The 144,179-nt window shown below is 42.2% G+C and overlaps 1 protein-coding gene across 1 annotated transcript; it reads right to left on the bottom strand.

The window, feature by feature from the left end:
• Positions 1-32,517: 32,517 nt before the first annotated feature.
• LOC128733533 (frizzled-like) lies at positions 32,518-135,802 on the bottom strand. Its single transcript, XM_053827184.1, has 5 exons — positions 134,427-135,802; positions 90,632-90,751; positions 75,046-75,240; positions 49,961-50,186; positions 32,518-34,063 (listed from the first exon to the last, which is right to left on the bottom strand). The coding sequence occupies exons 1-5, from the start codon at positions 135,087-135,089 to the stop codon at positions 33,525-33,527; spliced, it is 1,743 nt and encodes a 580-aa protein (XP_053683159.1). The 5' UTR covers positions 135,090-135,802; the 3' UTR covers positions 32,518-33,524.
• Between the last annotated feature and the right edge of the window lie 8,377 nt (positions 135,803-144,179).

The following is a 144,179-nucleotide window of genomic DNA, read 5'->3' as shown; positions in this document are numbered from 1 at the left end:
ACGGACGGTGGAAGAATCACTTCGATGAACACCTGAATGACGCCCAGCCAGAGGACCATGGTGGCGAGGAAAGCAATTTTGTCGGTGACACTAACGTGGAAGAGGTCCCGATAGGCGATGCTAAACACGTCGTCAATTAGCTAAACAACAATAAATCGCTTAAAAAGAATGGCATCGGAGCGGAATTTATTAGCATAAGTCTAAAAAAACTGGACGTTAGTCTGGTTATAAGAAGTCAGGATACAGAACAGCTAGCCGGGGGTAATCTCCCGGATCTACTAGAAAACCGGCAAACTGGACCGTGAGAACTACCATGGGAGGCTGGCAAATGAGTGAACATGTGCAAATATATCACCTCTGTTTTCTAACTCCTATCTCTACCTCCACGAGGTGCCGGCTGGGATACGGTAGCCAAAGTTGCGCACCTGGTGGTACGCAACCTTGGTTGTCGTATGCAGACAGAGAAGGTGGAACACTCGCCGTGTAGTTTCCGGGTACCTAATCATGCAGTTCGGCGCAGGTTTTTCGGAGGGCGTGGCTGCGGGGTGTGGGCACACCGGGAGAGAGTTATTTTCTCAGCTGGCTTAGCACAGAGAGAGAGAGACTCTTAATCGGTCTGTTTTACACAATCTGCAGTTACGCCCTTTGGCGGTTGGTGCCGAATTGTACGTTTGGGCAAAAATTGAGCCACGGGACCTGATCCTGCCGGGAGTCGGCAAATCAGGAGCCCCTAAGTCAAGGTCTAACTCCGTGCCGATGACTGAATGGCTGGAGGGGTGAAAACATGCCAGTCGCGAACGGAGTGCTTTGGGCATCTTGCCCCTACTGTGCCATGCGGGGCTCTGGTACGGTCGATCTTTGTTGTCCCTTGCGTTTCGTGGGAACAGCATAGTAGTCCTGCCCAATTTCCCTTATGGGTTTTACGCCAAGTGCGTTCTGGCCTACATAATTGGCTTCGCTTACAATTTGCTGTCTGATCTGTGTTGGAGATTGTTTGTGCATATACTCCGCTAGTCAAATAGTTAGAGTCGCACAAATAAATCTTCAAAACAAACGGGCAGCAAATTTGTATTTATGCGAAAAACTTTTTAATGGCTCTATCACCATCGCATTGGTTCAGGAGCCATATTTTCGCAAGGGGTACTTTCATTCGACGGATATTGGAAACCAGAACTTTGCTGTTTTCACCAAAACTGGAATGACAAATCCTCGTTTGATGCTCAGGGCATGCATATTGTTGCATAGGTTAATACGTGCATGCCTTATCTCTGATATATACTCGAGATATTTGTGCAGTCACAGTAGAACTCGTCATGGATGATTTCCATAGGCGCTATGTCTACTGTTCTGCATACTTACCACACGATGAACCGTCTCCTAGCGACGATTTCAGAAATGTGGTGAGATACTGCCAATCTAATGGGCTTCCGCTCATTGTAGGCAGTGATGCCAATGCCCATCACATCATTTGGGGCATCTCGGATATCAATCTGAGAGGCTCTGATTTGATGGAATATTTGAGTAGTACCAACCTTGGAATACTCAACATTGACAATTGTCCAACTTTCATACGAGCTACTAGAGAGGAAGTGTGGAGAAAGTGTTAGATATAACACTCTGCTCTAACAGGATCAGTCATGAGTTGGCACAATGGCATGTTTCAAATGAGACACCAATATCTGATCATTGCTTTATATATTTTGATCATTTGGGTGTCTCCTTGAACGCTGCAACCTTTCGCAATCCGAGATTTTCTGACTGGGAACTCTTTGAGGAGGAACTGGCAACGAAATTTCAAGGATTCGAACGGACGATTGAGTCATCGATCGACTTGGATGTGGCTGTAGATGTCACAACATCTTTTATTGCGGAAGCTTTTGAAGTAGCTTGCCCGCTAAAAACTATTAAAACGACTAGAGGAACACCGTGGTGGAACTCTCATCTCGCGGAACTAATGAAACGATGCAGGAGAGCCTGGAATAGACGTCGGAGGGATGGCGTGAAGCCTTTCAAGTAGACCCGGAAAGCCTATGCAAAGGCTCTACGATCTTCAGCATGCACGAGCTGGCACAGGTTCTGTAGCAACGTTTCCAGTTTCGGCGAGGCAGGTCGACTTAATAAAATACTGTCAAAATCGAAAGATTATCAGGTTAATAACATTCGAAGTTCGAACGGTGAATACTGTTCGAATGACAATGAAATCCTGGAATGTCTCTTTTATAGTCACTTTCCGGGCTGTGTGGAACCTGAAGTTCGAAACGATCCAGAAATCGTTTTAGGTGGCTTAGACTCATGGGCTTTTGCTCGGAGACTTGTCATGACTGAAGCGATTGAGTGGGCCGTGAACAGCTTCTCTCCATACAAATGTCCTGGAACAGATGGAATATACGCTATTCTACTGCAGAAAGGATTCAAGTACTTCAAAGACATTCTGAGAAGGATGTTTATGTGTAGTATTGCTATTGGGTACATCCCAACTCAATGGCGTGAAATAACCATTAAGTTTATTCCTAAAGGTGGACGCGCGACATACGAGCAAGCCAAAAGTTTTAGACCAATAAGTCTAACGTCTTTCTGGCTTAAATCACTTGAGCGGATTGTTGATCACCACATCCGCGAAACAAGCTTAGTAGAAGTTCCTCTTCATTCAGCACAACATGCTTATCAAAGTGGCAAGTCTACAACCACTTTATTACATGATGTGGTGGATAAAATTGAGGTTGCTTTTTCACAAAAGCAATCTTGCTTAGGAACTTTTTTGGATATTGAAGGCGCGTTTGATAACGTATCTTTCGCTTCCATTTTGGAGGCTGCTCGTTATGATAATGTGCCTTCAATAATCATAAAGTGGATAGAACAAATGCTTAGTAACCGATTGCTTTTTTCGTCCTTACGGCAACCAAGCATTTGGAAGCAAAGTGTTTGTGGATGTCCACAAGGTGGCGTTCTCTTGCCTCTTTCATGGAACCTTGTGGCGGATGACCTACTGAGCAAACTCAATGGTCTAGGTCTAGGCTATCCGTCATATGGTTTTGCGGATGACTATCTCATCCTTGTAGTTGGAAAGTGCATAAGAACATTATTTGACTTAATGCAGCAGGCACTACGCGTCGTGGAAACGTGGTGCCGAGAAACTGCACTTTCGGTAAATCCGAGCAAAACGTTTATCGTCTTATTTTCAAGACGTAGAAATACCAATGGAGCTCGCGCTCTGCGCTTTTACGATTCGGATGTTGATGTTGTGAACGAAGTGAAGTACGTGGGGTTGATTCTCAAGTCCAAGCTTGACTGGTCCACAAATATTGATTTCCGAATTAAAAAAGCGTGCATGGCCTTTGGGCAATGTAGACGAGCAATTGGCAACTCTTGGGGACTTAAACCCAAATACATACACTGGTTGTACACGGTCGTTGTCAGACCAATACTGGCGTATGGTTGTCTTGTATGGTGGCAGAGAGGGGAAGTTGTGACTGTCCAGACAAAGCTAAACCATCTTCAAAGGATGTGTTTAATGGCAATGTCTCTCGCATTTACTACAACTCCTACTGCCGCCCTAGAAGCTATTTTCAATATTAAACCTCTACACTTCCACCTCAAGCAAGAGGCACTAATATGTGCTTATCGACTACACGCGATTGGCCTTTGGCAGTCTGTGGACGGTTCCACTGGTCATACTCGATTGTGGTCGCAAATTGTTGCTGAGGACAAGTTTGCCCTCGCTCCTAGCGATGTAACGCTCATGCGTACTTTCCCGTATAGGACTTTCTCAAGTGACTTTCCTCCTAGAGAGGATTGGATGTCAGGCTACATGGAAAGGAAAATTTCCGACTATGTGGTCTGTTATACCGATGGTTCCTTGTACGAAGGTCGCGCGGGTGCTGGTGTTTACTGCCGTGAGCTGGAATTGGACACGTGTGTCGAGACGCGCAACGAATTGGCGACAAGTAGCCCAGGACCGAGTACAATGGAGAGGAATTCTTGATACGGCAAGAGCCACCCCGGCTCTCGGCTGAATAAGTAAGTAAAGGAGGATGATGGGGATTAACTCAAAGCAGCGGCTCGAAACGTGTTGTTCGAAAGCTGCAACCTCACGGCTTTTGTCCGGCGGCAAATAAACAGCACACAACGAAAATTTCCTTCCATGAATTGTGGTCGTAACACATACCTGCTCAATTGTAGAGCAGTTATGCGTCTCGATGGCCGAGCTGACGTATTTAGCAGCAACTGCAATTAGAACTCCTCCAAAACTAGTATTATGGCTGTTTCGGGATGAACGGTTGCAGCGGAAAACATTGAAAGCGGAGCCAAACAGCTGCACAGAGTTGATGCAGTTATTCAAGCCAGATTCAGTTAAAATGATGACGTCATAACCGCAGTCAATTGAAGCTAGGAATAACTCGTCGACGGCAAGCCACCTAAATAAGTAAGTAAGCAATATAGTGTTATGATACTCACTACTTCGGATTAACGGGTGGCAACTAAAATTTTGGAATTTTTTTCTCAAGCTGTCAAAAAATGACAAAGATACATGAAGAAGATCTGATTTACCAAAATTAAAGATACATTATCCATTGTTGAAAAAAAAATTAGTGTACATTTGAAAACGGTCCGTAATCGGTAGTTCGGCGAAGCTTTCGTTTGACGTCGAAACAGGAGCGTTGTACGGCCGTCATGTCAACTTTGCGAATGCATCTCTTGATTCTATCAATCAACTGTTTGCAATTCGTAGCTCTCCAGTTATTTTTGTACACCAAGAAACTCAAAATCTCGAAGAAATCTTCGATTGAGCGCACTGAGACAGATTTTTCAGGTCGCGGTTTTTGAGTCAAAATGGGTTCGAATGGGTATTCAGGAACGATTGTGTTTTTTTTGGCGTAATGCGACGATGCTCTATCCGGCCAAAACACGTATTGTCCATCTGCATGATGTTTTTGTAGAAACGGGATCAAAGTTTTCTTCGTCTGGTGCATCTTAATTGATAGCCAAACCAGAGGGCTTGTTGTTGAAGAAACGAGAAAGAAAACGATGTCCTTCTGCGTCCATAATTTTGGCTGGTCTTCCACTACCTTGCTTGTGAATAGTTGTTGGGCATCTTAGGATATGGTAAACAGTCGAAAACGCAACATATTTGCTTTTTAAATGTTGTGCCGTACACTTTTTGCCGAGATTTCTGTTGCAGTTCGTAGAAGTGTACAACGCGCTCCCGAAATGCTTCTTGTTTCGACGCCATTTTTAGCAAAACTGGGTAAGCATAAACAAAACAAAAAATATTAACAAAAAGAGAAGAGAGAGAGAGAGCTAACACATACATACTCTCATTTCTCTCTGAGCTCGTCTATTGTTGAGCATAAGGGCCGTGAAAAAAATCCAAAATTTTGGTTGCCATCCGTTACATTGCACTATCATGCCAGTAAGTCGTAAAACTTATTGAATAAAATGATTGTTTCTTTTTGTTATAGCTGTTCACTCAAACATACGAAAACCCGTTAACAGAAATGTACTTGATGAAAACAAAAGGATAGAGCAACGATTGGAAATTGCGCGAAATTTATTCAACAAGGCTGAAGTACAAAGTGGCGGATAAATGTACTTCAACGCTCGGCTGGCATTACTACAATTGAAGCATTAGATCAAATCGGGTCATGAAACGCAAAGTGAGGTTAAATAAAATGCATACTTGTTTAGAGCTGGTCACAAGGTCAGACCAGCAATTTCTCTTTTGGCTGGTTGGCAATCCATCTAACTGTTAAATGTGCTATATTTTAAAATCTTAGTGTTCAGCGGCAGTGATTTATTCGAGAAACATTCAAATGAATATCTCAACTCAATGAAACTCAACGGATCTCGCAAAGGCTTCGTGCCGCGGGCCGAAATGTGCAGAGATAAAGATGGAGGTATCCTGACTGATGACCGTGCGGTGATCGAAAGGTGGAAGCAGCACTACGATGAACACCTGAATGGCGTGCAGGCGGAAGACCATGATAGCGGAGGAAGTGACCACATTGGTGCAGCAAGCGACGAAGATGTGCCACCCCCATCGATAAGGGAAGTTAAAGAAGCCATCCAGCGGCTGAAGAACAACAAAGCAGCGGGAAAGGATGGCATTGGAGCGGAACTTATTAAAATGGGCCCGGACAAGTTGGCCGGCTGTCTGCATCAATTGATTGTCAAGATTTGGGATACGGAACGACTACCGGAGGAGTGGAAAGACGGGGTTATCTGCCCTATCTACAAGAAAGGTGATAAGCTGGATTGTGAGAACTACCGAGCCATCACTATCCTGAATGCCGCCTACAAAGTGCTGTCCCAAGTCCTCTTTCATCGACTATCGCCAATAGCCAATATATTTGTGGGAAGTTACCAGGCCGGCTTCATGGAGGGTCGGTCTACAACAGACCAAATCTTCACCCTGCGGCAAATCCTCCAGAAGTGCCGCGAATTCCGAGTCCCCACGCACCACCTGTTCATCGATTTCAAAGCCGCATATGATAGCGTAAACCGACAAGAGCTATGGAAAATTTTGGACGAAAACGGCTTTCCGGGTAAGCTTACTAGACTTATCATGGCTACGATGGATGGGATCCAGTGCTGTGTGAGAATCTCGGGTGGATTGTCGGACCCATTCGAATCTCGCAGGGGACTTCGACAAGGAGATGGTCTTTCCTGCCTGCTATTCAACATTGCGCTTGAAGGTGTTATAAGGCGAGCGGCGATCGAAATGCGGGGCACGATTTTCAACAAATCCAGTCAATTTATCTGCTTTGCTGACGACGTGGATGCTGTCGGCAGAACATTTGAGGCGGTGGAAGATCAGTACACCAGACTGAAACGCGAAGCAGAGAAGATTGGATTGCAGATAAATACGTCTAAAACGAAGTATATGCTGGCGGGCGGGACCGAGCGCGACAGGGCTCGCTTGGGCAGCACCGTGGTAATCGACGGGGATGAGTTCGAGGTAGTCGACGAGTTCGTATACCTTGGCTCGCTGGCAACAGAGGACAACAATACCAGCCGTGAGATTAAAAGACGTATTATCAGCGGAAGTCGGGCCTACTACGGACTTCACAAACACTTGCGGTCGAACAATCTGAGCCCCCGTACAAAGTGCACACTGTACAAAACGCTAATTAGACCGGTTGTCCTCTACGGGCACGAAACGTGGACATTGCTAGAAGAGGACCTACGAGCACTCGGAGTTTTCGAACGGCGGGTGCTAAGAACCATCTTTGGCGGAGTGCAAGAGAACGGTGTATGGAGGCGAAGAATGAACCACGAGCTCGCGCGTCTCTACGGCGAACCAAGTATTCAGAAAGTGGTTAAAGCTGGACGGATACGTTGGGCAGGACATGTTGCTAGAATGCCGGACAACTATCCTGCAAAAATGGTTTTCGCATCAAATCCGGTAGGAACAAGACGAAGAGGGGCACAGCGAGCGAGGTGGCAAGACCAGGTGGAGCGAGATCTGGCGAGCACTGGGTGCCCGCGGAACTGGAGATCAGTTGCCATGGACCGAAACAGATGGAGAAATTATACTGCGCAGGCCTTGTCATAAGACGTTAGGCCAATTAAGTAAGTAAGTCAAATGAATATATTATTTATTAATTCAAAATATAACTGCATAATAAAAATAATAAAAGTGCCTAACGAGCTTACGATCTATTGCCCCCATTTGTGTCTGAAAATTCGTCGTGCACCCCAAAATAAATGGCACGCTCCAAGCACACAGCAATAAATCAGCAACCTACGGAAAAAGCCGCCTCACAGTGCAAAACGGTAGAACGAACTATTTAAAATTATTAAGTTGGGAAGTATAATGAAACGTAATTAGATATTAAAACAGCTGCCTATATCATTTTTGCAAATTTATGATACATAATCAAAATGTGATTATTCAATAATAGAAAAAAAAAAGAAGTTTTTTAACGTTTTGTATTGTTATTTTGTTTGCTTTCTATAAATTAATTTAATGTAAATTCAACCATGAAGTACAATTATTTTAGTCTATAGAACCTAGCGCGTTGAATTTTTCAATAGAAATACTAAATACTAGAAGTAGTACGAAAATTTCTTGTGTTCAATGCAATGATTTTTTAAGAACACAAAATAAACACAAAAGAATCCATGCTCAATATGCGCATTAATTAACATTCCGAGAATTTCCTTTATTAAAGACCTTATCTGGAAGCGGCACAGCAGCGAATGTCAAAAATTAACTGGTTAGCATATTGATTAGTGAAGTATGCCTCCTCTTTTCCTATGCGTATAACGTTCCATAAATCTGTCACAGCCGCTTTAACTTTCTACGAAGCAACATTGCCGAAGGCGACACCAAGCAAGTCGAAGATGTTCCCGGCCGCCGACGCTGGCAGTAAAGCGCAACCATGTTCTACCACCCACTGCCATGCCTTCCGCAACCCAGCCGGTCGGCCGCGGGAAGCCTCCGCAAAGATATACCAACTATGGGCTCACAATTTACAATGCTGCGCTCTGTCACAAAACCTCTCCAGACCTGAGAACGAGTTGACAATCCGTTGGTGAGGTGAATCGCTTCGTTAGTGCCCGGTTTCCGGAAACTGACTAACAATCAATGCTCGAAGTTCTGCCTTGCTGATTCTGTACGCATTTGCATACAATATTGACTTGAATGGTTCGGATGTCAGTTGTTAGTTTTCCGTATCTTGCGGGCGGCGAACGTGAACGATTGCTCATGTATGCACGTTTAGCAAAGCATGGCAGTTATGACATATGCCCTAGGGTGGATCGTTGTCGAATTAAGGAGCCAAGCAATGTTCATAAACTATATAATTTGCTGATTTCAAGTTAAATCTTCTCATCTTATATTCGCATCTTCTGGCTAATTCTCTGAATTATTTCAATTTAAATACAATATTCTGATTAACTCAACAACGACCAACTGTTAAGCTAGGATCCTTTCTCCTCAACTAATATCCATTAGTTTCAGCAAGTTTCCTTACCCGTAGGTTAATGCGGCAAACGACAAGACCGTCATAAGTGGGAAATGTACGTTCATCTTCTATTGTATAATATCACACCTCCCAAGGTGTGGATGTCGGGGAATATCGTCGCCATCCGCAGTCGTCGTACTTTGGCTTCGACCAAAAGTCACAGTTAGTTAAACTAACTATGTGACATCCCGCGGCGCTAGGCGAGCAAACGTAAACTTCCTCCGACAAAAGAGTTTCTACATAGTTGATGTCATTAATTTACATGAATCCAGACGGTCGGGAAGGGACTGTGCGACGTGAAAGGCAGAAAAAAACCAACGAAACTATACAACCGGTTACCGGTAAGCTAGAGGAAGTCACCGTATGGTAGGAAGTTGCTGCTTTTTTATCGACGTGGTCCTTCCGCTCAACACCTAATGCCGTAAAACATATATTTAATAAAGAAACTAAGATACATTTAACATGGCGTCACGAACGAGAATCGTTTAAACTAGAGAATAAAACGTTACAAAATAATCGTTCAAAGCTGATTGGTGTACAGATTGGAAACCACTGGACCCCAGTTGGAGCCGGCAATTACAATTGAGCACTCACATGCCACATGCCATCATGCCCAACAGGTTCATGCGAGCAAATAAAAACTGGCTAGGAGTAGCCTTTGCGTCGCTCAATTATTGTCATAAATTTCAAAGAATATGGACACGCTTGCAAAGTGCCACTAACAATAAAAGAGCACAGTAAATACGCGCATGTGCGAATCTAATTTACAGTTGAAATAAGCCAATTTTGTGGGACGTTTTGCGGCACGCAACTTTCAATTTAATTAATAATCATTGCCGTTCTAGCTTTTGTACCGCAGCCATAAAGCTACGAAGCTTTAATTGAGCTGCAAAAAAAATTAAAACTAAGAAAGATAATATTAGAGATTAAAAATTATAAAACTTTACAATTACAATTTCTTTATTCTTGTTATTTGCTGGTTCTCTGCATTTTCTGTATTCCTTGTATTCTGTATTTTTATAATTCCTTCATCTAATCTAATTGGCAACTCGTCTCCAGTTCCGCGGGCACCCAATGCTCGTCAGATATTGCTCCACCTGATCTTGTCACCTCGCTCGCTGTGCCCCTACTCGTCCTGTTTCTACCTGATTCGACTATTTTTGTGGTTCATTCTTCGTCTCCATACACCGCGTTCTCTTGTACGCCATCAAAGATGGTTCTTAGCAGTTTCCGTTCGAGGGCTCGTGGGTCCTGGGTTCTATCAATGTCTCGTGTCATGCCCATAGAGGACAACCGGTCTAATTAGCGTTTCGTACAGTGTGTCCTTTGTAAGGGGGATCAGATTGTTTGACCGCTAGTGTTTTTGGAGTCCTTAAGCCCGACTTTCGCTGTTAATACGCCTTTTAATCTCACGATTGGTATTGTTATCCTCTGTTGCCAGGGAGTCAAGATATAGGAACTCGTTGACTACCTCAAACTCATTCTCGTCGCTTATTACGACGGTACTGCCTAAGCGCTCTGTCGCGATCGGTCCCGACCGCCAGTGTATACTTCATATTAGACGTATTTAGCTTCAACCCAATCTTCTCTGCTTCGCGAGCTAGTCTGTTGTACTGATCTTTCACCGCCTCAAATGTTCTGCCGACAGCATCCTCGTCGTCAGCAAAGCAGATAAATTGACTGGAGTTATTGAAAATCGTGCCCCGTATGTCGATCGATCGATCATCTCATAAAACCTTCAAGCGCAATGTTGAATAGCAGGCAGGAAAGGCAATCTTCTTGGAGAAGCCAGCACTGGATCCCATTCATCGTAGCTATGATAAGTCTAGTAAGCTTACCCGGAAAACCGTTTTCGTCCAAAATTTTCCAAAACTCTTGTCGGTTTACGCTATCATATGCGGCTTTAAAATATATGAACAGGTGATGCGTGGGGACTCAGAATTCGCGGCACTTCTGAAGGATCTGCCGCAGGGTTAAGATCAAGTTATAAACCGACTCTCCATGAAACCAGCCTGATAACTTCCCGTAAATCTATCGCTCGGTTGTTCTTACCAGCTTATAGCCTTTCTTGTAGATAAACCAAATAATCCCACCTTTCCACCACTCCGGTAGTCATTCCGTATCCCAAATCTTGACAATCAATTGATGCAAACAACTTGCCAACTGGTCCGGGTTCATTTTAGTAAGTTCCGCTCCAATGCCATTGTTTCCTGCTGCTTTGTTGTTCTTTATTCGCAGGATGGCCGTGTGTCGGGAAAACGTTACAGTTGCTCGAGCTCTTCGCCAGGCTTGGCATGCACTTTTCGTTTCGATTTTGCTCTTTTGATTACTGCGCCTCAGTCAAGCAAAATTTGAAAAATGGTGTAGGTATATGGCATTTGTAGAACAAGTAATTGTCTACAATATCGCTTTTTCTCGGTTAGGGCAGAATACGCTCGCCCATCGGAGGCACTAGGTATTGACCCTCGGAGTACACAAAATGATTGGTTTGATGGGGAATGCCAACAAGTGGTGGAGGGGAAAAAACTGCTTGGAAAAATTATCTAAGTATTGCCACTAGCGAGAACCTGGCCAAATACCGACGAGCTAGGAGCCAGTTGACCACGATTCTGAGGAGGACAAAGCGCCAAGAGGAGGGCAGAGATCGTGAAGAATTAGAACAGCTATTCCGAGCTAATGACACGCACAAGTTTTATGAGAAGGTGAACCAAACTTGGAAGGGCTACACACCGAAACCTGACATGTGTAGCGACGAGGGAGGGAATCTAATCACAAACGAGCGCGAGGTGGTCAACAGATGGCTCAATGGCGAAGTCGCAGAAGGAGGTGGAACGGAAATTAACCTAGGAGCGCCCATGGAAGATAGTAATGTCCTAGCACCCGATCTCCAAGAAGTCAAACGAGAAATCGGGCTGCTGAAGACCAATAAAGCCGCTGGGAAGGACCGCCTACCGGCAGAGCTTTATAAACATGGCGGCGAAACGCAAGCAAAGGCTCTACACTGGGTTATTTCGAGGATTTGGAAGGAGGGAATGCTACCGGAGGTATGGATGGCAGCAAGGGTGTTCGGCTAGACTGCTGCAACTATCGTGGTATTACGCTGGTAAACGTCGCCTACAAGGTACTGTCCCAGATCTTGTTACGCCGGCTGTCACCGATAGCACAAGGTTTCGTAGGGAATTATCAGGCGGGTTTCATGGGGCTTCGCGCAACTGCGGACCAAATTTTTACTATCCGACAGATCTTCCAGAAATGTCGGGAGTACAACGTGCTCATGCATCACATCCATATTAATTTCAAAGCAGCATACGATACAGTCGATCGAGACAAGCTATGGCAGATAATGCACGAACACGTTTTTCCGGACAAACTGATGCGACTGATCAGAGCTACATTGGATCGAGTGATGTGTTTCGTGCGCATCTCTGGGACACTCTCGAGTCCCTTCGAGACGCGGCGAGGGTTGAGACAAGGTGATGGTTTATCCTGCATGCTTGCTGCATCGCTCTTGAGGGGGTGATTCGACGAAGCGGAGCGGAGTCTAGGAGAATCGGGCTAAAAATAAATGGGTCGAATACCAAATACAAGGAAGGAAGAGGCTCAAAGGAAATAAACGCGCGTCTTCCACGGACGGTAACCGTTGACGGCGACGAACTAGAAGTGGTAGAGGAGTTCGTGTATTTGGTATCGCTGGTGACCGCGGACAACAAGACTAGTAAGGAGATCCAGCGGCGCATCCAAGCGGGAAATCGGGCTTACTTTGCCCTTCGTAAATCGCTACGTTCAGGTAGCATACGCCGCCGCACGCAGCTAACAATGTACATCCAGCGGCGCATCAAAGCGGGAAATCGGACCTACTTTGCCCTTCGTAAAACGCTACGATCAGGAAGCATACGCCGCCGCACGAAGCTAACAATGTACAAAACCATTATTAGATCGGTAGTTCTTTATGGACTTGAAGCCGTGACGCTGCTCGCGGAGGACATACGCGTCCTTGCTGTGTTCGAGAGGAAAGTGCTGCGGACGATATTTGGCGGAGTACAAACTGAATGCGGAGAGTGGCGGAGGCGTATGAATCACGAGCTACAGGTACTGCTTGGGGAGACTCCCATCGTACATCTAGCGAAAGTTAGCAGGCTACGGTGGGCCGGACACGTCGTAAGGATGCCGGACGACAGTGTGACGAAAATAGTCCAATTCAACAAACCCACCGGCACCAGGAATAGGGGGACCCAACGTGAATGATGGCTCGACCAGGTCGAAGCCGATTTGCGTCTTCTGAGACGACTAGGAAATTGGCGACGAGTGGCCCAAGGCCGAGTTGAATGGAGATGAGTGCTTGAAACAGCACGAGCCACCCCGGCTCTATGCTGAAGAGGAAGAAGAAGAAGAAGAAGAAGAATCGCTTTTTCTCCAGGAAAAGTCGGCTTTTGTATCCGCACTGCGTTTTTCTCATCCAATTTCTGCTATACTATTTCCTCGATTTTGTGTACTGTTATATTGTTCTACTTTTCATTTTCATTAATTTCTCCACTATAAGCACTTTTGCCTTCATTACTGAATACGTTTAATAATTTTTCCTAACTTTCTTTAATGCTTCCGTTTTGTTTCTCTGTTTGCCTTTTCTCTTCACTTTTTTTGATATTTTCTACACCCCATTTTTTCTCATTCTTATCTATTTCCTCAGTTTTATTTTATTCTTTTTCTCTGCATTCCTTGTATCCACTCTTTACACTATTTGCTAGCTTTGTTGAAGTGAAGTGTTTTATTCTTGTTCTTTTTATCTTCGCCTTTACTTTATTATTTTGACAACTTTATAGTTCCTCTGTTACAATATGGTACAATATTTCTGTTTACTATGCTTTTTGATTCCTCTGTTCTCTGTACTATATTTCACCGGTTTTATACTTTTCCTTTCGTTAGAAACTTTTCAACTTCCCTGTCATCTGTGTTCTCTGTTTTCGCTTTCTTCTGTTCATTAATTTTCGGTTTTATCCGTCCGTTTTTGTACTATGTACCTTTTTTCTATTTTGCTTTATCGTAAAATATATTTGCAGTGTTGAGTTTCTTCTAAATTGTCTAAACTTTTGCTTTCTTTTCCAAGCTTTATAAAACCATTAACATTAACATATAATTAATTTATATTATTTGCTTTCTTGATTTCTTAAAGCAAAGCCCAAAATTTTCACAGTCTTCGCTGCCATCTATCTTTGTTGTTTTCATTCTGACGGTTTACTTTTCTATTTGTTAGATATCATGACGATAATGATGATGATGATAATGATGATGATGATGAAGATGATGATGATGATAATGATGATGATGATGACGGTGAAAATGACAATGATGATGATGAAGATGAATATGTCCCGGCAATATTGCCGTCTGGGTTCGGTACCGTCTCCTGATGTTGACCCAGCACTTTGGGATGAAATTGTGTCGATTGTGGCACGGCATCTGGGATAAATCGTCCAGGCTGCCCGCGTAACGACACTCGATACGACCCGTCTGTTTCCAGATGCACCGGGACAATGGGCTGCGGTTTTTGCATCTGATTGGACTGATTCGTTATAAGTTGTTGTTGCTCGCGCAGTCTTCGTTCTAGCATCCGACTGATGGTCTCTGCTTTCTTGTCCAGCTCTTCTTTTTGCTTTCGCAGAAGATTCTCTTGTCGATCTTGTTCCTGCCGCTGTTGCTGTTGGTACTTCCAAAATTGCCGCTCTTTCTTCAAATACTTCTCTTGTTGTCGCCGTAGCTGCTCGGTTTGCCCTTGTTACGTTTGTTGCTGCTGCGGGGCTACGTGTATTTGTAACTGTTCATGCTGGTTTGTTGTCGTCTTCTTTCCGAGCTAGTTCCACAGGAGCGGGCTCGACTGTCTCCGAGAGCTTCGGGTTAGTTGCCTCGACCCACTCTTCGATCCGACGATTAGAGACGTTGGAACACCGACTCGAGCCTTCCTCACTCACTAGATCTTCGAGGATTCTGTATTTGTTGTTAAGATACTCCTTGTGGTTCTGGGCTGCCTTCTCTTCTGCGAGTCTTCGGCGTTCCTCTTGCTGATGCTGGAATGCTTGCTCTTCCTGCAGCCTCAGTAGTTGCAGCTTGGCACGGACATTTGCAGATTTCTGCTACGAAGAAATAGACATTCCAGACAGCGTCTCCACTACATCGATCATCGGTGATTCTATTGTTGGCAACGACTGCTCATTCTGTTGAACAGGCGCTTTATCGGAAGGCAGATGCTGATGACAACTTGATGGCATTGTTAACATCGTTGGACCAGGACGAACATCAGATTGAACCAACTCAGGTTTAGGATCGTGACATGTTTTACAAGCATTTTCTTCCACTGTTGCCTCCAGCATTACCGCATTCGAATTACTATCAACATCACCAGTAGCATTATCACCACTAAGCAAACTTTTATATGACACACTGCCTCTCACCGCATTGAATTCATTGCCACTTCGCGGCATTTTACTATGACCGATCGCTGCTTCGATAAACGAAAATTATATGATGTTGAAAAGTGGGTTTCAACGGGGAAGGACTTCCAAAATTATTATTCTCCGACCGGGGGTAAATAAAACAAACGTTCCAGTTACAGGTGAATATAATTTTCCTACAGGGCATAAATATAACAAATGCAATTTTACCGTAAGTTTTTAATTGAGATTTAAATTAATAATATTTAGTTTTTAATTGAGATTTAAATTAATAATATTTAGTTTTTAATTGAGATTTAAATTAATAATATTTAGTTTTTGAAGGCTTACGTTTAGTTCCCTTTACTTATAATCTCAGTCGTTTAGGCTTTTCTGATCAGTATTCGGTGCCAGCGCTATCCGATGCTGGTGCTGTTACTGTAAGTGGCAGCTATGACCTAATTCGCAAGACTAGTCTAAGTTACAGATAAGTTGATTTAATTATTTTTAGCTTACCGTCTTCAGTAGTGATAAGGACAGTTTTTAGATTTAACAATAGGATACCTTTTTAGCTTAGTCGTAAGTTTCAGGTATTAAATAGTAATTAAATAGACCTAGTTTAACTATTCACAAAGTAATCGTAGTAAATTCCTTTTGCTGTTTTACACTTAGTTTTCTTTGTTATTGTTTACTCACCGATTTGGGACGCATACCTCTCAGTGTACTGTCAATTAAGCTACATGATCAACAAAAGGTGCGTTCATGATGGCCAGTGTGGCCAACAATGATGATGATGATGGCGTTATGATGATGATGATGATGATTATGACGTTGAAAATGACAATGATGATGATGAAGATGAATATGATGATGATGATTATGATGACGTCATGATGATAATGATGATTATGATGATGATGATGACGTCATGATGATAATGATGATTATGATGATGATGATGACGTAATGATATTAATGATGATGACGTCATTATAATGATGATGACGTCATGATGTTAATGATGATGACGTCATTATAATGATAATGACGTCATGATGTTGATGATGATGTTTTAAAGAAACTGAAGCCACTCGTAATGAATGAAAGATTCATATTTCGTACCATCAAGCGATATTTGGAGATCAGTTCTTGGAAAATACTACGCAAACCTAGTCCGAAACGCACTCTACGGACACCGGAAGGCATCAAACGAGTAAAAGAGCGATTTCGACGAAACACAGATCAGGCTGAACGCCAGGTTGCCAAGGAAGTGGGAATTTCACAGTCAACGATAAAGAATATTTTGAAACATGATTATCAATTGATTCCATACAAAAAAACAATAGAGGCACGGTTCTACTGAAAATCAAATAGTCGCAATAGTCGAACAATGTCGAAAAATTTCGGCAGTTTCTCAAGCGGCACGGTGATTGTGAAACTCTGTTTTCGGACAAAAAAATGTTTCTATTACAGAATCACTAGAACCAGCAAAATTGCAAGATTCCTTTCTGATACTCCTCGGGACAAACTGGCTATTCAAAGGTTCCAGAATCATTGAACCGCGTATTAAAATCAACCCTAAATATTATACCGATAATGTTTTGACGAACCATTGGCTCCCTATGGTCAAAATCCACTACCAGAATGCACCATACTGCTTCCAACAAGATTCTGCACCGTCTCACCAGGCGAAATCTACACAGGCTTGGTGCGAAGACAATTTTCTGGATTTTATTTCTTCAAAACAGTGGTCTGCCTCTTCGACTAATTTTAATTCTTTCGACTTCTAAGCATGGGGTTTTACATGCTTGGCAAACTAGATAGCACCAAAGAATTGACTGTAGATACTTTCCAGCAACGTTTGGTGGAAATTTGGAATGAAATGCCTCAGAATATCGTACGTGCCAGCTGTAACGATGTTCAATTCTTACTGGTAATTAAAGCAAAGGGAGAAAGATTTGATTACTTTACTGAAAGTTATTATTACTCACCTTGTATATTAAACAAAGCAAAACTAGGGGCTAACTTCCGGTTTCCAAACTTGACCTTCTGATTTTATTCGATAGCCTTCGCAGTTAAGAGCCTTCGATGTTAAGAGAAAGGACTATTGTAGGGGTAGTGCTACGGTCCTTCAAACATACGAAGACTGGCTTGTTAGACCAGTGTCGAGCAACTCGAGACCAACTACGAGGCTACATTATTAACTATTAATGATAATATATTGATTAACTTGTTTTGACCCTTGTAGGCTTTCATGCCAATTCAATTGTTGAACTAACGGACAACTTACTCAGTTGTCTGTTTAGCATATCATCGTTGTATACATCCTACGCTCGGACATGTCAACGCCTCCGGAAGAATTCGAATTATGAAATTAACCGGTACCGATGCCCAGGAGGATTTTTCAACCATCTTTACGTCCAGAAGAATATTGTCGGCTTATTTATATGGCATTCGATTCTCAGTTCTTGTACATTCCTACACACTGAATTCAATTTTTTTTTCAGTCATCGAACATCGAGAAGTAAGTTTCTTTTCAGGTTAGTCTGAAATTTACTTTATTGCTTGTTCATTTTTGGTGGGTGATACCTACAAGATTTGCTCACTACGCCATCGCCATTACTTCGGAGTCGCTCTTTTACGCTTGAAATCTACATAATACATGTTTGGCGAATTATCCCAGCCTAATCGATACGCAAAAAATTGCAAAAGCATCCATTTTCCTTGTTGCATCGTTTTGTATAAACAGCAAGAGTCTGGCCGGACGTCGCCAGCCAGCACAGAACAGCGATCGGTTTGCCAAAAGCAACGACGATAAGATTTCCAGAACAAGCAAAGCTCGCATTAAACTGGTCTTCGCTACCCACGGGGGCTCTAGTCGGACTTTGGCTATGGTTCTGACTGCCTCTGCGCCCATTCGATAAACCGACAGATGATTTCGTTTTAATCAGGTTGGTTCACGGTTTCCAGTTCAATAATTACATATTTTTCAATTCAGTTGGTTTTGGTTCGGCTTTGAATGCTTAATTTCTAACATCAAAAATAACAATTTACTTTCACAGTTACAAAGATTGCAATTATTCAACTAAAAATTGATAGGCATGAAGCAGTCTATTCTACATTTTTATTCTGTTTCACGGTACCGGACTCTTGTCGAAGTGGTGCAGTGAACTGCGCTGTTCCCGTACCCGTACCAACCCAAAACCGGCTACACGCAACAAGACTGCTGCTGTGGTCTAAGATGACCATTAGAAGAAATCTCTTGCCGTGCAAGTCATGACTGGCCGAAGGTGTCGTCGTGATTCTGATAACATGCAGCAATGAAGGACCACGGTGGCGATGCCTTGGCAGAACATCGACAGCATGCTGGCAAAACTTTCGCTACAAGATCACGCTCCCTGCTGGACGATCCGACTGCAAAAGGTAATAATTTTCCCGTTGTTGTAACATGTCATAACAAAGCATCTATCAGTGCCAACGGGCTTCGATAGCAAACACTAGCGATGAAATTATGCAGAACCGTCTGAGCAATCTGAGCCCTTGTTTTGATCCAAAGTAGGTATTACTTGGTTCATAAAACAACTAACGAAGTACGATGGATATTTCTGGTGCACTTGAAGGCATGTGACTATTTGCAGAATCCTTTGATCAAAATTAAACATTGACCGTTAAATGGTAGGTCTCTCCAAGATATGATCTATGAGGTAATAAAAATAAATTATAGAAAAGATCCCTAGAGTCAATCGTTTTTATAACACAGCTTTGAAATGCAGAACGTTAGTGTGAACGTATATATTTTTATTTTATTCAGTTCGCTGCGACGTTCGCTTCGTGCAGCAGTGAAAGTATAATTTATATCATTTCTCCATTTTCATTAATTACTCCTCCGGGGCGTATCGGTAGTCAATAGTAATTTAAATTCATTTTGCCATTTTCAAACGGACGGTCCGGTCGCCGGGTGTAACAAAGCCCTGAATAGCTATATCCGTGCATTCTCTCTAATTAATGTTTACGCTGCCTCCCCGGTGCTGATCGAGGCTTTTAATCATTTTGGGAAGTTTACTGGAAATGCATTCACAAGCTTATTAAACGGGCATAAATCATATGTCCACACGGCTTCGGGATAAACAAAACAGTTCGAGAGCTTTTAAAATTATTACCGAGCTATATTTCCCAGCGACAGGTAGTGGAAGGCCAATTTGTAATAATATTTGAGCTCAACCGTTTGGGTGTCGACTCGAACAGCCCATGGCGCATCCGGCCCGAAGATACCGGTCAGTTAAATATTGATACAAATACGACACACTTCCGACACGCTTTTGCACGGATGAATACAAATGATTATCTATCCATTTGATGAGCTGAAATTTGCATTCGATACGTTACGAATGCTTCATAATGAAATGCACGTTCGCGGATTACAAATTACGTCTTATTAAAGAACCTGTCATAATGAGTAGTGAAAAATAATCTTTTCTTATTTAATTCATACGTTTTTGCAAGTGTCAATAATGTGGAATATTTAACTTTACGATTTGATTGCTTCTTATATCTTAAATCAATTTAGTATTATTTTATTAAAGCATAACCGACAAACAAAAGTGTCAAAGGTCAGCAAACTCAATTTATGTTTAATATTGGTACTTATGCAGTTATTAATGGACTACTCTGAAATGCCATGCGCTGTAATAATTCGAAATCAGACAGAACGATATGTGGTGAATACGGTGGGTGTGACATAACTTCCTATTTTAGTATTCCGAAATTAGTTTTTATGGCATGACAGCACTGGCATTAGGTTTGTTATTGTTGTGGCCTAAAACAACCAAACAAACTTTGCCAAGGCGCCCGAGGATGATAGAATGATTTAAAAACATTTTCGAAGAGACAACTTTAGTCGAGTAAAGGGTCCCAAGTAACACTCTTACGAAACTTGTCGTTATATCAACTTATTAATGACTCAAATAAATACGATGAAACATAGGGCGGCAATCCTACTGAGAAAGGTTTTCAGCGGACCACGGATGGCGGCGACTTGCCCTTCCGCGGTAACTAGCAATACCCAAGCTTCTATAGAAAGGTTGTGTTAAATCATTCCTCGCAAGAAACTGGGGCGATGCTTCAAATTGTGAAATCCGAATTAATCCAAAGCTATTACGTATGTATTTTTTACGCATTCCCAAGGTGGACCATGAATCAGTTTCATCAGATACTAGACGCGCTGATCGAGAAGTTTATCGGTGAAGATTTATTGGAGGATTATTGGAGTGGATTTTAACTCTCGATCTGTAGAGTTTAGCAGCAGATGTATGAACATCCGTTGGAAGCCCTGACTAAGTTAGATGTTGCACTTTTCGTAAGAACGGTCGGGCTTCGAAGCCGCAAGGTTACCGAGACTGCTTTGACAAACGAGCGGTCGAGCATGATGTTCAGAGCGACCAGAGCTGAATTGAAATAATTGAAATATAAAGCAAAGCAAAAGCACTTTTACAAGAAGCTGTGCCTAAGAGCTGGCCGCAAGCCCGTTTCATTGGAGGAGACTTCAATGCTTGGGCTGTCGAATGGGGTAGCAGGTGCACTACCACTAGGGGACAAAGCTTGCTGGAAGCTCTGCCCAAGCTGGATGTAAGTCTGGCTAACGTGGGATCCGTCAGTCCCTTTTGTAAGGGGGTACAACAATCGATCATCGACATCACCTTCTGCAGCCCAACGTTGCTTGCCAACATGGGCTGGAGGGTGTCAGATGAGGACACGCATAGCGACCACCAAGCTATACGGTACACGATTGAACGACGGACGCTACGGCCACGCGGGTTGAAGTCGACAGGGAGGAGGTGGAAAGTGACGTCCTTCGAAAAAGACCTGTTCGTTAAAGCACACAGCGCAGAGAGCAACCGTTCGAACCTGAGTGTTCGTGAGCTGACCAACGTCCTAATACGGGCATGTGATACCACTATGCCCAGGACGGGGCAACCAATGAACGGTCGTCGCTCGGTATACTGGTGGAGTGATACCATTGCCCAGCTCCGCTCCAGGTGCCACAAAGCGAGAAGGCTAGCGCAGAGGGCCGATGCAGATGCTGAACCTCGGGGGATCGAATTTAGAGCGACCAAGTCGGCGCTCAAGAAGGAGGTTTGGCGTAGCAAAAAATTGAAAACAGGAGCTATGCCGCGATGCGGATTCAAACCCCTGGGGCGGTGCATACCAGGTAGTGATGAAAAAGATGAACATCCGCGCCGCAGGAAACCTGCCCCCAAAAGCTGAAAGTCATCATGGAAGGGCTCTTTCCGCAACACGATCCAGTTTGGTGGCCTCCGACCCCGTACGGTCAATCGAATGATGTCCTCATTCCGGTCATGAATGAGGAACTCATCGTAATTGCCAGGGGTTTAAAAATGAAGAAAGCGCCCGGTACTGACGGGATTCCGAGCGACCCAAGCAACCAAAAGTTCGAATTTTACTCAAGGAACAAACTTGAAAGTTCATATTTGGTTCAAATTTAGTTCCGTAGAACTTTCTTGCTGAACAACCAGACACTACATTTGTAAACCGAACTTCATTCTCATTAAAGTACCGTTGGTATCTGTAGCAACTTGAAAGTCCAGCATGCAGCTTGAAAGTTCAGCATACAGCTTGAAAGTAACTTAGAGTTCGGATAATGGTGTCTAAGGAAGGTTAACAAGCTTTATGTCTTTTGAGCTAAAGCTTGCTATGCAGCTTTACATGTAATTAACCGAACTTCAAAGTTGCCTTGAATTCGCTGCATAGAGCGCTAAGCAGCTTCTGAAGAAACTTTGGCAAAAGTTTATAAAACAGCACTTGTAGTTCTATTTTTATACTTTTCCATTTTCTACCTCCGCCTCCTTCTAACTTTTGTAAAGTCGGTTCATGCGATTAAGATAGACCATTTAAAAAAAGCCTAACTAACACCGACCGCAACTGGACTTGAACCCGAGCGTTCCTTGTTGCAAGCCTATCCTGATGCATTGCGCCATCTCCGACGCCGCTAGTGACATGGATTTTGCCGATGAGTTGTTCTTAAGTGTAAGTTCGTTTCGGGGCTGTGATAAATGAGAAATTAGCACATCGAGTAAAAACGGTGCAAATCGCATATTCCAGCAACGGAGCAGTGGTATGCGTCTAAGTCACCGAAAAGAAGTACTCGAGTTCAAATCCCCGAGGTTTATGTTGGTGGTGTGTGGTAAGTTACAATAAACTAATATTTATAAAAAAATAGTCGATTATTAACCGAAATTAAATATCTTAGTTAATGAGATATGTCATGAATCTGCAAAACAGGAAGAAGTGGGAAAATATTCCCCCAATCTTTTTGCCTTTCTACTATATAAATATATAGTATAAAGGTATAGAAATCACTTGGAAAACCGAAAATGGAAAGAAGGTCCTGCGGGCCGAATGTCATATACCATTCGACTCAGTTTCGAAAACTGAGCATTTTCTGTGTGTGTGTATGTATGTGTGTGTGTGTGTGTGTGTGTGTGTGTGTGTGTGTGTGTGTGTGTGTGTGTGTGTGTATGTGTGTGTGTGTGTATGTGACGCTTTTAATCTCACTCACTTTTCTCGGAGATGGCTGGACCGATTTTAATGTTCTTAGTGTCAAATGAAAGGTCTAGGTGTCTCATTGGTCGCTATTGAATTTCATACTGATCGGACTTTTAGTTCAAAAGTTATGTATAAAAATATGAAAAATATGGGACTTCATTATCTCATAGGTCCCTTAACCGATTTGAACAAAATTGATTGCATATGAAAGAGGAGCCTTGCAAACCCTTAACTTCCAAATTTCATGACGATTGGGCTTGTAGTTTGAAAGTTACATATAGAAATGTGAAAAAATAGTATTTAAAACATATTTTTGTAACATATAAGCATTAATTCAATGAAAAACATCACACATTTTATTATTATTTGAAAATAACTGCTGAGATCTATCAAATGAAACCGAGTTATTTAAAATCGGACGGTTCATTCAAAAGTTATTTAAACTTTAACACTTAAGCACCGTATATTAAACCGTTAAAACGTGTGAAATCAAAACAAATGTTGATTGTATTTAATGTGTGTGCTGTATGTGTGTATGTATGTATGTATGTATTATGTATGTATGTATGCATGTATGTATGTATGTATGTATGTATGTATATATGCATGTATGTATGTATGTATGTATGTATGTATGTATGTATGTATGTATGTATTTATGTATGTATGTATGTATGTATGTATGTATGTATATATGTATGTATGTATGTATATATGTATGTATGTATGTATGTGTGTATGTGATCCCAAGCTACAATGTGAGTTTGATTGTACTCTTATGGTGGTTTTCATGACCAATTGTGGTCTTGAATGCTATCATAAGAGTGTAATAAAACTCAAATTGTTACTTGGGATGACAATTTGCAATTTGTAAATTTGCATTGAAATTCAAGAAAAGATGTTTCTCACTTTTCTGAATCAATTGTCTAAAGTTTTTGAAGCCTCTTAGTGGAATACGAAATTTGAAATTAAAGAAAAGAAAAAACTTTTACCGACTAAATTTCACTATACGTATACGCGACAGATACGTATACGCTTTGAAATAAGACACTGATGAAGCCTGCACGACGTAGGCGAACTACGTATCTGTTGCAAATAAATATTAAATAGTGGGATTCAATCGAAAAGCTTTTTCTTTTCTTTGATTTCAGATTTCAATTGTCATTTTGTTCACTTGCTGTTACTCACAATTGTACAAGAAAAGCAAACAGCGAAGAAAAGCAGTTAATTTAAGCATGTAGGTCTTTTTAATCAATAGATACTAGAGCTTAGAAATGTTATATGAAAAATAGGAAGTAAACGTTGCACGGTAGTAATTTTGTAAGATTTGTTTTCGTTAATGACATTTTAAAGGACAGATGTCTTATGTCATGTATCATGTTTCAACAAATAAATCAAAAATGACAAGCACTGGAAATCATATCGATCATATTTCCTATTCTCAAGCATGTTTAAGGCGCAGCTTGCACTATTTTTCGACCTCATCTTGTTTTCCTAACCCTCTAACATTGTAAAAACGATGCGATCAAGGTAATGACTATCTTTTCATGAAAGTACATTCAAAAGAAGCTTAAGTTTTGATTTTCATGCAAAAATAATTATCTGAAGGAGCGCCAGCTAAGAAAAAGTTCAATTTCTCTTTTTCATATCTAATGCTCTATTCAGTTATTTTTTCTAATTCAGATATATCGCAAAATTGAAGCCAAGCAAACTAATAGTAAAATTTTGAGATTAATCATTTTGTTGTCGATATCCTTTGTCTTCAAAAGCGAAGTATAATAATAATTTTTCTGAACTCTTGTTTTTCAAAGATGCTAACTTTTGAACGCATGGTATTAATTAATTATCAAAAAATCTGTTATGAACACATACTTCATATTGTCAATTCAAAACAAGTTTCGTATATGGCTCTGAAGCCCAAAAGTTAAGGCCGACCGATTATAAAACTAAATAAGGTTTTACAAGTATTTACGCACCTAAGGAAAGAAAATTTAATTATTCTACGCAATACGTTGGTAATTTTACTGGCAAATAAGGATTTTGAGGAATACGGAACGGATATTTAAAAATATAGTCAAGTTAATTATACATAGACGTTCCTGAGAAATTAAATAATGATTATTATGGCAGTAGAAAGGCTAGGTCACGCCGCTAGGTGGATTAATTCGGGTTTTTATTTTGAAAATTATTGGAGTTTCTTTTTGGGCTGAACAGTGTTCTATATAGCGACTTAAGTGAACTTTTTGCGAGCTTTCTAGTTCTGTTAGAAGTTCCTTTGTATTCCCTTCGAAGTTTAAACATCAAATACGAACTTGAAAGTACGGTTAATTACTTAAAAATGAAGTTAAATAGAGTTCTATTCATGATCATTTCGTTGGCCGATTAAGCCAAAAAATCCCCTTTTATCGGAACTTTTGGTTACTTGGGGAGGCACACAAAGTGGCGATCCAAGCATATCCCGATATGTCTAGAGAGACGCTTCAGAATTGCCTACAGGTATGCGAATTTCCAGACAAATGGAAAGTCCAAAGATTGGTACTGCTGCCAAAGCCGGGGAAACCGCCTGGTGATCCCTCGTCGTACAGGCCAATTTGCCTATTGGACACATTAGGCAAATTGCTAGAGCGCCCGAATAAAAATGTATAGCAAAAAAACATTAAATTTCACTGTTACAGACATTGAAAAACTTCGAAAAACCACATTGAAACAGTGAAAATCTTTGTAAAAGTTACACTGAAGTTACCATGAATATCACTGTTTTCACAGTAGATTTTAATGGAAACCGCCAATTTTACAGCGAATAAGGGGGTGATTAAGTGATGTAACCCTAAATTTTTCGGCTTTTTCCCATACAAATAAAAACCAAAAACAGTAAAATTTATGGTACATTCACTGTAAGTTTTACACTGTTTTACAACGAAGTTACAATGAAATATAAGATAAGTTCTGCAAAAAAAATGTAGGCTTTCGGATTATTAGGACAAAATAAAACCGGCTGATTAATTACGGTATTTCATGTTTTTGAAAAGGTATGATGACAATGAATTTGATAGGCTTCGAACTATTATGATTTTCGAGCCGCATTCATCGCTCATATTAGGAAAGTATTACAGGTCAGTACACCTACTTAAACAAATTCCGCTTTTTCCCATTTACGCCTTATCTCTATCTGTTAGATCCTGTCGACTCTTTATTTCATTACTGTCTTCTATCGTTCCCTCTGTCAATTGTAAACACCCTTATTCTTTTTTCGTTCGAACATTCATTCGAAAGTTAAACCGATTCGTATTCTTGTTTTCGTTCGAATCAATTCGAACGTTCGAACGCCCACTTCCTTTTGCTCATACGAATATGAGAATAGTGCTTCCCGATTCGTTCGAAGCAAACTATTCGTACGAATGCAGGATCCGGCTGTAAACAAGAATAAAGGTGAACATCTACCGTTATAAAAACTTAATTATATGCCTGACACCTCATTCGATGTCAAGACGTACACAACGAGGTTGGTCTATTCCATAGGAACGGAGTCTTTCCCCGAACACCCGCGTTAAGAATCGCGGCTAATATGTTGACAGACGAACAAGTAAGTCGCAAGCGCGTGCATAGTGTCGTCGTCCCGTCAGTAAAACGAATTAGATTAAACTTCTGGTTCGTCGGTTTCTACAGTAGACGGAGGAAGAGACACAATTTGTGTGTACAAATAACTCAACCTGCCAAGGATTGGATCTTAGATAGATTATTTCCTGCTTCGAAACAATTTGCATTGTTGCCGAATTATATGAAAAAATGTCCAAGAACGGTACAGTGAAGTTACAGCATAAAGTGTTGTAAACAGTAAAATTCATTGTAATCGTAAAGTTTTTACATTAATATGAAAAATTTTCTAAGAACGGTACAGTGAAGTTACAGCATAATGTGTTGTAAACAGTAAAATTCATAGTAACCGTAATGTTTTTACATTAATATTCGTTATGCATTTCTACCCGGGCGGGTAATCCCAAACAGGCTGACGCCTGTGGTGGAAAATGATGTCGGACTGGCAAGCACGCAGTTTATCTTCCGTAAGGGGAAGTCCACTGCAGACGCCATAAAATCCGTGATGGAGAGGGTCAAGAAGCCTTTGAGACGGAAAAGACGAGGCGACAGGTATTGTGCCATAATCACAATCGATGTCAAAAACGCCTTTCACAGCGCTAACTGGGGTGCAATCGCGTTAGCGCTGCATAAGATGAGGGTAGCGGACCATCTAGGCAGGTTGCTTAAAAGTTACTTCGAGAATCGGACGCTAGTGTACGACACGACGGATGGGGCGAAGAAGTACAAAGTGACAGCGGGTGTTCCACAGGGTTCGACTCTCGGCCCCACGCTCTGGAATGCCATGTACGATGGGGTGCTGAGGCTCGAACTACTCACTAGGGTCGAGATCACTAGCTTCGCCGATGATATCGTCCTTACAGTGGTAGGCGAGTTTCTAGAGGAGGTGGAAATGGTGGCACCGGACGCCATAAGCATAATAGAGGGTTGGATGGCGGGCGTCAATCTACGATTGGCCCACCACAAGACGGAAGCGGTGATGATCAGTAACCGTTAGTCGACCATAGAGGCCAAAATAATCGTTGGAGGACAGGTGATTGTCTCCAAACGAAGTGTGAAGTACCTGGGTGTTATGGCAGACAACAAGCTGAACTTCACCAGCCATGTAGATTATGCTTGTGGTAAAGCGTCAACGGCGGTTACTGCGCTGTCCAAGATAATGCCGAACGGCTACGGTCCTAGAAGCAGTAAGAGACGCCTGATGGCCAGCGTTGCCATGTCAGTGCTACGGTACGGTGCACCGCCATGGGCCCCGACTTTGAAGAGTAAGCGCAATCAGGCATGTCTGAACAAGGTGTTCAGGCTGTTGGCATTGCGCGTTGTGTGCGGCTACCGTACCATATCGTTGGATGCGATTGGGGTTATTGCAGCCATGATTTCCATATGCATACTTCTAGGTGAGGACATCGAGTGCCATAGGCAGAGGAACGTCAGGGGCGCTAGGGACAGAGTTAGGTTGGACTCTATTAGGCGTTGTAGGCGGAATAGGATCACACCGATCATGGTAGGTGGACCCATAGGCTGATCCAGAACATATCGTCCTGGATCAGTAGAGGACATGGTGAGATAAACTTTTTCCTTACCCAGTTTCCGTCGAGCCATGGATGCTTTAAGTAGTATCTACATACGCGTGAGCGGGTAGGCTCACCCTTTTGCCCCATTTGCACAGTAGCCGAGGAAACGGCGGAGCATGTGATGTTTCACTGCCCGCGTTTCACGACCACTCGGCGGGTGATGCTTGCGGTCGTTGGGGAAGACACCAACGCCGACAACATCGTGCAGAGAATGTGCGCTGAGCATCGCGCGTAAAACCTAACGGTAAAACCTAGTTCCGGAAAGGGTTCAGGAACGGGCAGTAGGAGAGTTTTTAGTAGGTAGGCGCTTATTGGCATCTTGTGAATCCTATTCGGCACCGTGAAGGTGCTGTCTATGAAGATTTTCTCCCTGCATAAGAAATACAAAAAAAGAGCGCTATGCTCTGTGATGATATGTACCACATCGTCCTACGACAGTCGGGAAAATGATTAAAAAAATACTGAAGACCATCGTGGAGGAATTTTTTCCGACTCACGACCCTACGACGTGGTTATCAACACCGTTTGCCGCCGCGGAGAAAAGAGACAATGCTGATGGCCTGTAAGTGTCCAAAAACTAATGAGGGGCAGTGGTAATACGGTTGAAAGAAAAGAAGACACCCGCCTGGAAGAAATCCTTAACGTAACCCTGAAGGCGGGGATTTAAGCGGTCTCGCATATGTTCAAGACTGTGTTCCAGTGCTTGGAACATGGTAGCTTCCCAAACAGAGGAAAGTTTCTGAAGCAAGTGTTGCTGCCGAAGCCAGAAAAGCCTTCGGACGATCCAGTGCGTAAAAAAAACGGAGGTCGTATGTGTAATCATTGGAATTATCTCCATCGTTAACATTCCAGTCCAGTGGAAGACAATGAAGATGAAGAAGCATCAGCGCAACTCGGAAGCTAGCGAGAGAGAAGTCGTTGGCCAAATAGTGGCAAGACTAGGTCACGAAGCTATAGATGAACGTACTGACACATACCGGCTCTCTCGACGGGTGGCAAAAGAATGAACTGGTGTAAATCTGCCACCTATGTCCATTAATTTCTATTCCTACTCACGTGTGACACCTTGGTTATCTTTCGCAGACTGGGAACGATTTGTCCTCCTCGTTTGGTTCCGTTGTCTTTGAATCTCTACATCAGGATAAGGACAGCTCAGGTAGCGTCCGCCCGAATGTAAAAAGCGGTTCTTGCCCAAGTCCTGATGGACGATCGACACTTTTCGGATCCCATCGACATATGGTCTTTTCAGGGACCAAATATCGGATCAGATGATTAGCTACTAAATAAGTTCCGGGAGTACAACTTGCAGACTCATCAACTGCTTGTTTACTTTAATACAGCGCACGATTCAGCCAAACGAAATGAAATGTGGCATAAGTAATGCTTGAGCATGGTTTTCCGACGAAACTAGTTAAACTGTTTCATATAACGCTGGATGGGTCATGATCATGCGTTAGAATAGTGGGTTAGATGTTAGCTGCTTTCGTGACCTGCTATTCAATATTGACTTATGAGGTACAATACGCAGAACATATCTAGAAAAGAACGGGTATCATCACGAGATCTCACATGCTTCTTGGTTTGCGGATATATTTGAAAAGAGCAGTGGAAAAGGATTTTAGGCCTTTTAAATGGAAGCAGCGAGATTGGAACTTATCATTAACACTACCAACGATGTAAGCCGTGGAGCTAAATAACGTATTATAGCCGCGAACCGAGATTCCTACGAATTGCGTGGCCAGCAGAAGACTCGTAATTTGCAAATTCACACACAACTGGTGCTCTACAAAACACAAATCCTCCTCGTGGCTCTTTATAGACATGAATGATGGATGCTGAAGGAAGCCGATCGATTAGGATTTTTCAGCGTAAAACTCTGCGATCAATACTTGGCGGCAAAATGAAAAATGGAGTGTGCATCATTCGTATAAACCATGAGCTGCATTAAATATACAGATACGCTGATAAACTGAAAGTAGCACAATGCAGAATGCCCCACGTCAGTAGTAAGCAAAGCATAAAAGTAAAGTCATGCCACTACATTCCGATTCTGCTCTACTGTTTTATATCACAATAGATCAAAATAATAGTCGCAGTGGTCTAGACTTCTGACCAAAAAATGTTCGACAGACTTTGCAACCAACTGTTTAGTATACGTGGTAATTGCTGATCTAATGTCGCAATCTTATTGTCTCCAAAAATCTGTTCCGATTGGGATTCGAACATACAACGACTGGCTCATTGAAACAGCTTCATATATCCAGAGCCGTAGCGTGACATTGTAGCGCCCTTGGCGGAAATCCAATTTGACGCCCCCCAATACTTTGACCACAAAATTATTGGCTTAAAGGCTCCGTTTGAACTTCGCCTAATTTTTTTTATATTTGTAGCAGTTGGGAAATATTGGGAGAGTTGGTCATCGTCAGTACAACATTCATATTCAGAAGGCTCATCTCCTCTTGGCCTGATGGGCCAGAGCCGGCCAAAAGATTTGCGCGTCCTTTGCGCGATAGTTCTTAATGAAGGCGGGAAGTTCTGGTAGGTACTTCGTATTATACTATATCTTCGTATCTCCTCGTTCACCATAAGCCCCGAATAAAACAACAGCGGCTTGAGCATTCTCTTCACGTTGATCGTCAGCCACAGAAGTAGTGTTCGCCATCGGAACGAAAATTGAAGTCCGGGTTCCGGTCCGGTCCGGTTAAAAGTCGGCACGAACTTTGTTATTCCAGCTATAAAGACTAATAATCCGATACGATTTGGATATGTTCAGGTTCCAGAGCCGGAACAGCGCCAAATCGGACCAGAATAAAGTCGGAATAACAAAGTTCGTGCCGATTTTTAACCGGACCGGAACCCGGACTACAATTTTCGTTCCGATGTCGAACACTACACAGAAGAATATTTGACGTCCTCGCTTATCTTCTTGCTGGAGGACGTAAAGTACACGGTCCTCTGCTAATCGTCGCCGCCCAGCGTCAAGTAGTGCTCGTCGCTCATTATGACCGCGACATCGTTCTTCGCCGTGTTTTCACCAGCACCTTCAGCTGTTCGCATAAAAATGTTCAAATGTTTCGACTGTGTCTACATTTTATTTGGCCCAGTACTTCTTCACCGTCTAACTAGTTGCTCGAACCTCCCGACCCAAGGCGCGGAACAATGCAACCACCTTGCTCTCGGCCTTCATTTTCAACTTCTGCTGCACGTTACGGTCGCGCAGCACTGTCGGGTGGCCGAAGCCAGATTTTCGTTCAACACTTTCGCTTTTCTCGCGGGGAAGGATGTTGTAACTGCCAGATTGGCTCTATTCAACAGGTACGAAGTGCCACACCATGTCCAACTTCTTCGCTGCGGAGTGGAGCTGGTAGTACGAACAAAGCATCGAGCGTAATTGTTTGACTGTTTTCGCCATAGCTGCTGCATGCAAATCAACTAGAACAGTTTTTTAATGCATATGCTATTGCTAATGCTTTACTGAAATGCAGGCCCTGTTTAACGCCCTCAAGAGCTAGCGCCCTTGGCGGGGGCCAGTCTGGCTAACCGCACGCCTCGGCGCTGCATATATCGAGGCCAACTGGAAGATAATTATCCCATTAGAAGTATCTAAAACAGATGCTGCCGTTTTTATTTACAAAGGCTGTTAATTATAAGACTATGTTTTAAGCTAATGTACACTGAGTAGTCACAAGTGACATACAAACTTTTCTAGTTTTTTCTCCTTCCGGGTAACACCTAATGCAGAAAGATAGATAAACCAACGGTTTTTTTGTTTTCAACCGGGAATGGTTGATTAGTTAATTTACTGCTAATTTCATTATTAATTCCTCCACCTGTTCCACTGGGAGCGTCTTGGATCCAAAAAGCGCATTCCGAGAATCATGAACGTAACTGACAACAGAACGTTATTAAACAAGTTTTCCCTGTTGCCCGCGCTATGATCAACAATATGCCAATCTCTCCATCACTGCATCGCGCTCTGCAGGCAACGTTTCCACGGGCAACAATTGCAAGTGTCGAGAAAGAGAGGCTAGAGAAGCAGCAGCAGCAGCAGGTTAGCGGACTCTATCATCATCATTATCGTCATCTTCTTCGTTTTGTTACCGGATAAACAACATGCTATCGATATGGTGCGTTTTTCTTCCGCAAGATTTTTTGTTGCTGCTCGAACAAGACAATTTTTTAGCACCTGACTGGATGGCAAAACAATGGCCTCGGCAGATGATGATGATTACGGGATCGCGAAAAACCGATAGGAGGACACAACAAGCTTTGTTTCAGCAAAACCAAGCGGATGAATAAGTTGTACGAAACAATTTATTTCATTTTTATATTTTTTTAAAGAGGTTTCTTAAGAGTATTACCAACGACGGTGTATAATTTCGCATATTTTGTTACATTGCTTCTCTTGAAACGAGTTTTCCTTAAAAAACTTCTAGGTAGGTATATAATTAAAATTACTTTTTACAATCATTTGAAACAATAAAATATCTCATGTGTATCCTCTTATGCACAGTCTGTTTTCGTATGACACAGTTCGATCACCTTAGCTAACTAAATTCTACCGGTTAGAGGTCGAAGCCGATTTCTTAACTAGCAAAGTTATTCATGAAACAACTAAACTATTTTGACTAATCGACTGAACTTATGTTTAACTTACTGAAACTTAACATATTCGTATTCTCAACAGAAAATTGTTGAATTCTTTACAGATAAGATGACGTTTATCCAAGTGCGGATAAAACCACAGAAGGTGTGTTGTTTTTATTTCTAGGAGTTGTTGAAGCATTCTACATTTTATACGGGATTTGATGATCCTACGTGATGCATGGCATTTTTTGGGAAGTTTTGTTCAAGCTGCTTATGGGTGTTAATATGTTCTCAAAATACTATAGAATGTGTGGGATAGTATTTCCACATACTAAATCATAAGTATCTTGGCCATGAAAAACATCTTGGTGAAGCTTTGCGCCTCTTGGTTTAAATACACAAAGTCAATCTACATTTACAGCAGCATACAATATTTCCTTTCGGTTTTGATTATTTGCCTTCTACGTATCTAATCGTTTATTAAGTAGCTAGAGTGAATAAATTCTACTGACAAATTTCGCCTTAATTACGTTTGATCCTTCTTAAATGTACACTAACCAGCATTAGGATCCGATTCGCAGTATCTGACTGCACGACCGGTGCTGGCTCTCAAAATCTGTTATTGTTTTGGCATCAAATGATTAACCTTGGTTCGAAAAAAAAGCCAGTCCAGAAGCCGCTTTCTTTCGGTGAAATGATACCAACCGCGCCGTGATGTCGGCCAAATTGGTGGTAGAAATCTTCTCAAGCGTAGTTTAAATACAGCGACGACGGCCATGGACGACTCCTCTCGCTAATTTCAGTTCCTGGTCCTACTAGACGTAGGCTCCTCGACTGCGACTGTCCTTGCCCTGCAACCGTTCGGCAAATTGCCTCCAGCTAACGACCGTCTTACCGGACCAAAGCCAAACGCTGGAGGTGACACCGACCAGCATCGAGCAAACATACTTAGCCATGTAGATATGGAAGATTGGTTTCTCCTCTTCTGGCACCATGTTGCTGTTATACTTGGTAGCCGGACAGGGAATAGAAAAGATCCGACACATCTGACGGTTCCACTGGATCATCCATTCGTCGAAATTGTAGAACTCGTAGAACAGACAACCCAAGTAGCCAAGCGCTGGCAGAATGAACAGCCCACTGAAGAACCCTATCCGCAGCATTAGCCGTTCCAGTTTGTCCGTGCGGGTGCCATCGTGCTTCATCACCGTTCGGATTCGAAACAGGGATACGAATCCTGCCAGCAAGAATATCGCTCCCAGCGACAGGTAAATGCATAGTGGAATCAGCAGGAACATGGCCAACGAGTGCGTATCCAGCTGACCGACGAAACACACCCCGGATAGGACGTCACCTACAAAGAGACGGAAAGAAGAAAACGAAAATTATTACCTGTTGTCACCACGGTTTCACCGCCATCCAGTCGGTTATGCTGCGCGGCTCAAGGTGACTGCGTGTGCGCATAATCAAAGCTCGTTGGTGCCGCAATTAACGAAGCATTTGTAATTATGGCTAAGTTTTGATGTTCCGAGCAAACTTAACATCGTAATTAGGCGGAACGAGACCGTTAAATGGTGGTAGCACTGTAACTACATTGTTGCAATGGTAGGAATATTATAATAGAGATATCACTCTAAGGTTTATAAAAAAATACGCTGAACCGCCTTTTCCTGTAGTTACTGTAAGGTTTAAGATGTATTAATTACATGTAATAATATGTATTAATTACATGCAATGATATAAAATGATAAATTTTAGAAGCCGTCTAATTATCAGAGTGACTTCAGAATTTATAAAAAAACAGAATCAAACAGAATATTTAAGATCAGTTGTAAACGTTGCTTTATATCGCTGCCTACAGGTTTGAGTTTTGTTTTTTCTTTGTGGATTTTTCAATTTACACTTAAAGCTGAACGGATGTTAATAAGGCCTCGATCAGTTAACCACAGTAGCCTTACTAAACTATACTTTATCCCAAAACTAGCATTAACAAATATTATGTAAAGTTTGTTTAAAATTTAACATATACTGAATAAATTTTTTTACGCCTTTTAATACATGCTATCAGATTTACGAACACTTAACTTTCGCGCACTGGTCGAAATTGGAAACAGGGAAAAAGTTTGATGTTTCTAAATCCGATCAATCAGTTTATAAGAATAAATACCCCTGTCTGTCCATCTGACCGTCTGTGCGTCTGACCGTCTGTCCATCTGACCGTCTGTCCATCTGACCATCTGTCCATCTGACCGTCTGTCCATCTGACCGTCTGTCCATCTGACCGTCTGTCCATCTGACCGCCTGTCCGTCTGACCGTCTGTCCATCTGACCGTCTTTCCATCTGACCGTCTGTCCATCTGACCGTCTGTCCATCTGACCGTCTGTCCAACTGACCGTCTGTCCATCTGATCGTCTGTCCATCTGACCGTCTGTCCATCTGACCGTCTGTCCATCTGACCGACTGTCCATCTGACCGCTTGTCCATCTGACCGTCTGTCCATCTGAACGTCTGTCCATCTGACCGTCTGTCCATCTGACCGTCTGTCCATCTGACCGTCTGTCCATCTGACCGCCTGTCCATCTGACCTTCCATCCATCTGACCGTCTGTCCATCTGACCGTCTGTCCATCTGATCGTCTGTCCATCTGATCGTCTGTCCATCTGCTCGTCTGTCCATCTGATCGTCTGTCCATCTGACCGTCTGTCCATCTGACCGTCTGTCCATCTGACCGTCTGTCTATCTGACCGTCTGTCCATCTGACCGTCCATCCATCTGACCGTCTGTCCATCTGACCGTCTGTCCATCTGATTGTCTGTCCATCTGACCGTCTGTCCATCTGACCGTCTGTCCATCTGACCGACTGTCTATCTGACCGCCTGTGCGTCTGACCGTCTGTCCATCTGACCGTCTGTCCATCTGACCGTCTGTCCATCTGACCGTCTGTCCATCTGACCGTCTGTCCATCTGACCGCCTGTCCGTCTGACCGTCTGTCCATCTGACCGTCTTTCCATCTGACCGTCTGTCCATCTGACCATCTGTCCATCTGACCGTCTGTCCATCTGACCGTCTGTCCATCTGACCGTCTGTCCATCTGACCGTCTGTCCATCTGACCGTCTGTCCATCTGACCGTCTGTCCATCTGACCGTCTGTCCATCTGACCGTCTGTCCATCTGACCGACTGTCCATCTGACCGTCTGTCCATCTGACCGTCTGTCCATCTGACCGTCTGTCCATCTGACCGTCTGTCCATCTGACCGTCTGTCCATCTGACCGTCTGTCCGTCTGTCCATCTGACCGTCTGTCCATCTGACCGTCTGTCCATCTGACCGTCTGTCCATCTGACCGTCTGTCCATCTGATCGTCTATCCATCTAATCGTCTGTCCATCTGATCGTCTGTCCATCTGACCGTCTGTCCATCTGACCGTCTGTCCATCTGACCGTCTGTCCATCTGACCGTCTGTCCATCTGACCGTCTGTCCATCTGACCGTCTGTCCATCTGATCGTCTGTCCATCTGACCGTCTGTCCATCTGACCGTCTGTCTAACTGATCGTCTGTCCATCTGACCGTCTGTCCATCTGACCGTCTGTCCATCTGATCATCTGTCCAACTGACCGTCTGTCCATCTGACCGTCTGTCCATCTGACCGTCTGTCCATCTGACCGTCTGTCCATCTGACCGTCTGTCCATCTGTTCGTCTGTCCATCTGATCGTCTGTCCATCTAATCGTCTGTCCATCTGATCGTCTGTCCATCTGACCGTCTGTCCATCTGACCGTCTGTCCATCTAATCGCCTGTCCATCTGACCGTCTGTCCATCTGATCGTCTGTCCATCTGACCGTCTGTCCATCTGACCGTCTGTCTAACTGACCGTCTGTTCATCTGACCGTCTGTCCATCTGACCGTCTGTCCATCTGACCGTCTGTCCATCTGACCGTCTGTCCATCTGACCGTCTGTCCATCTGACCGTCTGTCTATCTGATCGTCTGTCCATCTGATCGTCTGTCCATCTGACCGTCTGTCCAACTGACCGTCTGTCTTTCTGACCGTCTGTCCATCTGACCGTCTGTCCATCTGATCGTCTGTCCATCTAATCGTCTGTCCATCTGATCGTCTGTCCATCTGACCGTCTGTCCATCTGACCGTCTGTCCATCTAATCGCCTGTCCATCTGACCGTCTGTCCATCTGACCGTCTGTCCATCTGACCGTCTGTCCATCTGACCGTCTGTCCATCTGACCGTCTGTCCATCTGACCGTCTGTCCATCTGACCGACTGTCCATCTGACCGTCTGTCCATCTGACCGTCTGTCCATCTGACCGTCTGTCCATCTGACCGTCTGTCCATCTGACCGTCTGTCCATCTGACCGTCTGTCCGTCTGTCCATCTGACCGTCTGTCCATCTGACCGTCTGTCCATCTGACCGTCTGTCCATCTGACCGTCTGTCCATCTGATCGTCTATCCATCTAATCGTCTGTCCATCTGATCGTCTGTCCATCTGACCGTCTGTCCATCTGACCGTCTGTCCATCTGACCGTCTGTCCATCTGACCGTCTGTCCATCTGACCGTCTGTCCATCTGATCGTCTGTCCATCTGACCGTCTGTCCATCTGACCGTCTGTCTAACTGATCGTCTGTCCATCTGACCGTCTGTCCATCTGACCGTCTGTCCATCTGATCATCTGTCCATCTGACCGTCTGTCCATCTGACCGTCTGTCCATCTGACCGTCTGTCCATCTGACCGTCTGTCCATCTGACCGTCTGTCCATCTGTTCGTCTGTCCATCTGATCGTCTGTCCATCTAATCGTCTGTCCATCTGATCGTCTGTCCATCTGACCGTCTGTCCATCTGACCGTCTGTCCATCTAATCGCCTGTCCATCTGACCGTCTGTCCATCTGATCGTCTGTCCATCTGACCGTCTGTCCATCTGACCGTCTGTCTAACTGACCGTCTGTTCATCTGACCGTCTGTCCATCTGACCGTCTGTCCATCTGACCGTCTGTCCATCTGACCGTCTGTCCATCTGACCGTCTGTCCATCTGTCCGTCTGTCTATCTGATCGTCTGTCCATCTGATCGTCTGTCCATCTGACCGTCTGTCCAACTGACCGTCTGTCCATCTGACCGTCTGTCCATCTGACCGTCTGTCCATCTGATCGTCTGTCCATCTAATCGTCTGTCCATCTGATCGTCTGTCCATCTGACCGTCTGTCCATCTGACCGTCTGTCCATCTAATCGCCTGTCCATCTGACCGTCTGTCCATCTGATCGTCTGTCCGTCTGATCGTCTGTCCATCTGACCGTCTGTCCATCTGACCGTCTGTCCATCTGACCGTCTGTCCATCTGACCGTCTGTCCGTCTGTCCATCTGACCGTCTGTCCATCTGACCGTCTGTCCATCTGACCATCTGTCCATCTGACCATCTGTCCATCTGACCGTCTGTCCATCTGACCGTCTGTCCATCTGACCGTCTGTCCGTCTGATCGTCTGTCCATCTGACCGTCTGTCCATCTGACCGTCTGTCCATCTGACCGTCTGTCCATCTGACCGTCTGTCCATCTGACCGTCTGTCCATCTGACCGTCTGTCCATCTGACCGTCTGTCCATCTGACCGTCTGTCCATCTGACCGTCTGTCCATCTGACCGTCTGTCCATCTGACCGTCTGTCCGTCTGTCCATCTGACCGTCTGTCCATCTGACCGTCTGTCCATCTGACCGTCTGTCCATCTGATCGTCTCTCCATCTGACCGTCTGTCCAACTGACCGTCTGTCCATCTGACTGTCTGTCCATCTGACCGTCTGTCCATCTGATCGTCTGTCCGTCTGATCGTCTGTCCATCTGACCGTCTGTCCATCTGACCGTCTGTCCATCTGACCGTCTGTCCATCTGACCGTCTGTCCATCTGACCGTCTGTCCATCTGACCGTCTGTCCATCTGACCGTCTGTCCATCTGACCGTCTGTCCATCTGACCGTCTGTCCATCTGACCGTCTGTCCATCTGACCGTCTGTCCATCTGACCGTCTGTCCATCTGACCGTCTGACCATCTGACCGTCTGTCCATCTGACCGTCTGTCCGTCTGTCCATCTGACCGTCTGTCCATCTGACCGTCTGTCCATCTGACCATCTGTCCATCTGACCGTCTGTCCATCTGACCGTCTGTCCATCTGATCGTCTATCCATCTAATCGTCTGTCCATCTGATCGTCTGTCCATCTGACCGTCTGTCCATCTGACCGTCTGTCCATCTGACCGTCTGTCCATCTGACCGTCTGTCCATCTGACCGTCTGTCCATCTGACCGTCTGTCCATCTGACCGTCTGTCCATCTGACCGTCTGTCCATCTGATCGTCTGTCCATCTGACCGTCTGTCCATCTGACCGTCTGTCTAACTGATCGTCTGTCCATCTGACCGTCTGTCCATCTGACCGTCTGTCCATCTGACCGTCTGTCCATCTGACCGTCTGTCCATCTGACCGTCTGTCCATCTGACCGTCTGTCCATCTGACCGTCTGTCCATCTGACCGTCTGTCCATCTGACCGTCTGTCCATCTGACCGTCTGTCCGTCTGTCCATTTGACCGTCTGTCCATCTGACCGTCTGTCCATCTGACCGTCTGTCCATCTGATCGTCTCTCCGTCTGATCGTCTGTCCATCTGACCGTCTATCCATCTGACCGTCTGTCCATCTGACCGTCTGTCCATCTGACCGTCTGTCCATCTGACCGTCTGTCCATCTGACCGTCTGTCCATCTGACCGTCTGTCCATCTGACCGTCTGTCCATCTGACCGTCTGTCCATCTGACCGTCTGTCCATCTGACCGTCTGTCCATCTGACCGTCTGTCCATCTGACCGTCTGTCCATCTGACCGTCTGTCCATCTGACCGTCTGTCCATCTGACCGTCTGTCCGTCTGTCCATCTGACCGTCTGTCCATCTGACCGTCTGTCCATCTGACCGTCTGTCCATCTGACCGTCTGTCCATCTGACCGTCTGTCCATCTGACCGTCTGTCCATCTGATCGTCTGTCCATCTGACCGTCTGTCCATCTGACCGTCTGTCCATCTGACCGTCTGTCCATCTGATCGTCTGTCCATCTGACCGTCTGTCCATCTGACCGTCTGTCCATCTGACCATCTGTCTAACTGATCGTCTGTCCATCTGACCGTCTGTCCATCTGACCGTCTGTCCATCTGATCATCTGTCCATCTGATCGTCTGTCCATCTAATCGTCTGTCCATCTGATCGTCTGTCCATCTGACCGTCTGTCCATCTGACCGTCTGTCCATCTGACCGTCTGTCCATCTGACCGTCTGTCCATCTGACCGTCTGTCCATCTAATCGCCTGTCCATCTGACCGTCTGTCCATCTGATCGTCTGTCCATCTGACCGTCTGTCCATCTGACCGTCTGTCCATCTGACCGTCTGTCCATCTGACCGTCTGTCCATCTGACCGTCTGTCCATCTGACCGTCTGTCTAACTGACCGTCTGTTCATCTGACCGTCTGTCCATCTGACCGTCTGTCCATCTGACCGTCTGTCCATCTGACCGTCTGTCCATCTGACCGTCTGTCCATCTAATCGCCTGTCCATCTGACCGTCTGTCCATCTGATCGTCTGTCCATCTGACCGTCTGTCCATCTGACCGTCTGTCCATCTGACCGTCTGTCCATCTGATCGTCTGTCCATCTAATCGTCTGTCCATCTGATCGTCTGTCCATCTGACCGTCTGTCCATCTGACCGTCTGTCCATCTAATCGCCTGTCCATCTGACCGTCTGTCCATCTGATCGTCTGTCCATCTGACCGTCTGTCCATCTAATCGCCTGTCCATCTGACCGTCTGTCCATCTGATCGTCTGTCCGTCTGATCGTCTGTCCGTCTGACCGTCTGTCCATCTAATCGTCTGTCCATCTGACCGTCTGTCCATCTGATCGTCTGTCCATCTGACCGCCTGTCCATCTGACCGTCTGTCCATCTGACCGTCTGTCCATCTGACCGACTGTTCATCTGACCGTCTGTCCATCTGACCGTCTGTCCATCTGATCGTCTGTCCGTCTGATCGTCTGTCCGTCTGACCGTCTGTCCATCTGACCGTCTGTCTAACTGATCGTCTGTCCATCTGACCGTCTGTCCATCTGACCGTCTGCCCAACTGACTGTCTGTCCGTCTGACCGACTGTCCATCTAACCGTCTGTCCATCCGACCGTCTGCCCATCTGACCGTCTGTCCATCTGACCGTCTGCCCAACTGACTGTCTGTCCGTCTGACCGACTGTCCATCTAACCGTCTGTCCATCCGACCGTCTGCCCATCTGACCGTCTGTCTATCTGATCGTCTGTCCATCTGATCGTCTGTCCATCTGACCGTCTGTCCAACTGACCGTCTGTCCATCTGACCGTCTGTCCATCTGACCGTCTGTCCATCTGACCGTCAGTCCATCTGACCGTCTGTCCATCTGATCGTCTGTGCGTCTGACCGTCTGTCCATCCGACCGTCTGTCCATCTGACCGTCTGTCTATCTGATCGTCTGTCCATCTGATCGTCTGTCCATCTGACCGTCTGTCCAACTGACCGTCTGTCCATCTGACCGTCTGTCCATCTGACCGTCTGTCCATCTGATCGTCTGTCCATCTAATCGTCTGTCCATCTGATCGTCTGTCCATCTGACCGTCTGTCCATCTGACCGTCTGTCCATCTAATCGCCTGTCCATCTGACCGTCTGTCCATCTGACCGTCTGTCCATCTGACCGTCTGTCCATCTGACCGTCTGTCCATCTGACCGTCTGTCCATCTGACCGTCTGTCCATCTGACCGACTGTCCATCTGACCGTCTGTCCATCTGACCGTCTGTCCATCTGACCGTCTGTCCATCTGACCGTCTGTCCATCTGACCGTCTGTCCATCTGACCGTCTGTCCGTCTGTCCATCTGACCGTCTGTCTATCTGATCGTCTGTCCATCTAATCGTCTGTCCATCTGATCGTCTGTCCATCTGACCGTCTGTCCAACTGACCGTCTGTCCATCTGACCGTCTGTCCATCTGACCGTCTGTCCATCTGATCGTCTGTCCATCTAATCGTCTGTCCATCTGATCGTCTGTCCATCTGACCGTCTGTCCATCTGACCGTCTGTCCATCTAATCGCCTGTCCATCTGACCGTCTGTCCATCTGATCGTCTGTCCGTCTGATCGTCTGTCCGTCTGACCGTCTGTCCATCTAATCGTCTGTCCATCTGACCGTCTGTCCATCTGATCGTCTGTCCATCTGACCGCCTGTCCATCTGACCGTCTGTCCATCTGACCGTCTGTCCATCTGACCGACTGTTCATCTGACCGTCTGTCCATCTGACCGTCTGTCCATCTGATCGTCTGTCCGTCTGATCGTCTGTCCGTCTGACCGTCTGTCCATCTGACCGTCTGTCTAACTGATCGTCTGTCCATCTGACCGTCTGTCCATCTGACCGTCTGCCCAACTGACTGTCTGTCCGTCTGACCGACTGTCCATCTAACCGTCTGTCCATCCGACCGTCTGCCCATCTGACCGTCTGTCCATCTGACCGTCTGTCCATCTGACCGTCTGTCCATCTGACCGTCTGTCCATCTGACCGTCTGTCCATCTGACCGTCTGTCCATCTGACCGTCTGTCCATCTGACCGTCTGTCCATCTGATCGTCTGTCCATCTGACCGTCTGTCCATCTGACCGTCTGTCCATCTGACCGTCTGTCTAACTGATCGTCTGTCCATCTGACCGTCTGTCCATCCGACCGTCTGTCCATCTGATCATCTGTCCATCTGATCGTCTGTCCATCTAATCGTCTGTCCATCTGATCGTCTGTCCATCTGACCGTCTGTCCATCTGACCGTCAGTCCATCTGACCGTCTGTCCATCTGACCGTCTGTCCATCTGACCGTCTGTCCATCTAATCGCCTGTCCATATGACCGTCTGTCCATCTGATCGTCTGTCCATCTGACCGTCTGTCCATCTGACCGTCTGTCCATCTGACCGTCTGTCCATCTGACCGTCTGTCCATCTGTTCGTCTGTCCATCTGATCGTCTGTCCATCTAATCGTCTGTCCATCTGATCGTCTGTCCATCTGACCGTCTGTCCATCTGACCGTCTGTCCATCTCATCGCCTGTCCATCTGACCGTCTGTCCATCTGATCGTCTGTCCATCTGACCGTCTGTCCATCTGACCGTCTGTCTAACTGACCGTCTGTTCATCTGACCGTCTGTCCATCTGACCGTCTGTCCATCTGACCGTCTGTCCATCTGACCGTCTGTCTATCTGATCGTCTGTCCATCTAATCGTCTGTCCATCTGATCGTCTGTCCATCTGACCGTCTGTCCAACTGACCGTCTGTCCATCTGACCGTCTGTCCATCTGACCGTCTGTCCATCTGATCGTCTGTCCATCTAATCGTCTGTCCATCTGATCGTCTGTCCATCTGACCGTCTGTCCATCTGACCGTCTGTCCATCTAATCGCCTGTCCATCTGACCGTCTGTCCATCTGATCGTCTGTCCGTCTGATCGTCTGTCCGTCTGACCGTCTGTCCATCTAATCGTCTGTCCATCTGACCGTCTGTCCATCTGATCGTCTGTCCATCTGACCGCCTGTCCATCTGACCGTCTGTCCATCTGACCGTCTGTCCATCTGACCGACTGTTCATCTGACCGTCTGTCCATCTGACCGTCTGTCCATCTGATCGTCTGTCCGTCTGATCGTCTGTCCGTCTGACCGTCTGTCCATCTGACCGTCTGTCTAACTGATCGTCTGTCCATCTGACCGTCTGTCCATCTGACCGTCTGCCCAACTGACTGTCTGTCCGTCTGACCGACTGTCCATCTAACCGTCTGTCCATCCGACCGTCTGCCCATCTGACCGTCTGTCCATCTGACCGTCTGCCCAACTGACTGTCTGTCCGTCTGACCGACTGTCCAGCTAACCGTCTGTCCATCCGACCGTCTGCCCATCTGACCGTCTGTCCGTCTAACCGTCTGTCCATCTGACCGTCTGTCCATCTGACCGTCTGTCCATCTGATCGTCTGTGCGTCTGACCGTCTGTCCATCCGACCGTCTGCCCATCTGACCGTCTGTCCGTCTGACCGTCTGCCCAACTGACTGTCTGTCCGTCTGACCGACTGTCCATCTAACCGTCTGTCCATCCGACCGTCTGTCCATCTGACCGTCTGTCCATCTGACCGTCTGTCCATCTAATCGCCTGTCCATCTGACCGTCTGTCCATCTGATCGTCTGTCCATCTGACCGTCTGTCCATCTGATCGTCTGTCCATCTAATCGTCTGTCCATCTGATCGTCTGTCCATCTGACCGTCTGTCCATCTGACCGTCTGTCCATCTAATCGCCTGTCCATCTGACTGTCCGTCTGACCGTCTGTCCATCCGACCGTCTGCCCATCTGACCGTCTGTCCGTCTAACCGTCTGTCCATCTGACCGTCAGTCCATCTGACCGTCTGTCCATCTGATCGTCTGTCCGACTGATCGTCTGTCCATCTGACTGTCTGTCCATCTGACCGTCTGCCCAACTGACTGTCTGTCCGTCTGACCGTCTGTCCATCTGACCGTCTGTCCATCTGAACGTCTGTCCATCTGATCGTCTGTGCGTCTGACCGTCTGTCCATCTGACCGTCTGCCCAACTGACTGTCTGTCCGTCTGACCGACTGTCCATCTAACCGTCTGTCCATCCGACCGTCTGCCCATCTGACCGTCTGTCCATCTGACCGTCTGCCCAACTGACTGTCTGTCCGTCTGACCGACTGTCCATCTAACCGTCTGTCCATCCGACCGTCTGCCCATCTGACCGTCTGTCCGTCTAACCGTCTGTCCATCTGACCGTCAGTCCATCTGACCGTCTGTCCATCTGATCGTCTGTGCGTCTGACCGTCTGTCCATCCGACCGTCTGCCCATCTGACCGTCTGTCCGTCTGACCGTCTGCCCAACTGACTGTCTGTCCGTCTGACCGACTGTCCATCTAACCGTCTGTCCATCTGACCGTCTGTCCATCTGATCGTCTGTCCGTCTGATCGTCTGTCCGTCTGACCGTCTGTCCATCTAATCGTCTGTCCATCTGACCGTCTGTCCATCTGATCGTCTGTCCATCTGACCGCCTGTCCATCTGACCGTCTGTCCATCTGACCGTCTGTCCATCTGACCGACTGTTCATCTGACCGTCTGTCCATCTGACCGTCTGTCCATCTGATCGTCTGTCCGTCTGACCGTCTGTCCATCTGACCGTCTGTCCATCTGACCGTCTGCCCAACTGACTGTCTGTCCGTCTGACCGTCTGTCCATCTGACCGTCTGTCTAACTGATCGTCTGTCCATCTGACCGTCTGTCCATCTGACCGTCTGCCCAACTGACTGTCTGTCCGTCTGACCGACTGTCCATCTCACCGTCTGTCCATCCGACCGTCTGCCCATCTGACCGTCTGTCCGTCTAACCGTCTGTCCATCTGACCGTCAGTCCATCTGACCGTCTGTCCATCTGATCGTCTGTGCGTCTGACCGTCTGTCCATCCGACCGTCTGCCCATCTGACCGTCTGTCCGTCTGACCGTCTGTCCATCTGACCGTCTGTCCATCTGACCGTCTGTCCATCTGAACGTCTGTCCATCTGATCGTCTGTGCGTCTGACCGTCTGTCCATCTGACCGTCTGCCCAACTGACTGTCTGTCCGTCTGACCGACTGTCCATCTAACCGTCTGTCCATCCGACCGTCTGCCCATCTGACCGTCTGTCCGTCTAACCGTCTGTCCATCTGACCGTCTGTCCATCTGACCGTCAGTCCATCTGATCGTCTGTCCATCTGACCGCCTGTCCATCTGACCGTCTGTCCATCTGACCGTCTGTCCATCTGACCGACTGTTCATCTGACCGTCTGTCCATCTGACCGTCTGTCCATCTGATCGTCTGTCCGTCTGATCGTCTGTCCGTCTGACCGTCTGTCCATCTGATCGTCTGTCCGTCTGATCGTCTGTCCATCTGAGTCCATCTGACCGTCTGTCCATCTGACCGTCTGTCCATTTGACCGTCTGTCCATCTGACCGACTGTCCATCTGACCGCCTTTCCGTCTGACCGTCTGTCCATCTGACCGTCTGTCCATCTGACCGTCTGTCCATCTGACCGTCTGTCCATCTGATCGTCTGTCCAGCTGATCGTCTGTCCAGCTGATCGTCTGTCCGTCTGATCGTCTGTCCATCTGACCGTCTGTCCATCTGACCGTCTGTCCATCTGACCGTTTGTCAATCTGATCGTCTGTCCATCTGAGTCCATCTGACCGTCTGTCCATCTGACCGTCTGTCCATCTGATCGTCTGTCCATCTGATCGTCTGTCCGTCTGATCGTCTGTCCATCTGACCGTCTGTCCATCTGACCGTCTGTCCATCTGACCGTTTGTCAATCTGATCGTCTGTTCATCTGACCGTCTGCCCATCTGACCGTCTGTCCATCTGACCGTCTGTCCATCTGACCGTCTGTCCATCTGACCGTCTGTCCATCTGACCGTCTGTCCATCTGACCGTCTGTCCATCTGACCGTCTGTCCATCTGACCGTCTGTCCATCTGACCGTCTGTCCATCTGACCGTCTGTCCATCTGACCGACTGTCCATCTGACCGCCTGTCCGTCTGACCGTCTGTCCATCTGACCGTCTGTCCATCTGACCGTCTGTCCATCTGATCGTCTGTCCATCTGATCGTCTGTCCGTCTGATCGTCTGTCCATCTTACCGTCTGTTCATCTGACCAGCTCTCCATCTTATCGTCTGTCCATCTGACCGTTTGTCTTTCTGACCTTCTGTCTATCTAACCGTCTGTCCATCTGACAGATGCGCAGACGATAAGATGGACAGACGGTCAGATGAACAGACAACAAACATATATACAACAAACAGAAGTTAAACAGAAAACAGACGAAAGCATACAGGAAATAACTATCTTATAATAGAAAAGATGCAGAAAGCCGTTAGTTAGTTAGTTATTTAGTTAGTTAGTTATTTAGACAGAAAACAGCTGTCAAAAATCAATAACAAGCAAAGAGAAAACAAACCGAAAGCAGTCATAAATCGAATATGAAACTTACAATAAAAAGGTAGACTTAAGCCAGAAAACAGAAAGAAAGTAGTCAAAAAACATACAGAAAACAGCCAGAAAATGGCTAGCAACAGATAGACGAAGTGAGAAAACAAAAAAACAGACAGAAATCGGTTGGGAAACAATTAAAAATAGGCAGTTAACAGACTTAAACGAACAGAAAACAATCGAAAAACGAAAACAAAACAGACAGGAATCAAATAAGAAAGCTAAGAAAGAGACGAGAAACAGTTTGTGTATGCCAATGTGTTGGTGTAAATCACGACGGCACGTGACCGGTCGCGGGTTTTACGATCGTAACTGATACAGTAACAGAATATAACGCTCTCTGGAAACTGTCATCGAAGAAAGATTAAAAATCGGCAATCAAAAAATACACGTTTTGAAAAATATAAAAACCTTTGGCTTAAGTAGAAGTTTGAAACGATCGTTTTCGTTGGCGATGGAACGAGCTTCCAGTGTCACGTCTGTCAGTCTGTGATATACTAATTCACTGCATGTGAATATTCATTATTGTTGGATAATTCTAGGAATTTACAGAAATTATAACCCAAAAATCATTAATAGATAACTGTAAACAAGTCGAAATTAAAACTAGGGGCAAATACAAAAGCTGTGTCAATTCATTCACAGTGGGACAATTGCGATATAAGACAACTTTTCGAATTGACAGACTACCTTATACCTATCGAAGAACCCCGAACGTAGTTCAGTGACGTGACAGTTTTAAAATCGTCGATATCTCGATACTAAAGGTTCAAAACTCGAACGTAACCGTACAAACACCGGTTGTAACTTTAATGCTTTAATGAAAAAACTGCTTTTTGCCTTGTACTGTACTTTGTATGTTTCGTAATAAAAAAAAATGCTTGGTGAAACGCTAACAAACAGACGCAATATACAACGATTTCTCTGACTTTCGATTTCTGTAAGGCTATCGATGTTGATCGTAAAGGTCTGCAAGGCCTAAATGGATGTGTTAACACCATTAGTCAACAAGTCGGACTGTTTTCATAAATGTTCTAAATCTCAGTGCACTTTTCTAGCACTTTGCACTTTAACGTTGGAGAACGCCATTAGTACGTAGTTATTCTCTTTTATACTCAAGTAAAATAAAGTAAACAAAGCTCATCCTAAATATAAGTTTTTAAAACATTTTATATCATCTGGTGATAGATGAAATTGTCATCTCCGCAGTTGAAAAGTGTAAATATTTTGTCACTTAGATACTTGCAGAAATGTTTCCTCACAAACACATGTCTGTGATTCTTTGCACTAATTGTATTGTTCACTAATAAAGATATAATATATGGCAAAATGAGGAACCACAAATCGATTGTCCTGTAACTAAATAATAATTTCTAAAACGTCATGGATTGTCGGTAAATAACCCTGGTACATCTGCCGGTCAATAACTGAGGACATCATTTTTTAGACATTCTGTGTATCTACTGAGAGTCTGTATGTTTAAATTTCTAATTAAATTCGCAAATTCGTTTATAGTTATACTGTTGAATAGCTGAACAGAAGTAGTTCATACATACAGAAGGATACTCATTTATTGCTACTATGTTATTTTCTTCGGAGACAGTCGTATTTAAATTGCATTTTGCAATTGAGCATAGGTATATATTGCTAACGGTTTCCGGAGGAAAATTTACCTCCAACCGTTTCTCACAATAGATCCAGTTCCAGTTTCAAAACGCAACATCCAGTTTCAAAACGTTTGCTAAAGCCTGCATCTCGGCTATCTATCGTCTTTCAAATAAGGAGTGAAATCGTCCTGTATTTTGCAGCAGGAAATAGCATATACATATCAGATCAGAGGGCACATGCATTAGCACAGATGTAACTGAACGATTCGATCGGTCGGATGCCACAATTCACACTCCCTCGTTCGAATGCCAGGCGATGGCGATTATCTAGTCAGGCAAGCGATAAATCTTACCGGGCTTGGTCTGAAAAAGGTCTTGCTGCCATTACCGGGGATTAGATAGTGAACACAATATATAATGGCTGTTTTCATCAACCTTTTCACACATTTTATTGAACCATTACTCATTGACCATTTTGTCAGCGGGCAAGTGAGGCACAACAACGGGCTCGGCAGTCGGAGCATTCTCAGATTTTGAATTATAGTTAATGGAAAAAGCAAGTTTATATTGATATTAAAGACCCGATAGACATTTTGCTCTTCGCTAAGTGGTCTAATGGATTTTATCGGAAAGAAAAATTCGGATTATAAAGTGAACGTCAATCACCGCCACGCAAAAGCAAACGCACAATTCCAATCAAAATAGGGAAAACGAAACCAGTTGATGCTAAGCCGAGTATATAACGAATAAATCTTCTAAGCCTTCATATAGAATGAAGCAGAAAGTCTAGATTATCACAAATTTGACGTGGAATTGTATGTATACTCAATTCAGTTAAGTTGTGTTTAAACTAAACTTAGCCATCCAACATAAACTAATATTTTTTTGATGAACGACCGTATAAATTCGGCATATGGCTTCCCGTGATTGTTACCACAGATTTCTAAGAAAAACTTAACCATAAAATCAGGAAGTTTATGATAATCTATTTATAGGTGTTCAAATTGTATCGCCAGGTGCCACTAGAAGAAACCAGGAATAATTGCAAGAGTGCAGTCGAATACCACTTGTGCCTCTCGGAAAATCTATGCGCAATATTTTGAAATTTATGCTAATGCTTTATACCTTAACATTAAAGAATCATCTGCCTCACTGTAAAATATCTGCCATTCCTCCACAAAATGCAAAATACATGGAAGAAACTAACCCAACTTACAACTTCTAGTCCCAGTCAACGGCGACGGCATCGCGTGACAAACTGCAATAACCCGACCCTGACACTGGCAGCATGGCATGGCAGGTGCCACAACAGAGTCCGGTGTTCATCACTATTCGTGTTCCGAGTGTCACAGTACCGATATCACCGTGTTGTTGCCCACTATACCATAACATCCTACATCGGCCGTAAATTGATTGTCTCCCTGCGCTCTCGCGCAGTCACCCGTCTATGGCACAGCACACCTTCCTTCAATAGCATAGCATTGGAAATAATAGAAACAGTGAACGGAAAAAAATTCAACGAACGTAAACTTAACCTACCTTCCACCTTGCCGAGGGCGAGCACGAAAATGGTCTGCACCGCCGGGATGGCCCACGCCACCAGATGGAACAGATGGGACCGGTTCTCGATGGCTTCGTGACCCCACTTGAGGCCGGCGGCGAGGAACCAGGCCAGCGCCAGACAGGCCCACCAGGCGAAGGCTGCCATGCTGCAGAAGTACAGCGCCATGAAGAGCACCGTGCAGGAGGTGGACTGCCGATGGCCCTGCAGGGGGAGGACGAGAAAGCGAAAAAAAAATTGTACGTAAGTAAATATAAGTAGGAAAGTTGTCGGTATACTAGCAGCGCGCGGCAAGCCGCGGATATTTATTTTGCCTCTGATGTCCGGCCGGAATGTTTGGGTATGGAAAAACTAGTCGAGATGAAATAGTAATTGTTTTGCTTCTTTGATAGATTTTGCTGCGAAATGAAGAATGAAATGAAATTGTGTTTAATAGTTTCTTCAAAGATAGGAAATGCCGGCATTGCGTATTTTGTCATAATTTTTACTACTTCTTATCTTTCATTGCTAATACTGTAACTGAAAAATAATTCGTTTAATTTTCATATTATTTATAGAGGAGTTTAATAATATCATTAATATTATTAATATTATTATGTGTAATAATCCATCTAATGTAACGTATGTGTGAATAAAACTTGAAACGAATAATTACTAATAAACATCAAGCAAAAAAAAAGGCTGATTGATTGATAATTGAAATCCGTTTGCTTGCGGCAATTCTATCGGAAGGGTACTTATTCAATTTTTTATGTCTTTTAATGAGAACGCAGTTAATGAGTTAGAAAAATTGAAACATTAGATAAAGAAATGCTAAAGTTGGATTTAAACTATCACCATGTGAGTACATATGAGTTCAAATTTACACTATTTTTTTAGTCTTTAATATTTTCGCTCCTCAAGAAAGCAGAATTTTTGTATAAATTATAATTTCTGAATTATCTATTTTATGCGATCAGACAAGGTCAACATATTCTGATTTCTATTCAATAAACAAGGAACGGAGAACAATTATAAATTATTAATGAATCCGGGTTTATGAGCGAAATGACTAGTTAAGGTTTCATAGCAGTCTTATTTCCAATTTTATGTTATTAGAACTTGCTTTAGGGTGCAATGAAAATAAAAATATTGCTTGCAGTCATGAACTTACGAACCTACTTATTGTATAAATGTATATTAACTTCGAACAACTATGAAAACGAACAAGAGCAAAATACATCTCACAGAAAGCATACCAGCTTTGCAAGGCGCTTGAACCTGCGATTCAATTTTTTTTTATTAAAATACCAAAAACACATTTTAACACTCAGTAACTTCCAAAAGATTTGGTCTAGTGGTGTCAGTTGGTTACGACAGTGACGGTTTTTTGTGACTGGAAATTTTCTCGATTAGCATGGGTACTATACTAATTTTCATCACATAAGACAAACGATTGCTGGTACTTACAGTTCGATTTCCTGTAGATCACAAGCAAATCAAACAAAATAATGTAAATTTCTATATCTTTTAGAGAACCACTACGCATTAATATTCTCAGCCACGTTGAATAACGTTCTGAGTGAAGCCATCGATCGTTTATTTTTAATTCCCTATCCTGTCCATCCGTCATTTTTTATCCGTCACTGCTTGACAGTCGTAGATATGCTAGATCGGTCGATGATTTGTGTACCGTTGGCTCCTTTCTCACTTTCTCAAATTCCACGACCCGTAATGCTGAACTTCCGATTCCGCGGTGAGGTGAGCGATTACCAACAAGTACGAATCCGTTACCTTCAGTATAGAATTGGTCAATTAGTTGCCTGGGCAAATCACTATTGGATCTTTCAACTCGATCGGCTTCTACTAACGTATCTAAAGGGTGCACCACCTCACAAAGTGCCCCTTGATCGTTAGCTTGAATTGAGACGAACGTCGGGAAAAAGCCGGGAAATCACGATGGACTCTACTGTTACCAGTACCAGTACTGGTACCAGTCAACAGCGTCTCGTAGATTGGGTTTCATGAGCTAGACAGGTTACTGAGCGCCGTTTTCACACTCCGTACCCGTTGCTCCTAAATACCTCCGAAGTGTGGAGATATTGACGACCACCCTCTTATGCAAGTCACGATTTCAGCTAGCAACTTACGGCTAGCACCGTAATTCGGAAATTCGTGCCATTGTAGGGCAATGAATTGACTAACCGCCAGCTTTTAAGGCTCAGATCTCAGATGAAAACGTATAGCTGACCTCCGGGCTCCATCTTATCACAGCGCTCCGCCCAATCCGAACTAGTACTGGTCCGACGTAATTGACGCAGACAAATGAGAATGGGCGCATATGAAGTGAGTCGAGAAGTAAGCAGAGGCGCCACCCTTGAGACAATTGGCTTCGTATTCCTGAAATTGTAGTATCGATACTCCTTCGAGATCTATTCATCGACTGTACGAAACCTTTACACGTGGAATCGCTGCTTGAACTTGTTCATAACAGTTTGTCGATTTCCATGTGGAGGTTTGCGATAATGGGCATCTTTAACCAAGTCTATCAGACGGTGCTCTCTTGGCAGCATCGGGTATTTAACATCTTGGGTCACGAGCTTAGTAACTTAGATAACATGACGTTTCCGCCAGCACCGAGGACCGAGGACCACAATGCGTTTTCAGCTTCAAACTCTTTCAGCTCTCTCACTCTCCCTCTTCCTCTCCTCTCACTCTCGCTCTCCCTCGCCTTCTTGCTCTCACTCTCTCTCTCTCTCTCTCTCTCTCTCTCTCTCTCTCTCTCTCTCTCTCTCTCTCTCTCTCTTACACACGCACACTTTCTCTCTCATTTGGCTTTTTCATCTGCCCTCTTCGGTGATACTTTTGGCTACTATTCTTTCGGATGATGCAGGAAATTAAGCAAAGACCGCAGGCCCACTTTTTTGCTCAGTTCGCAGCGTTATTGTTCAATGGATATCTCCGTTTTCTACAGTATTTTTCCTACTTTAAAGGCAACAGACTGCGACCAGGGCCCGACAACGTCACAGCGTCACTCAACATAGAAACAGTGAAGCTTCGGTTTCAACAGAAGCAGCACCGCTTCAGTTTCAAACTGGCTTCAGTCAGCGTCAGTGAAACGGGTTTCACTTCATCATGACTATCGGTTTCAACTTTTCATTTGACTTTTCTTTCGCATATTCAGAAAAAGGCCAGCAACTTTGAATGCAAATAAATTGGATTTGAGTAACATTTCCAAGAATGCAACGCATATTAAAGCTAACCTAGTCAATGTTGACAAATCGTGCCTGACTTTCTGTCGACGTCAATTGAAACGGCCACCAACTTCAACTGAAGCTTGCTTGAAACGTTCTGTTCAACAAATGAAGCAAGTCACTTCATGTATGAAGCGAAGGTAAGAGAAAGTCAGTTTCATTTATTTGTTTCGACGATGCCGGGCCCTGACTGCTACAGCGATCTGGAGATTTCAGCAAATAGTTTTCGTTAGTATTGTAGCCCAGTAGCGTTTGCAGCTCCAATCGTGGAACTGAGAACGCTTTCAATGGAACTAATTCGGCCTCGCTATGCCACCATTGAGGTTGGTTGGTGAACGACCGAATAATGTGTAACATAGACCTTATAGTGGACGTTAGTCTCTTATCCAGCCACCCTACGTATCCCTACATTCTCTTGGCACCAGCCAGAGTATAAGCAACCTTAGCCTTAGGAGATCGAGTAATAAACCCCGGTGAAAACTAAAGCCGTATGCCGACAGGAAAGGAGGGACCCATGCGAACGCTGGAAGTAGCAATGAGGAATAGACTTCCCAAGTAACAATTCTAGAGCCACTTGGTTTTACTGGAATTTTATGAAGGTTTTATTGCGGTATTAATCGTTTCTTCTAGTTTTATTATGGTATTACGCAATACCAAGAAGATACCAGTCCAAACACACTTATAGCTAGCTATAAAATCATGATAAAACTGCTAATAAAGCAAATTTATTGTGGTTGCTTATAATACCACGATAATATTAGCTGCTGCACCACGTCTCTAATAAACTTTCCATACGTGTGGCGGAGCAATACAATATGGCTCACCAACCAAAATTGCTTATATTACAGTTGCTTGTCAAACCGCTATCAATTTGTTAGTTTTATAGCTATCAAAACGACAACACCCTGAGCAAACAGATTTATTGCTGCTATTATGAAGAATATTAGATTTCAACACCGAAATCATTTTTTCATGCGAAGCCATATTGACATATTCTAGTATTTTGAAAACAAAAATTCATCAAAGCAAAGTGTTTTGTTGAAAGAAAGTTATTATCAATCGGTTTTCCTGTCACAGTAAGCAACTAAAATGATTTTACTAGAAATTGAGTTTGACTAATTGAATATATTTGGGTCATTCCACGAAAAGTTTCCGAGACCCGTGTAACCTTCACGGATTTGAACCAGATTTTGCCAGATTGTTCGTTTTTGGTCAGGAAGTAAAAATCGAAAATTTGGTGCCGACTGGAAATTCCCTCGATTAATGGGCGCACCTCCATTTTTAAGGAAAATAACCATTTTTGTCAAAACCGTTTATTTTCTCTTGCTTATATCTGGGGAAATATTAGGTTTAGAGACTCTATTTTTACATTTTCGAAGAAAATTACTCAAGCAATTTGAAAGAGATATTATTTTTGAGCACCGGTGCTGCCAAATATTTTTAAACTCAATTTGAAAACTAAATTTACATTTTTCTCTCAATGAGGACAATTTGATCTCAAAAATTCCAACTTCATCGTGTTTCGTAGATTTTTTTACACTTTTTCACTTATCGCCCTGAGCTATTCTTTGTCGATCCCGTTTTAAAGCAAGCAATCCCCCATTTTTTTATGTAAAACTAAGCGCAAAATAACTTTTTGTTGAAGCAGTGATTCTCTACGCAATGTAAAAATACTTTGGCATATCGGGGAAGCCTTTATACACTGTTAAGAAAAACTTAGTTATATACTGTATAAATGCTTTCCCGATATGCCAAAGTATTTTTACATTGCGTAGAGAATCATTGCTTCAAGAAATAGTTATTTTGTTCTTAGTTTTACATAAAAAATGGGAGATTGCTTGCTTTCAAACGCTGTATCTCGGGATCGGCAAAAAATGCCTCAGGGTGATAAGTGATTCTTATATAAAAAAAGTCTGCGAAACACGATGACGTTGGAATTTTTGAGATCAAATTGTCTTCATTGAGAGAAAAATGTAAATTTAGTTTTCAAATTCAGTTTAAAAATATTTGGCAGCACTAGTGCTCAAAAATAACATGTTTTTCGAATTCCTTGGGTAATTTCCTTTGAAAATCTGAAAATTGTGTCTTTCTAAACCTAATATCTCCCGAAATAAAAGCAAAAGAAAATAAGAGGTTTTGACAAAAACGGGTATTTTCCTTAAAAATGGAGGTTCGCCCATTAATCGAGGGAATGTCCGATCGGCACTAAATTTTGGATTTTTACTTCCTGACCGAAAACGAATAAACTGGCAAAATTTAGTTAAAATCCGTGAAGGTCGATTGTATGTTTGTACTTTTTCTCGGTGACCTATTTATTTTGCTAAAACAACCAGTTTTCGAAAATTGCAAAATTTTGATGGCGCGTTGATTTTATCCACCTATCATATCAATATGCGCGATAAAATGTTATGCGCTTCCGCTGTAAACCAACGAAGATTGATCAAAATTTGTTCAATATTCTATGGGATACTTTGTTGTGGTCGCCATAAACCAAATCGATCAGGATGATCTGACAATAAAACTTCAACTTTTTTGCTCACGGATGTATTTTCAAGTTGACAAAGCTAGCGGACTGATTTAGCTTTTTACCAAACCGAAAAGCGAAAAGCTTTATTGAATTATGGCAGCGAAAGCTTAATCGGTTTTGCCTTTCTACTATATAAATATATAGTATAAAGGTATAGAAATCACTCGGAAAACCGGAAATGGAAAGAAGGTCCTGCGGGCCGAATGTCATATACCATTCGACTCAGTTTCGAAAACTGAGCATTTTCTGTGTGTGTGTATGTATGTGTGTGTGTGTGTGTGTGTGTATGTGTGTGTGTGTATGTGACGCTTTTTAATCTCACTCACTTTTCTCGGAGATGACTGGACCGATTTTAATGTTCTTAGTGTCAAATGGAAGGTCTAGGTGTCCCATAGGTCGCTATTGAATTTCATATTGATCGGACTTTTAGTTCAAAAGTTATGTATAAAAATACGAAAAATATGGGACTTCATTATCTCATAGGTTCCTCAACCGATTTGAACAAAATTGATTGCATATGAAAGGGGAGCCTTGCAAACCCTTAACTTCCAAATTTCATGACGAGTGGACTTGTAGTTTGAAAGTTACATAAAGAAATGTGAAAAAATAGTATTTAAAACATATTTTTGTAACATATAAGCATCAATTTTATGAAAACCATCACACATTTTATTATTATTTGAAAATTACTGCTGAGATCTATCAAACGAAACCGAGTTATTTAAAATCGGACGGTTCATTCAAAAGTTATTCAAACTTTAACATTTAAGCGCCGTATATTAAACCGTTAAAACGTGTGAAATCAAAACATATCAATCAAATGTTGATTGTATTCAATGTGTGTAATGTATGTATGTATGTATGTATATATGTATGTATGTATGTATGTATGTATGTATGTATGTATGTATGTATGTATGTATGTATGTATGTATGTATGTATGTATGTATGTATGTATGTATGTATGTATGTATGTATGTATGTATGTATGTATGTATGTATGTATGTATGTATGTATGTATGTATGTATGTATGTATGTATGTATGTATGTATGTATGTATGTATGTATGTATGTATGTATGTATGTATGTATGTATGTATGTATGTATGTATGTATGTATGTATGTATGTATGTATGTATGTATGTATGTATGTATGTAGGTGTGTATGTACGTGTGTATGTGATGACAATTTGCAATTTTTAAATTTGCATTGAAATTCAAGAAAAGTGAGAATTATGTCAATTGTCTGAAGTTATTGAAGCCTCTTAGTGGAATACGAACTCTGAATTTAAAGGAAAGAAAAAACTTTTACCGACTAAATTCCACTATTTAATATTTATTCGCGACAGATACGTATACGCTTTGAAATAAGACACTGATGAAGCCTGCACGTCGTAGGTGAAATACGTATCTGTTGCAAATAAATATTAAATAGTGGGATTCAATCGAAAAGCTTTTTCTTTTCTTTGATTTCAGAATTCAATTGTCATTTTCTTCACTTGCTGTTGCTCACAATTCTACAAGAAAAGCAAAAAGCGAAGAATAGCAGTTAATTTAAGCATGTAGGTATAGTGGTGATAGGATTAAAAATACTAGTAAATTGATTTTTCCAAATAAATTTATACAAATTTCAAACAAATTTTCCGTATCAATAGCTGCCCTTTTCAATCAATAGATACTAGAGCTTAGAAATGTTATATGAAAAATAAGAAGTAAACGTTGCACGGTAGTAATTTTGTAAGATTTATTTTCGTTGATGACATTTTAAAGGACAGATGTCTTATGTCATGTATCATGTTTTAATAAATAAATCAAAAATGACAAGCACTGGAAATCATATCGATCATATTTCCCATTCTCAAGCATGTTTATGGCGCAGCTTTTGCACTATTTTTCGACCTCATCTTGTTTTCCTAGCCCTCTAACGGGATACATTGGAAAAACGATGCGATCAAGCTAATGACTATCTTTTCATGAAATTACATACATTAAAAAGAAGCTTAAGTTTTGATTTTCATGAAAAAATAATTATCTGAAGGAGCGCCAGCTAAGAAAAAGTTCAATTTCTCTTTTTCATATCTAATGCTTTATTCAGTTATTTTTTCTAATTCAGATACATATTGCAAAATTCAAGCCAAGCAAACTAATAGCAAAATATTGAGATTATTCATTTTGTTGTAGATTTCCTCTTTCTTCAAAAGCGAAGCATAATAATAATTTTTCTGAACTCTTGTTTTTCAAAGATGCTAACTTTTGAACGCATGGTAATAATATCAAAATATCAAAATATCAAAAAATCTGCTATAAACACATATTCCATATTGTCAATTCAAAACAAGTTTCGTATGTGGCTCTGAAGCCCGAAAGTTAAGGCCGTCTGTAGACCCGTTAGAGGGTTAATTTCTAATTTTCTATATATATTCATTGAAGTCTGCAAAAATTATCTTTTGTGTCTACATTATTTTTCTATAAATCACGTAAATATTATAAAACTAAATAAGGTGTTCATAAAGTAACATAAATGACGTTTACAAGTATTTACGCACCCAAGAAAAGAAAATATAATTGCTCTACGCAATACGTTGTGAATTTTACTGGCAAATGAGAATTTTGAGGAATACGGAACGGATATTTAAAAATATAGTCAAGTTAATTATAGATGTTCCTGAGCAATTAAATAATGATGATTGTGGCAGTAGAAAGGCTAGGTCACGCCGCTAGGTGGATTAATTCGGGTTTTATTGCTGCTTTCACCAGAGCGTAATACGACTGCTTATGTTTTGAGAACCTGATTCTTAAAGAGGTTATAAAAACCTTCTGAAGTCATGAAAACCACTATAGTAAGGTAATAAAACTTAGAACTGCTGCTTGTGTGGTCAGCCTTAAGCGTCTGTCAGGGGTGGTTCTTGGTGGCTAGACGATTCCTCAACCTAGTGCGTGGTTGTATTCCAGGCGCCGCACAATGCTTGGACCGAGAAGGACCACGCAGGATAATTACCGTTGTTCAACTTCGCTATCAGCTTCGCGGGAATTTGAATTTAGACCGGAATGGATTTCGGAGGAATTGAAGAATGCTTCTAGTATGTTCAGGCAACTGGTAACGAATGAAGAGTTTTTTTTCTCTTTATTGGAAATGATTACGTTACTAAGGTAACAAACAATGTTGCTAGTGTAGTATCACTTTAGCAACCGATGATGTTGGTACAGGGTAGCACTCAACAGTGGCTCACCACAACAGCGTTTGATCCGAAGCGGGTGACTGAATTAAGTAATTTGTTGTATCGGCATTATTCACATCACGAGACTCAGTACCCTACTAGCACGGTTGTTACAAAGTAGTTGTGGTAACCGAATTATGACTAATTTCAGTCGTAATCCGGTTGCTTCAACTAAATGGCCCTAAAGTGTGCTACTTGGGTAGCGTGGCTCTAGTAAGGCTACCTACTCAAACCAAACGAAGAATCAAAAAAATTCGACTCGGAACATTCGGCATGGACAAAGGCGACGAAATAAGGCCATAGAATGGAATGTTAGAACCCAGAAAGTTTAGTATCGTGGCATTGCATGAGATCTGTCGCAAAGACGCTGAGGTGTATAGGATTCGTGGCGACGAGACTCAGTTTTACCAGACCGGTGGAGGGACCAACGAGCTAGGAATGGGTTTTGTAGTGATGGGTAGAATGCAGAGTCACGTGATGTATTGGTAGGCGATCAACGAGAGGATGGGTATGTAGAGAGTAAAAGGCCGTTTCTTCAACTACACCATCATAAACGTGCACTGTCCATACTAAAGTAGACCCGACGCGACGATGAGAAGGAAGCATTCAATGCGCAGCTGGAGGCATCGTACGAGTACGACAGCTGTTCACCACGGAACATCAAAATCGTCAACGGTGATATGAAAGCCCAGATCGGCAGGGAAGCGTTGTATATACCGGTCCCGTAGCCTGCACACCGACACGATTGATAACGACCAGCGATGCATCAACCTTGCAGCTTCCCGAGGCCTGATGATCAGAAGTACTTTTTTCCCCACAAAGATATCCAAAAAACCACGAGATCATCCGACCAACAAAACTTGAACCATATTTTCAACGATAACCGGTTTTTTGAACCTCGCTTGCGTACGCTCGGTAGAGGGTGCGGATGTCGACTCGGACCATTGCCTAGTAACAGTACATGTGCGGTCAAAACTATCGACCGTTTATACCTCGCGACATAGCCGCCCTTCTCGGTTAAATATTCGGTAATTCGGACACCCGCGAGTTACCGAGGACCACGCGTGTAGGCTAGATAAAACTCTGCCTTGCTCTGTGGAACTTCGACTTTCGAAGACGGATGAAACCGGATACGCTCGGCCGTATCCGCGATGCTAGGTGGCTAGGTACCATCGGTCTATATATCGCTTGCCTATCCCAGGTGTTCATATCCCTGATGACGATCTTGATGTCTCGTGGTGAACAGTTTCAGCCCACAGGGGCGCGTAGAACATTTCGTTTTCGTCGGTAGGTCTACCTTACGTTGACAATGGTAATATTGAAGAAACGGCCTTTTATTCTCAACAGGCACATCCTTTTGTTAATTGCTGTTGAAAGTCAACTCATTATCGTCCGAATACTGAATCAAGCCAATAAAAAAGGGACGGAACAAAAAACCTCATCCGGCAGTGGCATTGAAGACACGCCCAGATAGATTCTGCTTCCACCTACCGACGATCGTGAGGTGACCGATAGGTGGAAGCAGCACTTCGACGAACACCTGAATGGCGCCCAGGCGGAGAGCCATGGCAGCGGGGAAAGCGATTTCGACGGTGCAACAAACGGGGAAGAGGTGCCAGCCCCAACGATAGGCGAAGTTAAGGAGGCCATCATGCAGCTAAAGAACAACAAGTCAGCTGGAAAAGATGGCATCGGAGCGGAGCTTATTAAAATGGGACCAGAAAAGCTGGCCGTTTGTCTACACCGACTAATTGTTAGAATTTGGGATACGAATCAGCTACCGGAGGAGTGGAAAGATGGGGTTATCTGCCCGATCTATGAAAAGGGCGACAAGTTGGACTGTGAGAACTATCGAGCGATCACCGTTCTCAATGCCGCCTATAAAGTGCTGTCCCAAATCATTTTCCGCCGTCTATCACCAATTGCGAATAGATTTGTGAGAACTTATCAAGCCGTCTTCGTCGCTATGGAAAGAGCTATGGAAAATCATGGACGAGAACAGCTTCCCCAGGAAGCTCATCAAACTGATTAAATCTACGATGGATGGTACACAGTGCTGTGTTCGGATTTCGGGTGGATTGTCAAGTTCATTCGAAACGCACAGAGGGCTTCGACAAGGTGATGGTCTTTCATGCCTGCTGTTCAACATAGCGTTACAACGTGTTATAAACCGAGCGGATATCAACACGCGGGGCACGATTTTCAACAAATCTAGTCAATTCGTTTGCTTTGCCGATGACATGGATATTATCGGCAGAACATCTGTGGCGGTGGCTGAACAGTACACCAGACTAAAGCGCGAAGCAGAAAAGATTGGGTTAAAGGTAAATACGTCTAAAACAAAGTACATGCTGGCCAGCGGAACCGAGGTCGAACGACACCGCTTGGGCAGTAGTATATTGATCGGCGGCGATGAGTTTGAGGTAGTCGATGAATTTGTCTACCTTGGCTCACTGGTAACGGCGGACAATGATACCAGCCGTGAGATTCGGAGGCGTATTATCGGCGGAAGTCGTGCTTACTATGGGCTCCACAAGCAATTGCGGTCGAGCAGACTAAGTCCCCGTACAAAGGGCACCCTGTACAAGACGATTATTAGACCGGTTGTTCTCTACGGGCATGAAACATGGACAATGCTCGTGGAGGACCTGCGGGTGCTCGGAGTTTTGGAACGACGAGTGCTAAGAACGATCTTCGGCGGCGTACAGGAGAACGGAGTATGGAGGCGGAGGATGAACCATGAACTCGCACAGCTCTATGGCGAACCCAGTATCCAGAAGGCGGCTAAAGCTGGACGGATACGATGGGCAGGGCATGTTGCAAGAATGCCGGACAACTACCCAGCAAAGATGGTGTTCGCCTCAAATCCAGTAGGAACAAGACGACAAGGAGCACAGCGAGCAAGATGGTTAGACCAGGTGGAGCGAGATCTGGCGGAGAGTACTCGGTGTCGAAGGAATTGGAGAGCGGTAGCCCTCAGCCGAGTTACATGGAGAAACTTTGTTCGACAGGTTTTGTCTTAGGACGGCAAGCCACCTAAAGTAAGTAAGGTAGATTCTGCAAGGAAATGGTGGTGGATTCTTGGGGAGTAAGGATTTCTGAAGTAATGCCTACCTTTTGATCGATAATATTTATCGTTAGTACCAATCCGCAAAGTAAAGTAAAGTAAAGTAAAGTAAAGTAAAGTAAAGTAAAGTAAAGTAAAGTAAAGTAAAGTAAAGTAAAGTAAAGTAAAGTAAAGTAAAGTAAAGTAAAGTAAAGTAAAGTAAAGTAAAGTAAAGTAAAGTAAAGTAAAGTAAAGTAAAGTAAAGTAAAGTAAAGTAAAGTAAAGTAAAGTAAAGTAAAGTAAAGTAAAGTAAAGTAAAGTAAAGTAAAGTAAAGTAAAGTAAAGTAAAGTAAAGTAAAGTAAAGTAAAGTAAAGTAAAGTAAAGTAAAGTAAAGTAAAGTAAAGTAAAGTAAAGTAAAGTAAAGTAAAGTAAAGTAAAGTAAAGTAAAGTAAAGTAAAGTAAAGTAAAGTAAAGTAAAGTAAAGTAAAGTAAAGTAAAGTAAAGTAAAGTAAAGTAAAGTAAAGTAAAGTAAAGTAAAGTAAAATAAAGTAAAGTAAAGTAAAGTAAAGTAAAGTAAAGTAAAGTAAAGTAAAGTAAAGTAAAGTAAAGTAAAGTAAAGTAAAGTAAATTAAAGTAAAGTAAAGTAAGTACCAATCCGCGACTCGAGTTCAGTACACCGTTTACAAAACAAAATCCAGCCATAAACTGAGGCTGGAGTATTTTTGGATTCAGAAAAAAATAAACATCACGTCTACATAGCCTTATTTAAATTACCTGCGCTGGTTCACCCATCTTTCATTTATAAAAACTAAAGCCACCAACCAGATTAATACATTGAGAATGTAAGTTGGACCCAAACATCATTTTGCGGTTCTCTTTAAATGCTCTGGATGTTCAAATGGAGCAAAAGTAAAACTGTTTATATTTTCGTAAGATAGTAATAGTGTTTCAAATGACTTCACTATAGTATCTATGTCGAACAATAAATTCAGCTCCGAAATACTTTTCTACTATACATTTCAGAGCGTGTTAAAATGGTGAACAATAAACATATTTGGTCATAATAATTGATTGGTGAAATATCATACGGAGTTAAAGAAATAATTTTTCCTCAGTTAGATGGATTTGACAAGACATTTTTGCCGGAAGCTATATTTTTAGTTCTACTTATTCCTCTTACCTACGTTTTTCAAATTTTCATCCGAACCTTTTCCGCTGGAAGAAAGTTTCCTCCATTTACAATTTAAATCTTTTATCGTCAAAATTTTCAAACCATATAGGCTTAATTTTTATTCATCAGTTTTGATTGTTTAAACTTGTCACGATATGCCGCCCGTGAGCAACATGTTTTGTTTGAACTGAACAATGGCTCATTATGACTGGCGGGAATTTATTCACCATAAATTTCCTTCCTACAAACACATAGTCAGTCGGTGTGGTACGATCGCTACAAGGCTTCAACCCATCGCGGAGCAGCAGCTGAACAAAAAAAATGTATAAAAAATGGAAAACTTCATAATTACATCCCCGCTGTATGTTTCTCAACGGGCCAGTAAATTAATCCGAACCCGTAGGTGACTCCTTCCAGCCAACACCGTCCATTATGGGTCTGTCTTGTTCTACACACATATGCTGGTCCCGGCATCCGCTGCATGTACGGGCCTCCTGCGCTCATTGAACTTGCCAAGCCAGCCGACGACGGACGACGACGCGGCGACGGTTGATTCCAAACGTGTTCCTTGCTTGCGTTGCTCATACCCATTTTCCCGCTCGAAAAGCTAGTGCCATTTTAGTTCAGGCTCATGTTCGACGGCAGGCAGTAACCGTCATCGGTCGATCCGGTGGTACTTTGTTCCAGCGCGGTGAACCGTACCGTAAGAGCAGACACTTTCCATTACGGGGCGTACACTATTGGAAAAAGCAAGCGCTCATACCAAGCTGTTCGAATATTTAAAGGCTGAAAAGGGGAATCCTGTACGTACCAACAACAGCAAAAGCAGCATCAGCGAGTCGTGGCTGCCGCGTTCGGTTGTCATTGTCAACTTTCGCTAAGAAGACGATCACTACGCGGGAGGTAAAAAGAACAATGCAACTTGCAGTGAACTTAAAAGTCTTGATTCTTGTTCTGTTTGGGTACGGCAGGAATTCAACGGAAAAGGGCATCGGGTTTTGTACCATGCGGTGTTTCACAATTCGGTACAAACTGGAATAATTCCCCAGAAAAATGAACGGATAAGGTTCGTTGTCTTACAGTTGAAGTCTCCGAGAGGTTTTCTATTTATCCCTTGTATACCAACGATTGCATTGTACCTGTAGAAAATACCATGTTTTTTTTGTAAAACAGCAATATATCATCTTTCATTTCGATATGCAAATCAATCAATGAGGAGTTTTTTTTTCTTCGGGAAGATGTAGTCAGACGCTCCGTTGGTTGTGGTCTTCGAGTAATGGGCTTACACGTTCCTTCGAACGAACAATGATGAACATAACAATTTCTGCGTACAAACACATAACATTGAATGGCTCGTTACGAGGCAAGTCACCGGTTTACCGGGAAATAACGAGCACTCCAGACCGGAGAGAGCTTATGAATACAAATGGTTCCGCGGGCACCGCATATGGCATTGGTCCCTCCCGGGTTGGTTTTGATCAACGACGACGCCGATGACGATTACGATGATCGGAACGTCACCAAGCTACCGACGAAGCCGAGGCCGCCGCAGATCAAGACCGTTACGTACTTGCCGTGTCGCCCGTGATATTAAATTATTATTATGATTTTGCGTTGTATCAACCGGTGCTTAGGTAACCGATAACATATGACGCATGGTCAGCTCCTTGGCCGTACTCGTAGTGGTCTATGCATAAATTACCTGGCGCACTTAGAGGAGGGAGGTGTTTAGCGTTGAGGAACAATAAATGAACGCACCGTGCACGATTTTGTTATACGAGGGGATTCTGCGTTACGTAACAAATGAATGGTCTCTGAGCTTGTGGTTTGCTTCCTAGAAAGTCAACGATCCGCCTGCTTGCAAGGAGGTTTCTATCAGAGGAAAAAACGAGCAAAACAATTGTACTTCGGAAGAGAGGCGATAAGTTTTTGCTCTCCTTTCGGGCTGGCTGTGCAAACTGCATCTTCGCTGGCTAATGTCTGGCTCGTGGCTGGGATAAAGACGGAAAGCAGCTCGACACGGTGCCAATGTTCCAACCGAAACCGGTTCCGATGGTGGATCAGCTTCAGGGCAACTGTAGTTTTACTGGCTCGCTCGCTGGAAATGGCGTTTAGCTAGATATAGCCAGCAAGTTGTGGTTTAAATAGTGATGGAAAAAAGGTGATGTTTTAGTAACCATTTATAAGCGGTTATGATGATCTTTGAATGGTTTCCTTCGGTCAGCCGCGGACAGCTTCGACAAATTTTAATGCCCCTGATAGAAACTAGAGCTTCGTTAGAGTTAGTTTTACAACTTTTATTCTACTGGTCTACTTTTAATGCCTTCTTGATGAAATCCTAACTAAATCCCGTATTATTCATTTATGTGTTTGATAATTTCAAACTTCAAATCAACTGCTAATCCAATCATTTGGAACGGGATGTCTGGACATTATTGAAGAGAGACGTTCCAACTGGCATGAACTAATATTAGCAGTCTGTTTTTGCCTCGCTAATGTGTTCAATCCTCTTTAGTATTAGCGTCTATGTAGGTCAACTTGACTAAATCTATCTTTTTTAATAGCATCGGTTTACTTTCCTACACTTATGAGCATCAATAAATTCTTTTGAAATTGCCTTACTGTACTGGGATAGAAAAGATCAATTTTTTAAACTGGTAACTGAAATTACTATTTAAATAACCATGAAACAATCCACAAAATAAACTAGCGAAACTCAGCATTCGCATGAGTGCCTCCTTCATCCTCGGCGTACGACCACAGTGTCCATTGGGTGAGCGACGTTCGGCATACGGACGTAAGGCATACAGACTTTAGGTATACGGACATTAGACATAATGGACGTTAGATATAATAGGCGTTAGGCATAATTTTCAAAACTTTGCTCTCCTATGAATAGGCTCTAAAGTCAATCATCACTTCGTCACAACCCATTTAATCTGAAGTTATTTAGGCGTAGGCAGTTTGACATAACGTCATTTGCCATGAATATGTTGGTATAATCATAAGGGACCATTTGGCATAATTCCGTAAATATTTTATAAGTTTTTTCATGAGAAGAAAAACTTCCCAAAGCCCCTCCGCAGGAAATCACATATGTCTAGATGTATTCGTTTTCCTGGGCTATCGACTCTAATTAGTTTTCCCTACCCCTCGTATTGACTCACTGGGCTGGTACCGAATGGCCGAATAACAAATAACCGACATCCAAACCGCATCCAATTGTATTTGGCAGAATCACAAAAGGCTGATTGTAATACTCTAACATCATATGCTGGCCCATATAGCCCAAGTAGCGCTAGCGGCTATTCAAAAAAAAAATAATTAAAATAAACAAAAGGCTGAATCCCAACTTGGCTGAATCTCGTTGAAAACTATTTTCTCGACTAATATTGATAAAAATGATGTTTTAAGGACAATGTTGGACAATGCTTACTAATGAACGAAAAAAAGGGGTGCGCGGCATATGGATGATTCGCATACGGACCTTTGGTATACGGACATTAGGCATAATGGACGTTAGGCATAATGGACCATAAGCATAATGGACGATATACGTAATGGACGGTAGGCATAATAACTATTAGGCTTAATTTACAAAACTTGGCTTTCCTATAAATACGCATTTGAGCAAATCTTCGCTCTGTCCCAATACTACGAGAACGGAAGCCACCCATTTAACATAAATTCTTTGGACATCACGCTGTTTGACATAACGTCGATTGCCATGAAAACATTTGCATAAGCATGAACGGCTATTTTACAGAAAATTATTTGGCTTGGTATAATTCCGTAAAAATGTTTTATTATTTTTCATAAATGATTCAGAGCGTATTGGGTATTGTATGTATTGGGCCGAATCACAAAAGGCGGAAACAGGGAAGGCTCGGCTAAATCTCGCCGAAAACTATTTTCTCGAATGTTGATAAAAATAATATTTTTGACAAAAATTTTTTGACGTAGGACTACATCTTTGTTTACTATACTGGGACTGGGTAGCACTTTGTGAAAACGAAAATAGAAGTGTAATGTTTGAATGAAAGATTTCGAATGTTAATAACTACTAAACTACTGAACGAAACTGAACAATTTATATATCGTTGGATAGATAAAATGACTAGCAATTTTATGGAGGGGGTAAGAGAGCAATTTTAGGGAGGGCGTAAGAGGGGGGCTCCTGTACAAGTGAAACACAAATTTCCTCATAACTCGAGAACTAATCAAGCAAATGGAACCAAATTTGGCATGTGGGGGTTTTAGAAGGCAGAAATGTTTTGTGTGGTGTACTGAGACCCACCCGTCTTTTAACAGGGGGAACTCCTTTACAAATAAAACAAATATTTACTCATAACTCGAAAACTAATTAAACAAATAGAACCAAATTTGGCATGTGGGGGTTTTTGGAGGTATGAATTTATATTATGATCCTTTGAGACACCTCACCCCTATGGTAGGAGGATAAGGGATCTCATACAAATAAAACAGAAATTTTTGCGTATGTGCCATATTTTCTGCTTTGTAACAAGCGGTAAGCTGTGAAAGTAAACTAGTAAAATCTTCTTGGAGCAAGAGCCTATTGCCATTCATGTTAAAAGAGAAGGACATTCGAATAGCACGTCATATTTGCGAAGAACGTGTTTTGGCTTTAATGTTATTTGTAACCAATGGCCCTTTGAAGGCCACAAGCGAGTTAAAGTAAGATTTATTGAAACATGTCAAGCTACGCATGCCTCCCAGTTGGCTTCGAGATATAAGCCAGTCATCGTATGTTCAAATCTCGGCTGGGACAGGCTGTTAGAGTCAATAGGCAACTTTTAACCACGTCGAAGGCCGCGAACATTCGGCCATTCATGATTCGCCCATCAGGTATATCTTGGCATTTGTTATTTCGTCCATTTGTGCTTCGGTCATTCGAGATTTTGCCATTTGTATTTTTGGCATTAGTAGGTAATCGGGATCAGCCTATAAGTAATGCTTTATAAAACCAAGTCGATTGGACCTCTTACAAGCAAACGGCATATTGCGTAACATCTATAATGCCTATCATTCATTAAGCTTTCCGTACGTTATGCCTATCGATCATTATATCTATCGTCCATTATGCCTAATGTATTTACGCATAACCTCCTATGCCTATCGTGCATATCCCAAGCAACCATTCTAAGTTTCATTACATTCCTCTAGTCGTTTCCATGACCAATTTTATAAAACCGCCAATAAAACTCTGAGTTCCACCAGAATTTCCTGATGACCACTATAAAACTGCCTTCCAACCAAGGGGCCCACTCTTCAGAAGCTTTTCATAATCAGATTCAGCTTAAAAAATCAGATTACAAGCTCAAGTATTGTTATCACGCTCTGCAAAAAGCAGCATCAAAACCGATTATACTTTTCGCTGCTTGACAGCTACCGCCATAATTTAATGCAGCTTTTTGCTGCATTGCTATAAAGCATACAGCTTACTCTTAATAAATAATAGCTTAAAGAGCTAAATCAGTCCACCAGCTTTGTTAACTTGAAAATGCATTCGTGAGCAGAAAATTTAAAGTTTTACTCTCAGTTCATCGTGATCGATTTGGTTTATAGCGACCAAAATAGAATTTTCCTAATGGGGTCTAATGGGGTACACCCGTTAGACATAATGGACGATAGGCATAATGCACGTTAAGCATTATTTACAAAACTTTGGCTTCCTATGACTAGGAATAGAATAGTAGAAAGCCATTTGTCATTTGTCAATTTGTCAATTGCTTTAAAATCACATTATTACATTTCTCGCATAGCTTTTCTATACCTCCTAAGTAACAATGAGATATTCTATTCGGGTTTGCTCTCTTTTGCTTATCACGGCGACACAAACGCAATTTACCACATCAGCTTTACATAAAGATTACAGAAACAACAAGGCACTCAAAAACCGCTAAATTTTGAATCTATACGGAGAGTTACCTTTATTTGTGATCCTCCATTTTGATTCCAAATTTAGCGGTTTTTGAGTGCCTTATCGCCTCTGAATCTATAGTCTCTGTAGTGTTGCTAGCTAGCTAATCGTTAAGAAAACTTCTGGTTGAAATGCATTTATGTCACTGCAATAATCGGAAGAGAGGGACGCCAAGAAGGGTCTCTCAATTTTACTTAGGTCTTTTTGAAAAGTTGCGCGAAAAATATTCATAGATGATTCAGGGTGAGACAGCCGCAGGCTCCGAGTGGTGCCGGCAATCCGCCGTCGGAAGGACTGGCCGCTGTCCCCCGCAGAAATCCCAAATATCTAGGTTTAAACGTTTTACTAGGTCTACCGACTCTAATTAAACTTTCTTAGCCCTCGCATCGATTCGCTCAATCTATACCTATAAAGAAGGATTTCTGTCTGTCTGTCTGTCTGTTTGTCCGTATGTTCCTTATAGAATCGAAAACTACTGAACCAATCGGCATGAAAATATGCATGTAGAGGTTTTTTGGGACCAGGAAAGGTTTTAGTGATGGTTAGAAACCCCTCTCCCCACTAAGAGGGGGGGCTCCCATACAAATGAAACACAAATTTCTGCATAACTCGACAACTAATCAAGCAAATAGAACAAAATTTGGCATGTGGGTGTTTTCGGTGACAAGAATTTATTCTATGGTAAATTGAGACCCCTCCCCTCTTTATAAGGGGAATTATAACTCCTCTCCTCTTTAAAAGGGGGGGGCTTCCATACAAATTTCCTCATAACTCGAGAACTAATCAAGCAAATGGAACCAAATTTGGCATGTGAAGGTTTTCGAGGGCAAGAATATTTTATATAGTAAATTAGGACCCCTCCCCACTTTAAAAGGGGGGGGGGCTCCTGTACCAAAGAAACACAATTTTCCTCATAACTCGAGAAGCAATTAAGCAAATGGAACCAAATTTGGCACGTGGGTGTTTTTGGAGACAAAAATTTTTTCTATGATGAATTGGGACCCCTCCTCACTTTAGGAGGGGGGCCCCTATACAAATGAAATACAAATTTCCTCATAACTCGAGAGCTAATCAAGCAAATGCAACCAAATTTGGCATGTGAAAGTTTTCGAGGGCAAGAATATTTTCTATGGTGAATTAGGACCCCTCCCAACTTTAAGAGGGGGGGCTCCTATACAAACGAAATACAAATTTCCTCATAACTCGAGAACTAATCAAGCAAATGGAACCAAATTTGGCATGTGGAGGATTCTGGAGGCAAAAATATTTTCTATGGTGAATTAGGACCCCTCCCAACTTTAAGAGGGGGTGCTTCAACACAAATAAAATACAAATTTCCTCATAATTCGAGAACTAATCAAGCAAATGGAACCATATTTGGCATGTGGGTGTTTTTGGAGGCAACCATTTTTTCTATGATGAATTAGGACCCCTTACCTTCTTAAGATGGGGGCTCTCATACAAACGAAATACAAATATCCTCATAACTCTAGAACTAATCAAGCAAATGGAACCAAATTTATCATGTGGGTGTCTTTGTAGGCAAGAATATTTCTTATGGTATATTTTCTATGGATTTCCACACTTTAAGAGGGGGGGGGGGGGCTTCTATACAAATGAAAAACAAATTTCCTCATAACTCGAGAACTGATCAAGCAAATGGAACCAAATTTGACATGTAAGTGGTTTTGGACGCAAGATTTTTTTCTATGGTGAATTGAGACCCCTCTCTTCTTTAGAAAGCGAGTTATGGCCCATCTCCCCTTTAAGAGGATGGGCTTCCATACAAATGAAATGCAAATTTCCTCTTATCTCGAGAACTAATCAATCAAATGGAACCAAATTTGGCATGTGGGAGTTTTAGATGGCAGAATTTTTTTCTATGGTGAATTACGACCCCTTCCCCTTTTAAGAGGGGAGCTCCCATACAAATGAAATTCAAATTTCCTTATAACTTGAGAACTAATCAAGCAAATGGAACCAAATTTGGCATGTAGGAGATTTTGGAGTTTTGAATTTATTTTACGATAGTTAGAGACCTCTCACCCCTGTGGTAGGGGGATATGGACTCTCACACAAATAAAACAGAAATTTTTGTGAAACTCAAAACCTAATCAAACTCGAGAAATTCGAGACTCTTCCATAAAACATTAGTCAATACAAGACCACAAAAGCTATCTATAGTAACACTAGATCATTCAGGACGAGACGGTCGCGAGTGTTGCCGGTGACCCGTCGTCGGAAGCGCCGCCCACTGGGGGGCTTGCAAAACTCGAGATTGTGACAAAGATCATCCGAGATTCATGATTTATGTACAACACAGGTTAATTTGTGGCAATACGAAGTTTGTCGGGTCAGCTAGTATCCAATAAAAGCGGGGAAGCCGCTTTCGGTTTTTTATTCTAAGCCCTGTACAAATCACGCCTAACCTCCATTATTCCTACCATACATTATGTCTTCCGCACATTGTACCTATCGTCCATTATACCTAATGTTCATTATGCCTAATGTTTATTGCGCCTACTGTATTCATACATAATGTCCATTATGCCTAACAGCCATATGCCTATAGTCAGTGTGCCACGCTGAACTTAATGGATCAATTTGTTCAATGATCTTGAGAGCAAATGGTTCATAATGCTAAAAAACGGAAATTAAATGAATGATGAAGGGCACTGGCGTATCCCACTTTCTTTAAAATCTATACCTATAAAAATGGATTTCTGTCTGTCTGTCCGTATGTTCCTTATAGAGTCGCAAACTACTGAACCGATCGACGTGAAATTTGCATGTATAGGTTTTTGGGACCAGGGAAGGTTCTTATGATGGTTAGAGACCCCTCCCCCCACTAAGAGGGGGGGGCTCCCATACAAATCTAAACCTATAAAAATGAAACGATGGTTCTACAATTGCTGAAGGGACGGTAGGGGAAAGAAATGAAAATTTTTGGTGAAGGAGGGGGAAGAGCGGAAAGGAAGGGGGGGGGGGGGGTATTGGTAGCTATGCTTGACAAGTAGTCATTTTGACTCCTACCTTTTGTCCAATACTGGAAGGTGCATGAGTCGAACCAAGCTATAATCAGAGATTATAACCGGATTTGAACCCACAACACCTGCCAGGGCGTGTGGCTCGCTGGTACCCGTGTACCTTTGAACCATAGAGGCGCTGGACAAAAGAAGTCTGCACAACCCCCCTTATTAACCGTAGCGACATGGGTTGGGCTATTTTTAGACACAAATGGTGCCTGTTCCTCCACCTACTGTAGAAACCACCGACCGAGAAGTTTTAATCTAACCTGTTTTTACTTTCAGGACGATGACACTATGCAGGCCCTTACGACTTGCAAGGTACTGCGTGTGACGTTGTTCGTCCGAAAGCGTGTTAGTCCGCGTTAGTCCGGACGAACAACGTCACACGCAGTACCTTGCAAGTCGTAAGGGCCTGCATAGTGTCGTCGTCCTGAAAGTAAAAACAAGTTAGATTAAAACTTCACGGTCGATGGTTTCTATAGTAGGTGGAGGATTGAGGCTGCGAAACTCAATATTCCGCGATTGACCATAACTGAGAATTGGTGTTCCGCAAAATGGTATCCGACGAAATGGTTTGTAATGATGGCGAATATTTATAGGCTATCCGATTTATTTTATCAGGCTAAGAAATGGGGGAGAGTTGTTTTCTACTTTACTGTGAGGAAAATTTGTATATTAAAACATAACATAAACTCCCCAGAAAGCAAAACTCGAGATTGTGACAAAGGTCATCCGAGATTCACGATTTATGTACAACACAGTTTAATTTGTGGCAATACGAAGTTTGTCGGGTCAGTCAGTAGCCAATAAAAGCGGGGAAGCCGCTTTCGGTTTTTTATTCTGAGTCGATTAGGCCTGTTCAAACTAACGGCGGATAGTTGGTACAAATCAGGCCTACCCTCCATTATGCCTACCATACATTATGCCTTCCGCACATTATGCCTATCGTCCATTATACCTAATGTTCATTGTGCCTACTGTGTTAATACATAACGTCCATTATGCCTAACAGCCATATGCCTAACATCCGTATGCCTACAGCCCGTGTTTCACGCTGAACTTAATGTATCAATTTGTTCAGTGATCTTGAGAGCGAAAGGTTCATAATGCTGAAAAACGGAAATTAAATGAGTGATGAAGTCTATTTTCAAGTAAGATATCCAGTTTAAATTCAAGTCTAATTTCATGTTGAACCGCAATTCCAATTTCAAGTCCATTGTTGTCCAAATCCTAATTAAATTTGAAGTAGAACCAAGCAAAGTAAATAGAACCAAATTTGAATTTAATTTCAAGACAATTTCACGCAAAATTTCAAGTTTATTTTCGTCCTCAGTTTTAAGTCATACTTCAAGTCTAATTTAAAGTGCAATTTAAGTTCAACTTATGTCCAATTTTATGTCCCATTTTAAACACAATTTCATTTCCGATTTCCTAACGCTAGTTACAATGTTCAGTACATAGAACTATATTGAATATTCCTTTTTCACTAAATCGATGCAATCAGATATAAGCACTATTTAGCACTTAGTTCTGCTGTGAAACGAGCTATTCGTTCATCCTTGTGTTATCCTCTGCAAGATATATACATGTACTTAACAAATAAATTGCATGCCTTGAACAAGCTCGTTACGTTTTACCGCACAGAGTCTTAGGCAAACTTGCAAATGCAATCATCATAGTTTATTCGAAACACGTAAGAAAACTTTCAAGCGGGTGTTTGATGTTCAAATCATTTACCACGATAGAGGATATCTAACATACCCTTTCTACAAGGCAAAGTGTTGCTTGAACTGTGTCCCATTTGGAATTGGGTGTTATCGAAAGGAACGGGTAGCAATGTGTTATATAGTACCAATCAAAAGTAGTTGGGTTGTGGTCTTACTTCAGTAAATTCGAGAGAAATGTAATTCGGCTGCTCAATAGGTTGAGGTATTATCGATGCCATCGAATGCAACAACGTTCTTCGGTGTATTTATTTAGCAGCATCAAAGGGATTCGAGTTCGAGTCCTTCAAAATTCGTTGATCAACCCTCGGAGGATGGTAATTCAGCATGCAAAAGAAACAACCGAAGCGAGACAAAAAACGCACCGACCTTCAAAGTAGGAGCGGGTTTTCTCCTATGATGGAGGATCTACCACATGGTTCAGGTTAAAAATATATAGAAGATGTGAAATGTGATGCGCTTGCACATTCGACATTTATTATTACCCATTGAATAAACCCTTTCGGGTGGTGAGCATTCAACTTTATACGAATGAGCTCAGAAGTGGCCAATAAAATGACACAAACAGAAAGAATGCGAGTTTTACGGTGTGATTTATTATTTGAATAGTGAATATTCGCGTAAGCAGATTCTCATTGCCATGCGGTTTTATTAATTTTTTTTATTCCTTGTGTATTTTGTTTGATTATCGAATCCCCACATCCTTTGTATACTATCTTATCCTATAAAATTCGGATGGTTAAAGGAATCTGATTATTCTCTCTATCCAAAAAAAATCGCAGTTTGCAATATTTTTTCAGTGTATCATTAATTTCAATCTTTTTCTCAAATGACTTTTTGAGAGAAAATCAAAAACCTTCTAATATTGTAGTAAATTATTTTTGCTGAATGATATTCCCTTTACACGCAAAAACGTATACGCAAAAACGCCAACGGTTAATGTATAAAACTACAAAAATCTAGATAAAACAACTCGCAAAGCATAATTTTAAACTCAATTTTAGTAACGCACCGATATTATGGGATTAATTTCCTGCCGATAGCTATCTCCCAAACAGTTTCATACGATATACGGCAACCAGTTAGCCAGAGCCAGGGACGATCAGAGGCCAATAATCAGCGAATCCCATCGAATACCCCATTTTCAACGCGCTCGCGAGCGCCCTTACCTGTGTGATGGTCGCCAGCATCTGCATCCGACCCAGTTTGATGTGCGGCTGGAAAGGCTCCCGGCACGCTACCGAATCGCCGGCCCCCAAACCGGCCACGTAGGCGCAACCGACGATCAGATAGCAGATCGCCAGGAAAACGATCGGCCGCTCCGGATATCGAAACCGCGAGGAATCGATCAGAAACGTGAGCACCTGTAATGATAAATGGAACAGCATTAACGAACGAGGTTAAAATGTGGAACTGTGTTTAGAAGAAAAAAAACAGGAATGAAACAAAAAGGAGATTATAATGACCTTTTTATGGTCGCAAAAAATGATTGGGCAGGTTTAATTTCTGTCGATTAAGCAGAAGCAACCTAAAGTTGTTTTCACAATTTAAAAGATGTTTTTAGGACGTGGCTCGTAAACTAAAGAAGTACTCATTTTCGGATAAATATGACAAAAAATATTTTGTTTAAAACCTTAAAATGGACATCAAAAATTTCGAACTGATTGTCAATATACCTCGCAGTTGGCCTCGAGGTAAGACGCTGGTCTAATAAGCCAGTCGTCGTATGTTCGAATCTCGGCTGGGAGAGGCTGTTAGAGTCAACAGGATCGTAGCACTAACTCCGCACTGCTCTGTATTCTAACAGCTGGTTGCGAAGTCTGTCGTATAAAAAAACAGAAGGTCAAATTTCGATAACGGAATTAGCACCCAGGCTTTGCTTTGCTTTGTCAATATAAAATAGATCAGCTTTAGCAAACGGTTCAACTTCTAGTTAGTGCAGCATTTGTTAGATCCGTATTTATAGAGTTGTGCAGCAATGCAAAAATACCAAAGGATGTTAATACAATTGCAAGCTCTACATCGCTTTCAAATCAATGGACAGCAATATTTATAATTTGATATGAATATTCTTGATCAAGCTATCAAGCAGGATTCTTCGAGTTGGATACAATGCTCCCTGACATCAAACGAATATACATACAAGAAGAACAAAAGTTGCTGCAACCAGTTTGATAGGTACGTCAGAGTACAACACAATTCTGCACTTAATTGGTTTCACTTGTCTGTAGTTGCTTGCAGTATGTATAACTTTCTCATTTAGTCAGAAAAATAAACTCGTCATAAATGACAATGCAGCATAAAAAAAATCTTTACAATCATATTCATATTCATAATTCTTTATCATCATCACATGAACCCCATATAGTGAATCAGTGTATGTTTCTTTTAAATTGAAATTGTTTTTCTCTTGTCTGTGAGCAAAGAAACAGAAAAATCGCGCACAACGCATAATTAATCCCAGCTCGAATCACACTAATGGATCGCGAATGGAGCGTAATTTTGGCTTCCTGCTCGGGAACCGCCGAACGAACTGCTGATGCTGGAAGAAATGTAATTCCAACGAAGATGATTTGGAAAAGGTTATTAATCTTAACCCATTCCGGTCAGCCAGCGGTGGAAACCGATACCAGCGATTATTGTACGTTAGCTGAATCATGAGTTTAACGACCATGTTATATATGGATTCATTCATAAATTATGTTGGTAATTCTAGCCTCGAAATTCTATGTAAATGTATGCAGATTTCTATATTTAGTGAGGGTTACAAGAATTTTGCAGTGCCCAATCATTAAGAGTTGTATTTATATTTGTTTGTATTTGTTTTGTGATTTACAGCAATCTTTAATATATTCAGAATATTTAGATCGACCGAATGCTCGTTTGTTTTGCTAACTGAGCGGAGAAATATATCAAATTATAAAGTTGATAATTTGGTATAGTTATGAAAATATATTGCGTTCTATTTTTTGTTACGTTACCTACTGCTAAAATATTTTGTAACAAAATCCAAGGGAAATTATATTATTAAAATTTCGTTAGTGACGGTCAGTTTTAATTTTTTTTTCATTCCGCTCCACACAACGGTACATAACGCAACTGTAAAAACGTCAAATGCTTCATTAAATTTTTAACCCAGTAGCGGTGTCAAGATACCTATATTGAGATTTTTTTGGTTTTACAAAAAATTCCCACTACATCTCATTTTGATTTCATCATTGTCAATCCCGAAAAGTCAACAAAAGCTCTGAAAGCTCACCATGGCGAAACAGAATGACCGTTCCTATCTGGCCCGGCTGCTGAACGATGACGTTCCTACAGTAAACTTTTTGCAGGTAACTTTTCCTTTGCTTCAGTTGCTTCCTTACTTTATTTTGAATCAATAAAATAAAACATAGCAGAAATGAACTTTAAAGACAACTTCATGACACCAAATTTTACCCTTCACTTGCCTCACTCTTACAGTTACTTTCCCGTGCCACAGAAAGCGATAAAAAAGGAAATTAAAGTAAATGATCTGACAGAAGAAGTGTGGAGATTTAGCTAGCTACTGCAATCTTTATAGCATCATGTTCTCATTCCACTCCTTTCTAGTTCCAAATTTGAAGTTATTGTTGTGGTTTGTAGAAAATAAAGCAACAAGTATGTTTTCTTCTGGTACTTTGAGCAGATGCCTCGAATGCACTTGCATTTGATGCGCTTTCACTTGCTGCCACAAGGTTCTGGAAAATTGATGCAACACTAATGAAAGCCTTAAAATTTACCAAAGTTACATCATGAAATGATAACACAGTTATTGAGTTATTCGGAGGATTTCTATATGACTGTTATAGTTTGTACCATACAGGCGCGTTCGGCCTGCTGGAAATTAAAACCACACAGGCTTAAAATAGTCACAGCAACCTCATCATTACTCGCGTTTATAACTCAATTTAATAGCGTTTTGTCAAGACCAGAATGCACTCAGAAATTCGGTAAATGTTATCCAACCAGTTGGTATGATAATCTTGTCTAGAATAAATATAGTTCCAACTCTTACTGTAGTTTCCATCTGAGTATCTTTGCAGTTTTATATACGGAAAGAAATTTGATTCCGATGCCATGAATGAAATCATAAAATCATGAAATGTGAGTTCATGTCAAATCATGACTGAACTGCCATATCAGACAGCACAAAATCATGAATAATAGTTCATGATTTGGCGTTGTGTTGTACTGCAAGAAGCTCGTGATATAATGGTTTTATTCATGGTGTATTTTCATAAATCATGAGCTAGAAACCGGGAATCCTGAATCATTTCGCTCGTTTTGGAGATTTTTACCCGTGTATAGTTTATATGGTTTATATTGTTTAGGCTACCGCTTAATAGGCTGAAAATACCCACACGAACTCTACTTAATATTGAAAGTAAAATTTCATTTCACTTGACGTGCCATCGAAAGGAAACCTTTGACATTAGTTTGTTGTGCACTGCACACTTTGAAAAAATCCTGTGAATTTCCGTCTTTGGACATGCACATAAATGGAACATCGCAAATGATGTAAAATTACATGTTATTCCTCAATATAAAATATCGCAGCCTGTATTGCATAGGGTAGATGCTCCAGTAATGGAGGGATTATGTCGGGGGATAGTGTGTAAAGACAATTTGAACGCTTAATTTATCAGTTTCCAATTGAACTACATGATAATATGGTGCACCATAGTGTTGGCTTTAAATACATACCAAAATTATACCATTCTGCTGGTTAATATATCTAAAATATTGCTTTTCCTGACATTAGTATGTGCTCCTAAAGTAGTGGTAATGTTCCTATAATAGTGGAAAATTTGCCTATAATAGTGGAATGTTGTTTACCGCCTTAGCAACGCTTGCAATGAGCATGGCAGCAGGTGGATAACAACGTAGGCTTGTTAAAATGCTATGGATTGTTACGAATTTCTTAAGCAATTGCACTCTATTGGACTGCTGAAAAGGAATTTGTAATTTTTGCACCAACATCTTGAATTTTAACTGTGAATCTTAGATAAAACTGTTAACAAATATATATTTAACAATAGAAAACGGATATTATCTCGAAATCCGCCAAAATTATGATATATTTCGAGTTTCCACCACTACTGGTACTACCACAACTACTGGAGCATCTACCCTACATGTAGGCTATTTTATTACTTTCATTAATTTATGTAAAAATATATCTTTTGAAATGGATTAGGCTATTTACGTATTATTTAATGGAAAAATGTATGTGATTTTTGTTACGAGTTCATTAATTTATATGCATTTCAATTTACGTCGAAATGGAGATTCATTTTTTCGTTCTGTGTGGGCAGTATTGCAAGATCAGCGGTTTCCCGTCGGGTTCATTGGGATTTCATAAAATTCCTTGGCAAGGGCGGTGCCTCGTAATTGCTGGGTGGAGACATTCGGCCTAATCCGTGTTGTACACCACTGAGAGTTTTGATCGCACGAATACTGCAAAAATCATTTACAGTCTGAACTTCCATGTCGCTGACAATGATTTTCACGTCCTTCTGGGGGCCGTCAACATGTTCTAACAACTGTTTCTCATTATCAGGCGAGCGGTGTAGTTGAAGAAACGTGCCTTATTGCTCCGTTTACGTAACTTTGCACTGATTGACTGCTTTCAAATTACGCGTGGGAACATCCCACCGATCATTCCAAAGCAATTCCAAACTCCTTGATTGTGTCAAGCGATTCGCCAACAACGACACACAGAGTTTCTACAAAACGGTGAGGTGCAGAAATTTTGTCATGCCAATGATAGTACTGGCAACTTTTTTTTTTTTTTTTTTTTGGCAACTGGCAACTGGCAACTTGCTAACTGGAAAAACGGCAATTGCAGCCAGCTGGAAGTAACACGTTCAGACGCTGTTAAATGGAGAGGTAAACGCGGAGATCACAAGGAAGAGGAACAGCGATAGCCAAGCTGTGGAGTCAACAACACAGGAGGAGATTAAGAAGGTTAATTAGTGAGCTAAAAAACTGGGAAGGACGGTATCTCGGTTGAACATCTAAAAGCGCAGAGCGAGTGGCTGTGCGAAGCAATCCACTGAATCATTGTCAGGATCTGGGTGGAAGAACAAATGTCGAAGCAGTAGTTGGATGACCTATTATGCCCTATTTGTAAAAAGGGCATCGACTCGGGCGTAAAAAGTATCGAGGCAATACATTGCTCAATATTCTAGCTACTAGGTACTCTCTCGTATTCTGTACTGTAGTCTGAGACCGCAAACGGAGTCTTTCGTCGGCGAGTGCCCAGTTAGTTTTGGTGAGGGTCGCTCTACGACGAATCAGACGTTTACTCTGCGTCAGTTACTATTCAAATTCTGAGTGTAGAACTGGTGGACTCATCTGTCTGTGGACGTTAAGACGGCGTAGACTTCGGGGTAAACCCCGCACCCGATGGATGTGCGCTACCAAGGATGATACACGTTCAGCTGGTATTGAAGGGGATTGGAGGACCGCAACCCAGGACCGACAGAACTGGAGAACTATAATTCGTTTGACGCAGGATCGACAACGTTGCCTAGATCTTTATCAACTGTTCCCATCCGTATTTTTTCTGATGTGATATTTGCAATTTTTTGTTTTTATAGAACGGTTTGTTAGGTCACAACCTGCTGTCTTGCCAGAGGTCTGTTTAGACTCCCATGCTGGCATGAATCAGTGCTAAGAAATCTCATATTCAATGTATGCAAGAATTCGCACACTCGTTTTTGTTATTATTTTCAAAAATTAGCGGCTAGTAGTTTATTTAGTGGCACTTTAACTTATCGTAAGCTAATGAAAGCGCTAACACATTTAAAACCTAGCGAACGCACTACTCGTTGGCTGAAAGATTAGCGGTTAGCTGATTAGCGGTGCCCACATCTGAGGAGTACATTTAGTAAAGATTCTTTACTTATGAAAAAAAGTTACGGGGCCAATGAAACGATCCTACTGACTCTATCTAGCAAGCACCGCCTAGCCGAGATTCGAACATACGACGACTGGCTAGTAAGACCAGCATCGTACCTCGAAGCTAACTGGGCGGTCTGTACTAAAATCTGTTCCAGTTAGTACTTGGCCGCTTTTTTCTACTGACTGCAGCACCTCTAGTTATCGTGCCAAGACGGCATTTTGATCTGGAAGGATTGTTTACTTAGAGGTAGAAATTTCACCAGGATTGATGAACGAGTTGAAAAATTATCGAAAATCCAACGCGAAGGACGTGAAAAAGTTCTGCGCGCTCACATTGAAAACCCTGCGTAGTCAGGAGGAATGGTCGTTAATACAGAAATCGGCTCTACCGTGACCGTGTTTAAACGTTACCAGGAAACATTGACGTTGGATCGCACAGAGTTAACTCGACGTAAAAGTGGAACATATGACCGGAAACTTCAATCAAAGATCATCAAGGCAGCCCGAAATAATCCTTATGTCTTTCGTAAGCAAAGTCCGTAGAGGACTACCTATCTGACTAGCGTTCTGTACATCGTCAGCTTTGTGCGGCGGAGTATGCTTCTTGATCGAAAAGTAGGCTCGACTTCCAGCTTGAATGCGTCGTTGAATTTCCTTACTCGTTTTATTGTCGGCGATGACCAGCGATCCCAAATATACGAACTCATCAACCACTTTTAATTCTTTGCCGTTAATAGTCGCTGTCCGTTGGAGGCTAACGTTGTTTTCTCTGAAGCCTCTTCCATGTCTTTGGTTTTCGATGCACACGCAAACCTCCTACCGTCCATTTATAATCTGGCGTAGATTGCTTCAGTTTGTCCGGAAAACCGTACTCGTTGATTATCTGCCATAGTTGTCCACGCTCGACTGTATCGTATGCCGCCCTGAAATCCTCGAAAATATGATGCGTGGGTACGTTGTACTTCGTCATTTCTGGAGGATTTGTAGGAGAATAAAAATTCTATCCGTAGTAGCACGAGCTCCCATAAATGCCACCTGATACTGCTCTACGAATTCTTCCCGCCTGTCGACCACCTCGTGATCGTTTGTGATCAGGGTCCTCTCCTTGTCCTACACATATCAGGCTTCGATATGTATCCTTTACGAGATTAACCCGCTGTCCTCCTTCTGTCTTTCCTCTTCAGCATCATGATCAACTCATTCCGCACTCGTCGAAACTTGGTCAAATTCTCCCTCATGGCAATGCTGAGATAGTTTTTCCAAACTCTTTTTTCTCTCCGTCGCTTGTTGGCATTCCCCGTCAAACCAATCATTTCGTGCGTTCAAGGGTTCCTCACCTGTCACCGCGGTTGAGACTTTGACGGTCGAGCCTACTCCATCGGTCTTCGAGGGTCGAAACATCTAGCTCCACAGAGGAAGCTTCATCCAGTACGCGTGGGTAGTTCTCGACAACCAACGTGTTGTCTAATTGCCGAATGTTTAACCGAGGAGGGCGGCTTTGTCGCGAGATATAAACTGTTGATAATTTTAAACGAACATGCTGCTAGATAATGGTACGAAAAATTCGGGAAAATTACGGAGTTATGATCCTGTAGCCTCTTACAGCCTCTCCCAGTCAAAATTAGAACTAGGACTGGTTTGTTAGACTTGTATTATACCTTGAGACCAACTGGTAGTCGTGGTATGAAGTACAAATTGAAGCCTGCTCGGTGTCGACTGATTTGTCTGTAAGTCGATGAGAGTTTTTTGACTGAATTTCAAACTCTCTGAATACCGAATACACCTGCATTTTCATACGTTCTTTGCGTAATACAGTTCTTCCATCACTTCGCAACCTCGTTCTCCCTGATAGGCGGTTTTTCGAGTCAGAGATCAAAGTTTGCCTGTACCGCGCCAGTCTATACCGTTCCACGATAGCTCTTGTATGGCTATGCATTCTTCACTTCCATTGACCATCATGCACGCCATCAAACTATTGGTTCAGAACAGTCGTTGCTGATACCACTACAGCAGTACTACCTATGGCTGTATGAATATCCCTCCAGCCATCTTCAAAGGTAACTGCACCTAGCTGATGCTCTTCTGTTAGTAGTGTTTCCTTCACCTGCTGCGAGTATTAAGCTCAGTGTCGAATCGTGGATTTGAACTTCGTCTAGTCCGTCGGGAGTTTTTAACACATGGATACTGCAATTCGGTAATGATCCAACTCTATATTTGAGCGACATTTTTTTATGGATATTATGACTACGACCAGCAATTTGATCTATTGTGATCTTATCCAGGTGTTTTACGCACTTTGTTATTATTGCAGTATCGCTATAGAGTGAGCGAACAGCTTCTTATCCGTGCTTAAGCTGTCGGTGTTTTCACCCCCTTTTGTCTTTCTACGCTTCTTACTACTTTTTAACCAATCTCGCTCTAGAGCCAGAAAGTCCGAAGACTAGTTATAATTTGTCCTTGAACAAAAAGCTTCATTCGCACCTCGAGCGAGTATCATTCGTATAACCAGCCCCGGCTAGAGGCTTCATGGTCATAGTCGGTAAAGTAAAGTTTATTGATTATTGTTTATTAATTAAAAGTCAACAGATTTTTCTATCCTACTGACTACTTAAAAACTAATAGCAAGAGCTCTAAATCGGGTTTTCAGCACGTTGCGGCTGACGTCAAAGTCGAACTTACTTACTTACTTATGTGTCCATGTCCGCCGGTCCGGCAGAACAAAGGGATGAAATCAGAGATCTCCACTGCTGACTGTTACCCGCCATGGCTGTCGCCAGGACAGGTTCTCGTCTACAGCCCGGATGTCGTTGGCTAAGCTCCGTCGCCATGAGCGAAGTAGGACACAAAACGGTTGAAGTTCCGTTGTAAGCCGGTTATAGTACCGAAAGTACTGTAGTTAGTTCTCCGATGTGGTATATGCAAGAAGGAATTGTTCCGCGTTAAGTGAGACCGAGTTAAGATGTCTAGTCTTCCTAGAATCCAAGGACAGTCATGGATGCCAGAACATCTGATACGAAGACGGCTCTAGTTACGTCCCGACGTGTTTGCAGGGTGTCCAAGTTGATTAATCTGCAGCGCTGTTCGTAGCTTGGTAGCCGGAACGGATCATTCCATGGTAACCTACGGAGGGCAAAGTGAATGAACCTCCGTTGTACCGACTTTATTCGAATGACGCCGTTTTGGTAATACGGGCTCCATACGGGCGCGCAATACTCGAGGTTGGAGCGAACTAACGCACAGAAGAGTGATTTCAAACAATAAATATCGTTGAAGTTTTTGGCAATACGCATGATGAATCCCAGGTGTCTGCAGGCCTTGTCGACAACGAATGAAACATGCTGTTTGAAAGTCAATTTAGAGTCCAGCAGTACCCCAAGATCCTTGACGCAATCTACACGGCGTAAGGGTACGCTTGATAATCGGTAATCGAATATTGTAGGGTTCAGCTTTCTCGAGAACGTTATCACTTCACATTTGTCGGGGTTATAAGTGTTGGTTCGAACACTCAACCCAGCTAGCTCAATTTCTTTTACCTCCGGGTCGGCAACCGACCTTCGGGGGACTCGCTCAACCCGACTACTTACCATGAACGAAGCAGACCAATTAAAAGCGTCAAAGAAGGTTTTAAATGGAAATCTGGCTCTTTTGTATAAAAGAAAAAGAAGGAAAATTCATGCATGCACATTTATTTCTCCATACCATCGATGCAGCTCCTGGCGTCGCACGTTGGGGCCCATTGATGACCGACGAACGGAGGGAGAGGAGACGAACGTACCTGACGAGACCACCGTGATGACCGTGATGACCGTGGTGACTGTAGAGGGCTGTAGTCTCGCTCGGGACGTTGACAGGACTCTTATGACACACCGTACAGTGGCAATTGTGGCCGACGTAATGAAACCGCAGCGCCCACGTGTTCGACACTCCACAGGTTTGGTTGAGTGGTATGTGGTTGCCGCCTAAACCACCAGAATGGACACTACGAGGCGCTGTACCTTGTTGCCGAACGACGCTGTCACTCTGCACTCAGCTAGCTAGTATTCCGACATCTTCTCGGTGTTACAAAAAGGAGAAACTCCGGGCACTCGAATGGTTGCTCTTCGAGGCTTATATCGTCACTCGCGCAGCCGTCCCTCTTCTAAGTTCGTGGCGGATTTGCTAAATTACACTTCGCTAGGGATTTTTCGATGCTCGACGGGGAATTAACTAGCCTAATCCGTACGTGACTACGGCTTTCATCCGTCTGTCTCGAGCCGATCTTTGCTTTCGCCGATCATCCCTAACAGACTCGTTTCTCTCCTCCTGTCTCCTCTCTCCCTCTCCCTCTCACTCTCCGTCTCTCTCCGTAATCACCACCGGATACCACTTTTTCGTGCAGTCCAAGTGGTATAAAATTGGCTGTACGATCGGGAACTATTACGGGGGTTATTAGTTTAATGCGGACTTTTTGCCGGCTTTTCCTTTGCGGTCTTTCCGTTACAATCGTGTTTTAAAGGGCGTTACCATACCTGGTCTGGATGTTCCGGGGTGGGCGCGGAAGGCCTCTTTTGAGCTTCTGAGTCATCATTGTAGACAGAGTCTTCTTAGGCTATTAAATGGTAACGCTCACATAAATCCTTTTTTCGCAAATTTTTCGTCGCTTAATTCGGATAAGTTTTTAGGGGTTAGTAAACTTATTCTATGTTAAACAAAAAATACAATAAATATTTAAACAACAAAGCCAAATAAACTAACAACAATAAACAAGAGCCAGATAAACAAAACAAAATTAATTGACAAATTTTTCTTACAGACTACACTTATCGACTAAACTTAGACACTAAATCGCAAAACTTTGACGCCATTGGTTGGTACCGTTTATTTAACAAAATGACCGGTAACAGGGTTTAGTACCAAGCGATTGTGTTTGCACCATCCAGCGAATATCAACAGTTGCTCCTGGAGTGCGAGAGTGTCCGATGAATCGTTAACTTTCGAAAACAATTTCAGGTCGTCGGCGAACACAAGCCGAGGACCTTTGAGCATTAAGTTGACGTCGTTGAAATGAATAAGAAAGACCAACGGTCCGAGGTGGCTACCTTGTGGGACTCCAGAAAAAACGGTGAAAGCCGGTGAGGTGAAGCCATTGATAGACACGTTGATAGGACGGTTCGTCAGATACGATTTAAACCACTGAAGCAGCGGCCCTTCAATACTCAGTTTGTCCAGTTTTGCAACGGCGATTTGATGATTTATCTTGTCGAAGGCGGCGGAGAGGTCAGTGTAGATAACGTCCGTCTGGGATCGGTCGTCAAAGCAGTTCTTTACGTACATAGTGAGCGTTAGTAGATTGGTACACGTTGAGCGCTTCGGCATGAATCCGTGTTGCTCATCAGCGATGTATTGCTGGACGAACGAGGAAATTGGCACGATCATAACGAGCTCGAAGAGTTTCGATAATGCACATAAGGCAGAGATACCTCTGTAGTTGTCTATGTTCCTTTTGTTCCCCTTCTTATGAACTGGAAACATGTAAGCGGATTTCCAAGCAAAAGGAAATATGCCTGAGCTAATCGAGGAGTTAAATAGACGTCGGATTGGAGCAGCCAAGGCATCAATGCAGTTCTTTAAAAATATTGAAGGTACGCCATCCGGTCCACTGGAAGTTGAGTTTTTCAACTCCAAAGCGGCCTGCTTGATCATAGAATCATCAATAGACAGGTTAGTGAGAGAATCGGTGAGATTTGGAACGCTGACTAAAGCAGTCGATACTTCTGTTTCGGGCAGCCTTTCATCGACAAAGACGCTGGAGAATTTCCGCAAGAACCAATTTAGTCGCAGTGTTGCTTCCAAGAAACATGGCTGATGGAAGACCGTCGTCTTTCCGTTGTGCACTAACATATTTCCAAAACGACTGGGGGTTACGCTTACGTATACCTTGGATCGCATCAAAATCGGCACAGTTGAAATCGTAATAGACAGACAACGGTGAGTCGGTCGTTTTGCATGGTGTATGTTGATAAATCGGAACTAATAGCGGTGGATGATGGAGAACATCTTTAACGAGTGGAGCAGGCGCCAACATACATTCTGGAGCCTGACTGCAAACACTAGCGAAGCAGAGATCCAAGCATCGTCCATTTTTATTGGTGATTTTGTTAATTTGCTGCACAGTGGCTGTACTATAGCAGTCGAACAACTCGGTGGTGATCGGGGTTCAGCACAAAGTGAGGGTGCGTATGTGTGTATGTGTTTCTTACTACTTTTTCCATTATCACTCTCGTTCCTAAAACCGGGGGTAGTGGAACAAGTTATAATGTGCCTTTGAACAAGAGGTTTCATCCACACGTCGAAGCAAGTACCACTCTTATAACTTGCCCTAGTAAGAGGCTTCATTGTTAAAAACCCGATTTAATCCACCTAGTGGTGAAAGGAACCTTTGTTATACGGTCTTACTTGCTATTTGAGATAGAAATCGACACGGCTTCGGAACATAATTCATCTATTGGTTATCGTTACGCAGTGCGTTGGTTTACATAAAATTTTTGAAAATTGAATAAGTTTACAAAATTTGATCAAAATAAGAACACAAATTTTGATAGATCCTTTTTTCATGAAATTGCTGAGTAAGGATAAGTAAGTTATTATTAATCTGTTGTTATTAATCTGAGTAAGTGCAAATAAAAGTAAGTTGTAAGAGGAAATCTTATTCTTTAACATATGCATTGTTTAGTAAAGGTCTAGTTTATAGGTTTTTGAACTATGCATAGTTTCCTGTAATGCTATTCCACAGAGAACAGACATCCATTCACGAACAAATTTTTTGGGAATTGTTGGATAAAATTTCAAATTAAAATCACCTAATATGCTAGCGTCACCACCACTATAGTTTCCCAACTAAATGATTCTTTTGATTTGCACACTGACAACCTTTGGCTCCTCTGGCGCTAGTTTATATGGACTATAAGCGTTATGCTAGCGCCAGAAGCTAGCTGTTGTGAGTTTAGTGTAGAATTTTATGCGCCTTCAGCGACATCATCACTATAGTTTCCCAACTAATTTGACCTAAGTTTTATCCAAGTGGGGACCTTTTGCTTGGATGTCTGTTCTCTGTGGCTATTCTATTTGAATCACATCAGTAGAGTTTTCTTGTATAATTTTCATCAATTTTTATTAACCTTCGGTTACTCACGCTGTTGTATTTGATACAACACGTGTAGGTTTTCCAACGCCATATTGTTATAAAGTTACAAAACGTTGTTTAACTAACGTATATTCTTCAACAAACTTATTGTGCGCAAAATGTCATAATTATTCAATGCATTAATAATTTAAACTGTTGGGAAAATGTATGCAGCAAAACTATCAGCAAATGTAAAATGTTTAAAATGTATCCGTCTGCTGGTAGTCGAGTAATTCGGAGTCAAAATTGGGGCATTCTTTATAATCAAAGTTCTACAGTTCCTAAACAAGCAAACATACAGGTATACTATTTTCAGCAAAGTTGTGTATTTTTATTATTTGTACAATTTTGTAGTACATATAAAAGTTATACAACAATTACAAAAAGAGCAAAAATAAAAAAAACTGATTTTACAAATTCATGTACAATAAATAAGATTTTTCTATCTTCGCTGCAGAGATAGAAGGTTACAGTCTTCAACAAAATTTCTTGTAATAATATGTTCTATAACTTTGCAGAACACATCAATGTGTTATATTGACACTGAAGAAAAATAAATTTTTTATTTCACTTTTAGGGGGATTAATCAAAATTTAAATTCTACCAGACGATAGAGCTTTCAATTTCAAGAAACTCTTACAATGGTTTAATAAACTTAAAACCAAGTTTTCCCAGTCAAAACTCCCTTGCACACGTTTTCTTTGGTTTGGGACTATTTTGCGCGCGAGTAACTGTATTACAAAAGTTGGCGCGAGTGTTCGAGGATTAATATCTTTTGACCGGTAAAACCAATTCTTATGAAATTTTGCATATATATTCGTAGTGTGAAAACCTCTCGTTTGACATTAAAATAATTGAAATTAGGTAAATTTTCTTCGTTAAAATCATTCTAAATTATTGTTAATTTTGGTGTGGTGTATACGGTTGCTCATAACTTTCAAATTAAACGTCCAATCAAAAAATCATTCAATAGTGATCTATTAGGATATATTATCTTTCCAATGAGACTAATAGCGCATAAATCGGTTTGGCCATCTCTAAGAAACAGGCGATAATTATTACCTTGTCAAAACAGGTTTTTTAAGGCTAACTTCTAAACTACTTGTTTGTTTTCAATAAAAAAATCCTGAACAATTTAGCTTTAATAAGGGCTTTCATTTGATACTAAGATCGTTGAAATCGGTCATGTAGTTCCGGAGAAACCCGTGTCACGTATTTTTCACATTTTTGCTTATAACTTTTAAACGAAACGTCGTATCACGAAACAACTCAATAGTGATCTACTAGACAATAATACCTTTCAAACAAAAGTAATAGCGAACGATTCGGTTCAGCCATCTCTGAGAAACAGGCGATAGAAAAAATCATTACATACATACACACACACACACACACACAGACATTGCTCAAATCGTCGAACCCTATCGATTGGTATATGTGACTTGGCCCTCCGGGCCTCGGATCAATTTCGTGTTTTTCGACCAATTTTTAAACCTTTGTTATAGTATAACAAAGGTAAAAATGCAGAATTTAGAAAGAAGGATGTGGAGGGTCCCAGAATAAGCCTCTACTAAAGTCATTTAACATCGAATGACCTGATTCTACTACGATTCGAACCCACTACCACTAGCTTGTCAAGGCAGACTCGGTAATCTTGCGGCTACAGGACCCCTATTTGAGCGACATACTAACATTGATGATGTCAGAGAAGAATTTTTCCTCGGTTTGTAAGTGCTTGATTCGATTATCTATGTCTGATGCTTCTGGTCTGGCTCTGTGTCAGGCTATCCTTGTGAGGGAACAATGAATACTTTGGACTGTGGTATTGTGGTCTACTAGAGGCTGTAAGGTTTACTCATCGTTGGTCGTTATCATTCAATAGGACATACCGGCTATTCGGCCAAATTATCTGTATATATGTTCCCTCTTGTCCAACTTGAGCATTTATGTGATCGATGAGGCTTTGCAAGCCTTGATACTGCCCATGTTCCACGTCGTTAGGTATCGCTTCGTGTGAGCGACCATGGCGTCCATTTTATACCTGCGGATATGCCAAGCAACAACGGTTGCTACAACCAACAAGCTGTTCACCAGTCATATCAAAAGGAAGGAAGGAAGCGTGGACCTCCCGGTCCATCCTACTAACCGTTCTTTAATCAATATGCATCAATATGCAATTGCAGTGCGATATGCACAATAAGCCTAATAAACGATATCGAAATAGCTGTATTCGTTAGTTATTCGAGACCGTAATAGGCCACCAGCTTAATGCGCGCGATGTTATGCGATATTATTTGATACTTCAAACCCGCATTGTGGTATTTAGAACAAACGCTCTAGTTATAACCAGCTTAAAGCGCCTGAAATTGCTCTAATATTATATTTTAGTGGTGCAGTAAAAAATAATGAAACACTGTAAAATATAATTACTACTAAAATTTCGAACAATAAAATCAACCTTCAATTATAAATACTATAATTCCAACACACCGTAATCAAACACTATTTCAAGGTCCTCCGCATTAGCTTTCCAGCATAAGAATAAAAAAATGTTCCTCCACCGAAGCGTGCCGGTACCTTTTGACCGCACCGGAATACCGCCACCGTAACACGAGTGCATGACTCCTTCCCAACAACCGCTAGGGGTCCAAAATTCAACTTACCGTAAACAGGCAGCTTGCCACGCAGACGGCAGCCCACGAGCCGACCCAGTACTTCAGCACGGTTCGCTCGTTTTCCGAGAAGAACATCGAGTTGCACGGTGCACCGCAGTCTTTCGTGACCTAGAAAGAGAAACAACAAAAAAAACACTTCAATTTAAATACATAATAATGCGAAATGTGCGCCCAGGAAGGGGTGTTTTAATTAAAGAACAGTTTGTGAATAGGATCGAGTTTTCCTGCAGCAGCAGTAGTCGTCGTCGTCGGCACCGTAGAAGGTGGCTATTTTAGGACGAGGAACGATAAGACAGGGTGTCCTCGTCAGTTCGTGTGTCCACAGTCCCTCCTACATACAAAGATAGAACGACATCCACATCTGTTGCTCCTGCCAGCGCAGAGGCAGGAAGTAGAGAGACAATTTGTGAAATGCAATACCCAGCAACATATGCTGCTACATATCAGTTTGATTGCAAATTGAAATTACTTCGATGAAGCTCAATTTCACGCTACATTACTTCAGTGTTTCTCTGCTTCATATGTATGTAGTAACCGACGAAAGTTGTCGGCATTCATCAGTGCAGAGCAGAGGCGGGCAGCATACATATGCATTATTAGCGGAGGTATTCTGCCAAAATAGCAATATCGCATTCCGTGCAACTCCGAACTCCGCCAGATAGTTTCATGTTTAAGGATGTGTCAGACCAAGAGCAGGTTTTCAGCTGTGAAACGCAAAACCGCACGGCGCGCACACCGATCGTTAAGCATTCCACAATTAATTAGTGTTGCCATATACACATATCACGGGTATCGACTCTATGCACGCGTAAAACGCCGCCCGACCCCTGGGGGGGTCGTCAATCATTTCGCAGCCGTTTTATTTTATGAACCAGTTTGTATTTGGAAGCAAATGAATGGGTCTTTTGGGTGACAAATTCCGCCGAAGGCTTCGCATCTAATTTATTATTTCGAAGGTTGGAATTCGCGGAGCGCTGATTGGTAGGCAGACACTTGCGATGAGGCCCGGCGGTACACCGCACCGTAACCGTAGGTAGTGGTGAAGATGGCGGAGCTGCTGCTGTTCAAAGGAGTGTATAACCTTACGGACCGAGCAGGTTGTCAGAGAAGTTAATCGACAGGGTGTATCGACGTACTTGGAAGCGAGGTTGTTAATGGAGTTGTTTTCAGCTTATCGCTATCCGATATGAATTTTACGCTGCCGTATTTCACGACCTAAGTGTATGCTTTTGCAGATGAAGGAAAGACCGGATTTAATAACGAAGCAGAAAACGACAAATTATTAATTTCGATTCTCGATACGTGGGTAGTTTGGTGCCGGTGTGCGTTCTAAGTGTTTCGAAATGAATTTCTGCTTATTATGACGACCACAGAAATTCCAATTTTCTGTCTTTGATGTTATGCAGAATTTGCTTAAAAAATTGACTTTTGTTTGCAGAATCGAAAAAGCCATCCCAGACCAAACAAGTTAATAAAAACGAATGACATCAGCGCAGATGCGTTGTGCACATCCGAGCTGGTTGGACACACGAGTGTCCTCTGATTGGCACTGAACTCGGTTTTCAGATCTACCTTTTGCACGGTCTCATCATGCTCTATACTCCTCGCATTCGACCAACAAGCGAAGCACGGAAAGATTTGATTTATTTGCATGCATTAGTGGCTGAATAAATGATGGCATACTCGTATACAGAGAGCCAGACTTGATTCTGTCACAATCGGGCAGCACAGGCCATGGACCTCGGCTAATGGACACTCCTGCACGGAGGTTTCGATGATTGCTTATTGACCGCGTACTGATGCTGTGCTGTGCCTGTGAGATGAAATACATGGCATTTTCTAGTGGGTTGGCTAGCATTTGCGTGCTCGAAAGTGAATTATTACCGTCAGCGATGGAAATGTCATGTTTCAGCGAAAGCTTTCAATTTGCGGATGTGTTGTCATTCAAAATTCATTACATGCAAAAGTTTGCTGGAAATTGGATTCACCTTTTTGTTGAAAATCACTTTCCACTCGACAGTTTATTGACCATCTGGGGAAATCAAACCAAACTCGATCAGTGACAAACGAACACATAATACCTGAAAGCGATCGTTTTTCCATCATCATGCGCTTGGCTCACACGGGAAACGTACGTTACGTACCGCGGAGTCTGCCTGTCCCGTTAGGCTAATCTCCGCGCGTGGCGGACGGAAATTCAACCTAAAAGCTTTCCACAGCCAGTGCTACCGACCGACCGTCGGAAGGGCGTATCCCACTTGGCGTATTGCCTGTTTGTTTTATCCGATTATTATGCCTAATGCGGTTTGGTGGTATCGTTTTTACGAGAGTGCGGTTGTTAATTGTGCCGCTCGAATAAATCCCGCATCGGTCTCGCAGTGGACCATCGGCCAACCGGGAGCTATAAAACATACACCCGGTGCAATAGTAGTTACGTTTTAGACTACAGCCGCCATCGTCACGTAGGAGTGTAAATTACTAGGGATCGTTTAGTGTGGTTTCGCTTTCAGCTCTAGGTGCTAATAACCGGCATTTCGTTTTATGCTAGAGTGTCGACAGCTCATTTTTCAGACACCATTTAAAAACATACCACTGTTTAGTTACGAACGTAATAAAATGATGCTGTAGGCAAAAACTACATTGGAGAAGATCGAGGCGAACCATTCTATGTTGGTCCTAACTGCAACTGGAGTTCATGTGGAGTTGAAACTGATTTTAATTTGCAAAAGTGGTCTTCAGAAAACTGAAAAATTAATTTTTCCTTTTAATATTTTTGACGATTAATTTCAACCTACGTTGTTGTTGTTTCCCTAATGAGGTTCAAGCACACGTCATTGATTTTTGAGATCTCAAAAACAGTTTTTATGCTCGGTATAGAAGTTATGTTCACACAAATTTGTGATTATGTTCAGCTGATAGACGCAAAGAGTGAAGTGAGAATAGTTTCATGAATTGTCATGAGCATAAAAACTGCTATTATATTCCCAGAAATCAATGACGCGAGATTGAACCTTAATAACTAGCAATCAGAGCATCAGGTTTACACATGCAGGTCAGGCTCGATCATCCGCAAATTCGATTTTCTTTGTTTATAGAATCGATTATCCGTGTATCGAGTAACAAAAAAAACTTTTATTAAATGATTTATTTCAAATGTAAATGTCATAGTTTTTACTCCACTTAGTGATTCTAGCTTGAAAATCGTTCATTATAATGTCACCATCATCATGAAGATCATGACGGTTGTACCCAGTAAGTATACAGACGCTAGGCATACAGACGATAGGCATAATAGACGTTAGTCATAAATATATTAGGCATAATGGACGACAGGCATAATGGATGATAGGCATAATAGACATAGAAATACCAGCCCAGTTCGCTTCGAGATACGATGCTGATCTAACAAGCCAGTCGTCGTATTTTCGAATCTCGGCTAGACGGTGCTTTTAGATAGAGTCAGTAGGATTTTTGCAATAGCCCCGTAACTGACCTGCACTCTCCTGTATTAGTCGGCCGCGAAATCTGTGGACAAAGAACGGTTAAGTCTTAGAAAGACGTTTTAAGCCCAAGGCTTTGCTTTGTATAATAGACGATAGGCATAATTTGCGGAAGGTATAATGTATGGTAGGCATAATGGATGCTAGGCAATCTGCCGTTAGCTTGCAAGAAGTCTAATCGACTCAGTTTAAGAAAGCATTGCATATAGGATGAGCAGGTGACCCCCGAAACGCCGAAACACAAATAGTCGAATCATAAATGGTCGAAACATAAATCACAAATTACCGAAACACGAGTGACCGAAACACACATGGTCGAAACACGAATGGCTCAATGTCATAGAAAATATTCGGGCCTTCGAGCTGCTCACGTGTTGTGTCAGAATATTACGTAATGCCTTTTTCCTTGATTATTTGAGATTTTTCTAAAACGCACGAAAATATCTTTTAATTATTTTGTTGATAACTTAACCAGTTTAACATTGACCTTGAAAACAGTGTTTTCTCAATATTATTCGAAAAAATAGTTTTCAGTCGAGATTCAACCAAGTAGGGGTTCGGCATTTGTCTATCGGCCAAATATATTTTTGGGCTTCTGTGATAGGTGTCGACACTCCGCCATTTGAATTTCGGCTATTTGGTATTTGGCATTTGTATTTCGGTAATTTAGTACCAGCCCGGTGAGTCGACGCGAGGACTAGAGAAAACTATCTAGCGTAGACGGTCGCTCCTCCAGTAGTAACCGACCCTTCCGACGACCGCCGGAATTATACCAAATGTTTATGTGCCAGTCCTTTACAATTATTAATATTTTGGAACGATAGTTCTTTTACAATTGACGAAGGGACGGTAGAAGAAAGTAATGAAATTTTTAAGAGTGATGGAGGAAGAGGTTCAAAGGAAACAAACGCGCGCCTCCCACGGACGGTAACCGTTGACGGCGACGAACTAGAAGTGATCGAGGAGTTCGTGTATTTGCGATCGCTGGTGACCGCGGACAACAACACTACTAAGGAGATCCAGCGGCGCATCCAAGCGGGAAATCGGGCCTACTTTGCCATTCGTAAAACGCTACGATCAGGAAGCATACGCCGCCGCACGAAGCTAACAATGTACAAAACCCTCATTAGACCGGTAGTTCTTTATGTACTTGAAGCCATGACGCTGCTCACGGAGGACATACGCGCCCTTGCCGTGTTCGAGCGGAAAATGCAGCGGACGATATTTGGCGGAGTACAAACTGAAAGCGGAGAGTGGCGAAAGCATATGAATCACGAGCTACAGGAACTGCTTGGGGAGACTCCCAACGTAGTGAAAATCGCAAATCTAGTGAAAATTAGCAGGCTATGGTGGGCTGGAGACGTCGTAAGGATGCCGGACGACAATGCGACGAAAATAGTCCTCTTCAATAACCCCACCGGCACCAGGAACAGGGGGGCCCAACGTGCACGATGGCTCGACCAGGTCGAAAGCGATTTGCGTCTTCTGAGACGACTAGGAAATTGGCGACGAGTGGCCCAAGACCGAGTTGAATGGAGACGAGTGCTTGAAACAGCACGAGCCACCCCGACTCTATGCTGGTGAAGAAGAAGAAGAAAAAGAAGAAGAAGAAGGAGGAAGAGTGGAAAGGTGGGGGCGGGGTTTTTAGAAGCTACGCTTAACAAGTAGTCGTTGTGATTCCTACCTTTTGTCTACTGCTGGAAGGTGCACGGGTCGAACCAAGCTATAGATTTGTATATGCCTAACGTCCATTATGCCTATCGTCCATTATGCGTATCGTCTATTATGTCTAACGTCCAAAACCTAGGTGCTACATTTCGTTTTCGAATCTTGACCTTCTGTTTTTATACGACAGATTTCGCAGCCAGCTGTTGGAGTACAGAACAATTGCAGGGTCAGTTGCTACGATCCTATTGACTCTAAGAGCCTCTCCCAGCCGAGATTCGAACACACGACGACTGACTTATTAGGCCAGCATCTTACCTCGAGGCCAACTGGGAGTTTTCTTCTTATGCGGGGATGGATCATCATCATCATCATGACGTCATCGTCATCATCATCATGACGTCATCGTCATTATCATCATGACGTCATCGTCATTATCATCATGACATCATCGTCATTATCATCATGACGTCATCGTCATTATCATCATGACGTCATCGTCATTATCATCATGACGTCATCGTCATTATCATCATGACGTCACCGTCATCGTGATCATCATGGCCTCCGCTGTTAGAGACACTCCTAGCGAAGTCGACAACCTCAACATTTTGCTGATAACTGAGGAGTTTGTCGAGACTGCCATCGGATAACTAAAATATTCGTTAGTGGCTGGACCTGACGGTATTCCATATTACACCCTGAAAAGTTGTCCTACTTTTCTTACCGTAGGCTGAGTGTGTGAGCAAGGCTGCTGATATTCGCTTCGTTGCATTCAAATTCATGCATCGTACGCGAATCGTACTAAGAATAAGCAACAGAGCTTGTGTTCAACGGATGAGTCAGTAGCGTCGATACGCTGACACGTTCATGATGCTTCATGTAAGGGGGAAATACACACGAGCGAAAACAAGCTAACTTCGGCTTTTCATCGCATCAGGCACGATTCATTCAAATCTTGAGGTAGAGGATGTGAGTTCGAAGGCGAACACATCGCATCGCATCGCATCGTAGCGCTTCGCTTCGCGAATCGATCGAGTATTCGCCGTGAATGGAAAAAAGCAAAGAAAAAAGCAAACGTTTGCGATGGTAGTGAATCGCGCAGAATAAAGGGTGCAGGTAAAGTTCGGTGCATAAAAACCATGCCAGATTGCCAGCTGGCAGCGGTGGATTGCCTCTCTCTCAGGTTTAGACTGGGTCAAAGGATTCCAAATTCTAAACTTTTGTACGCGGACTCAAATAAATCAACATTTAACAAATTCGAGTATTCGAGGCCTCCTTAAGGGGGATTTTTCGATTTTCTCGGACATCACTTAGGCAATTGCAAATTATTTTTAAAGTTTTTGTCACCTCCTCCTTGGGAATTGGCTTAAAAAATCGGGGGGCAAAAAAATAATTTGTAGGATATGTGTTAATTTTTTTTAAATCAATTGTCTGTGGACGCTACAGCGTGAAAAGCTCGAAAATTGAGTGTACGAGTTTAGTTTACGCACGGAACAGAAGTGGAAATCCTAATAAAATTTCCGAAAATCGTCCAAAAATAATTTTTTCCGTTTTTTACCTTTGTTATACTATAACAAAGGTTTAAAAATTGGTCGAAAAACACGAAATTGATCCGAGGCCCGGAGGGCCAAGTCACATATACCAATCGATAGGGTTCGATGATTTGAGCAATGTCTGTGTGTGTGTGTGTGTGTGTGTATGTATGTAATGATTTTTTCTATCGCCTGTTTCTCAGAGATGGCTGAACCGAATCGTTCGCTATTACTTTTGTTTGAAAGGTATTATTGTCTAGTAGATCACTATTGAGTTGTTTCGTTATACGACGTTTCGTTTAAAAGTTATAAGCAAAAATGTGAAAAATACGTGACACGGGTTTCTCCGGAACTACATGACCGATTTCAACGATCTTAGTATCAAATGAAAGCCCTTATTAAAGCTAAATTGTTCAGGATTTTTGATTTGAAAACAATCAAGTAGTTTAAAAGTTATGCTTAAAAACCCTGTTTTGACAAGGTAATAATTATCGCCTGTTTCTTAGAGATGGCCAAACCGATTTATGCGCTATTAGTCTCATTTGAAAGATAATATATCCTAATAGATCACTATTGAATGGTTTTTTGATTGGACGTTTAATTTGAAAGTTATAAACAATCGTGTATAACACATCAAAACTAACATTAATTTATAATAATTTTAACTAAGACAATTCATCAAGTTTCAATTATTTTAGTATCAAACGAAAGGTTTTGACACTCCGAATGTATCTGCAAAATTTCACAAGAATTGGTTTTGCCAGTCAAAAGATATTAACCCTCGAACACTCGCGCCAACTTTTGTAACACAGTTACTCGCGCGCACAATAGCCCCAAACCAAAGAAAACGTGTGCACTAGAGTTTTGACCGGGAAAACTTGGTTTTAGGTTTATCAAACCTTTGGAAGAGTTTCTTGAAATTGAAAGCTCTATCGTCTGGTGCAATTTAAATTTTGATTAATCCCCCTAAAAGTGAAATAAAAAAATTATTTTTCTTCAGTGTCAATATAACACATTGATGTGTTCTGCAAAGTTATAGAGCATATTATTACAAGAAATTTTGCTGGAGACAGTAACCTTCTATCTCTGCAGCGAAGATAGAAATATCTTATTTATTGTATATGAATTTGTAAAATCAGTTTTTCTATTTTTGCTCTTTTTGTAATTGTTGTATGACTTTTTATGTACTTCAAAATTGTACAAATAGTAAAAATACACAACTTTGCTGAAAATACTATACCTCTATGTTTGCTTGTTTAGGATCTGTGGAACTTTGATTATAAAAAATATCCTAATCTTGACTCCGCATTACTCGACTACCAGCAGACGGATACATTTTAAACATTTTACATTTGCTGATAGTTTTGCTGCATACATTTAGATTATTAATGCATTGAATAATTATGATATTTTGCTCACAATAAGTTTATTGAAGAATATACGTTTGTTAAACAACGATTTGTAACTTTATAACAATATGGCGTTGAAAAACCTACACGTGTTGTATAAAATACAACAGCATGAGTTATTAAAAATTGATGAAAATTATTCAAGAAAACTCTATTGATGTGAGTCAAATAGAATGGCATTACAGGAAACTATGCATAGTTCAAAAACCTATAAACTAGACCTTTACTAGACAATGTATATGCTAAAGGATAAGATTTCCACTTACAACTTACTTTTATTTGCACTTACTCAGATTAATAACAACTTACTTATCCTTACTCGGCAATTTCATGAAAAAAGGATCTATCAAAATTTAAAAGTGTTCCTATTTTGTTCAAATTTTGTAAACTTATTCAATTTTTAAAAATTTTATGTAAATCAACGCACTACGCAACGATAACCAATAGATGAATTATGTTCCGAAGACGTGTCGATTTCTATCTCAAATAGCAAGTAAGACCGTATAACAAAGGTTCCTTTCACCACTAGGTGGATTAAATCGGGTTTTTCCTTTTTTTTTTGTAGATTTTTGCATGGAAAATAATAACGTATGTATTAAAGCCAAGCCAGCGCACTAGAGAGAAAAAAAGACGAAGCAAAACTTTCAATGAGAGTGCGCTTTCATTAGATGGTTTTGAATACTCAACTGTAGTGACATATCATATCAGATACAGGTTTTACACACAATGATGTATTCGGAAAACTATTTTGTAGCGTTATTTAAGAAATAATCAAGATTTTCCAAATGCTATCTTTCTCGTTCGCACAAATGCCGTTTGATGCTAGCGCTGCCTCGGCTTTAAAAGCTAGAATAGATTTGGTTTTCACGTTTAAACTTTACCTAAAAAATACTTAACCGTTATGTGTGCGACAAAAAAAACACCTTTAGCAGGGCGACAAGGGTACCCGGGTACCCAAAATTGATATTGTTATAACATCAACAATTTTAAACCGATTTCGACGAAATAGGTGTCATTTGAATCGTTTATTTATCTAGTTTTGAATCATTTGGCCATTTGGCCACTAAAAGACATACGGAGCCCGAAAATCCGGAATTCCGACAGAGTGTCCGCTGTGAGGAAGAGAAATGATTGTATTGCAGCAAAATCAGTCATGCGGATATAAAAACTCTAAAGATTCGTACAATGTACTATTTCATATAATGAGATGAATCAGGTTGGCCATTCCGAAGTAGGTTCCTGTGGGGTCATGGGTGGCCAGTCCAGGATTGGAGGTAAAACCTAGCAATATGGGTATCAAAGTTCTTGGAATTAGTTCGGTAGGTGATATTTTTTACATTTCGATGTATTTTGATTGGTTATTTCGAAAATGGTTTCTACGGGGTCACAGATGATACCGCAGGATTCAAGATAATGCTTAGCATTATCAGAACCGTTCAAAACGTAGAACCATCCGTTATACATTTGGAACCAGTTCCGAAATTATTAATCAGTACTAAACTGGCCATATCCGTTCAAAACATCTAAAAGATCCGCTAAACCAATTCTAATATTGGATTAGGCACCCAACTGGCCATCTGTAATCCTACAGGGACCCAATTCTGGAATGGCCAATGCGATCTAAAGTCACCAATTTATATAATAAGATGAAAAAAGGGTCCACAATGTCAAGTTCAAAACTAATAGCTTTACTGAAGGCTGATATTCTTTCAAAACAAGCGGCTTTCCACGTTTTACCGGACGTTGCTCCGGAATTACCGATTCCCGGGAACTACATGTCATTTGATGGCCAAATGCTTTATCTAATCAAAACTAGATAAATGTACGAATCAAATGCCACTGGTTTCAGCCAAATCGGTTCAAGATACCCAAAGTTATGAGCATTGCAAATCATGGGTACCCGGGTACCCTTGTCGCCCTCCTACGTAATAAAAAAATTCAAGTGACTCTCATTGCTAAACCCCTTTATGGATATGCACCAAAAAAACCTCAATTACTTAAGATCAACGAGTTTTACGATGTTGCAAAATTTCAATGACGTATGTTTTAAATTGAATGAGTTATAACTATTTTAAAACTGAAAAGGTACCCGGGTACCCTGTCGCACACATAACGGTTAAAACCCATATTTTTTGGCTCGATCTCTTTTTTTTCGCCCCCCCCCCCTTTAGTGACCCAACATCGGAAGGACAAAAACTGTTTTAAATATTTGTAATGGCCTTAATATATAAATTCATAATTGTTGGACCAGGTATCAATGAATAAAGTTTTCTTAACAACCAACGAAGATTATTATTTGCAAAATAGTTTTTCACAAAACTTTCTATGGCAGCGAAAGGCTCATTGGATTTCATTGTATATTTACTAAAAACTTGAAATTTTATTACTAAATGTGCCACTACTGGTACACTTACCCTACTATTTTGAAAATGCAGGAATTTGAAATTTCAGGAACTAAGCATATAATAAAACAAATATTTTTAATGAAAATCTAACTATTAACATGGGACAGAACACACTTCGTTCTTAAAAAACATAAAAAATATTTTCCTTTTTACCCATTTAACAGTTGCCCATCGGCGGGGTTATGCTCAACTGTAAACTCAATAAAATGTAAATAACTTTTTTTAAGCAGTCCAGTGAAAATGTTATTTGGAAAGCTATCACAGAAACTTTCACAGCGATGGAAAACTCAAATGAAATGAATGTACGAATGAAAAATCTAGAAAACTGTTTTGTCGCATGGAAATATTTTTTACCCTTTTGTTATGAGCTAATGTGGCAAGTGAAAATGGTCTTTAAACATTTTTCGTGAATGCCTGCAAATTTTTTCACGGAATTGCACAGAAAAGCGCAAGGTCAGGTTGAATTTTAAATGCAAAATAAGGAACAGCAGGGAACATAAAATAAGTGCGAACATTATCAAAACGTACTATAGTCGTAGACTACGAAAACAAAAGTAAATTAGTATTACCGACTATTTTAAACTTACTGAAAGGACTAAATATTATTTCATAAAGATCTTGCTACATATTTCTTTACAATACAACTTTTAGATACATAAAAATGTGTATCCTGTATCCGAGAATATATTTTTCGCTCTTTGTATTTATCTAATTAGCTAACGTTTTGATTTAGCGGGTTAGCTGGTAGCGAAGCTGAAATTTCGGTTAGCGGTGCCCACCTCTGCTCATATGTAAAGCCCAGAAGACGTAGTCCTTTTAATATACACGACAAACTTATTGAACAATTTAGTCACTCTGCAAATAATAGACACGTTACCGTCAGCGCTAGCCAACAGAACAATCTATATGAAGCGACCGCATATGATCGCCTCGCAATCGCATCGCTTCTCATCACGTTGCTTCGCATCGCCTGTGAGTCAATTAGGATCACATCTATACTGAAGCGAATCATTGCCGAATGTTCGACGCTTATTTGTAAAAGAAAACAAATCGCTGAATGGAAAGACAATGCAGAAGAGGGATAAAATAAAAATCACTTGTTTCGTTCCCTATGCACATACGTTCGTCACCGATGAGGCAAGCGAGTGTATATGTAAAAGGTTAGCACGGTGCGAATGATACGCGCAGCGATTTTTGGTTCACAGAAGAAATCAGCAGCCTTGTGTGTGAGTGAGTTTTTCGAATCGTTCTTTAATATCTCTGGCGTACCACAAGAAAGCAATCTTGGACAACTGCTTTTATCTCCTTTTTTAAATGAGCTAGCTGCTCACCTGCCATCCAGTTGTGCAAGTGACTATGAGAAAAGAGGGCACGGGAGATCCTCTGCGAAGGGATATATGGAAAAGAAATTTTTGTTTCGTTTCCGTTATGGGGATTTTCATAGAGCAAATCGATGCATAATTAGCTACGTAACAGCAAGGAGAGCTGATTGAGAGGGAGCCTACAAGGGAAGAGGAGACGAGCAAAGCGAGCATGAATGTATGTTCCACCGTAACTCCGGAACGTCTGGACGGTTCTTCAACAAATGTCGTTAGTCAAACAAATATTTTTTGACATGAAACAATCTGCGCAGGGGGGTTGACAAAAAAAGGGAAACGGTTTCTTACAAGGGAGGAAGAAGATTCAAATGCATAATGGGGTGTATTTCTGGATTTCTGAAAGGGGGAATAGGTTGGCCATTAACAAGGGGGGTTCAAAAACGTGAACGTTGTTAATGTGTCGATTCAGAGAGATTATCGAGAAGACGATAGATTAACAAGTGGCTGGGAGACAACAGGAGGGGAACTGACTAAGAGAGTAGATACATTCAAATGAAGAAAAAGGGTTTTGCATTATGAGAATTTTCGTTACAATAACAGATGTGTACATCTGTGACTGAGAGACAAAGGGGTCCCGAGTAGCATGGGGCAATCAGCTGGTAAATAGATAAATAAATAAATAAATAAATAAATAAAACGTCATCATTATCACCATCATGTAATCATCATCTTTATTATTATGACGTCATCATCATTATCGTCATGAAGTCATCGTCATTATCTTGATGTCATATTCATCTTCATGATATCATAATCATCATCAAAAAAGTGTTTGTGGCAAAAGCTTTGTGTGGTGAAATTTATGCTCCGATTATTTGGCAGCAACTGTATTTGTACACCCCGGAAAGATTTTTGAGGCCCAGAAATCTCTTGTGTTTACGACACCAAATTAATAGATTACAGGGATACCTCAACGTAAGACAATTTATTTCAAAAAGTTGTCTTACATCGAAATTATCTTACATCGAAATGTGATTTAAAAAAAGCATTAGCAGTCGCCAATTTTGCTTTGTGTTGTGTGTTTACGTGTTTTGAACAATTTATTATTGTTTGAGCTATTCGTATTCTACAATTTTTAGGATTATTTTGAAATAATGAAATCTTCATGGTGCCTGTTTGGAAAGGAAAATTAGCTCTGGTGTCGTTACCAACTATGCCAAAGGAATTTTTCTAATATGTAGGTAAAAATGGTCCTATATCGGATTGTCTTATGCCGAGGTTGTCTTTCAATCCTCTTGCAGTGCAGTATTACTCGAATTTTATTAAATCATCAACTAACGAAAATGGAAGATGACGTGAATGCACCCAGGTCGTTAACAAAGATAATAAAGAGCAATGGTCCGAGTATGCTTCCTGGGGGTACGCCGGAAGGAATAAGAAACGTTTGAGAGCGGGCGAAATTCATTACAACGTATGCCGTGCAGTCCGTCCGATATGAACTGAGTCATACTGTAATCCAATCCGGAAGACCCATGTGCTTCAACTTGGCGATAACCAGAATGCGTGCTACAGCGTCGAAAGCTTTTGCAAAGTCGATGTACACCGAGTCCACTTGTCGTTTTGCTTCGACTTCTCTAGATAAAGTAGAAACGAGGCACACCAGATTAGTGGTTGTTGATCAGTTCCTCATGAAGCCGTGCTGAGTCTCCGAAATGACTAGTGCTACTGCGTTGTATAGCGCACTGTAAAGTAGTTTTTCCAATACCTTACTAAGGCAACAAAGTAGCGAAACATCACGGTAGTTGGAGACACAGCTACGTTTACCCAATTTGTGAATTGGAAAAATATAGGCCGGTTTACAAGTAGACGGGAAAGACCTTTCACGGAGTGAACGATTGAAGATCAGTGAAACGGTTCTGGTAGACTATCAGCACAGTTTTTCAGAAGCATGGAGGAATGTCGTCTTAACAGGTTTTTTGTCCGTGTCCACATCATTGAGAGCACCGATGACATCGGTTATGGATATTTGAATAGCGGGGAGATTGAAGCTATTTGATGAGTGACGAACTTGAAATAGATTGAGGTTAATTTCACTAGTTTTAGGTTTCGACTTTGTTCTAACATACCTTGAGGATCACATCACTGTACCAGCCGGCTCTGTACCAGTCACGACAGCACAATGCCGAATGTCGCCAATTATGCTGCCTGCAAATATGCAGTGGAATGAACCCAGTGAGACATGTCATCCACGCACTGTTCTAGTCTCACAGTGTGTGTAGCTGAGTGAGCGAGAGAGAGAGGGATTGTTTTTGTGTGCCGAACTGTCAGTGCGAACCGAGCAAGAACTGTCAATGTGAACCGAAATTTTACACATTATATTTTGTTTTCAAGAGAGTCGTGCATGCCGTGCATGACTTGATCGAAATTGTAGACCTCATACTTTCTGTATAAAAACTATAAGGATCCTGTCTTTCGACGAGCTGATAGCATCATAAGCACCTTTCTTAGTTCAAAAACTTGGTGCATCTCATTTCCAGGTCGAGTGACACGAACAGCGTTTATACCCCAGAGAAGCGGTTAATTTAACCAGCGATGTCTCACCCTTCGGGCTACGTCCATAGAATGTGTCTGCTTATTAGCACTAGATTAATCTGTTATTGATAATAGCAATTAGGGTAACCAACGTATTTTGGACCCCTTCAGCAGCTGTACATAATTTGGACACTTAGAGCAAAATCAAATGGAAGTGTCCAAATTATGTACAGCTGCTAATGGGGTCCAAAATAGGTTGGTTACCCTACTAGGAGAAACATGTCTCATGCAGATAAAGAGATTGGAGAAGAAATAATAGTGATTTGGATCTAAATCGAATGGCGAGGATGCTACAATCAAAACGTTTATCGCTGCTGAGAGTTAAACAAGCTTGTTGGTCAATGCAATGGGATTAATGTCTTTGGACAATTTTAACATTGTGTTGTGGTTCAATCAAATTTTTACCAGGAAAGTGTTATTGTCATAGTGCGTCACTGTCTACTAGCAAATAGCAAGTACTAGTCGACAAGGGAACTGACAATTCCACTAACATTCTGGTAGTAAAAATCTGAAATTCGGTACACCGTTACACAGGTCTCAGTTGATTACAGTCTGTGTGTGGATACAGCTTCAGGCCATACACTGTCGTGAAAATAATAACTGTTGCCGTGGATATAATCATGATGAATCTTGTCCTTAAAACTCTAATCTGAAACGAAGTCATGATAGGAATCACCAGTGGGCGTAGCTATTCTGACTTACCACAGAGCTATCGTACTGCTTCGTGAAGTGCATTTTGAGTTGTACCTGAATCACATCACTTGCATTGGCGTACCAACAGCAGGTAAGAGCTAGCTGATTTAAAAAAATCCTTTTCATAATTGGCATTGTCACCGTATACATCTCGGTGTCAATTAAAATACACTAGCAGAGCGACAAGCTCTCCACCAAAATGATTAGCTATTAAAATTCAAATATTTTCACAAGTCGGTGTCATTCATTTGGTCCGTCGAACCGACAAACATTTGTTTTGTAGTTTTGCCTTCTTTGGCGTGGCTGGTTCGAAACCTATAATAAGGTGTTTAACTTTTTGCAAATATGCATATTCAATTAGCGTCGCTGCGGACGCTGCTGCTGCGGTGCGGTGGTTTGCACACATACGAGCCGCATAGCTGCAAACGCGGCGCACCAAATTACAACAACACACGTTCCGTCGCTTGTGGCCAAGTTAATTAAAGGGAAAATGTTGTATCTGCGTAGTAACATCGGCGTGGTTGCGTTCGAAAGTCTGTCGCCCGCTTGCAATAGGATAATTTATTGACGCACGAGACTCGTAATAACCGAACGCGCAGCGTAGCGCAGCGCAGGCGCAGGCGCAAGGAACTTTCGGTGCGGTGCATATTATATGGCAATAAGTGCTCAATCTGGCTAAGCCTGGCGTACACGTTGACTATCGTCCGTCCGCCCGCCCGGTAAATAATGGAGTCGTACTCATGTCACTTGACGGTAATAGACGTCGTCGCCAATCAGCAACCCGCTGCTGGCCCGCCTTTCAACTATTGCGTTGACCGGTTTCTGTGAAGTCAAGATTGTCATCAGGTTTTCTAATCAACCCCTTAAAATCCTGACCGGTGCAATATCGCCGCATGGGAAATTGACACAAATTGATAATTATTATTTTAATGGTAATGAGGGTCTATTAGTGAATGTACATGAAACAAATATCAAGTCCGCCGTAAAAAAGTAATTTCAACTTTTTATTATTAAGATTTTAATGCAATTCTCAAGGAACCGCGATCGATAACGTGTTCAAAAGGTAAACCAAACGGACATGTGTGATATATTTTCTTCCGACGGTTTGTCAATTCAAGCATTCTAGTACCTACCTCCCGCGGGCCGTTTTTATACCCGATCATAAATTATGACTGCTCCGAGACGGAAAGCGAGAAAACACTCCTATCCGCCCCTTCAAGTGTATGTAGGCCGCACTTCAAATGTCCCACCACCGCACCGCACCGGCTGGAGGAAAATCAACACGTCTGCGCTTTTTATTCGTTTCGCTCCAGAAATCTGGACACAATAGAGGCAATCACATAAAAACGTTGTATAAACGAAATCGACAAAGAGGGACCTAATCCTTACTCAGCATCCCGCAGCGCGGACGGGAATTCTAGGAATCGTCAGCGTCACTGAAAAAGCACCGGGGCTGATGGTGGCAGCATAATTAGATTTTTTTTACTTTGCTCTTGCAGGCGACGGGTTGAGTAATTAAAATGTCCACTCTGATATATTATACGGCTCATTTAGTGGTGTTTTTCTACAAAAAAATAGAACATACATTATCGGGTGAAAGATTTTTTGACCCAGATAGAACAGGACCCGGGCCGTCAACTTTCAACGACGTACAATTCTCCTCGAATTTCATTAATTTCAGTTTTTAAATTTTACGCTTAACACAGCAGTGCATTCCTGCGAGAGTAACATCGGACCAGCCCTGGGTACGACGTTGATAATGTTCTATTGTCACAATCTGGTTCCAGGAAGATCTATTGCTATCTGTTTGAAAAAAATTGGGCACAGTAACCAATCTCGGATGCTTTTGTTGTTACTATAAAGAAATTAAGATTTGTCATTATGTCAGACAAAACAACTAAATATTTATTGACTTGAAGTAGGACCTAAGGGAAGCTCCATATGTGTTCTAATTAGGAGACAGTCCCGTTTATTATTTCTATAGTGATACAATGACTAGTACTGTTGTTATGTTGTTACCGATAGTTCCAAACAGCTATTATTATTCTAGGAGGGCAGCACAGAACAATTATTACCACCGCCAATGTTCAGGATGGGTTTGTGACCTAGCGGCTTACCCAGCAAACCACAAATCGTATAATAATGTGTGAAAATCATCTTAAATATCGCTAAACAATCTCGAAATCGTGCATAAAGCTTAATAAAGCGCACCCTAGATTTCATTTATTCGTACAAAATGATAGTAACTGATTCACATACGATTTTCGTCATAGAATTGTATAGCATTATGGGACTAATCATGTTGAGTCGGATTTCATCGTATTCAAATACTTGTGAATGTGAATATTTTTCATATAATGTGCAGTATATATATATCGCTCCAAAACAGTACGCGTATGCTGGTTTCGTGCATCGAATGTAATTTTTCTAGATATATATCGGTACATATATCATATTTGTTACTTTGATATACGTACGAAAATGTATGCTGAGTAACTCTTAGTGGAACTATAAACTCTAAAATACTGATAAAATCAAAAATACACAGCACTGGCATTTAGAAAATTTAAGCTTGATATCTCATCTAACATATAACTATACATATAGGCATTCATTAAAATTAAAGTATTTTATTATAAATTTGCATAACGAACGCATTTGCAAAAATATCACGCATTGCCGAATTGTACTTGTATCACAGTTCTACGTTAACCCCGCATTTTTGTAGACGATGTGACTTTAGGCTGCGAAAACAGCGCACAAAAAGTGGGGATCGCGCTAGTCTGCCCGATCCACAGGCACCAATGCGTTTCACATGGTCCCTGAATTCTAGCTTTAGCTCACACTAAATAATAGGGGGTAGTTCTGGGTGGACTATTAGTAATCACCCATGGTGCCCTTGGTGACCGCCGGTGTTTAGTATGGGCCGTCAATAAGTTCTTGGGGTTCACCAACATCCTTATCGATGGTTCTTTGCAGAGTCCCAAAGTTCTCAGGGGAAGCAGCAGAAATTGAATAGCCAATGCTAATGAAAATTGATAAAGTTTCGGTCACTACAAAAATGTGCTTTACCATAGTTGACACTAAAGTCACAATGACGTTACTAAAACATTCCCAAAACTATTACAATTGCTTATCCACTCAATGCAACAGACTTATATAACCCACAGAGTTACCAATTTAGAACATCGTCGCTTCATGTGTTGATTCGCACGATGGAGATGCTACTCAAGATCACCTACCGATTGGGCATGAAGACACCTACTTCGAAAATGTCAAAAAAACGTTGAAACTAAAATGGCGAAGGAACCATCTGTTCAACCTTTTAATGAGCAAGCAATTTCGGATAAGCGAATCTCACTCAGGAGGAGAAAACTTCAACTCTGGAAACGTTGCCAGATATTTTTTCTGGATATAGTTGCTGCTGAAATTATTCGAAAGATGTCTTTAAAAGTTCTTCTCTTCTTAGGCCACTCGGTCCATCATGCACTTAGCACCCCCCTGTTCTTGGGGCCGGTGAGGTTGTTGAAGAAAACGGTTTTCATCGCACTGTCATCCGGCATCCATGCGACGTGTCCGGCACGCCGCTGCCTACCAACTTTCGCCAGATGTACAATGGGAATCTTTTCAAGCCGTTTATGTAGCTGTTGATTCATAGGCCTCCACAACTCCTCGTTTTCAGTTTGTACTCCGCCAAATATCGTCCGCACTAGCTTCCGTTCGAACACGACAAGGGCGCGTATGCCCTCTATAGGTAGCGTCGCGGTTTCAAGTTCATTAAGAACTACCCAAGTAGCACACTATTGGAACATTTAGTTAAAGCAACCGAATAACGACTGAAATTAGTCATATTTCGGTTACCACAACAACTTTGTAATAATCGTGCTAGTAGAGTGCTGGTCCAATAGGGTTTTTACATTGTCAACTTCATACGGAGTCAGCTTCATGCTTCTTCATCGTAGGGTGTTGCGAAGTACAAAGTAGGCCCGCTTTCCCGCTTGAATGCACCGCTGGATCTCCTTACTAGTGTTATTGTCCGCAGTCACCAGCGATCCCAAATACACAAGCTCATCTATAACTTCTAGTTTGTCGCCGTTAATGGTTACCGTCCGTGGGATGAACGCGTTTGTTTCCTTTGAGCGTCTTGCTTTAATGTATTTGGTTTTCGACGCATTTAATTTAAGCCTATTCCTCCTAAACTCCGCTTTCAGTCTGGCGAAGTTCCTGGCTATGATATAAAAGTCATCTACAAAGCCTTGGAATCGTGCCTCTCGTTTCGATGTCCGCTCGTCGGATCACCCCCTCAAGAACGATGTTGAACAGCATGCAAGATAAACCGTCACCTTTCTCAACCCTCGCCGCGTCTTAAAAAGACTGGAGTGTGTCCCCGTGATGCGCACGAAGCAAATCACTCGATCCAATGTGGCGTCAGTTTATCCGGAAAACCGTGTTCGTGTATTTTGTGCCATAGCTGGTCTCGATCGACTGGATCGTATGCTGCTTTGAAATCAATAAAGATGTGTGGGCATGTTGTTCTCCAGATAAGGCTTGTTCGCGACAAAATTTGGACACCCCTAAGCACACACAGCTTCGAAAATACATTAACAATGAGTGAAATATTTTGCAGAGTGGTAGACGTATGTCTGTTCTTTCTGAAAACTGGAACTGAAAAACTTGTTTATATTACGAGCGCTCAGCGTAAAATGGCGTCGCAAGAAGAGCAGGTGCGAAAAGCAATTGTGTGCGGTCGCAATGAAAATCCGGATCTCTCATTAAGAAAACTTGCCAAAAAGGTTGGATTTCCTCGAAGCACTGTTCACAGTATTTTAAAATCGTTCGATACTCGCTTGACAACAGCTAGGAAGAAGGGAAGTGGAACAAAAACGGATCTGAGGATGCGAAGATAAAACAAATATTGCGGAGAAGACCAGATCTTTCTGTACGTACCATTGCTCGTAAAATAAAAATATCGCCAACATTCGTGCACACTTCTAAGCAACGACAAGGCATGAAGTTTTTCAAGGTGAGGACTGTGCCAAACCGTAATGATAAACAAAATACAACGACCAAAACACGCACTCGTAAGCTTTATAGCAAATATTTAACGAAGATTCCATGCGTTATAATGGACGATGAAACGTATGTCCTAGAAGACTTTAAACAGCTTCTTGGTATGTCTTTTTACACTACCATGAAACGGAATGGCGTTGCAGAGCAAGCTCCCCAATAAATATTTAGTATGACAGGCCATATGCAGCTGTGGTCGAGCAAGCAAAAGTTACATCACTACGGGAACGGTTAACAAGAAAATATACCGTGAAGAATGCCTGCAGAAACGATTCGTTCCTACACAGCCATGATGTACCCTCGCTGTTTTGGCCTGATTTGGCATCCTGTCACTACGCCAAAGATGTTTTGGAATGGTATGATGCTAATGGAGTCCATATTGTACGAAGGAGGCGAATCCACCTAACTGTCCAGAGTTACGCCTCATCGAGCGGTATTGGGCTTTGGTGAAGTGAGAGCTATCCCAGCACAAATAACAAGCAACAACTATAGATAAATTTCGAAAATCTTGGACAAGCGCAGCTAAATTGGTTGTCAACAAGTCTACACGATACACACATAAATGATTTAAAATTGTTTCATGGAATCAACTTCTAGCAAATTTGTTTTATTGCAAAATTGAGGTGTCCAGATTTTGTCGCGAACAAGCCTTATTTCTACCCGATCTGTCGGTTAACAAAAATATTGTCCGCAGTTGCGCGAGCCCCTATGAAACCCGCCAGGTAATTCCTTACGAAACCCTGTGCTATTGGTGACAACCGGCGGAACAGGATCTGGGATAGTACCTTGTAGGCGGCATTTACCAGAGTTATTCCGCGATAGTGACGGCAGTCGAGCTGATTAGACAATCCACTCCTTCAATTCATTCCTCCGGTAGCTTTTCATCCTCCCAATCTTGGAAATAACCCAATGTAGCGCCGTTTCCAGCGTTTCTCGGTCACGTTTATAAAGCTTTACCGGTAGGCGGTCCTTACCAGCGACTTCAGTTAGTTTTCAGCAACCCTATTTCTTGTTTAACTTCTTGGAGATCAGATGCTGGGACATTACTATCATCCATGGTCACACCTAGGTTAACTTCCATGCCGCTTCCTTCTGCAACATCGCCATTCAGGTATTCATCGTAGAACTGTTTCCAGCTGTCGACCTGGTTTCGGGATGTAGCCCTTACGAGTTTGGTTCACCTTCTTGTAAAACTTGCGCCTGATATTAGATCGGAATAGCTGTTCTAATTCATTATGATTTCTGTCCTCCCTTAGACGCTCTTTACCCCTCAGGATCAAGATGGTCATGGTCAACTGATTCCTTGCTCATCGGTATTTGGTCAACTTTGCCTTCCGCTTCCTTCCACAACACCTCGTGTCGCGGTTACGGCCTCTCTGATGGCCGAGCGTATTTTACCTCCACCGTTTTCGAGGTTTGAAGCACCTTACACCTCGGAATAAGGCAGTGCCCTATCCAGTATTAGAGCGCAGTTCTTGGCAGATTGCGGGTTATCTAGCAGCCTAATGCTCAACTGAGGAGGACGACCTTGACGTGTCTGGTACACGGTTGACAGTTTTGGGCGCACAGATACTACCGCTACTCGCATAACAGTCCCATTTATATAGGAAACTCCATAGAAAACGGAACTGATATGCGAGTAGCGGCAGTATACTGCAAGTAGGATATGGTTAGAGTCAATATTCGTACCCCGTAAGGAACGTATGTTCGTGATGTAAGAACGTGGTCAATCTGATGCATTGTACGTTGGTCAGGTGATCTCCAAATGGCTTTGTAAATATCTTTGCGTGGGAAAACGGTGCTTCAGATCACCAGGCATCGGGAAGCTGCGAAGTTTATACATCGTTGGCCGTTATCGTTCGAGTCAGTCGGTGTGTTGATGAACGACTGAATAATGCGCAATACAGACTCCCTTGTGGTGGTCCTTGGCCTCGTATCCAGCAACTTCTACCATCAGCCACCTACCTCCTCGTGATACCAACCAAAATACTAGCAACCTTAGCGGAAATCGAGTAACCAACCTCGTTGGAAACTAAGGTCGTATACCGACAGAGAACGAGGCACTGTGTTATCTTGGCACCTAAGATGGCAACCCCATCACGAGACTCGGTAGCGTGGCGTTAGTAGGGCGACGTACCCAAATGAAACTACTACGAACATTCAAACAAATACAGATCGAAATATTCGACATCGACCTAGACGACGAAACAAGGACGACGAAAGGAAACTTAGTACTTGGAACCGCAGATCGCTAAATTTCGCTTGTGGCGACCGCTAGAACAGCTTGAACTCTTTAAACTCGATATTGTAGCCCTGAAATCTGTCTCAAAGGGGAGAAGCTTTCAAAGATCTGCGGTGGAAAGGCCCAGTTTTACCAAAATGGTGACATTGGGAACGAGTTTTGTAGTGTTGGGCAGAAGCTAATATCGCATGAAATATTCGAAGGCGATCAACGAGTGAATGTGTCTATTGAGGATGAAGGGCCGTTTCTTCAATTACAGCATCACGACAATGAGAAAGAAATGTTCTACGCGGGGTTGGAGGCATCGTACGACAGCTGATCGTCAAGGAACATCTAGAAATGGCTTTAAAAGACTTCTCTTGAATTCTAATTCGGTCATATCCACAGCACTCTTCGAAACATTCGAATTATTCTCTCCTGCAAACTAAACAGCATTTAATCTCGTAATTCTTTATTCGTATCAGACCATTATTGAACTGTCAATTTCTTAATTTGCTACCGCGTACCTCAGAGCAACCACCTGAGACCATTATTTTTATTATTATGAAAATAAATGACGTGTAACTAATATGGAATTTCACTGCATGAAACTGTAATGTACAAGTAAAACACTTCATGATGTCTCTACTTAAGTCTGAAGTATTGAAGAAACCGAGTCTGTTCTCATTATTTTGCGGAATTTTTTGGTACTATCCTTGCAACCTGCCAAGCATTTGAACGGATAGCTGTAGGAAAAAGAAGTATTGTAGCAAAGGTGTAGTGAAGAGGACGCTTTCGCCATTCGAGAGCCGACTATGTCCAACGGGAAACAATCATAACTAACTTCAATAGGTGTAGTTTCATAAAATATTTGCGCAATTTGTGTTCTTAGTACTCATCTCACTCATTCTACATAAAGAATCGTCGTAAGCAATTTCGCTGGTGGCAAAAAATCTAAACATCTAAAACTTATTTAATTAAGGTGTCAACTGTCAATTTTCAAATATCAGACAGCAAAAATACAAGTTGTTTGACCGTCTTGTAAATTTTCGGAGAAACACAGTTAACAATTAGTTCAAAATAAATTATTAAATGTATTAATAGCTTCAGTTTAATGAAATTTTGTTCGAATTTGAACGGCACGCTCACGCTTCAGTACAATTATGAAATAGGTATTTCATGAAACTTGTACCAATTGTCCTAACAGTCAAAATATATTTACCCATTTCTCGTATTTGGCATACTCAATGCACAGTTAGGATTTTTTCGAACAACTCAAAAAGGATTTTTATCTTCATATCTCTAAATGCTGCTATTACAGTACGCGTTTTTTTCTAATCCACTGGGTTGAAACCGACCTTCCTTCGCAATGAGAAAACTATTTTCATGCTAACCAAAAATAGCAATTTTACCCTATTTTTCCATTATTGTCGCGAAATGTAAAGGGAGCATGAGCTGCTGGACTGCTGGAATGCATTAAAAATATTTTTCTTCTGATGAAAAAAGATTGAACCACATTACACCATGAAGTTTCTTCATTGCACTAACGCCACTTTACCACCATTGCCTCACCTGTATATAGTTCATTGGAATTGACTAGCTCGTGCACACATACATACATAGATTTTTGTAAACGTCCATGCTAGACGTAAATTTTTATCCATGATAGACGAAACAAATCTTGCATATGACGAAGTGAAGTATCCGTCACTCTCTCTTGAACATGGAAAACTGTTTTACTAAAAATGTATGTAGGTTCCGAATAATTTTATGCGTGTAAATTGAAATTACATGTATAGGCAAGAAGTGTAGAATTCAGCTCATGCCAAGTAATTAAGTAGCTAAAGATATAATTCCATTAAAAACGCAAGACAAAGTTTGGATCGTATTTAGCTATGACGACGGGACCCTACTAAATCCGTACCGATTTTAGTAATCCATACTTTTGATTCATTAGTTCGAGTATCCGCTCGAAATTCATTAAATCAAATCTATTGGAAAAGCCGGCTCTTCCAGGAATCGTTTTGCCACAAACATCCTAAATCATTCTCACTCAATTATCTCGCACAGAAAAACGCATTATTTATCTTTTTTTCCTTCACTGGAAAGAACTGGAACTGAAACTTGAGGAAACAGTTCGCAGACAGCACGCGGGGAACAACCAGCGTGGTCCTTCATCAACGGCATCGGCCCAGTAGGCAACACGAATCCCCAATTCGAAATCAAAACCGTCATCGTTTATTTTTCCATTTCGTTCCATTGCTTCGTTCTGGGCCGCACCAGGCAGCGAAACATCGCTTAATACTTTCGACTACCTAACCTTGCACGTTCTTTCGGCCTAGAGACAGACTGTCGACCCGCCTGACCCGGCCGGCCCAAGCAGCCGACGGAGGCGTGTCCTAAGCCGTCAGTCGCCGGAAAAAATGTATCTTCGAAAATTAATTGAAGTCTGTTCTACTGGCTTGAACAGTATTTATTCTTTCCTTCGGGTTCGGATCTTAGTTAGAAACCATGACTGGAAGAATTCCGTTCGTGTTCTTGAAATTGCTTGTAAATTTTAGGTATGAATTAATTATCTAAATTTTTAATTAGACCAAACTGAAAAAATAAAAGTCAAAACCAAGCGGTTTCCCGCTTGGGTTTCATCGTGTGCTAGGTCAAACACTCATGCATCATTAGGATATATTAAGCGAAGAAAAAATGAAGATAATTACGAAACAGGACAAAAACTAACAAGAAACCAAATTCCCACAATGGATGCTCGACTTTTTGCCCCGGACCCGGGGTGAAATTTTTCAGCCGAAAAGTATACATACATGTATAGAGAGGACTTACGCGTAAGGACTCTCGAGTACCCTGGCTGACAAGTCAGGGAGCCAAGAAGCGGCTAACGAGAATACATAAAAGCAGATTGTGTACACCTGCCAGCCATAAGTTATGTACCTTTTTGAGCATGGCACCGCCCCGGTTGAGTGCAGTTTTCAAAAGTCATGCTGACAAGGCTGTCGTATAGGAAAGAAAAACAAAAAAAACGCAACAGTTCGAGCCACTTGCTAGTGTACTGCCTTGTGCAGATATATGCATATGTTTAAATTTCGGTACCGAAAAGGACTAACGAATGCGGTGAAATATTGTTGCCAATCAGTGATAAATCACGTCACATGGAATTGAACAGTTATGAAAGCATAAACGGGATAAAGCAATAAACGTGTGAAGACCGACAGAGAGATGCAGGATGAAATTTTGTTTTTCAACCTTCAATTGACTTTTAGTGACGTATAAAAATTTTCCAGCTTACGTTCGTTACGTTTCAAATATACTTCAATGCAGATACGGAACAGTTTAACTGTCAATCAACTGTTCAAAACAAATTTACGTCCTCCTCCTCTGATACAATCGAGAAGAGTTTTATGACTTAGTTTAGCAAACAACCAGTTCAATCGGATAATTGCTCACACCATCACCACCCACCATGACCGTTACAGGAAATGTTGCGGAAAAAACGGAAAACTTTACCGAAGCCAGCTCGAATGGTCGGCAGTAGGTAGCACTGGAGAAGCAACAGTTCATTCACTCTGGTGCGGCAGAGCTTCCAATCTCGAACAAACGAAATTGCTCCGGCAATGCATTTCCTTCGGCCAGCCAGCCGGCCGGCCAGTCCTACGAGGCTATTGTTTGGCCCAAGTGTACATTACAAAAGATCGGGCTGGCCGGTGAACCGACTAATTATTATAAAAGCATTTTCTTCGGACTCCGCTGAAGGAAGCCAAAGGAAAATGGAAAGAATAGCTACCGTTCCGCGCGCTGCTGGTATGAAACCATCGAAACACACTCTCTTGTGCCATTTATCAATTATGAGTTGCAGCCGCTCTTATGTTTCGCTTTGGGATCTTCATTTCGACCCGTTTCGATAATCGATGGAAGTTTGTTTGGTAGATTTTTTTCATTGTTTTCGGTACAGCACCGCCTATTGAACGAAATCCGAAATTCCCCGCAACCAAAAGTGAAGCTAAATATTTCGTCAGCCCCATACACCCCATATGCGTGGGACAAAAGAAGAGAATGGGTGAACTTATTTGACGAAATTGGCCAATTCCATAATTTTGACTGCTGAGACAAGTGGCACAACTTTCACAAAGTGCACTGTGAATGTAAGTATCGAAATGTTGGAGATGAATGAAGGACAATCACCATTTTATTAAACCTGATTTTAAATTATTTCTGCTTCTGAGAGTCCTCGAAAGTCATTAGTCGAAGAAAGCAATGGAATGGGCTTGCACGAAGCGGCAATAGACAGGAAAATAAATTATTTTCAAAAACTGGCCGCTTTCTGTAAGAGAAAATCAATGAAATATGACATGGCTCAGTGAGCGGACGGGATCGAATATGGATCAAGCGAGGCGAAAGTACAAGCCATGAAAACAATGCGGATAGCAAAACTCGGTTAAAATGCAAAAAACGAAACTAAGATTTTGTCGAAAGTTAGCAATAATATGGCAGTAATGCCACGAAAATTCAATTCGGAATCTAATACAAACGCAAAGTTACGCACAACGTATGTTTCTTTTAATCTCTTCTTTCCAACATTGGAATCTCTATAGAATTGGGCTCACTTTTGTTCATTTCACTTCGCTAATCACCATTGAGTTACGTTGGCACCAGTCGTAAAACTAGTCGATGTCTCTTTGTAGCATCTGATAGTCAATGGGCGTTCTAATAACTCAAAAAAGTTTGAGGCCAACGGCCTGCATGCTTGAAACATTTCGGTAAAAAGCGGTAAGCAAACGCTATTGAAAAATATTTTAAACAACGGTCCTAAATGACTGCCTTGTGGGATGACTGAAAGTTTAAGGAATTTTTCTGATGCTGTTGAATCCAATCTGTCGCAAAGTCGACGTTTAATCTGTTACGACTTGAACCAGTAGACAAGGCTTCAGTTTTGGCAAGAAGTATATGGTGATTGACTGTATCGAAGACTGTTTTCAGAGCAGTATAAAGCGCATCAACTAAAAGCCCCCTGATTCATGGAGGTAAGGTACAGTGATGAGGACTGGATGAGATTAATGATGGTTAATCTACCAGGGAGAAATCCGTATTGCGCTGGGGAGACGTAATGATTTGCGATTTGAACTAGTTCTAAGTTCTAAGTTAGCCTAAACCTAAGCCTAAGCCTAAACCCAACCCCAATTCCGTACCCAAGCCAAAATTTACCCAAGCCGAAGCACAAGCCCAAGCCTAAGCCTAAGTCGAAACCCAAGCCCAAGTCCATCAGGTATCAGCATCTGTGGCTCGACCCTACTAGCACAGTTGTTATAAACTAGTTGTGGTAACCGATTACTGACAGCAACCAGAAGTGACAAAAGTGTGCTACTTGGGGAGCAGCACGTTCCTCATAATCGTGTGGAAGATTTGTGTCTTGCCCATGTCGTCATTTACTTGATGAGCACGGGAAGAAAAACGGAGGGAAAAGCCTAAGCTTAGCAACCCCTTTAAGATGCGTATACGTCTTTTCGACAGCTTTCACAGTAACGCTTCTCTGTACGCCGATCCTTCGAAGAGCATCTTCCAATACAGTTTCGAGCACAATGCTTCAAATCATCTAACTTCACAAACGAGTCCAATATCTCACCAATTCTAACGCTTAACTTTAAACCATCCAGGGTATCACGAATCAATTTGTTGGAAAACCAAATTCGTTTAACGGAATCGAACTCCGCTTTGACTCTATATGCTACTGGCACTGTTGTTATAAAACAGTTGAACTTACTGATATATGACCAGTTTGAGTCATTAATAAGTTACTTCAACTGAAAGTATCGTAAATGTGCTACTTAAGTAAGCAAATCGGGAGTCTGCAAATTGAATTCACAGAATTTATTGAGGATCTGTCGCAAGGTATATATTGTCGGTGTTAAATCAGACCGAACCAAATGACAAAAACTGATTTCGAGGGAAACAAAGTACGAGTACTGTATTGTTTAAAGCTAACAATCGTTTGAAACCATTAAGTATAATAATAATAATAAAATTGGTTGCCAAGACACAAACACGTATCACTCTCATTAAGTATCTCTGACTAATATTTATGTAATCTGATCAGAGTAAAATGTAGCTTAGAACATTCTTAATCGTTTGCTGTCATTAACTTATTTTTTTAAATTTTGCGCTTTGTCCGGCCTGATTTAACACCGACCATATGTGATCCATTGTAAAGCGTCCCTTTCGAGAATCGCACAGATATTCGGCTACAAGTTTCCTGTAATGACCGATTCTATGAAGCAAGTTGCGATACAGGATACTGTATACAGATTTGAGCAGAGAAATGCATCGATAATGAATCGATTCTGAAGATGAAATTGCACTAGGATCGGCATGGGCATGTTGCGATACAACAAAAAGTGACGAAGCGGAAGTTAACCTAGGAGTACCGTAGTATGATGTCGACTTGTATTTGTTTGTAACTTTTTTTTGGGAAATGGCGTATGTAGGAGTACCAATAAACGCTAACAGCGTGCCGGCTCCCAATTTAAAAGAGATCCAGCAAAAAACCGCCCAGCTGAAGAATAATACAGCCACCGGAAAGCATCGACTTCCGCAAGAACTCTACAAAAATGGCAAAGCACCATTAGCAACAACACTTCCCTGGATAGTTTCAAGAATTTGGGAGGCGCAAAGACTACCGGAGGAGTGGACGGAAGGTTTGTCCAATCTACAAAAAGGAGATTAGCTCGATTGCTGTTCCCTGGTATTACGATTATCAACACCGCCTCAAGGTGCTCTCTCTCTGATATTGTTACGTCGACTATCTTCAATAGCAAGGGACTTTATGGGAGCCCGTATTACTATGAATCAAATTTTTTACGTGGATTTCAGGGCAGCATACGATTCAGCCGAGCGCGACCAGCTATGGCAGGTAATGTATGAGAATGGTTTTTCGGAAATCTAACGGGGCTGATCAAAGTTACCAAGGAGCGAGTGATGTACTACGTGCGTATTTCGGGGGCACTTTCGTGTCCATTCTAATTGTTCATATATTTGGGATCTCTGGTTATCGCAGACAATAATACGAGTACGGAGCTCATCATAAGTCATCTTGCGTGTGCTGAGGTGCTCAAAATTGGCAACGAGTAACTAACTCAAGAACGAATATAATGGAGACAAGTTTGACAATACCCGATGACAGGACAGTCTATCGACTCACTAAATGGGCGGCGAATGGATGGCACGTCGGCTACAAGAGCAAGAAATGATAACTAATAATCTCTCATGAAGGCCGATAAGTTTTTAAGCAGGTTAAGATTTGAAACAGAAAAAAGTGTTGCGAAGCTCGCACTCGAATGGTCTAATTTTCTCACACACGCGTACTCATTCTAACGAAAACACCGGCATAAGCATCCCTTTAAAACTCCCGCTCTTATTTCTTCATGCACTGCAATGAGTTTTTGCGCGTATATTTTTAGCTAACAATTACAGTTGTCGCTCGTCGCTCGTCGTTTGTCGTTGCAGCCCGATCTACTAATGTCGATTACGCGCGAGGGCTCGCGCTCCCGCCCGTGAGTAGAATCGAGGGCGAAGATAAGGAAGAAGAGAAAAAAGTAATGCAAAATTTGTATTTCAGTGCACCACTAGCCTCACGGGTATTTGATTCCCCATGAGCCTCGGAAATAAGCTCTGCAGGAAGACGATGTGAGGATGAGCGTGCGCGAGTGTGTGGGAAGCAAAATGTCTCACACAGCACCGGCCGCTGTTTTTTTACGTCTGTGTGTTCGGCGTAAGTGTTGAATGCTATTTTTCTCATTTTCTTTTGCGTGTGAGAAGGCATGGTTGACTTTTCGCACAATTCGCAGCATTGATATTTTTTCAGTTTTTTTCCGGTCGTTTCTGTTGCTTGGTTGAAAACACTTCTAGCAAGTGAAAGTCATCGGGTTCAGTTTGCTATAGAAAGAGATTATGATACATTTGAAAATACTGATTGTCATTATGTATGCACCATGTTGTCAAATTATGTATGCACCATGTTTCAAACATATCGATCAGCTGCTATAATTTCACAAGGATAGCTTGCACAAACAGATAATGTAGGGGTGATAGGGGCATAATGAGCATACGGGGCAAAATGGGCCACCGTTCGTTTGGGCATATCGGACAACCAATTTCGCTCATTTGTTTAATGAACTTGTTGATAATGTCAACCCAAAATAGCGGTTACAGAGCAAAAGTTGTGTCTTTCATCTATCTGGCCCTTGAACCGCCATGTTGCCTATGTTGTTCAACTGAATAAAATTTGGTAAATAGAAAAAAAACATCAAATAATCGCTAAATGAAATGGAAATAGTCAACATTTCTCCTTTCTTCTATATGACATAATCTTTTATGTTATTTTTTAATAAAAACTGGCTAATATGACTAACTAAAATATGGCCCATATGGCCCCGTATCGTGATCGAAGCAAAAAGAATCATTTTTTAAACATTTAAATTTGATGGCTGTTCCTGGTCAATCAATATTCTATACATTGTTAATTTATCAGACATATCAAATCATAAGTTTATGGAAGTTATTAGAATTTGCTAATGCGCTACATGCTAAATGACATTCAGGCGAGAACGCGTAATAGCGAGATAGCGTAAAAGACAAGGTAGCCTAAGTTTCGTCCTTGAAGCACCCACGACCGTTTACTAAATAACTTCGATTCTTCCGAACCGAACTACAGCTAACATGTAACGTTGACCCCAAGAATTAATAATTTTTTACAGCTTTTAGTAACTAAATGATAAGCTTTTAAAGCACTTACATAGTGAGATTAGGATGATGATTACTAAGCAAATGTTACGGTAACAGCAATGAGTCGTTCGCGTCCCGACTATATTCAGCCGAATATTATATAGGCGAATTATATTCCACTAAGTACCTGTACTAAATGAAATGGGGCCATCCAGATACCACGCGGACAGAAAAATTTCCAACCCCCCTCCCCATCCCCCACCGTGGACAAGCGTAAACATTGACTCAACCCCTACCCCCTTTCCCCCCTCTCTGTTTGTCCACGTGGACATTTTTTTTCTTATGTGTAATTTGACAAAACAGAAATGCAAGGTGCTAAATTTTGTTTTCAACTTGATATATGCAGTATTTATAAAAAAACATACGCTCCAGTCTAAAGACCGACACAATCTATACAGACTTTGAGTCGCTGCGGAAATTTGAGTTTTTCCGTGCATTTTCTGTCAAATTCCCACAGCGTTAAAATCCGTATGCAAGGTGAATCTGAATTCTTCTGTTCATAGTAATCTTGTTTCGCTGTAGAATTATTATCGACTACAAGAAAGTCAGTTTCTGTTTGACTTTTGCTTGACGATTCTTCTCCGTCAAGAGTGTTTCTGTCTAACTAGAGCACCTCAGCTTTTCCGTCTACTTCAACACAACACAGGACCTTTCTGATGCGACGCGATTCGTAAAATCTTCTGAAGCCGAATCCTTCCGTAATGCTCAGTTCATGTGTTTACGTCAACATATGCCTCATCAGAAGATAAAACTTTATTTGAGCCTAAAAACAATCACTGATCAATAGTTATGTATAATTAATTCAATATTTCTGTTTCTAATTTCTGTTTTTGGGATTAAAAAAAAGTTGTCCACGTGGACAATTACGATACCTCCTCCCCCATTCCGTGGACAAGCGTGGACATTTCCATACCCCCCACCCCCCTCTAAACTGTCCAAGTGGTATATGGATGGCCCCTATGTCAGAGTTTCGCGTCGAACAGCCATGTTAAAATTCATTTTATTTTAAAAAATTATGCATCAAAAAATACCTTGAACAATAACTATACACAACTTGAAAATAATTTGAAATAAGCAAAAAACAGTAGTTTACAAATATTAAAAGTTGAAATTATTATCACCCTGTTTATAAACCAATGCCAGACGACGGATGGGTTCATCCCAGCAAACACCAACTCATATATCAAAGTACGAAAATTATCGTTAAATTCAGGATCGTAAGTATAGCCTAATGAAACATACACAAATTTATATTCTGTCGTATTTGACGATAGCAAGTGATTGACTTGCGACTTCCAGTACAGAATTGTTTAGCAGCACAAAACTAATTGCTTTGAGTCGGATCTTATCGCATACAAAGAGTTAGAAAGTTGAATTGTTAACGTATATTTTGTATTACGTAGGGTATGTTTTGTCGACTGTGAAATTTTATATTTATTTTTATCGGCTGTCAGTCTTGATAAATCAGAACAGATTTTGTACTTTCTCCGACGTTTCGACTATATTTTGTAGTCTTTATCAAGGATTTCTACGATACATTGGGTGTTAGATATGTTACAAATTTTGTTAATTTTCAATTTTATACGTACAATACTGTCTGTCCTTTGTCAATTGTCTTTGTTTAGTTAAAGTAACATGTCCTAAGTTATTTTTGTTGCACATCTGTTTTCCTGTCTGTTAAATTAAATTAAATTGTCACGATTTGGGTATTTCTTTGCACTGTCGGTCTAACGTCCACTTATTGTACCTGGTTTATGTTTGAATATCTGGCTATAGTGCTATGGTAAAGGGGTGTTGGTGGGTTTAAGAGAAGCTAGTAATCCTGAGTATGTATGGTTGAGGCCTTCTACGTCGGTACGCTTGTTGATGGAGTTGCGAGAATTTGAGATATGGCACATTTCTAGTATAGGTAGTGGATATTTTTTGTAACTGTGATCAATAATTTTAGTATTGGTCAGATCAAATCTATGGCCTTGGTCTACGCAATGGGCTATCAGCGCTGTTTTTTCTCTGAGAGAAACAATCTGGTGGTCGCTTGCAGAGAGTCCGTTGCTCAGTAGTTTGTCCAGCTGATTGACGGTCGTTTGATGTCCGGAGAGTCTCGTTTTCAGATGGTTAGTAGTCATACCAATGTAAACCGACTCGCAATCGTGGCATTTTATACTGTAGATGACGTTGTGTTGTTGTGACGGTGGTATGATGTCTTTCACTGGAGGGATGAAGGTGTTTATATTGTTGGTGGTAGTGTATGCTAGTTTGATATTGCCAAATCCTCTCCTGAGAATTTTGGCAATGCGGGGTGACAGTTCGGCGATGTGTGGGATGGATCTGTAGATCTGTTCGTCTGGTAGATTCTTAGCTGGGCTCGTGTTGGACGGTTGTATGGACATTGGCGGCGTGTGTGTCGTTAGAATACGCGTTGGCGGTTTATTTTGTTGATAGTCCTGTGATGGCATGTTCTGTAGTGGTGGTGGGCTCGGCGGGGCTGGCATGTTCTGTACTGGTGGTGGGATCTGCGGGGCTGGCGGGCGGTGGTGATCGGGTGTTTGGTTTGCAGTTGGTGATTGATTAACGACGGTTGGGGTGTTTTGATTCACATATCGGTTCCAGCATCTGTTGATGAGTCTGGCTGGATAGTCATTGCGCTGTAGATGTGTTCTAATGATGGTGTATTTCTGCGTGGTGGTATAGTCCGTGGACAGCTTATCAACACGCGTGATAAAGTTGATAGCGGTGTTCATTTTCTGGCTTAACGGGTGGAACGAGTGGTAGTTCATAAGTCTACCTGAGGCTATACTTTTGGTGTACCATTGTGTGCGGATGGTTTGGTTGTTTTTGCGGATTAGTAGCATATCTAAGTATGGTAATTGCATGTCCTTTTCTTCTTCGCAGGTAAACTGTAGCATTGGGTGGTAATTGTTGAAGGATTTGAGTATTTGTGACACTTTATCTTGTTGAACGGCTAGGAATAAATCATCTACATATTTTTTGATTATAGTTATGGGCGTGTCGATTGTCCTGACTATGTTGTCTATTAGAGTATCCATTACGATTTCGGCTAGAATGGGTGAGAGCGGATTCCCCATAGCAGTTCCGCTGACTTGCTGATAGTATTTATTATCGAATTGAAAGTAACTGCATTCCATACAAAATGTGACCATCTCTAGAAAGATATCTAAACAGATGTTGGTGTTTGTCCTGATCTGTTGCCAGTTGTCTATTATTGCTTTCGTCACTAAGTCTTGTGGAATGTTGGTAAATAGTGAGATCACATCGAGAGAAATCATGATGTGACTTTGTGGCAGTGTGGCTGAGTTAATGAATTGGCAGAACGTAAACGAGTCTTTAACGTTGTACGGACTTTTTGTGGATTTCTGTAGTATTTGGCTTACATACTTTGAGAGGTTGTAGGATGGAGCGGTGACGTTCGGTACGACGGGGCGGAGTGGCAGGTCTGGTTTATGGGCTTTGGGTTGACCGTATATTCGGGGGCATGTGGCTGTATTGGTTTTTATGAAGTAGTACGTTCGATGGTCGATCAGCTGTAAGTCTAGTAGGCGTTGTGCAATTTTGTTGTTCCTAGTTTGGTATCTGCTTGTTGGGTCTCTGGTTATCTGTTTGTATGTATTTGGATCTTGCAGTAGTTTGGTCATCTTGGCACGGTAGTCTTCGATATCCATTATGACAGTTCGGTTCCCCTTGTCGGCAGGTATGATACGGATGTTTGGGTTTTCCTTTAGAAAGTTTTTTGTGTCTTTTACAGCAGCTTTGCAAAAGGACGTGAGGCGGGTATTTTGGTTTTGTGTCTTCATTTTCTGGATGTGATTCTGAACAGCATTGACTATTTGGCATCTGGTTTCGTTCTGTACGGTTTTATCCGGATTCAATCGTAATATTGATTCTATATCGGCAATTAGATGGTATGTAGGGAGCTGGTATATAGTGGTATACGGAAGTGCGAATTTTGGGCCCAGGCTCAGCAGGGCGCTAACGTTTTTTGGTAACTGCTGGTTGGTGGCGTTGTAAAGTGCATTCTCGTTGAATCCAGGTATTAATGTTTCTCGGTTTTCTGTTTTGGTTTGAATGTTCCGTAGTTTCTTTTCGGTACTTTTGGTTTTGCGGTGTAAACAGTTCTGATACGCTGCCTCTTGTGTGAAAAAGAAGGTTTTTCGTATTTCACTGTCGACTGATCTATTGATATCTTGCTTGTGCTGGTGAATCTGTTGGTTTATCTGTTTGATTTTGTAGAATGTGTGTTGTATTTCAACAGACAGTATTGACCTCTTGAACCGTTCGATATTCTTGGAGATTTTGTTTAAGTATGGACTGTTTTCCTCTAGTAGAGAATGTATGCATTTGAATGCGTTGGTAATATGTGCAGGACTTATTCCGTCCTTTCTACACTTTATTAGGAAGTTTTTTCGGCTCACCATGTTTGCTAGTTTGATATTCAGGGTTGCATACTGTTTTAGTCTTTGTGTGGTTTCGTGACCGTAGTGTATGTCAATGTAGTAGTAGAAGCTTCGGTGTGCTGTATTCGCCATTGCTTAATTGGGTATGTTTTGTCGACTGTGAAATTTTATATTTATTTTTATCGGCATACCATCTAATTGCCGATATAGAATCAATATTACGATTGAATCCGGATAAAACCGTACAGAACGAAACCAGATGCCAAATAGTCAATGCTGTTCAGAATCACATCCAGAAAATGAAGACACAAAACCAAAATACCCGCCTCACGTCCTTTTGCAAAGCTGCTGTAAAAGACACAAAAAACTTTCTAAAGGAAAACCCAAACATCCGTATCATACCTGCCGACAAGGGGAACCGAACTGTCATAATGGATATCGAAGACTACCGTGCCAAGATGACCAAACTACTGCAAGATCCAAATACATACAAACAGATAACCAGAGACCCAACAAGCAGATACCAAACTAGGAACAACAAAATTGCACAACGCCTACTAGACTTACAGCTGATCGACCATCGAACGTACTACTTCATAAAAACCAATACAGCCACATGCCCCCGAATATACGGTCAACCCAAAGCCCATAAACCAGACCTGCCACTCCGCCCCGTCGTACCGAACGTCACCGCTCCATCCTACAACCTCTCAAAGTATGTAAGCCAAATACTACAGAAATCCACAAAAAGTCCGTACAACGTTAAAGACTCGTTTACGTTCTGCCAATTCATTAACTCAGCCACACTGCCACAAAGTCACATCATGATTTCTCTCGATGTGATCTCACTATTTACCAACATTCCACAAGACTTAGTGACGAAAGCAATAATAGACAACTGGCAACAGATCAGGACAAACACCAACATCTGTTTAGATATCTTTCTAGAGATGGTCACATTTTGTATGGAATGCAGTTACTTTCAATTCGATAATAAATACTATCAGCAAGTCAGCGGAACTGCTATGGGGAATCCGCTCTCACCCATTCTAGCCGAAATCGTAATGGATACTCTAATAGACAACATAGTCAGGACAATCGACACGCCCATAACTATAATCAAAAAATATGTAGATGATTTATTCCTAGCCGTTCAACAAGATAAAGTGTCACAAATACTCAAATCCTTCAACAATTACCACCCAATGCTACAGTTTACCTGCGAAGAAGAAAAGGACATGCAATTACCATACTTAGATATGCTACTAATCCGCAAAAACAACCAAACCATCCGCACACAATGGTACACCAAAAGTATAGCCTCAGGTAGACTTATGAACTACCACTCGTTCCACCCGTTAAGCCAGAAAATGAACACCGCTATCAACTTTATCACGCGTGTTGATAAGCTGTCCACGGACTATACCACCACGCAGAAATACACCATCATTAGAACACATCTACAGCGCAATGACTATCCAGCCAGACTCATCAACAGATGCTGGAACCGATATGTGAATCAAAACACCCCAACCGTCGTTAATCAATCACCAACTGCAAACCAAACACCCGATCACCACCGCCCGCCAGCCCCGCAGATCCCACCACCAGTACAGAACATGCCAGCCCCGCCGAGCCCACCACCACTACAGAACATGCCATCACAGGACTATCAACAAAATAAACCGCCAACGCGTATTCTAACGACACACACGCCGCCAATGTCCATACAACCGTCCAACACGAGCCCAGCTAAGAATCTACCAGACGAACAGATCTACAGATCCATCCCACACATCGCCGAACTGTCACCCCGCATTGCCAAAATTCTCAGGAGAGGATTTGGCAATATCAAACTAGCATACACTACCACCAACAATATAAACACCTTCATCCCTCCAGTGAAAGACATCATACCACCGTCACAACAACACAACGTCATCTACAGTATAAAATGCCACGATTGCGAGTCGGTTTACATTGGTATGACTACTAACCATCTGAAAACGAGACTCTCCGGACATCAAACGACCGTCAATCAGCTGGACAAACTACTGAGCAACGGACTCTCTGCAAGCGACCACCAGATTGTTTCTCTCAGAGAAAAAACAGCGCTGATAGCCCATTGCGTAGACCAAGGCCATAGATTTGATCTGACCAATACTAAAATTATTGATCACAGTTACAAAAAATATCCACTACCTATACTAGAAATGTGCCATATCTCAAATTCTCGCAACTCCATCAACAAGCGTACCGACGTAGAAGGCCTCAACCATACATACTCAGGATTACTAGCTTCTCTTAAACCCACCAACACCCCTTTACCATAGCACTATAGCCAGATATTCAAACATAAACCAGGTACAATAAGTGGACGTTAGACCGACAGTGCAAAGAAATACCCAAATCGTGACAATTTAATTTAATTTAACAGACAGGAAAACAGATGTGCAACAAAAATAACTTAGGACATGTTACTTTAACTAAACAAAGACAATTGACAAAGGACAGACAGTATTGTACGTATAAAATTGAAAATTAACAAAATTTGTAACATATCTAACACCCAATGTATCGTAGAAATCCTTGATAAAGACTACAAAATATAGTCGAAACGTCGGAGAAAGTACAAAATCTGTTCTGATTTATCAAGACTGACAGCCGATAAAAATAAATATTTTGTATTACGTATATGGCCTCCAAATTAGTACGCATATGCTAGTTTTGTGCATCAGATACGATTTTTCAGGGTATATGTAGGTACATATAACCAGGCTTCATTCTCGGTTATTTGCTCAGTAGATGCTCATTTGACTACAGCGGCTCAACTAATCCGAATTCGAAAAAGTACTGTAAAGGGCAATTGTAGAGCTAATTATTATCTATATTATTGTTGAAGAAAGTATACTTTTATCTCTTGTATTTACGGTGCTATGCGATTGCTACCCCGTTGGTAGCCAAATGAGCACTCTTTTTGCTACCAACGGGGTTGCAACCCCATAGCGCCGTAAATAGAAAGGTAGAACTATACTTTCTTCAACAATAATGTAGATAATAATTAGCTCTACAATTGCCCTTCGTACCACTTCTTCGAATTCTGTATCGTTGAAGCGCTACAGTCAAATGAGCATCTACTGAGCAAAAAACTGAAAATGAAGCCTGCATATAACTCATTTGTTAGTTACGCTGATATGCGTATGAAAATGTTTGGCCGTAATTCGTTCAATAAACGTTCAAACGTAGAAGATGTTGATGGCGTTGCGGGCGCCTCAGGCAGACTTTAGAATTGAGCGTATCAGCGAGCAATAGAGGGCCCGCAAGGTCCCAGGATCATCAAACTCTTTGCCGATTCTGACAATTGATTCTAGCTGGCGATTTGCCTTGCTAATGATCATGGAGTAATTCTGCATAAATGACAATTGAGCGTCCAAAATTACACCCAGATCAGTTACACCTTCCTTGCTTTGAAGAGATATTCCATCAATACGGGAGTCAAAGTGCAAAGGTTGTTTTTGCGATGAAAACACATCGCAGTGCGTTTTGAAATGGTAAATGTCATGTAATTACGGCGGTACCAGTCAGCGAACAAATTAGTTAAAGCTTGAAGTCCGGAACAATCATCACGATTATTGAATTTAACAATTATCGCGAGTTGAACAACCTGATAGATTTAAGTGTCGTCCGCATATAATAATCGTTTGCCGTGAGTAACAGCTTTGTGTTATCATTGATAAACAACGAAAACAGTAGGGGTCCCAGAATACGGCCTTGTGGAATCCCGGAATCCATGTTAAACCAGTTAGATTATGACGTACTCAATTTCACAGCAATTTTGCGATTTCGCAGGCAGGATTCCAACCATGCTACCAACGCGACAAGTAATCCGAGTTTAATAAACTTAGCACACAGTATCCCATGATCGACACGATTGAATGGAGCCTTCAGATCTGTATAAATAGCGTTAATCTGGATTTTTCGATCCATACAACGCAAGCGGAAAGAAATAAATTTTAATAAGTTAGTAAATACGGACCTGCCAGGGAAAAATCCATGAAGTGCAGTAGAAATGTAGTTTTTTATGCTGAACATTAGACGATCGTAGACAATCGCTTCAAAAACTTTTGAGCAGACGCACAAACAGCAAAACCCTCGATACTGTTCCACATTACGTTTATCGCCCATTTTGACACCACCAGAAACATACAAGATTCCCTCTCGCTACAAGGAAATTGATGTCATTGCAATGAAAGATTGAAGATAGAAGTTTGCGGTAACTTTTAAAGAATAGTAACATTTCTTTAGCAAAGCAGTAGAAATACAATCGGATCCAGGGCAATAGGACTGCTTCATATTACGAACGGCCTTAGCGACTTCTTCTTCCGTAGTTGCGAATGTTTCTGTGGTGACAAAATTGTCAGCCTGCTGCAATATCACCCAACGAAGCACATCTGGTATTAAAGACATTAGCAAAATGCTCAGCAAACAATCCGCATTTGCTGTTATCTGTCGACGCCTCACTGAGCCCGTTCTGTTTTCGTTTTGAATTGATAAACCTTCAAAAAACTTTTGGGATTCAAACGTAAGTTGCGTTCAATTTTACGTACAAAACTTTTTTAACGATTTCTATTCAGATACGATCTGCTTGCCGAGGTAAAACAATATCGATTAACAGGGTTTCTATTCCTCTGATAGGCTCGAAGTGCGGATATCCGTACGCGACTGAACTCTGGCTGGGAGGTGTTACCAGAGTTAGTAGAATCGTTGCACTAGCCTCGTAATTGTCCTGTACTCTAATAACCGGCTGCAAAGTCTGTCGATAAAGAATGGTAAACCATAAAGACATTTATACCCAAGGCTTTGCTCATGTGTCGTCGTGAAGACTCTCGATAACATCCGTAGTGGACGATATTTTCCGAAATCTTTAAGGTGAAATTAGTCATCATCGATTCTGCAACTTTTAAAAGCAGTTTTTTTGTTTGAAACAAAAATTTTATTCATCAAAATATATTCTTTGTGTTCAGATTGGCAAGAAGAATGCAGTGAATACATTTCTATAAACAGAACCCCGTTTTTGAGCCTGAAAACTGCCTCCGAAATTGGGCTCTACGACGAAAAGTTAATGATTACGACGAAAAGTTTCCCGTTAAGCAGACACAAATTAGCCGGATAGAAAGTGTCCATTTTCTTGTACGGGGAATATGGGGAGTTAAGCGCCAAAACTGAATCGCCATCTCGATCGACAGTTTCTTTTGATATCCAGGTAAATTGCGCCCTAGAGAACATCGCAATCTAAAGAATTTTTGCCATTCACTGCTAAAGACGCATTAGCAAAAAAAATTTAAACAAGACCGGAATGATTATAGTCATCGAATATAGCACGAGGTCGAAATGGTTAGGATCTGAATTAAACAATCGATAGACAACAGATGTGATTTCTAATGCTAATTGGAAGACAGAAGGAAGGAGAAAGAAGGGTAACAAGATCTCCGAAATCCATCATTTTGTTCGAGCGTATTTCAGATGAGGAGGGAAACCATATTTAAAAACTTTTAGCCTCGTTTAAATCATGATAAACACATCGCTACTACGTAATTTGTTGCTATTATGTGGACACAGATGACAGATCACAATGAAATGCTTCGGTGAAGACGATGATGTCCACAGCAATGATCAACTTTGGGCGCAATCCACGCACGTTTTGGTAACAAAAACCAATAGCCGCGTTTTCTTCGTGCCTTGTGTGAGTAGATTTTGTTCAATAGTTGAAAAAACGGCCGATGGAAGCTGCAAAAATTTCTCTTTCTGCAGTTTTGACCACAGGGCCGGATTCGACTGAGTGTCGAGTGCCGGATTACGGGCTTTCGGGATACTACCGGTATTATGTCCCGTAGAACTGATGCAGTCGATTAAACATCAGCAACAGGACAGTTGCATGCTTTGGTATGAATGATATTACTGAAATTCAATAATGAATCAGGCAGCAAAAGATATTCATGAGGGTGACAGTATTCGCTAGCAACTGCCAGTGTCTGTTTCGAAACCTGCAAGTCGGAGGGGTCCATCAATATTTAGACAAGGATTTAGAAATATAAAATTAATCAATGATTCCCTAAGAAAACATTGAACTCAATAAAAATAAGCACATAGCAAATGTGCTTGGCGTGGATGATATTAAATGATTGTTTAATTACCTTGAGCTCCTCAAAGTAAAAGAATCTATCAATCGATTGTGGAGCAATATGGTTTTGAACCAAAAGGTCGAAATGGGACAAAAGTGAAGACGAAGCGATTTTCAATACTCTACAGTGGAGTGCAATGTCAATATTTAACCGATGCAGAATTATTTGAAGAACGAGAAAGATGAAATCCCACCTGCTACATTTGCCGTATCCATTGCATTGGTGTAATATTGCCTCTCTGTTGTGCAATTGGTTTTCCCATTTCAGTAAAAAAAAACTTCACACAGCAATGAATCTGAAGGAAATACTGCTAGTATGTATGTTAAGTACATATTGTTGAGAAAAAATAATATAAGAGTTTTTGATCAAATTTTTATAAATTTAAAGATAGATAGATTTTAATTATGATTTTTACAGTAAGTCAAAACATTTTTTATTTTTAATCGTTCGAGCTAGAAGTTTCACCAAAGTTGTTAAAATAGCAACAACCAAAATTTTAATTAATTCAACTTGCATTTAAATTTAATTTAATTAACGGTATTATTTACTTTAATAAATCAGAATCCAGTGCACCTTTTTGGAGAAAGGACTGCACTTAGGCAATAATTTTGCCAACTATTTAATTTATTGTTAATTGAAATGGGTAATAATTGATTGTAAAATAAACTGCTTGTAAGGTTAATGTTCTAACGAATAATTACGGACAAATCAAGCAAGTTTTATGGAGTTTAAAATCAATCTTCAACTTCGTTGAAAAACAATCGAACATTCAACATTCCAGTCTGAATTTTTCGATCCTAAAAGGAAACATCGCATAAAACTTTAATTCCAATCTATTAATGTACATCATAAAAGTCCATCTTCGCACAAATTTCATCGTTTGTTTTATTCACATTAAAAAAGTCGTGAATATACGAGTTGTTTTATGGCACAATGGTTCAAACTATATAGACAAGAACTCATTGTCTGACATTCATTGACTGGTTGGGGGTTAAACCTCCTGTATGCGACGGCATCGATCGATCGTTGTCAACCAGGCAGAATTACTTCTCAATTTCATCGCCTTTACCGATTGGTAGGGTCATAATTTAAAGACCGTCCTGTAATTTTGTTGCCTCCTTTTACCACCGCTGGGTACACCATCCCGTTGTCAAATCAGCACGCTTTCATTAAATGAAGTAGACTTCATCTGAATTTTACATTCACTTTTTTACACTTTTTTTTTTGCATGTGATTTTGAAATGAACGAGTTGTCTGTCGTGCGATAATCGTATAAAACATCACGAACTAAAGTACAGTTGTAAACAAAGTTTTACAGTTTATTTAGATACATTCAAACAAGTATTTATGTTCAAATCCAAGTTTTGAATGAACATTTAATATTGTATAGCTCATAATGCAATCGAAACACTTGCTCTATTCGGTAAAATTCAGAAGGGGAGGACGACACAACTGCTCGGCGACGTCACAGACGGCATCACACTGAACGAAGAGTGCCGCCTATCGATCCAAATCCGGCAGACAAGCTTGCAAGTATTGCAAAGTTGAACGTCCATCGTTTTCGACTGTGCGCATCATTCTCTGCTGGTTAGCTTGGACTCTCCCAGCGTTGCCAAGGCCAATCGTGTCAGGCAAGTAGGCAGGCAGGCAGGCAGACAGACGGACAGACACAGCAAGGAATCTAATCTTTAAACATCAGCAAACGGCAAACTTTCCCGTTCTGCGTCAGTATTTCCATTTCGTCCTACCGCTGAAGCTGACTTTTTCCTTCCAATCTTCGTGCAAGATAAACGGCGAACCCCTCTGTGTGTGCCCGGTCGAGTCAACCGTCCTGCATTGAAGGCAGTCAGTCAATCAGTCTGTGTTCGAAAAATGGTTGCTCCTAGCGATTCGACAATGGCCACCACGAGCAGACCGGCAGCTCCCGAGTCTTTGAACGTATGCGAGCTTACGTGATTGAAATGTGAACAAGAAGTCTGGTTTTCCTCACTTGACTTACCTTTCCACCGACCGTCAGTTGATAGCCCATTATCGTCGGAGCTTTCAGTTGAACGGGACAGATGAAGCCCAGATCACGATGGGGCACGTTGGGTGCGGTGTTCCGTCGAGGAACCTGTGGTTTAGTGGTATGGATCGCACTCGGTGGTATTGACGTGCTCTCGGAAGAGTTGTTTTGTGACACACAGATCTCCTGACCGTCGGCTGGAAACTTACTGCATTCGAGATTCTCCGGCCACTGGAAGTCAAATGTCCGCATGATACTTTCGCAAACGCGCGCGCTTTCGCACAGACTGCGGCATGGCGGTATGGGATAGTTAAGGATCGTGCAAACCGGTGCATACAGTGAGCAGAGGAAAAATTTCAGATCCGGACTGCAGTCAATTTTGACCAACGGAATGAACTGATGAACCTCCAACGCTGCTTCCTCCTGTTTGACGTGACCTAGCAAGTTCGGCATGATAGTTTTGTTGTACTGAATATCCGTACAGAAGGGAATAGTGATGGGTTCACACCGGTTGTGGTGTTGAAAATCGGATTCCGGTCCGATAGCGGACGTTTCATGCGTACCATACGCATCGTGCTGCTGAATGCTTAATCCAACATTAGCATAACCAAGCAGCAGGACAATAGCCGAACCGAACATTAAAAACACGTTTGCCATTTTGCTCACTTTTTACACCCTCTTTATTTTCTTTTCCACTTGTCTTCGCCACCTTCATTATACACACTCCTCACCCAAGCCTAACCCTCACAGGCATTTTTTTGCCTTCGTATAACTTCACATCACAGCTGAGGGTAATCATTGTAAGCAATAAACAACAACACAGCAGATGAAACTATCTTCGAACACACATCTTATTCCTCGCTCCAGGCAAAATCCAGCCCGAAGATGCACTTCAATACCGTGCCGCCATCAATACATTTTTTTTGCATGAACAAAAAAAAACACCAACACACCGCTCTTCAACTCCAATTTCCGAATTTTCTTTCTGCACACGTTTTTCACAATCTTCGGTTTGCCGTTTAGCGCTGAATGAATGTGATTCTTTTCCAGAATCGCTTTGCTTTCTTGCAAATCAACCGATTCCGTTAAGCTCTCCTCACACTTTGCTGTATCTGCTGCTCTTCGGACGGCCACTTTCGCCAACACTGACGTGCTCGGTCTGGAGTTGATCACATTCTGCAGCTCCTCAGCCCAACACAGTTTGATGCAGCATGCTTTCGGATACAATGAAAGCGTCCTCCGACGAGATGGACCGCATATAATTTGCAAACTATGATGTACGAGTCATTGTTTGCAGCTTCCACCAGCAACATCCGACGATTGCTGCAGTGTACTGTAATCCTTCAGAACGAAATACACACAGATGTTACGTTATGAGAAAGCGCAAAATCCGAACCGAACTCGACCGTATCCGAAGAACGACTGAATGAACTGGTCGTGTCGATGGTTTGCATGTTTCACTGTTCGTGGTGCTTCGTCCGTTCGTTGCTCGGGCTCGGATCGGTTCGGCTCGGTTCAGAGACGTTAGTGTGCGTGTGGCTGCTGAACACATGCAGTTCGGATGTAAACAAGAAGCGGCAAGTGCATTTTGCTTACGAAGAATGTAGCAAACTGTACGAAAATGTGTTATACATGGGTAAGAAGAGCTCTAGATAAGTTTTTTTTTGTGTTGGCCGACGGAAGCGTCTGTTTGGAATGGTGGAGAATGATCAATTGTCAACAACGGACACCGGAATGTTGTCTGGCAAAAAAATAAACCTTACGGTCGGTCGTTTATTACTGGTGGACGTCGACATGACAGTGTGAGAGACAGTTCTTCATTTGCAGATGAAAACGAGCTTTGTAACTGAAAGTACTAACATTCAATTATAGTTTGTAAATAAATTTCGTTGAGTCGAACAATGGAATTTCCATTTGATTTTGCCGTAAATGTCCAAAATAGAGTACGCGTAACGCCTGTCCAAAATACATAAATCACCCTCCCAAGTAACACATTTTAGGCCCATTTAGTTGTAGCAACCGGATTACGACTGAAATTAGTCATATTTCGGTTATCACAACAACTTTGTAACAACCGTGCTAGTAGGGCTAGTTTGCTCACATGAAGTAATTTGCGGTTTCGTCACTAACGAGAATGACATTAGATGAGGCTCGATTATGTAGGAGTGAGAGGGGACGCACTACTTCATAGTACTTAACGTGACTATGCCTGGAGCCATGGATTTGAAGTAATTGCAGCAGGATGCAAAGCTAAGATGCTATAATCCGTTTTCGAAACTTGACCTTCTGTTTCTACACGAAAGATCCTAATGACTCTTACAGCCTCTATCAGCTGAGCTTGTTAGACCTGCGTCGTACTTCGAGGCCATCTGGGTGGCACATCAATTATGACACAATTCGCGATGACGGAGTTCCACGATCTCTTTTACTATCACGAGCTTGCCATATGGCGTATGAGTGAAAATCTCTGCATTTTTATTTCTGTCTTTTGCGCTCTTTAACAAATTCCTATCCCAACTTAACTCATCTCGTAAACTTTTATAGGTGGCAATACCGCAACTCCGTCAACGCGAATTGGTATTGCCAAAGTTGGAACTTGGTAAGGTGGTTACGTTCTACTCTTCTATTCAAAATTTCATATAAAATTTAATGAATTCCAAATGATATGGATCAGATAACCAGAATTCCCATCATTGAATCGGCACTTTCCTTTCGCTATGTCAAAGGTAGCTCTATTGTAGTTTTTTACCTCAGTGCCGTTTTAACTTTATTTTAACTGTACTTTTACACTTACATCAGGTTTATGGAACACGCAACCTGCGCGGCCTTTGTTATGTTGAAATAAACTTTTGCTGTTGATTATCATATAAAACGATTCATCTTGATCGTTTTCATGAGCGCCTGTTTCCCAGACAAGAACCGGTCAGAAACATATGTAGCATCGCTCTTAGATCAACCGAAGGAAGCAGTTCCATCGGCAAAATTTAGATCTCAGACTAATAACCTTGTACCATACCGGAAAATCATTAAGTATAAAGACTCGGCTAACTTAGGATTAACCCCGACTGTAACTCAAAAGCGAATACTCACCATACCAACAAAATGATCGGATATATGCAGCGCAACTTTCTGATGTTCCTCCAAACAAACTGGCCGTTCAAAGGTTCCAGAATGTTTCCAGGGTGGTTGTAAGGGGATGAGTCTCAAAAAATTTCTACTGCTATTCTATTGCTGTTCATTGAACCTGGTGTTAAAATCAACACTAAATATTATTAAGTTTTGAAGAAACATTTGCACCCCATTGCCAAAAAACACTACAAGAATGCACCGTTATTCAACCAATCAGATTCTGCACCGTCTCACCAGGCGAAAGCTACACATGACTGGTGTGAGAACAATTTAACGGATTTTATTTCTTTGACTCTTCATCTGATTTGAATTCCCTCGACTTCATGATATGCATGAAGTTACATGATAAACAAGCTATGGGACACCAAATGATTGACTGTGGATACTTTACTGCAACATTTGGAGAATATGCCTCAGGATATCGTACGTGTCAGTAGTTTTTTATGGACTACAAGCTATGATGTTGGGCATAGGCGCCGTTGCAGTACTCGAGCGAAAGGTGCTGTGGACAATCTTTGGCGGAGTACAAATTGAAAATGGAGACTGGCGGAATCGCATTAATCACGAGCTACTGCTTGGAGAGATTCCTTTAGTACATCCGGCGGAAGTTGGTAGGCAACGGTAGGCCAGACACGTCGTAAAAATGACGAACGACAGTGTGGCGAAAACGGTTCTCTTCCACAACCACAGCGGTATCAGGAACAGAAGGGCTCAACGCGCGAGATGGTGCGACCAGGTCAAAAGGTGACTTGCGACTACGGAGACGCCTGGAAAATTTGCGAGAAGTGACCCGAAAATAAGTCAAATGGATATGACTGATTGATACATCGCGAGTCTATGCTGACGATGACTTCAGGTCGTCTTGATTTATACGGATTTGAACCACCATCTTTCCAGGGTTCAGCATTCTTCGGCAACACACACTATTTAAATACTGAAATAGCCGTAGAATTATGCGAGTTCCTGGTTCATCATCCGCCTCCATATTCCGTTTTCCTGTATGTCACTGAATATTGTACTTAGAACTCGTCTCTCTCGAAAAGTCCGAGCACTTCAGAGTTCTCGTCGAACATTGTCCGTAGAGAATAACCGGTCTATTGAGCATTTTGACTTAGGACTACGCCTTTCGGCAAGGTTTGGGACAGGGTTGTCATTCGAAAAAATCAAAAAATGCGAGCGTAACGAAAAAATAAAAGATTTTGAACGCTAATAGCTCTGCCAGCTATGAATGGATTTTGACGGCTTGAATACCAATCGATTCATAATAGATATAGCAATTATGTGGATTTTATTACAATTTTCATTTTCAATCACTAAATAGTGAAAATTAACGAAAATTTTTAAGGTCAAATTTCCAAATAGATTGCATCCATATACTATAAGAATTTGTTCGGAACTGTTATCTTGCATGGAAACAGGGCTGAAGGCGAGGAGCAAGACACTGTTGAAAATATATTACTTTTCCCTATGGAAATATTTTTTCAACCTTAATATATTTACCGTTCCTACCCTATAATACTACAAATTAAACTATATACAAACTAATACCATAAACTAAAGCCCTAAAAAGATACACATTTATAGGGCTTTAATAGGGCCTAATATATAAATATATGATATTATTATGAAGTGTCTTACCCCTCGGCTGAAGGGATATTTATGCATGTTACATTTCGCAGCAATTCTCAAAGCGAGAAAAATCAGCGACTGTCTCATCCGAGAATACTTTTTGAGCGTTTCATGTGCTGCCTTGCGTCAGTTAGTTTCTTGCAATTCTTTACATAGTTTCAATTGTATTTTTGTCAAGTATGTAAAAAGCTGTAAAGTAGAGTGCAAAGTTGTGGGCATAAATCTTCCACATGATTGCAAGCAACGTTCTGCTTGAGCCAAGGATGCTGAGAGTGTAAAGTAGAGCTGTAAAGGAACTAGTCAGATGCAGAGGACGTTAGCTAATTGATATTTTTACTAGCTGTTCACATGTTAGTTGTAAGACAATGATACTACAAATCAATCTATCACAATGAATGGTGTTCAACAATCTCGTAGAAATTGACGAATGCGAATCAGTGGAATAAATGATAACCCAGAATAGTCATTCATTTTTTCGGTTTAACATAGGCTAAACAGACTGGATGGCTTCTCCCGGATTACTAAGCGTCTTGGAAACTGTCGCACATTAATTTTTTCATCGAAACAGTTTCTAAGTTTCACTCGTCAGCCGGCCAGCCAGCCTCCCCAGTAACGGTCATGGCCAGCCGGTACCTCGAACTCCTCATTTGACCAATGTCACTGTTGACTGTTTTCTTCATCTTCAGCTTTCGCTTCATTATCCTCCAGCATTTCAATACTGGACGAACCCGTGAACAATTTGGTGCACTCAGCTCTTTTGAGATGAACTGAAGTCCATTGTTGTATGCATGCTGAAACTGCGGCAGGCTATCATGGGACTTAATTCGAGATGGGCGAACGCTTACGAGCCGTTCAAATGCACCGGTTCACAAGAAGGAGACCGCACAGCCCACGAGACCGGATTCTAGCTTTTGTTTATTGTTTGAGGCTCCTGTTATTGCGAGGTTATGGCGTGGATCAAAGTCGGTTCGGCATTGTACGACCCTAGCCATGGGAGTGGGAACTCTTATCCCTACCAGTACGCGGTGCCGGCTGGGACGCAACCGGGCCTTGCGTTGACCAAATATCAGTCTTTGGTCGCACCATCGGTTGTGTGCTAACAGGGCCTAGTAGTTCAACTCCCATAAGCCAGCCGCAGACGTCGTAATGTCTTGTTAGAGCTCAGGATTTTAAACCAAAAAACCAGGTCGGGAGTGTCGTGGGCACATTAGGGTCGGTTCCAAGAAGATCTTAATTATGGCATAGAAGAATGGCGGGAAAACGATCGGATTTGACACTACAGGGCTGACGGCTGTGCTATTCTACTATCGTAGGCAAGGAAGGGTGACACCTTCCCGAAACGGCGAGTAGGCTAATGGTACAGCTACTATCCGTTCCACTAAAAACGTAGCTGGTTTTTAGGTACGTTCAAAGTTCGTCACTTACGTCAAAGTACGGTGGTGTAGGGTCAAATGATACATTCCTGACTAACGCTGATCAGATGCTGATATCCCTATCCCCAGGAAGTATAGGGCGAGTATCCATAGCAATGGCCTACCTGCTTGCACAGATACCCATGGGATCGTAAAGGCTGATGTCTTTGCCAAAGATAATGTCTTTGCCAGAAGCAGCGAGTTGGGCGAGATCACCGCCAATGAAGACAGATTGCTCCCCGGAATCGGGGGGCCAACCCAAAAAAGTAAGCCCCCCAAAAACGGGGTCGATACCAAAAACAAAGGCGACTCCACCGAAGGCTAACAGCCCAGTTAGACCGCAGGTGGCTGTCGCTGTTAGCTCAGTCATAAAGGTGACCGACAGCGGTAGCAAAAAGCAACCGAGGTTGCCGTCGACTGAGAATAAGATGAATCCTCTCGTGGCGGGAGTACGTCTTCCTCCAGCCAGTAGCAAGCTGGAGGAAGCCAAAGGTTGATGGACGAGTTGTACTCGTTCATCAGCTCGCGGTCCAATGTCCATCTCGACATTAAGAAGCTAGCGGTGACCCTCCGCTCTACCGTCATAGCTGCTGAAGTAGAGAGGTATGAGCTCCTGCAGCGATGCGAGATCGCTGAAACTCAGACCATGCCGCTAAGACTATGGCCATGTCTAGTCAGGCGCATACACCGCTTGCCAAGCGCAAAGCGGCGACGCCTGACCATGGACCTACGCTGGTTGCAAAGAGGCAACGGACTGACCGCGCCTCTACTAGCAAACAAGTGGAGGTGGTTCCGGGTGGTGCAACCGGGACCGAAGATAGGTGGTTAGACGTAAACCGCCTAAGCCGAAATTGAGGAAGGCTGGGGCTGCAAAGCCAAAGCCAAAGCGGGCCCATAGGGGCGGCGCCTTAGTAGTGAAGCTGACAGGTCAACTGTCTACGCCGATCTACTTCGCAAGGTGAGAATGGACCCCAAGTTGCAGGAACTTGGAGCCAACGTGGTAAGGACCCGCCAAAACCAGGTCGGGGATATACTCTTCGATCTCAAAAAGGACCCAACGGTCCAGAGCTCGAATTACAGGGAACTGGTTGAGCAGGCCCTGGGCGAGGCGGGCCAGGTCAAGCCAACAAAATGTTGGCGTCTTGCAAACTTCAGGTAGGTTGGTCAGTGTGTACACAGTGTGACCAAGCAGCGCATGGACCTCTGTTTCAGGTACATGGGTTTCGGCCATCGGCCGGGTAAGTGTAAGGCCACCAATCGGTCTAAGCTATGCAGGCGATGCGGTGAGGAAGCACAACAGAGTCAGGCAATAAGCACGCAACAGGCGGACCATTGTGCCTGGCCTAGAGGCGAGCATTAAAGCGTTAATGTTCCAGGTTACTCAGATTAACCACTGCGACACGGCACAGCAGTTGCTCTGGCTAACGGCAGCCGAGACCATACCTCGCCTCGTCGTATATTGCCATTATTGCAGACCCCTGCCAAGCCCCTCGGGACAACGTAAACTGGGTAACCGATAAGGGTTGGATGGCAGTGATTGCTATCATGTGCCAAGTCATCGACCGACCAAGAGGGGTTTGTGATTGCTTTGGTCGATGGCGTCCACATCTGCAGCTAGGCGGTCACCGGATGCTAAATATGCTCACCGACGAGCTCACGGGCCGTAAGCCGGTTGTCATTGGAGGCGACTTCAATGCTTGGGCAGTACGCGGTCACGCGGGTTGAAGTCGACCGGACGGAGGTGGAAAGTGAAGACATTCGAGAAAGACCTATTCGTTGAAGCACTCAGTGCTGCGAGCAACCGCTCGAACCTGAGTGACTGTGAGCTGACCAACGTCCTAATACAGGCATATTATACAATGCCTAGGACGGGGCAGCCAACGAACGGTCATCGATCGGTATACTGGGTGAGCGAGACCATCGCTCTCCTCCGTTCCAAATCCTACAGAGTGAGAAGGCAAGTGCAGAGAGCTCGAACCGAGGCAGAGGTCGAAGCGTGTGGGGTTGAGCTTAGAACGACCAGGTTTGCGCTCAACAAAGAGGTTAGGCGTAGTAAAAAATCCTGTTTTCAGGAACTATGCCGTAATGCGGTGGTACTTACCGGGTGGTGATGAAAAAGATGACGGGTGCATCTACTCCGCAGGAATCCTGCCCCCACAAACTGAAGGTCATCGTGGAAGGGCTTTTTCCGCAAAACGACCTAGTGTGGTGGTCTCCGACCCCGTTCGGTCAATCGAATGATATTCTCGTTCCGGTCACGTGTGAAGAGCTCATTACGATTTCCAGGGGTTTAAAAACGAAGAAAGCGCCCGGTCCTGACGGTCCATATGCTTAGAGAGACGCTTCAGAACTGCCTAGAAGTATGCGAATTTCCATACAAATGGAAAATCCAAAGATTGGTACTGCTACCAAAGCCGGGGAAACCACCAGGTGACACCAATTTGCTTACTTGACCCGTTAGACATATTAATAGAGTGGGTAATCCGAAACAGGCTGACGCCTGTAGTGGAAATTGATGTCGGGGTGGCAAGGACACAGGTTGGTAAGGTCCGTAAGGGGAAGTCCACTGTCGACGCCATCAAGTCCGTCATAGAGAGGGCCGTTGGTATTGTGCCATAGTCACGATCGATGTCAAAAACGCCTTTAACAGCGCTAGCTGGGGTGCAATCGCGCTAGTGCTGCATTGAATGAGGGTACAGGACCACCTATGCAAGTTGCTTAACAGCTACTTCGAAAACCGGACGCTAATGTACGACACGGCTGATGGGGCGAAGAAGTATAAAGTGACAGCGGGTGTTCCACTGGACTCGATTCTCGGTCCTACGCTCAGGAATGCCATGAACAATGGGGTGTTGAGGTTCGAGCTGCCCACTGGGGTCGAGATCACAGGCTTCGCCGATGATATCGTCCTAAAAGCGGTAGGCGAGTTTTGCGAAGAGGTTGAAATGCTGGCATCAGATGCCATAAGCATAATAGAGGGCTGGGTGGCTGGCGTCAATCTACGATTGGCCCACCATAAGATGGAAACGGAACCGGAAGGTGACCTAAAAGGCCAAAATTATCGTTGGAGGACAAGTGATTGTCTCCAAACGTAGTGTGAAGTACCTGGATGTTATGGCAGACAACACGCTGAACTTCACCAGTCACGTGGATTATGCTTGTGGTAAAGCGTCCACAGCGGTCATTGCGCTGTCCAAGATTGTCTCGAACGGCTATGGACCTAGCAGGAGTAAAAACGCCTGATAACCATTGTTGTTATGTCGGTTCTGAGGTACGGTGCACCGGCGTGGACCCCGGGTTTGAATAGTAAGTGCAATCAGGCATGCCTGAACAAATTGTTCAGGCTGATGGCCCTGCGTGTAGTGTGTGGGTATCGTACCAAATCGTTGGAGGCGATCGGGTTCATTGCAGCCATGTTCTTCATATGCATCTAGGTGAGGATATCGAGTGCCACAGGCAGAGGAACGTCAGGGGCGCTCGAGACAATTTTAGACTGGACTCTACTAGGCGGTAGCAGGCGGTATGGGACCACGCTGAACACGGCAAGTAGACCCATAGGCTGATCATCTCGTGCTGG

Source organism: Sabethes cyaneus, chromosome 2 (assembly GCF_943734655.1).
Source record: "Sabethes cyaneus chromosome 2, idSabCyanKW18_F2, whole genome shotgun sequence".
Lineage (NCBI taxonomy): Eukaryota > Metazoa > Arthropoda > Insecta > Diptera > Culicidae > Sabethes > Sabethes cyaneus.
This window is presented reverse-complemented; position numbering and strand designations above follow the sequence as displayed.

Coding starts and splice junctions, on each gene's coding strand:
- LOC128733533 (XM_053827184.1), bottom strand. CDS start 135,089: ATGGCAAACGTGTTTTTAATGTTCGGTTCGGCTATTGTCCTGCTGCTT. Junction 75,241..90,631: donor TGGCAAGCTGCCTGTTTACG/GTAAGTTGAATT, acceptor TTATCATTACAG/GTGCTCACGTTTCTGATCGA. Junction 50,187..75,045: donor TGCTGGCGACCATCACACAG/GTAAGGGCGCTC, acceptor CTCCCCCTGCAG/GGCCATCGGCAGTCCACCTC.